Source organism: Nyctibius grandis, chromosome 27 (genome assembly GCF_013368605.1).
Source record: "Nyctibius grandis isolate bNycGra1 chromosome 27, bNycGra1.pri, whole genome shotgun sequence".
Lineage (NCBI taxonomy): Eukaryota > Metazoa > Chordata > Aves > Nyctibiiformes > Nyctibiidae > Nyctibius > Nyctibius grandis.
In genome coordinates, this window is record NC_090684.1 from 605,646 (window position 1) to 742,222 (window position 136,577).

Below are 136,577 nucleotides of genomic sequence, written 5' to 3' on the forward strand. Positions count from 1 at the left end.
GTTCAGGCCATGTGCCACCGGCCCCGTGCCACTGGCCCTGCCAGTGCAGCAGCCCCGGGGTCCCCAGCCCCGCTGACAGAAGCAGCACGGGGGTCCCGTCCTCTCCCCCTCGAGCTGCCACACCAGGGGAAACGGTGCGTCCTGGAGAAGGGCACGAGCTCAGGGCCAGCAGAGCGTACATTTCTCTTTATTTTTAATTAATGCAATGAAGCCAGGTGTCTGGCTGGGCATCCACACGGCGCCAGGCTCGCCAGACCCGAGGGCTTCCCTGCATGTAATTCTGCGATGTGATTGCGAACACAAGCAGCACCGTGGAGCCCGGGACTCGCGCGGGAGAGAGCAGATATTAAACTCGCAGCCTGATTAATGCAATTACCAAGGAAGGAGAAACCAGCAGCATGCTCCACGGAGACACCTCACCACCCGCGGGGGCTGGCGGGTGTCAGACAGCCCCAGGGACCGGCGCAGCCCCCAGCCCCCAGGTGACACGGTCAGGAGCCGTGAGCCAAACGGGAGAGGGTTCCACAAACCATCGACTTCCCGACTCCTGACAGCGACCCTGATGCAACATCTTGGGGGACAGGGGAAGGCGACTCACAGCAGCGATTTCAGCTATGTCAGAATAAAGCCCATGTTGGGGGACCGCTGTCCGTCTGTCTCTGCATTGTCAACAGCTCTCACGTTACCGGAGTATCTTATTTAAGAGGATGGGAAAATGAGCCCATTTCTCAGTCAGTGAGCACGTCCACGGGGTAGGAGGGGACCGTGGAGCGACAGGAGCCTTGCAGCTGTGCTGGGGTCCTGTACTTGCAGCCTGTGGGGAAGCCGGGGCTCGGCGGATGCTCAGATCCAGTACCTGGCACAGTCCCAGCTGCGGGCACAGGCCGGCAGCCCCGCGGCGTCCTGGCAGCCCCGCAGCATCCCGGCTCTGTTGGCAGCACCCGGCCGGACCCCGTCCTGCAGCTCCCGGCTCCGCGCGGCCCCGGGGACGCGGGCCGAGCTGCACGGAGGCTATCGTGTGACCTGCGGGCAGAGGAGAAGGGTGGGCAGGCGCCTGCTCATGGAAACGGTCCGTCTGTTTGCAGCGGGTGCGTTACCCAACACGCCCAGCTGATTCCTCCGTCAGGGAACAGCCTCGGGAGATGCCAATGGGATTTGCTCTTCGCGTTCATCTAATGGGGTGGTCGTTCCAAATTTGAGCTCACGGGTTGTTTGTGAACCCCGTGCTCTGGCCACAGCTTCTGCTGGGGGTCTGTGGGCAGAGGGGACCAGGAGGGGCAAATCCAGCCCCCTCGGCACAGCTCCTAATGGGGCACCCAAAATCCTTTTGAAAACACAGATCTGCATCTCCAAACCGCAGCCTTCCTCGGGGAGGGCAAGGGGCCCAAAAGGGTGTGGGAGGGTGGCCACGGAGGTCAGGGCTGTTGGACGAGGAGGAGGGCAGAAGCCCTGGGGTCCCGCAGACGGGAACGGTCCACAGCGAGAGCCCAGCTCAGCAAAGGCAGAGCAGAGGCTTTGGGCTAAGTTAGCAGCTGGGGGAAAAAAACAATACTGAGATGGGAAAAAGACAGAGAGCTAAATGCAGTGCTGCAGCTACTGGTCAGCGATGGATGCCTGGGAACCTTCTTGGCCATCCGTAAAAACACTTGAGCACGAAAGTGCTTTCTGAGCACAGAAATAACAGCAATAATGAAAAAACCCCAACACCACTTAATACGATAATTTTATGGCAGGGGATGTGGGGTGAGAACAACTAAAGCGTAAGGAATAATGACACTCAACAGTAAGAACAATGATTACAAAATTATGCAACTGATTAACCATGGCATATACGTAATTACTAATGAGTTTGATAAAATTTTAATTATACCTTGTTCTTTGGGGCATTCAGCAAGCCATGAAAACAATAATGATGCAGCGCTGTGTCACAGACGATTGCCTCAAACGGGGGAGTGGGGACGGATTCGGGGCCGTGCCACGGGGCTGGCACAAGGATCCTGCTGCCCCGGAGATGCTGGGGAGCAGCCAGGACAGCAGAGCAGCCCTGGGCTGGCACGGGACCGTCCCCAGCACGTCTGCTCGTGGGCAGAGCAGAGCTGTGGGACCCACTCGGGCTCCGTGCTACTCCCCAGCCCCACCAGCACGGTGACAGCAGCACAGCACAGCCCCGCCGCCCTGCCTCGGTGCACCCTGACAAACGGCCCATGGCCCGGAGCAGCCGCTCTCCCCTGCCCCTGGGAACCCTCCAGGGACGCTGCCCGGGGCTGTGCTCGCCCCAGAGCGCAGCCTGGCTCCCCCCCAGCACCCTGCCAGGGACGTACCTTGGTCGTCTTCACTTTGTTGCCGCTACTGCAGCTCCAGCCCGAGAGGTCGGGCAGCACCTTGCACTCCTCCCCGTCGAGGCACGGCTCCATCTGGCACCACCACTTCTGCAGCACGATGGAGGCTGGGGGAGAGGGGCCATCAGCGGCCGGGCTGTGGCACGGGGCAGCGGCGCGGCGATGGCCAGCGGGGGCTGCTCCGGGCTGGGGGGGACGGGGTGCCGGCCCTGCGTGCCCTCGGGAAGCCGCAGTCGGGGGGTTCCCGGTACCCGGCCGCGGGGCACTCACCATCCACGCAGGAGGGGGCCGCCCGCGTCGTCCCCGCCACCTGCCCCGGGAAGCAGGAGCACTTCACCGTCTGCGAGCGCTCCTCGATCCTGTTCTTGTTGCAGCACCTGTGAGCCGCGATGACCTCGCACGTGCCGGGCTCCACGTGCACTGCGGGAGGACAAACGGCCGCCGTCACACAGGGCTGCGCCCTGGAGACCCCGGGCCACCTCCCAACCACCACCCCGGTCCGTGCCGCCGGTGAGTGCCGTGACCGAGGCACCGGGCCAGCCCGGCACGGACAGCCCTGCCCCTGCGACACACACGCCTCTCCCCAGCACACCCGTAAGGAGCAGCACTGGTCCCCTCCAGCCCCCTGCCTCCCACAGCCCTCACACCCGTCCTGCCCAGAACTATCAGCCTCTCGCCACGGCCGAGCCCAGAGCTTCACTGAAATGAATGAGCACATTAGTTAATTGCAGCTGGTAACGAGATGCGCACTTTGCTACAAGGGGACGGCGCATTGTGCTGCCTCTGGCTTCCCACAGAGCATCACCGAGCTAACAGCAACGCTCCTGCCTCGCCACCGCGCACCGGCCTCTGGCTGGAGGAGGGAGGACCAGGATGGCATCGCCCTGCAGTGACGCAGAAATGTCACGGCCTCCATCAGAAACCCGGGCTGCTCCGCTGCTCCCCCTCCCAGGGCCATTAAAATATTAAGGAAGAAAGAAAACTAATGTGCTGGCTTATCACCTCTGGGATGTGGGCTGAGAAGCTCGTTAGCATTGCAAATCAATGACTCGCTGGGTAATGGCACACACACGCACAATACAAATTAGCCAAGTGGGGCTGGATGACTCCACACCCGTGACCTGAGCGCGGCCTGTGCCCGCCGGGCTCGTGCCAGAGCCCCACACCCCTGCGCCCTGCACCCCCTGGCACATGCAAGCATCACGGCTTTAATTTGGCTTTATTTATTGTTATTTCATGGTCATTTTCTTCTAATGAACCATCACTTTCATTTCTGCCCGTAATAATTACACAATTACCTATCCTGGAAGTATTTTGTAACAGCATCTCTGGCCATAAATTTTATCCTCCCTTTTAAATGCCATCATAATTCAGCTTTAATTATAATTTCCATTCTTTTTGTATGCAGAAATGGCAGACTTTGGTGAAAGTGAGAATGAAAGCAACTCATTACAGAGCAAATGCGACTGTTTTGCCCTGCTTTTATGGTTAACGGGATTTTTCAAATAATCTGAGGAATAAGCAGCGGGCCTTGGCTTTGGCTGGCCACGAACGCACACTCCCACCACGCTCCAGTCCAGGACCACGAGGAGCCACTCACCCACCCCGTGCACCCCGACACAGACCCCCCTCCCCGCAACAGGGGATTTTACACCCTCCTCCAGTGGGTGCTCACGTGTATTTGTGGCTTTGACTCCCTTTAACAAAAGCCTCCCCGCGACGCTCCATCAGCGGAGCTCTTCCCGGGAGGAAGGGCCAGGCGACCCCTCTGCTCCCTCTCACTTCTGCTCTCCGGCTTCTCATTTTCAGCTCATTTAAAAAGGTTCAGCCGAGGCAGAGCCAGACAGAACTGAGAAATCGCTCATTACAGCCGTGCAACAAGGGTTCGCCGACACGCCAAAGCCCTTTTAATTTGCGCAAAAAGGTGCAGCACGGAGATAAAGCAACACCCGCCTCCCCCCCGCCTCCCTGCAGCACACGGCGCTGGGCCCACGGCTCCGGAGGGCATCGCCGTGTCCCCGCGGGTCACACCGGGAACCCCGGCAGGCTGCGGGCGTGCGGACACACGGAAGGCGCTCCCACCAGGACAGACGGACACGGTCCATCCCCAGCTCACCCCTCGCCCCCAGCCCTCTGGGCAGGCCGCGCAGGGATGGCAAAACCCACGGCACACGAGAGATGCTCCGGGGTTCAAACCGTGAGCACCTCAAAGACAAACGGTCGCAGCACGGAGGCCAGGCACCCCCCAGGGCACGAACAGCATGGGCTGGGGGAGCAGCACACACCCCTGGGACCGGGCCCCCTCTTGGGCCAGGAAACACTTTCATCTGCCTAAAGGTCTTGTGAGCATCTGACATCCTGCCCTGGGAAAACAAATCCCCCAGCATCAGACACGGTGATTCCCGGGATGTCAGCAAGAGACTTTGCTGTTTCCTCGTTGCAGAAGAGATGAGCAGCCCCGAGCCGAGGGGTGCTGGGAGGAGAGCGGTGCCCAAGGGCTCCCTGCCACGCCACGTGTCACACGCCTGGGAAGAGCCAGGACGGAGCTGGAGCCCGAGCGCAGGGAGAGCGATGGGCTCCTCGGGAGCTCCCTGTGGGCGCTTTAGCTTTTGCTGAGCTGCAGGAAACTTCACAGCAGATAGGACTGAAAATGCAAATGGGATGGCTGGTGCGTTTAACACAGAGAGCAGGAAAGCCCCAGAGAGCCTGGGATAAGTTCCAGAGCTTCTGGCACGCTTCTCCCTCCCATTTAACTGGTATTTCCCCACTGGAACCCTTTCTAAAAAAAAAATCTTATCTCATGGCACCATAAAAGCATTGTAAGAGCACAAGGCTTTTGAATTCTGCATCCAAAAATAAAATAAAAATGCTGTCGTGCTCTGGCTGACCTTTAAGTGAGTGGCAGAACATGGTTTTTTATGGCATAACCTGAAATGACACATTTTGTGTGTCTCGGGCAGGCGTGGGCACCGCTCCACACGGTCAGTGTGAGATATCGCTCTGCTGGCTGGTGAGAGCCGTAAAACGAGGAGGAGTTGGATGTGTGGAACTGCCAGGCAATGCCCAAACCCCCTGTGCCCAAACCCCCTCCTCCTGGGCGCTGAAGGGCTGTTACCTGGGCGGCAGTGACCCGGGGAGGGCTGAGCAGCGCAGCAGAGACCCGGCAGCACCCGGGAGGGGGGCAGAGGGTCCCAGCCCCGGCGGGGAGCGGAGCAGGGGGCCCGGGGGGCTCTGCCCAGGGGGCAGCACGGCCCGGGACACTGGGGAACGAGCAGCTCAGGGCCAGCCCCGGGCGTGAGCGACCCACAATCCCTACAACTGCTCTGCTACTAATATCCACTAAATAATTAAAGTCTTAAAATCACTACTGCCTTAGCTGCATGTATTATTTAAGGGGGTTTGGAAAGAAGCAGGCTTGTTTTTATTGCTCATTATCACTGCGTGCCAGCTGGGATTTCTTACTGCCTTGTCACCTCAAGACTCTGCATCACGCTCCGTGCCCCTTCGTTGCATGTGCAAGTGTGTGCACATCCGTGAACTGCTTGTGCAAACCCCACCGCTTCACACCGGCAAGCACAAAAACAAATGCCTGGACTGCGTCAAGAGAGCTGACAGTGTCCTGCCGTCGTCTGACAGACGAACCCGTACGGGCACCCGCGGCTGGAGCCTGCCCCTCCCGACACACCACCATTGCCCTGACACCACCATGTCAACTAGACCATGGCACTAAGTGCCACATCCAGCCTTTTCTTAAAAGCCCCCAAGGGATGGCGACTCCACCACCTCCCTGGGCAGCCCATTCCAATGCCCAATAACCCTTTCTGTGAAGAAATTTTTCCTGATGTCTAACCTGAACCTCCCCTGGCGCACCTTGAGGCCCTGCGCCTTCAGCACGCTCATCCTCACCGCCCAGACCCCAGCGATGGGGACGGACACCGAGGTCCCCTGGGCTATCGGCCCCTGCACCCAGTGCACACCATGACCCGAGGTCTCCTGTGCTCGCCCTCCCACCCAGGAACGAGGGACCCTCGCCACACACCTCGGCCCCACGTAACCCCCACCCCGGGCACCCCATGGAGACCCCAAGGTACCGCCAGTGTTACAGGGGCCCAGGGCGATGGTACAGCAGCGTGATGAGCGTAGCGAGGACGTCGCTTCCCCTACCTGAATGGCTCCTGTGGTGGGTGGAGGCCAGCGTCAGTCTTCCCCACAGCGTGGTAAGGCAGAGAGTGAGCACCAAAACCCATTTGCTCAGGCTTTGTACGTCCCTCTCACTCATTCTACCGAAAACAAGAAGAGACGCGCGGAGGAAGAGGGGCTGAGGAGGGCTGGGAGGTGCAGCCCCCCCGCACTGATGCTGCTGCGCGCAGCGACGCAGCCCCCGAAAACACGAGGCCCGGGGTGGGACTGGGACCCCTCCAGCAGCACGGGCCATCGCAGCGGGACAGAGAGAAATCACACCGGCAGCAGCACGGAGCAGCGATAGTTACCTCTTACCGGGGCTTCACACCAGCACCTGCGCCTCTGCCGAGCTCGGGGAGGCCGGGGCCGCGCGAGGGGCAGACATCAGCGCATCTGGAAGGAGAGAGAGGAGCACGGGCAGCGATCCCAGCGATCGCCGAGGCCCCCGGGAGCAGCTGGGGACCCCATGGCGCGGCTGGGGACCCCGCGGCTGGGGACCCCACGTCAGCACACGCTCCGGGGCACAGGAGCGCACGCCTGCCCCTCGCACACACCAAAGCCTCTCTGGGAGCCCAGCCTGTCACCCTGCTCAGCCCCATCCAACAGCAGCAGGACTCCAGCGCTTCAGAGGAGTTGCTCCTGAGTTTTATTGCTGAGAGCACAGAATCAAACCTGGGCTGCTGCGAGAAGAAACCTCTAATTTTCAACCATCTTCTAGATTTCTATCTGCTCTGGACCAGGCTGAGACAGTGAAACACACTCCTATAACGAAGTGCCGGAACGGAAAACACTGACATTTTTAATCAAATCAAAGTGATTTGAGGTGGTAAAAGGGCATTTCTTGTTTTGAAGCATTTCAAAATGAATTGTTCCGTTTTAAAATGACATTTCAAAAAAGAAAAATGTTTCATTCCAAAATGCTGATTTAAAATGATATTTTCCATTTCGATTCTCCCAGCTGGAAAAAAAAAAAAAATCAGAAAATGTCACCAAAAATGTTGACATTTGCCCAGAAAAAAGGAAAGATGTCTTCACAAAAACACATATTTTATGCTAGCAAAGAATTGAGAGGTAAGAAAACACTCGTAATTAGTGCAGGGGGATAGTAGCTTGGCCGGGAGCAGCCTGAAGCGTGGTCGGGGCGGGCACGGCCACGCAGGCGTCCTGCCCTCCGTCCTGGCTCCATCCCCACCCGCCGGTGACAAGGGACCGATCCTGCCCCAGCACAGCCCTCGCCCCAGGTGCGAGCGCGGAGCCCCACAGCACGCTCCAGAGCCCCTCCAGCGGGGCCAGGCACGCCCGGCCCCAGCTCCTGCCCTGGGACCCTACGGGCCTCGTGAGGTCCCAGGAGACAGGGCCACCGTGTCCCACGCAGGACAGGGACGCGCTCCCGCTACGAGCCGTGTTCAGCTGGGAGAGGCTGCGCTGTTTGCTGTAGCCGAGGAAGCATAAATAAATCACAGCGTCATCAATAATGCAGCCGCGCTGCCCACGCCGCCCTTGGAGGGGAAGGCACCGCGCCGGCGGCCGGGAGGAGCCCGTGGGGCTCAGAGGAGCACGAGGCTGGAGGCCCCGTCCCCGGCAGCCGCGCAGGCGCCCGGGGCTCCCGCTCACACAAACTCCCGTTACAAAACAGCTGCGCAGAAATCGCTGTTTTGACAGTTTTCAACCTCCATCATCGTGAGACTCCAGCTACAAATGTTTGGTCTGACTTAAAATTTTTCAGCCTGGAATGTCATTTTGGAATGAAGAGTGGTGCTCTGGCACGTCAAAGCACTTAATTTTGATTGAGAATACCAGGATTCGCTCTTCTGTTATGTTCTGTTTGGAATTTTGTGGAGTTTTTCATTAGCATTTCTTGTTAGCTGCTTCCCACCTTCTGGGTCTGAGCTGGGACCTGAAGTCACTGCAAAGTGCCCAGATCTCTTTGAAGATAAAGCTCAGTCGGAGCCAGTGTGGCAAGAGATGGCTGCTCCTCTGCACGTGTCCCTCCCCATGGACACGGGCCATCGCCGCACCGGAGCCTCACCGAGCTCCCCCAGCACACGGGCACACCGGGAGCAGCTCCACGCTGCCCTCCCAGACCCCGGCCACGCTGCCCGGCACAGGATCCACAGGCTTTTTCCTCCTTCTTCACCAAAGCCACACGTAGAGCTGCCACCCTCCAGGCAGGACTGCGCCGTGGCAGTCCGTGACCATCCTGCGCATCCCTGCTGTGCCGCACGGTACCCGGCAAACCTTGTGACAGCAGTGGCCGAGCCAATGCCCCCTCACACGAGAGGGAGGGCTGGACCCCCAGAGCGCCCTGCCCGCTCCGTGCCCGCAGGGAAGGTGTCCTTCCCTCGCCCCGAAGCACAGCGCCGTGGGCTGCACAGCAGGCGATGGCAGCAGCACGGAGAGGCTGCGGAGTCTCCCGAGCAGCTGACGCCTCCTTGAAAGATGCTGACGAGCAAGGAGCCACCTCCACAGTCCCCCAGGAAGGCACGGCACAGGCTCTGGTACGGCTCTGCCTCCAGCAGCCAAAGAGAGGGCAAGAGCAGCAGGGCAGGCCTGGCAGAAGGCATCTCCCTTCTCCCCCGAGGCTGGAAATCAGCTGAGCGCTGGATCCTTCACCGCGGGCAGGCAAGGAAATGCTCAGACCTGCACAGGCTGCGAGGCTCGGGCCCGGGACCCCCGAGACACTCTGCTGCTGCCCATCCTGGGAACAAGCTGCTAGTGCTAAATGCAGCTTGGGGTCCCTGGAGAGGCTGCTCAGCAAGATCCTCTGAGCACAGACCAACAGCAGCAACCTCCATACCCACAGCTTCGGGTTCACCAGTGCCAGCCAGCAGACTGGCTAAATGCTTGCTCCCTTCGCAGCACTGAGGATGCTCAGCTACAGGCAAAGCTGGGAAGCCCGAGCTACCGCGGCCGCAGAGCTGGGGCAGCGCCCGGAGGCTGGCATGGCCACGGAGCTGCGCTGACGGGAGCTTCACGCAGTAACTCCCGCACCCTCCCGTGCTCCACGCTGCCCTGAACGCTGCCCTGCTCCTCCCCAAGGGGAAACCCCACCGCAGAGGAGCCTGACCTGAGCCCCAGGGCTCCAGGCTGAGCCCAGTCCTTCTGCACACTTCATTTTAGCTCTTATTCGGTGTGCACTTACAGTGGTCCAGCCCCACAGATGGGCTGTGAGGGCAGAGCGAGGCACGTGCCCTCCAACCTGGCAAAGAGGTGGCAGGGGGGCACACAGGAACGCAGCGGACTCCTTCCCCCAAGCGTGCGCTCTCATCCGCTCCTCTACACTGATTTATTTCCAGCTCCTTGCACATTCCTCCAGCATCTGCAGCATTTCCTTCCCAGCCAAGGTGAGCGGGAGAGTTTTTAACTCTAATTCCACCCAAGCAATGGCCCGTTCCTGCTCCCTCTCTCCGTGAATCCCACCGCCCCGCTGCCGCTGGCAGCCTGGCATCGACCAGAAGCGGGTCCACCCGGGGCAAAGGAGTTACAGCAGAGAGGAACAAAGCAGGGGAAGATCGAAGCCCACGTCCCATCCCGTCCTGCCTGAAGCTTCGGCTGCAGGGGAGGGCTTGCACCAAAGGCAGCACCCGCTCTCGATCCCCCCGCCAGGGTGATGAAGCGTTTTTGGCTGCTCTAACCCCGGCGCCCTCCCGCAGCGCTTTGCCTCCCAAAACCGCACGCGGCTTCGCAGGGCCGGCAGAACCGTTTCCCCGGGGTAACCCGCACCCCTGGCCAGAGTCACCCCCGCAGCAGGACCCTGCCAGACCCGGTGGCCAGAGGCAGGCCCCGGTGGGGCGGGCACTGCCCCCCGCCGCAGGCAGGCAGCGGCCGGAGGTGCCCGCGCCTCGCGGAGTCCCCTGTAACAGAGCGGGGACCGGCACGGAGCCCCGCCCGAGCCCCCCACCCCAAACCCGCACCCCGCCGCGGAGCCCCCGGTGCCGCCGAGCCCGGTGGCTCCCCCGCCCCGGCCGGTACCGGCCCTGCCTCGGCCAGGCTCAGCCCGCAGCGGGACGGGCGCGGCGTCCCCCGCACCGCCCCGGGGACCGCGACCGGGCAGGGGCGCGGGGCCCCGACGGCGCTGCCGCTGCGCCGCGCTCGGCACCGGGGCCGGCCCGGGGGGTCCCGTCCCGCCCCGCCCGCCCCAAACTTTCCGTCCGGGCCGCACGTACCTGCCGGTGCCGTCCGTGCGGACCGGGGCCGCCGCTGCCCATGGCCGCCGTCCTCCCGCCCGCTCCGCCGGGTCAGCGCCGCGTCCGCGGGCCGCTGCGGCCGGGGGCCGCTGGCATCGCCGGGCGGCGGCGGCGGCGCTGGGCTCGGTGCGGGGCTGGGCGGGGGCGGCGGGCGCGGGGCCGCCCCGGTGCCGGTGCCGGTGCCCGCGCCAATGCGCGCAGCGCCCCCTGCCGCCCGGCACCGGCAACGGCACCGGCGATCTCGGGCTCGCGCCCGGCTCCGCACCGACCCACCGCACCGGCGGTCCCTCCTGCGAGGCCACTGCTCCGCCCCAATTAGCCCTGGCGCTTATTAAGGCAGCCAGGACAAACGGACGGGCCCTGCTCCTGCGGCACCGCACATCAGCTGCTCCCGTTTTTTTCCCTAGGAAAGGATGCGGGGCAGAGACAGGCCCCCACCAGGGAAGGTTTCTCTCCCCTTTGTGCACCCGCAGCAGACTTGTCCCTCTTTAATCTTGGTTTGGTTTATAACGTCTCTAGCTCAGAGCCGTAAAGCCAATTAGTGGTGGTGAAAGCAGAGAGCGGGGCACGGCCAGCATCGGCCAGGAGGCAGAGGCAGCGCCCAGCCCCTGGCACAGCACCCCGTGCCCAGGCTGGAAGGCAGATGCCCCGCGGTGACCCACCAGTTCCCGGGGGATCCGAGGCCTTGGCCCCTTCCTGGGGGGAGAGTCCCCCCAAAACGTACATAGGGAGCCAGGGGAAAGTACCCCGGCTTTAAGAGGCTCAGGGTAAGAAAAGGTTTCTTTGCTATTGTATCTAAGGGAACAGGGTTCTTTTTCCCCCCTTTATAGAGTCAAAATTGCCATATGTTAAATTCCATTTAATTAGACTTGGTTGCTCAAAAGAGAAGGGAAAAGCTCTACAAGATTAACCCAAACCCCAGTAATAAGATATTAAGGGAATACAAGCATCTCATTCTTCAGATCAGAGGGTTTTAATAATAATGGCAAAAATCAATATGAAACTAAATTAAATCTGCTGTTTATAGTCATCAGGTAATTCGATAGAGAGCCTGCCAATCCAGGTCTCTATTGCTATAAGTAAACACAAACATATTACTTTTCAGATCACAAAGTTTTAATGGAAATGATCAAGAGCAAATGCAATCAAAACTACCTTTCACACCAGCCAAATTTCAATTAAATTAGGCCAGATTACTCAATAAGGAAGCCTACAAAAATCAAGCTCTTTATTGATGTAATGGTACAGAAATACAAACTTGCTGCTTTCCACATCACAGCACTTCAATGCAGGGGAAGAATTAAGACTTCAGTAAAACTGATTTCATTTAAATTACACTGGAAGTGCACACTAATTCCTCCTCCCCTCCGGCTTCTCATTCAGTTGTCCAGCAGCAGCCTTCAGCACTGCTCTGCCCTGACTGTGACTCTTCAAGGAGCCCGTTATTTTACTGTGTGGGGGGAGAGAAAGATCTTAGTATCCACAACAAGACAAGTTTGGCCAGGAAAGGAACTGTACTAGAAAATCTTAGTGATGAATACTCTCGCTGCCATGTAAGAAGTCCTGTCCCCCCAGACTGGATGGCTGCCAACACACCTGGGACCCTTCTGTGCTCTCTAGATGATGAAGCAGCTTCTTCTCAGGAGGAAAACTCAGGGTTTACGACAAGTGCCTGGGTTAGATGTTGTGCCAGGGCGGATGGGCACACCAGAAGACTTTAAATCCCCAGTGCAATCAACTTACCTGCAGCTGCTAATAGGCAGAGGCATACAAATTATTTTATTAAAGCTGGAAAAAGCAGAACTCCTCACACTTTATGCTTGGGGAAGATTTGTCACACCCGATTTTCAGCGGGTCACTGAATTAAGATTCAAGGTTATCCCCTTCCTCGATAAGCCCTCGGTGCCTCCAGGCTGTCTCAGCACCGAACACCCAGCTCTGAGGATTTTGCTCCCTTTTCAGAAGGCTTTGCTGACAACAGGGAATTTCAGCGTGGATTCCCAGCCTGCCAATGCAGCAGCGCAGGAGGGAGGGTGTCCGGGGAGCCAGAGCCTGGGCTCCCACCGCACAGGCAGGGACGAGTCCTGCTCTGGGTCCCTGCATCCTCTGGGATGTGGGTCTGAGCTTCCAAACTGAAAAATAAAATCCCCAAAGGCTCCATGAATTCCAGTTAGCCTTGTTACCACACATTTACTGTTGTCCTTCTGTATTCCTACTGTCAGGTGATGTCACATGAGGAGACTCAGGAAGCCTCTGAGAGCAGAATTCAGCATGAGGAGCCCTCAGGCGATGGGAAAGGGGTAAAGTCGGTTCGGGAGCAGCAGAGCAGGGAAGAGCCACGCGACCCAAGGAGGTTGATCTGCTGACCCCCCTCGGCAGCAGGGAGAGGTGAGGGTACCAGCCTGCAGGAAATCTGCACCAACACCACGTCATCTGGTGACTACACCCACCTGCAGAGAGGGCACACACACCCCCCGAGCTCCAACGCTCCACAGGCTTTTCTGCACTCAAGCAGGAGCAGATACAGAATAAAGACGTGTGTGTGGCTGCAATCAAATTATCCCTTAAAAGAAGTAACAATAAATTCTGAACTTCCCAATTACAGGGGACAGGCAAACCTTGGAAACCATTAAGAGCTGCTTCTTCTGTTGATGAATTATCCAGAGTGCACAGAGCTATTTGCTGAGCTTCACTGTACTACACTAATTATAAATTAATATATTGCTCATTACACAGTAAAGCTGTGCAGTCAACTAATGCACTGCTGCAAAGAGCCTATTTTAAAACATCCTCTGGTACTTTTATGATCTCTATGTTTAATTTACTTCTGTTCTGACTTAAATGCTACCAACATGTCGTTCTTTCACAAAGAAATACCCCTGGCTTCATCCTACCTCCTTTGGGGCTCAGCAGCATAGCTGAATGATGAGACTTAGAAAGGCTTTTTTAATGCTAAGCAGTTGCACAAGAAATTAAGCAAAACAGCATAATTTAAGCCTAATTCCTGTGTTACTAATTTTTAAAATCTGTGTTTATCACGGCAGCAGGCTGGCAGGGGATTATTAGTCCTGGTGCCTGTGCTCTCCAGGCACAGCCGCTTCCTCCTCAGTCACACATGGCTGCTGCCCTGCAGTTTCATTTTGCTATGAAGAGCTCAGAGCAGCCTGGGGGTGGAGGAGTGTCTCCAGAGCTGAGTTTGGAAGCAGAAAGCTGGTGGCTTTGGTAGGAATCACACAGGACAGCATATCTGCCAAATAAAGCATTGAAGGCTCACCTGAAGCCGTTCCCACGGATAGCAAGTGCCTGGCCCCATGCTCAGGCAGGGAGGGATGGGAGGGCAGGGAAAGCACAGGCATCCCAGGCAGGAAGGGCAAAGGACAGAGCTGCTGGCATCCAAAGTGGCTGTTTACTGGCATTTGCCTCCCCAAGCCCATAGTCTGACTCAGCCTGTAACTGCATCCCCAGGCACACGCACAGGTCGTGCACCAGGCAGCCCTGTGAAGGGGAACAGCGGAGTCACAGACAAGGAGGAAACCTTGCATTGAACTGGCGGGTGGGATGAATAGGAGGAAATGCATCCGTCTTTCTTGGAAAAGTGTTAGCAGCATTGCATTGTTTCAGGGGGCATTCTCGCAGCATGCTTTTATGTCAGACCATTCTTTCTGTGCAGTGCTTAGCGTAACGGAAACACCAAACACAAACCAGGATCAGCCTTACGCAGAAGTTCTTTTGGAAACTGCCGTTTCCTTCTTTCCAAGGAAAGCATCCTGGTGACTCAGCAGCACGGGGCAGATTGGCAGCCCTACGGAGGAGAGAAACATTCCCCGGAGAATCCAGTGATTTTCAACCTTAGTAACACAAAGGATATTGCACTCAATGTTTGAGACCCCCTTGTGTGACCAGCAGCAGGACAGAGATACCATAAGGGGGAAGGCTGCTGGAGCAGAGAGAGGACCCAGGGCTGCTGGAGAGGGACCAGAGGGGTGGTGGCCTCTGGGCTGGCACAGCTGCTCCCAGTTGGCCCCAGCCTGCTGCTCCCCTGCCCACCACAGCTCCCGGCCGTGCTCCCCGGGGCTCCCAGGGCACGCACACAGCCAGAAGGCACCAGAGGACCATGAGCCAACTCCAGAAATACGTGAAGCAGCCAGGGCTGCAAACCGCTCCCTGCCCAGCCAAAGCACGGGGCTCCCTGGCCCCCCGCCTCTGAAAGACCCCAGAGCAGCTTATGGGGAGCCGCACTGAGCTGGAAGAGCCCGGGCACTCTGAAACACGTTGTACCTGGCTGTTTCCGAGGCCGCCGGGCTCCCACCCGGGAGCGGGTTAGAGGCGTGGTGATGGGCTGCGCGCCCGGTGCCGCCGCAGCCCGCTCCCCACCGCCTGCCCCCCCGGCGGGGCCGGGCCGTGGCGCAGCCTGTGTCGCCATCCAGCGCCCGCTCGGCTGCCTGCAGCCCCCGGCCGGCCCCGGGCAGACCCCGCCCCGGCGGGACCGAGCGGGGCTCGAGGGCAGCGAGGGGCTGGGGGCGGCTGCGGCCCCCCCCGAGGCACAAGAACACACGGGTCCCGCTGGGAAGGGGGCACAGGCCCTGCGGGGAGGCAGGGGAACAAAAGCTCTGAGCAGGGGGATGGTGTCAGCGGGGCAGCTCGGTGCTGGCAGCAGAGCAGCTTGTCCAGGAGCTCAGAGATCGCTACAATCAGTGATGGGAAGCTGTAGTACAGTGACCCACTAACAGGAGATGCAGGGAAGAAACATGTGTGTATCTGCTAATAAACCTGCCTGCATCTCATATAGGCCTCTAATGCAAAAAGCTGCAGGTCAGAGCTTCTCTTAGGCTCTTTCCTTCAGTCTTATAACACCCATAACGGGAGAGCAGGGACATATTTCTAAGGGACCACTTTAATTGGAGCCAAGCAACAGCCGGGACACGCAGGTGAGCAGAGGGTGCAAAGCAAGGCAGGAGAGGAGGCAGCAGCTTCAGATGGGGTGTGTGAGCAGGCAGGAGAAGGGGAAAGGGGAGGTGAGGACCTTAAAAAAGCAGGCTATCGAATAGCTTAAAGCTAGGGGTTAGAAAATGGGAATGTACAGAGTACTGAATAACTTCTACAGGGTGATTTTAATAGTCTGGTACAGTTAGGAGAGCTCTGGCTGAAGAAGGCAGCAGCTAAAGCATAGAGGGATTTGTACAGCTGGTAGTGGGAGCCCTGCTTCTGCTCTGCCCTTGCAGTGCAACCAGCCCTGTGTGGAAAGGAATAAATGGGGACTTGAAAAGACTAGGGCACACATGTTTTAGGAAATAGCCTCAATTTTACTTTATAGTAGGCAAACATTGCGTTTTTTCAGCACGTTTCTTGTTGTCATAGGAACTCAGAGGCAGGGAGGTGCTGAGGCTGGGCTGTGTGATTCTGTTTAATCTGCCAGATCTTCCCCTCCCAGCCCGTGGGAATGTGTTGATCTGGGTCAGGTAAATCTGCGTCCTGATCAGTGCCGGAGTACAGCAGCCCGGGTGGGAGGGAGCGGTTCAGCCCCGAGTCCTCTCGCGTTAGCTCTCCGCAGGCCGGCTGTTTATTAATAGCGCGGCATGGCCGCCACGGGCCGGGTTCGCTGGGCGCACGCCGTGACACGGCACCTGTCACGGGAAGGGGACAGAGCACCGGAGCAGGCGGCTCTGCTGGAGCCCCGGGCAGGTCCCGCCGGGGCACCCACCTGCCGGGGGCAGCCACGCGTGGGCAGGGCGAGCCCGGGGCTCCTGCAGCCCCATCGCCCTGCTCCCTCCCGCAGCCGGTAAAAGGCTCTCCCGCAGCCGCTGCTCGCCGCGCCCCGCAGCTCGGCCACGCTGGCGGTTCCCCCCCGGAGCTCCCGGCTGCGGTGCGGGGGGCTCCGCTGGCGGCTCGCCCTCCGCCGGCGGCTCGCCCTCCGCCGGCACCGGGAGCCGTCCCGCCCCGCGCACCGGGTGATGCGGGGCAATGCGCGAACGCGCTGCGGCGCTGGGCTGCCCGCCCCCCCCGTGCCCTCCCCGGCGGGGCGGGCGGTGCGGGAGCGGGGCGGGGCGGCGGGCAGGGCCGGTCCCGGTCGGGCCGGGCATGCTGCCGCGGGTGCGCGCCGCCGTGGCGCAGCTGGTGGCGGGGGCTGAGCGCGGGGCCGGGCGGGCAGCCCCCCGCGGAGCCCCGGGGCGGGGGCGCGGGCCCCTCCTGCCCCCGGCCGGCCTTCCTGCAGCTGACGGCCGAGGAGCTCCGCCGCGCCGGGGACCGGGCGGGCCGCGCCGTGCAGAGCCCCCGCGACGGCCGCCGCCGCCTGCCCTGGAGCACGGGCTACGCCGAGTGAGCGGGGCCGGGAGCGGGGCCGGGGCGGCGGCGGGGGCTCGGCAGCCCGGGGAGGGTGGGACCGGCCGCGCTCGGCACCGGAGCAGCGTCCCGGGGAGCGGAGCGGGGTCGCAGCCGGCCGGAGCCGCCTCGGTTCGCTCACACGCAGCGGGCAGAGGCTCGCTCGGTGGATGCTGCGGGTGGCAGAGCCGTCTGCGGGGTTTGTCCACGCACCCACCCCCGGGGCTGTCGAGCTCTGCTGTCTTTCCTGTTTTCTGCGCTTACGTGCACAGCACCCGGTGTCACTGCTGGAGAACTGACACCGGGGGGTGAAGGAACTGCTGCGGTTCTCACGGGACTTGGGGGGAGAAGGGAACTGAAGCTGTCTTGGGAGAGGGACCTGATTTAAACTTCCCCTTCAAGGGCCTGATTCTCTTCTCCTTTTACTTGCGTGGCGTGAAAGAAAGAGCCTCTACATCTTGTTTCCTCACGGCAGGGTGATAAATGCAGGGAAGAGCCAGCACAACGAGGACCAGGCATGCTGCGAGGTGGTGTTTGTGGAGAGGAGACCCAGCCCGAGGGGCCGGCCGCCGTCCAGGGAAGGCGTTGGGGAGCTGGACGCGGTGAGAGCCGGGGTGGCGTGCACAGGCGGGGACGGGACGGGGGGATGTCCAGCGGCAGGACACGAGATGGGGCACGTGGCGATGTGTGGGCACTGCCGCCTCCCCAGGGATTCCCTGGGGTCCCAGACAGGCTGCCCGTGCTCCTTCCCAGCTCCTGCCATCCTCCTCACTGGACTGTGCCAGAGCTGGCTGGCCCGGGGAGGCCACTGGCCCACGTGCCCCAGCGGGCTGCGGAGGTGGCTGCCACGCTGGCCCCCTCGTGCCTCCCCTTTAGAGGAGCTGGCTGCTGGAGACGTGCTGCTGGCGGCACGAGGTGTCTGACACAGGGCTGGGCTCGAGCCAGGGACTGACCGTGTCCAGACACCCTTGATCAGCTGCCCCCATCGCTCCTGCCTGCGCTGGGCTGGGACCTGCGAGCTGGAGGCAAAGCTGTCCAGCTGGTGACCCCAGCTGCTCCGAACTCCCTGCCCCATCTGCGTCCTCACAGGCTCGCTAAACCTGCCTGTCTCTCCCCGCAGGGCAGGAGGGGTTTTTATTTCCACTACTGGGCCTTGTTTGATGGCCACGCGGGCGGCGGTGCTGCTGTCATGGCATCCAAGAGGCTCCACCTGCACATCTGCGAGCAGCTCCGGGACCTCGTGGACGTCCTGCAGGACCCCTCCCCACCTCCCATCTGCCTCCCGCACGGTGCGAGGGCCGGCCCCGCGGAGCCGAGCCGGGTCCCCCTTGCAGAGGACGACGGGGAGGTCCCCAACGATGCCATGCCACGGTTTCACGTGGAGAAAACGGTCTCTCACGAGAGCCTGGTGATCGGAGCCATCGAGAACGCCTTCAAGCACATGGTGAGCGAGCCCCCGCCCGCGGGGAGCGTCTCTTGCTGCATCAGTGCTGTCTTGTCCCCCCTGGCAGAAGACGGCCCTGCAGCGAGGAGGGGGCTGCAGGAGGGCTCCTGGCAGGAGGCCTCGGAGAGGGTACTGTGATGCTCTGCCATATTTCGGGGGTTCAGGACACAGAGGCTTTGGGTCCTGGACCTGTGTGGGTGCAGAGCGCTTCATTGCAGCAGTCCCAGCTGCTCCCCTCCTGTCCTGCCCTTTCCTGCCCACTCCACTGCCCCAGTGAAGCCACATCCCCGGCTGCCCCACAGGACCCCTGTCCCCCAGCCCTGCAGCCGCCCCTGGGCTGCTGTTTTGGGCTGCCTGCAGCTTTGCTTGCTGCCATGGGGCTGCCCCGCCTGGAGCTGCTCTCTGTCTCCCCAGGACGACGAGATCGAGCGGGAACGGGCGGCCCAGCGCCTGGCCGGGGGCTGCTGTGCCCTGGCTGCCGTCTACCTCATGGGCAAGTTCTACGTGGCCAACGCCGGTGACAGCAGGTACAGCCTTGCCTTTGGCCCCGCAGTCGGGGAGCACCCTGTAGAGTGGGGCGGTGCTGGAGGCACGGCCGGTGAGGAGCTGGGCTATCTCGGGGAGGGCAGAGGCAGCAGGACCAGGCACAGCCACCCTCTCCCTGCCTGCGTGCCCTGGGGACACCGTGCCCTGCCGTGATGTCCACGTTTGTCCACGTGTTTCATTGCAGGGCCATTATCATCCGTAACGGGGAAATCATTCCAATGTCCAGGGAGTTTACTCCAGAGACAGAGAGGCAGAGGCTGCAGTTGTTAGTAAGAAAGATCTTTCTTCTACCCTCATTCCTGCTGAACCACCCCCAGCCCCTTCCCAGCCCCCCGCACTGCTGCCAGGGGCCGAGGGCAGCCCCGGGGCTGGGACCTGCTGGCGGCACTGGTCCATCCCAGCTCGCTGGGCTGGGGAGAGGCGCAGGGACACGGGGAGCTGCCCTGGCTCCCTGGCATGGGGGCATCTCGTGGCTGGTGGAGCCCCGGTTTGCTGTGGGGTCAGCGTGAGGGGCCGTGCCTGGCCAGGGCAGGGGGATCCTGGGCTCTCAGCACAGGGCCGGTTCGGTCCATCTCGTCCCGCTCCTGCCCCGGGGCACAGGGAGCATCGCCCGCCCGGGGTGGGCACGTGCCCGCTGCTGTGGGAGCACCGGGCTGGCTGGTGCCGTGAGCGGGAGGACCCCGGCTCTGCTCCCCGACCCGTCCTGCTCCCTCGGCCCAAGGAGCCGCAGCGCTCGCGCCGAGTCCTAGTTTCTTCCCCGGCTGCTCCCCGGGGAGGCAGGAGCTGACGTGTGCCAGCGGGTTTCTAACGTTCTTCCTGAAAGCTGCCTGGCCTGGCCAAACCCCCCGTGCCACACAGGGAGACTTTTTACGGTTATAAAGAGCTCTCTGACGGCAGCCCAGAGGAGGAGGCGGTGGTGTTGGAGGAGGTCTGGCTGGATGCAGTGTCCTGGCTTGCAGCGTACTTGGAAAAACACTGAGGCGTGTTTTCTTGAGTCTATTTTTGAATGACCGAGAGGAGGAAACTGCTGTGAGCGGGATCCTGTCCAGCTGGCTGCGATGGGCAGGGCGCAGGGAGGGGGCCAGGGACGCGCAGGCCACGGTCAGGGCCCCCCCGGCACGGGACGATGCTCCACGCCTCTGCACCAAACCCTCCTGTATTCCCCAGAACCCTTCTCCTTTCTTTCAGCTCTTTCTTCCTCCGTCTGCATTTTCTGCCGCTGTCCCTGTCCCCGGTCCCCTGCATGCTGCGCTCCGGGAGGCCCCGGGGCTGCTGGTGCTGCTGCTTGTCCCTTGTCACGGCCACAGCCGGGACACGTTTTCTGGAAAGACCCATTGTCTCTTTTCCTCAGGCATGGGCCGTGCCCTGCGCTGAGCCTGGGGCCCCAGGGGGTTTGTGGCTCTGACTCCCCCTGGGCAGATTCCAGCTTCTCCGGGAATTTGCTGGGGTTTGATCCCTTTTGGGCTCCTTATTTCCCCAAAACTCTCCATGCAAAAGCTTCACCTTCTCGCTGGGTGTCAGCATGGCTGTCCCAGCTCTTGTCTCCCTGCAACACGCCGCAGTCGAGGTCCCAGCGGGCTGGCGGGTCCCGTGCCGTGGTGGTGGTGGTGCCCGGCGAGGTGCTGCGGGTGGTGGTGCCCGGTGGGGCAGGAGCTGCTGCGCGGATCCTGCTCCCCAGCCCTGCGCCTGAGCCGCTGCTCCGTCCCGCAGGCGTTCCTGAGGCCCGAGCTGCTGGGGAAGGAGTTCACGCACCTCGAGTTCCCCCGCAGGATCCAGCCCAAGGAGCTGGGGAAGAAGATGCTGTACAGAGACCAAAACATGAACGGCTGGTAATGCCCCGACCCACGGCCGAGGGGCAGCGCGGGGGTCCCGCTGCGTGCGGGCTCCAGCGTCCCTTCCCGCGGGGCGGGGGCTGCGGCACGCTGGGTGCCTGGGGAGGGGGCCTTGTCCCGGGGGATGCCGTGTCCCGAGCGGGCAGGGGAGGTGCTGGAAGCCTTCACCTGCTGACACGTTGTCTCTGGCTTACATTAACCAGGGCTTACAAGAAGATAGAGGAAGATGACCTGAAGTTTCCACTTATCTACGGGGAAGGCAAAAAGGTGAAGAGCTGTGGCAGGAGCTGTGCAGGGGTCGCTTCCCACCCGCCCTCGCTCAGTCAGGGGTTTCCAGCTAGTGCTGTCGCTGCTCCAAGGCCACCGATTCCCAGCTGGGGATGGAGGTGGAGATGAAGCGGCTTAAAGTTTTCTTCTGGTTTTGCCGTTCTCCAGGCGCGGGTGATGGCCACGATCGGGGTCACGCGGGGCCTGGGAGACCATGACCTCAAGGTGTTCAGCTCCAACATCCACATCAAGCCTTTCCTGTCCTGCTTCCCCGAGGTGAGCCTGGCTACCGGCTGCCCTGTGCCCAGGGGTTCCCGTGACGGCCGGAGGTGGTCGGGGTGACCAGATCCCTGGTGCGCCCAGCACAGTGCCCGTGCTTGCCTGGGCTCTCCGGGAGCCTCCTCTGCCTCTCTGCCCCTCACCCTTGCATCCTGCCCCATTGCTTGCCAGGTCAGGGTTTACGACCTCACGCAGTATGAGCACTGCCCCGACGATGTTCTGGTCTTGGGCACTGATGGGCTCTGGGATGTCACCAACGACAAGGAGGTGGCCAGCGTGGTGATGGAGGTGCTGACGAGCTACGAGCCCAACGACCTGTGCAGGTGAGCTGTGAGTGGGCAGAGGGACGAGCGTGTCCTGCACGCTGACACCTCCCCTTGGCCTTGCTCCTTGGAGCAGTGTCGTGGTCGTGCATCCCGCTGGCCTTGGGGCTGGTGCTGTTGCTCTGCAGCATGCAGCGCTCCCCTGGATGTGTGTATCTGAGCTCAGATCTCTCCTCTCCAAGGGATCCTTTCCTGCACCTCTGTCTCCTCCAGCTTCTTGCTTGCCAGGGACCGCAGCGTGCTGCATCAGGGAGTCTGGGGTTGCTGCTGAGCTGCGCCGTGCTGTGCTGTGCCCCCAGGTACACCATGGTGGCCCAGGAGCTGGTGGTGCGGTCCAGGGGGGTGCTGAAGGAGCGGGGCTGGCGGCTGGCCAACGACAAGCTGGGCTCCGGTGATGACATCTCTGTCTTTGTGATCCCTCTGGGCGGCCCGGGCAACTACACGTGATGCCCGATGACCCCGGGGCAGCGGGGCTCGCCTTGGCTGGACGGAGACCAGCGGGACACTGGCGCTGCCTCGAGGCCACCTCTCCCCCAAGCACTTGTTTCCTGAGCTGACCACAAAAAGAGTGAGAAACCTGGAGCCTGTGTCTGTGCCCAGAGCACCCCCCTCCGCCTGCTGCATCCCAGCCCCGGGTGGAGGTGTAAGGGCCTTGGACAGAGAGCGGGGACGGGGGCTGAGGGATGCTCTTCGTGCTGCCACTTTCTTGATTGCTGTGAAAAGCCTCAAGGCTCCCTGGCCCCTTGGTGCGTCCTTGGCTCCTCGCCCTGGGCCGGGGCTGGTTCCAGCAGCGTGCAGCGGCTGTGGGGTGGTGGGGCACTCTGGAGGAGCGTGTGCCTGCTGCTGCAAACACCTCCTGTCCCCCTGCGCCGTGACACTTCCACCAGTGATACCGAAGCTGCTGCTGGGGCTGGGATGGGCTGTGGCCTGGGTGAAGCCCTGCCCGCAGCCCGGCAGCGCTCAGCCCGGCAGCGGTCCGGTTGTGGGGGGCTGTGGTGGTGGGTGAGCCCCGTGACTGCCATCCTAGCCGTGTGCCTGCCCTCTCCCGCCCCTCACGCCTTCGTCCCAGGCACGTACCTTGTCTTAGTCTCTGGTTCAGGAGGATGGGGCAGTGCTCGGTCGCTGCGGCACCCCGAGAGCCCCCGGGAGCGAAGGAGCTGTCTCGCACCACTGTGCCGCAGGTTCTGCCCCCAGCCCTCTTCACGCCTTGGATCACTGCTGTGTTTCTGGAGCCAATTATTTATTATTAACTGGAGAGCTGAGCTGGAAAATGTCTAAATCCTTTCTTGGTGGGGGGTGAGTATATGTCTATATTTTTGAGCAGTTCTAAGCCGGCCGCCGCTGAGCAGCAGTTGCACACAGAGCAGCCCCGTTCAGCCCAGCTTAATGGCTTGAAGGTGCTGCGTGGGTCTGCTTAGCTGGGGCTGGAAACCCGCAATAAAAGCAGCTTGGTTGTGGCTGGAGGGGGAAGACAACTCCCTCCTTTTTCTTAATAATCTCAAAGCTGGTGCTGAGCGGAGCTCTGGCAGCAGTTGGTCTCTGCACAGGATCTTACTTTGCATTGCACTTTCCTCTGACCTGGAGGATGTGTTTATGGACCTGTACAGAGCGTTGCGTCCTCCAAAATGCAAGGGATGGTCCCGTCCTGGCAGTGTGGCGATGGGGAGAGCTGGGCCATGGTCCCTGGGTTGGGAAAAGCTCTGTGGCACCAGCAGTTTGTGTCCTGCTGTTGCTGGGTGCAGCCAGCACTTGTCGAGTGTCGCCTCTGGTGAATGTTGTTTGTCTCTTGTAATCAGAGAGATGTAAATAAACTGGGGGCACTTAACGGGAAGTGAAAGTTATCCAGCAAGATTTTAACCTATCGACATCTTCCGTGCTGAACAGATACTGGGGCTGGGAGCCTGTCCTTGCGCAGCACTGTGTGTTTAAATAAAGGTTTTGCCATTCGCAATCCCACTTCAAAGTCTTTCTTGCAGAGCTCCTGCAAAGAAGACTTACCTAAAAGCCAATTAGCCTTGCTTAATTTATGTAGGCAGGCTTGGTAGCAAATAGGCCGAGGCAGAGCCACGTGAGCTGCTGTCCCTCTGCCCTTGGCCCTGTCCAGACCACCCCAGCCGCAGCTACCCCCTGCCTTGGGCAGGGGCTGCATCCCTGCTGTCCCCCGTCCCCTGACTGCCACCCGGTACCCCCCGGGCTCCTGGTGCTCGCACACGTTTTCCCCACGCCCCCAGCTCCCCCACGTGTGTTTGCTCAGCCCCGTTCCCCTGGCACGATGCTCTCCGTGCTGGTGGCTGGGAACGGGCTCTGCTCTTCCAGGTCCCTGCAGGGAGCTGCGGGGCCAGGCAGGAGGCAGAGGCTGCGTTTGGAGCTTCCTCCGAGGCTCCGTGTTTTACTAAGGAAACATTTCCTCTGGAACCAGCTCCTGGCCTGGCCTTGATAAATTCAGAAAAATTGTCTCTGAGCCCTTAAAATAGCAGCGGTTTGTGAGCCTGGGTCTGGGCCAGGGCCCTGGGGCTGCCTCTCCCCGGCTGAGCCGGGACTGACAGGGGCTCAGCCCCGGAGCTGGGGCTGCGGGTGGGGGGGCAGCGGTGGGCAGGGGGGGCCGAAGCCCCGGGCTGCGGCACCGGGGTCACCCGGGTGCGGGGTCCCCGTGTCACAGCCCCCCTCTGCCAGTGCCCCTGCGGGGGGGATGCGCGGTCCCGGGGACGCGGTGGGGAGCTGGGCTGACCCGAGGGGCGAGCGGGGGTGCGGGGGGCTCGATCAGGGGGCGGCGGGGCTCGGCTGCTGCCCGCCGCCATCCCCTTCCCGGCCTGGCGGCACCCACCGGGCCGGGACAGACCCCGCGGGGGCCGGGCTGCAGCACCCCGCCGGGGACGGCGCCGCGGGGACACGGCGGCGGGTCCCGGGGCTGCGGAGGGGGCAGAGCGGGGAGGGGGCGCAGCCCCGGGACCGCCGCTGGGCTAGGCTCGGCTCGGCTCGGCTCGGCTCGGCTCGGCTCGGCTCCGCTCAGCAGGGCTCGGCTGGGCTGCCTGGGCTCGACTCAGCTGGTCTGGTCTGGTGCGGGATGGGCTCGGCTGGGCTCGGCTCGGCTGGGTTCGGCAGGGCTCGGCTCAGCTCGGCTGAGCTCGGCTGGGTTCGGCTGGGCTCGGCTCGGCTCAGCAGGACTCGGCTCAGGACTGAGCTCAGTTCGGCTGGGCTGCCTGGGCTCGACTCAGCTGGTCTGGTCTGGTGTGGGCTGGGCTCAGCTCGGCTCGGCTGGGCTCGTCTCGGCTGGGCTCGGCTGGGCTCAGCTCGGCTCGGCTCGCTCCCGCTCCGCCCTCCGCGGGCGGCCCCCGAACGGGGCGGTGCCGCCCGAGCCGCGCCGCGGAGCCGGGGCCGGAGCTGGGACCGGGACCGGGACAGCAGCGGAGAGAGGTGCGGGCTGGGCTGGGCTCGGGGTGCGGGGCTGCGGGTGCTGAGGGCGGGGGGCGCTGGGGTCTGGTGGGCTGTGGGGTCGGTGCTGGGTGGGCTCCGGGACGCGGCGGGGGCAGCCGGCCAGGGCGGGTGGGTGCCCCCGGCTGCCGGGCGGGACGGGACGGGACGGGTGTGCCCGGGATGGGGCGGGGGTCCCGGGGCGGGGGCAGCGGCAGCGATGGGGCAGCGGCGGTTCGGGCCCCGCGGGCGGCCCCGGAGGGCAGCCCTGGGCTGCGGGTCCCCACTCGCGGGTGCCGCCCGGCCGGGTGTTGACCTGGGCCAGGCTCGGGTGAGAGCGCGGGGGCTGCTGCCCCGTGCCGCCGTCCCTCCCCGCAGGGCCTCGCTCCCGGCGCGGCCGCTCTGTGTTTTCTTCAGAAAAAGGAAAAAAGTTCCTTTGCTCAGGGCTGAGCTCATTTTTAAACATTTGTATTGGGGGGGTTTGCGGGGGAGAGAAATAATTGTGTCACGTCCCAGGAGCAGGGGAGCATTCCACAGGCGTGACGGCGCGGCCCTCGCCAGCGCTCATGGTCTGGCAGCCGCGGTGGCCCAGCAGCCACCGAACCCCCAAATCCAGCCTCGACCCCTCGACGCCCCCGTGACAGCGGCAGCGGGAGCCCCGGGCCGGGAGCGGGGCCCGGCTGAGCCCCCCGGGCTGGGAGCGGGGGCCCATCTGAGCCCCCCGGCCGGGCAGTGGGGCCCGGCTGAGCCCCCTGGGCCAGGCAGCGGCGCTGGCACGTCCCCAGCCGAGGGTCGGGGCTGTCGGTGGCAGCGGCTTTGGCTGGTGGCTGCGTTTCGCTGGGACCAGCAGCGTTTTATTGTCATTTTGCCAAGTGCCTTCTGGTGTCCGGACAGTTTCGGTTTGTGTTCAGCTCCTTTCTCAGCTACGAGCAGTGTAGGTAGAGGCCGTGGGAGATTTTCCAGGCTTTAAGTTGACTCCGTGTTCCTGACAGCTACAGCTTCTCCAGGGAAATGTTTATTTAAGTGAAAAATAAGCCAAGTCACTGTCTTCCAACAGGTTATCGGGAGCGTGTGACCAGGCTCGCCCCCTCACTGGCTGTTTGCTGGAGAGGCGCAGTGACATGAAAAGTAAGGAATGTATCAGCAAATACTGATGGGCCCTGGGGCAGCGGCAGTCGGGCACTGCCCGAGCCCAGGCGGCTGCTGAGGTGGTGCCGGGTTGTTTGGAGCTTTCAGCAAGACCCTGGCACCGCCGTGAGCGCGGGAAGGGGACATAGGAGCACGGCGTGATGTCCTTTGGAGAAGGAGGTGAGGGCGGGCAGCGTTCCCCCACAAAGCTCAAGCACTTGTGGTTCAAGCTTTGTTTAGGACTTAAAATTCTTCTGTTCCAAGTCCCTTTTTCTGTTTTGCTCCTGGGTGTTTTTTTGGGATTTAGCAATGACAACAAGGCAGCCTGGCCGCGCCGCGCCAGGGCCAGGGCTGGGCAGTCGCTGTGAGCCCAGGCTGCCCGGCTGTGCCCGAGAACAGCTCCTGGGGAAACTGAACTGGGGAGGGCTGGAACCTCAGCACGGAGTTGGAGCTGCTTTTTTGATGATAGCTCATCCTTCGGCTGTGGCAGGGCTGGGGCTTGGTGAGGTTTCAGGCAGCTTTCCTGGGGGGCAAAGAGACACTTTCCTCAGTGCTGAGGGGCTGTGGCAGCGGTGGCAGGGGGCTGGGGGGCTGTGGCAGCGGTGGCAGGGGCCCGGGGGGCTGTGGCAGGGGGCCGGGGGGCTGTGGCAGCGGTGGCAGGGGGCCGGGGGGCTGTGGCAGCGGTGGCAGGGGGCCGGGGGGCTCTGGCAGGGGGCTGTGGGGCTGTGGCAGCGGTGGCAGGGGGCTGGGGGGCTCTAGCTGCAGCTGGTGTTGCTGGCAGGTGTGGGTCGGCTCCGGGTGTCAGTGGTGGTCGCTGGCGTGAGCGGGGGCTGCAGGCTGGTCCCCCTGCGCTGCACACAAGCGCACGGCTCGGCTTGCCCGGGGCTGCGTGACCGTGAGCTCGCAGGTGCTGCTGTGCCAAACCCAGCGCCGCTTTGATCCCCTCGAAGCTGCAGTCGTTGTGTTTCCCTTTGGCGTTGCTCTTCGCTTCAAGCCCTTTCTGGAACTTCCCTCTGCGTCCGTGTCAGAGTCCCCCTGGTACCCGAGCCGCTTGCCAGGACACTTGTGTGCTCCCATGGCCGCGATTTAGCTGTCTCAGCAAATTAAATCCCCCGCCATGGGCACACCTGTCAGATTTTAATTGGGAAGTTTGCTTCCTTTCCCGTTGCACGAGCTGTGCCAGCGAGCCCTGCTCCAGCCGCTGCTGTAGGGCAACGCCGCTGCGGGGCTTCGTGCTGGTCACGCACACGCCTGACCCGCACACCTCTGTCACTGTCCCCAGGCGCCTGCAGTCCCCTTCCAATTACTTTAACCTGGGGACAGCCGTGGCCTTGGCACACGCATTTTGGGGCTCCCTGCGAGTGCTGCTCGGGGGGGTGGTGGAGGGAGGCACCCGCCGTGGCCTGTGGCCACGCAGAGCGGCTCTTGTTTGCCTGGTGGCGCCTCTCCGGGGCCCTGTCCCGGCGTGCCCTCGCCTGGCGGCAGCAGCCCCGTGCACACACAGGCCATGTTTAGAAGTGCAGACAGCTTGTCCTTGGCTGCGCCACTTAGAAAACACCCTCTGTGCTCCCCGCTGGCGTTTGGTGCTGTCGGGATGCTGCGAGCTGCCGGGTCCGTGTCACAGATGGCGCAGCCTGAGCTGGGGGTGTGCGTGGGGGTTTGTGAAACCCAGTTACGTGCCCCGTGGCTGTCCCAGCCTCGAGCCCTGTCTGCGCTGCGTCAGCCCAGCTCCTTCCTAAATGAGTTCAATCAGAACAGTCCAACCGATGCTTTTGTTTATTAAACCCTTGAAAAGTTCAGCAGAGCTGAACACGCAGCAATGCCAGGGAGATCTCGGTCTGTTCTAGGAGGTGGTTTTCCTTCTGTGGTTGTGTCGTGGTGCCGGGGGGTCCGGGCGGGTGACGGGGCTGCGTGCGATGGACAGCCCGAGGGGAGCAGCCAGAGAGCTGCCGGGGCAGAGAAATGTTTTCTGGCCATGTGACAGGCAGCCTGTGAGGAGGTGCTTGGCGGCAGCTCTGCAAGGCTGGAGCACGAGCCCCAGGTCTGTTCTCCCATCTCTGGCCCAGAAGATCCCTGGGGCACCGCTGGTGGCTGCACGAGGCTGCTGGGAGGCTTGGCCCTCCCCCGTGCTCCGCTGTCCTCTGCTCCAGCAGGATGAGGTTTTGTTCGGAGTGGGATATCTGCTGGGCCAGGGGCTGTGGGAGCTGGCTGTGCCGTGCCGGTGCGAAGGGGGTGTCCCTGCGGACGGGGTGTCCCTATAAAAGGGCTGCTCCCAGCCTGGCTCTGTCCCGCCAGCCCAGCGCTGCCCAGGCTCCGGGCCGTGCCTCCAGGCAGGGCTGGGGCAGGGCTGGGATCCAGCTGGTTTTGCTGGTCGCTGGCCGGGGTGGGGCCATCAGCAGCGGCGCTGGGAATTCCTGCTCTGGAACAAACCCCTGTGCTGGCTCGGGGAGCTCGGGCCTCGCCAGGGAGGCTCGTTGGAAGGGCTCTGTCCCTCGCCGGGGTCCTTCAAAGCGCTCATGTCCTTCTCTGCCGTTTCCTGAGGTCCCGCAGCAGGCGCTGGGTGAGGGACATGTCCCGCTGCCGGAGGAACTCCCCTTTCCGTGCTCGGCAGGAACGTCACGTCTCTTTTATCCGCTCATGATCTGGGAACAGCGCGAGGCCCTTTGCATCGGGCAGCCCGGTCCCAGGGGCTGGTCTCGTCCTGCTGCGTGACAGAGCTTCCCTGGCAGAGGAGCTGATCTCTGCCCGTGCAGGGTGCCATGGGCGTCTGGGGTGGGCGCCGTGCCGGGGGCGAGGGCAGGGACGGGGACAGCCCGGCCGGCCGCTGAGCAGCACGGTGCTCACAGCCTGCCTGCCAGCTCCGGGTTAGTAACGGGCTATTTGTGGGCTGCTCTCGTGAGTAATGGAATGAACTGTGCTGACATTCTGGGTGGGGACGGGGCCTCTGCCCGCTGAGTCACGGCTCGGCACCGCGCCGGGCTCGGGAGCTGCGGGCGCCCAGAGCCGTCCCAGCCCGGGCTGGACACCGGGGGCCGTGGGAAGGAGCTCGGGGAGCAGCGGCTCTCCTTGGGTGGTTTGCAGCAGGGGTGATGTGTTTCTTGTGTCCCCAGGGACACGCTGTCCTTGAGAGCTTTCCCTCCTCAAGCGGGCAGGGGACAGCAGACTCCTCCAGCCCTTTTATCTGCTTCCATAACGAACGTCGTGTCTCCTTGGGATGAGCTCCTGGCCGGCTGCCCACGCTTGGGGCTGCGGGCGTCCCTGGCGTTCCGTGGCATCATCCCGGGCGATTCCCAGGCTCGGCTCTAATCTGCTTTTGAAACTCCGGGACGCGAAGGCACAGCTTTGCTGGCAGGACAGCATCCTTTTCACTCGGGGCGGAGAGCAGCCCGCTTCCCTGCAGGGTTTGGCTCTGTTCGCTGGGCGATGGCTGGCAGCTTCTCCCGCTGCTGGTGCCAGCGTCGGCTCTCAGCGGTTACGTGGCAAAAGCTTCTCTGTCGAATGGGCTGGGACCGGGCCAGCCTGGCACTGGGTGCCAGGCACATGGGTCGTGCTCGCCTGGACCACGAGAGCTCGGCTTGGCATGTTCCTGCCGCTGATGGGATTATTTGGGAGCTGGTGAGCGTGCCCGGGTGAAACCTGGAGTACAGTTTCTGCCTTCAAGAGTTTATAATCTGAGATAAAAGCAGTGGGTGTGTGCGTCTCCGAGGCTGTCAGAAAAGCCACTTGCCTGGGCTAGTGGCACAGCGAGGGAGCCTGGCGCAGGAGGGTTGGATGGCCGGGGTGGGAGCCCTGCTGCCGGCGGGGTGGGAAGGGCCAAGCGGGACCTTGTCTCGCGTGAGGTCCCGTGGCTGCGGCATCGGTGTGACGGTTCTCCTGGCCACGGCTGTGATGGTGGATGGAAGTGGCTCCGGTTGGGCTGGTTCTTGCAGTGCTGCGAGCTGGAGCTGTGCCCAGCGGGCAGCCGGGAGAGCCTCTGTCCTGGCCGCCACCGGCTGCTCGTGCCGGGGGGTGCCCAAGTGCCCGTGTCCGGTGCCCTCCCGGGCAGTCGTGTGAGAGGCTTCGGGGGGCCAGGAGGGGCCGGGAGCTGGGCTGCTCCGTCCCGCTCACCCGCTCGTGCCCCCGCAGCGATGGCGGCCATCAGGAAGAAGCTGGTGATCGTGGGGGACGGTGCCTGCGGAAAGACGTGTCTGCTGATCGTGTTCAGCAAGGACCAGTTCCCCGAGGTCTACGTCCCGACGGTGTTCGAGAACTACATCGCTGACATAGAGGTAGACGGGAAGCAGGTGAGGACCGTCGGGGTGCCGGAGCTGTTCCATCCCCTCCGTGGTCCCACGCTGCCGCCCGGGCTGGTCCCCGCGGCTCGGACACAGCCGCTGCGCTGGGGGAGCCCCACGGCTCCTGCGCTTCTGGGTCCCCCCGAACCTGCCCCAGCTCGAGGAAGACCATAGCTATAGCTGAGATAACCGTGCTCGCTCGTGGCCTGCCGAGCCGCTTGCCAGCCGCTGAGCCTCGTCCCTCTCCCCTCTCAGGTGGAGCTGGCCCTGTGGGACACGGCGGGACAGGAGGACTACGACAGGCTGCGGCCCCTCTCGTACCCGGACACAGACGTTATCCTCATGTGCTTTTCTATCGACAGCCCGGACAGCCTCGGTAGGGAGCGAGGGGGGTCCTGGGGCTCCCCCAGGACCGGGTGCTGCTGCTAAACCCCCGGGGTCCGGGATGCCAGTCGCTCCCTCCATCTCCTGGCTTGTGCGTGCTCCAGGAAAACGCTGGGAGCTGAGGGCTTGGTGGAGGTGGTGGGAGAGGAGGATGCCGTGGGGCGAGCTCCCCCGTTCCGACGGGAAAAGCCTGGCGCTGGTTCCTGCGGCTGCGAGGAGGCCGGGGGGGGCAGCCCCTCGGCTCAGGGGGGTCCACGCGTGCTCGTTGCAGAGAACATCCCCGAGAAGTGGACGCCGGAGGTGAAGCACTTCTGCCCCAACGTGCCCATCATCCTGGTGGGGAACAAGAAGGACCTGCGGAACGACGAGCACACGCGGCGCGAGCTGGCGAAGATGAAGCAGGTGGGGGCAGCGCCGGGTCCCCTGTGCCCCGTGGGGTCCTGGGTGCCCCAAGGGCGGTCACTGTGCTTCTGCTGCTGTTCTCCGGCGATGTTTCCAACCCTCTTTTTAACGCTTTCTAGGAGCCGGTGAAGCCGGAGGAGGGGAGGGACATGGCCAACAGGATCAACGCCTTCGGCTACCTCGAGTGCTCGGCCAAGACGAAGGAGGGCGTGCGGGAGGTCTTCGAGATGGCCACGCGTGCGGGCCTGCAGGTCCGGAAGAACAAGCGGCGCAGAGGCTGCCCGCTGCTGTGAGCGGCCCGCGGCCGGGGGCGGCTGCCTGGGACCGCTGGCGGGCGGCGGCGTGGGACCTCGCGGTGCCGGTACCTGCCCCGAACCCTCTGCACGAGAGCTGCCGCCCGGGCCCAGGGCGTCCCTGCGAGACTCCGGGGCCACGAGGGGCCAGTGCCTTCAGCACCCGCCGCTCTCCGTGGGCCAGGCGTTTGCGTAGCTCCCCGTGTCGTGCCGCTCTCCCTGGTTTCCCCTCTCCCGTGGGGGTTGCCGCAGTGTCCGCTCTCCCTCCCCGGCTCCAGGCAGGAGCGGGAGGTGCTGCTGTTTGCTGCCCGCAGCTCCATGGGGTCTGCTGGGCCCTCGGGGCGCTCTGCCCGCTCCCACGCCAGCGGTTTATACGGACTTGCCCAGGGCAGCTCTCGGCCCCCTCTGTGTGCGGAGCCGGGCTCGGCCGCTGCCGGCAGCCCCCTGCTCCCGGGACCCAGCTCCGCCATAACGCCGCCTTCGAGCCTGCCTCGGTCACGGCCTCGGCACCGATAAACTGAACTGCGTAATTGGGAGAATAAATGCAAACTGGTATTTTGGTAATTGTAACTCTGCTCGTGTGGCATCCTTGTGCCTGTCCTTCGTGCCCCTGCGCGGGTCCGGGTCCGTGCGCTCGCTCAGCCCCAGCCCCTCTTGCTGCAGCCGCTGGGGCAGGATCAGGGCTCGTCACCGTGCGCTTGGGTAAGACCCAGGGAGCAGCTTACGTGGGCAGGGCCGGGCCCGAGTTCCCACACACACCCGGTGTGACGGGCGCTGCTGGAGCCAGCCCTCCCCTGTCACCCTGGGGCAGGTCGGGGCAGGGCTGCAGCAAGCCTGTCCCTGCTCTGGCAGCCCCAGCTGTGGGCAAGGGCCCAGGACTCGACATCCAAACACTGTTTTTCTCTACAAACATTTATTCCAGGGAAAGAAAGTGAAGCGCGCCTGCGCGGCCGTGCCCAGTCGCCCACCGCAGCGGCACTGAGCTCCCCTGCATGCCCAGGGATGCTCTTTGGAGGCTGGACTCCCCCTTAAGCCATTCGTTGAACGGTGAGAGCAGTCACGGAGAATTGGCTTTCCGTGGCCACGTGAAAAACTTTAAAAGGGCGAGTGGTACCAGTGCAGCGCTGGCGCGGTCCCGCTCTGCGAGGGGAGGCCTCTGTGTCAGGGCCCGGGGCTGGCAGGACCCCCTTGCCCAGGGGGCTCAGCCCCGTCTCCACAGGGACGCACCGAGCACCCCGGGACCGGGGCAGGGGAAAGCAGGCGGGTGCTGCAGGCCAGGGGCAGGTGAGGGGTGCTGGAGCTCCGCGCGGCTTCTCCTCCTTCCCCAGGCGGGTTTGCTGCGGAGAAACCCCATGGCAGAGCTGGCCCCGCCTCAGGCGGGGACAGGCAGCCCCTACGCGAGAGCCCGTCCCCAGCACTGTCACACTTGCTGCAGGAGAAGCCTCGCAGTGCCCCCGGGGTGCCGGCACAGGGGGTCCAGCCCACCCTGCTCCGGCCGGGGCCCCACCGGCAGCTCCCGGCTCCGCTCACCTGGTCGCTAGTTCCTGAGCTGCAGCGCACGGAGGTCGGCGGCGAGGCCGTCCTCGGCCGGGCTCCCGTCCTCGTAAGGGTACCCCGTGTAGCCGCCCTCATCCTGGCAGTACCTGAGGAACCTGCGGGCACAGGGCGAGGGGAGGGTGGGCAGGGGGTGGCACCAGCCCCGCACCCACGGGCGGCAGGGGAGGGCGGGCGGGTGCTCGGAGCACCGTGCACGGCGCGGGCCAGGCTCACCTCTGCCAGTGGTGGTCCTTGCTGAGCACGGCCGGGTTGCCCACCACGATCAGCAGAGCCTTGGCCCTGGTGATGGCCACGTTGAACCTCTGAAAAGGGAACCAGAGCGAGGGCTCGACCCTGCAGAGCCGCCCTCGGCCCCCTCCCCAGCCCCAGTGGGGTGCAGGCAGCTCCGGCGCAGTGCTGAGCGCCCGGGGCACCGGAGGGGAGCGGGGGGTGCCGAGGCAGAGGGGCCTGCTCGGGGCAGCACGGTACCTTGGGGTTCTCGAGGAAGCCCAGCTTGAAGGTCTGGTCGAGCTGGAGGTACTCGCCGCAGCTGCGCACGGCGGAGATGAGGATGACGCGCCGCTCCTGGCCCTGGAACTCCTCCACGGAGCCCACCTGGGGCGGGGACAGCAGGTGAGGGGCCGGGGAGCACCCCGGGCTGGGGCTGGCGGGGGTCCCTCCACCCGCGGCAGGGTGGGACCGTACCTTCAGCAGGCTGATGTCCGGCAGCGCCCGCAGGACAGGGTCCAGGGAGGTGATGGCTCTCCGGATCTTCTCCACCTGGGGGGAGGCACAGCGCAGGCCAGCTGCCATGGAGCCCTCCCCGTGTGCCAGCCCCAGGGCCGCCCATCCATCCCAGTGTCCCCAGTCCCCTGGGGAGGTCCCTGCCCGCAGAGCCGTGCCCCTCACCTGCTTCCTGTAGGGAGAGATGATGCCAACCTCCTTGGGCGACACGCTGGGGCAGCCCCCCTTGCCCCGGCTCTGCAGCAGCTTCTTCAGGTAGTGGAGCAGCACCTCGATCTCAGACGTGTTGAAGAACGAGGGGCTCTTGGCCTCTCTCCGTTCTTCCCCGCAAACCCCGTGGAAGATGATGGGGAAGCCCTGGGGATGGGGACCGTTGGGCTCTGCTCTGCCGGCGGCTCAGGGCTCCCCCCGGCCCCCTCCCTGCTGCCCCCCCCTCACTTTTTTGGGAAGCTCCTCCCAGGCACAATACAGACTCCGGACGTCGAGCTCGTCGCTCTCGCAGGCCTTCAGCTCGCTGTCGTAGAAGAGCTCGTTGGGGATCCTGAGGATGGCCTCGTGGGACCTGGCAGGGGCAGGACAGTGCCCAGGGCGGGTGCCACGCGGCCCCAGCACCCTCCCACCACCGGGCACCCAGGGCAGCGGGCGCGCTCCCACCTCCCGCACCAGCCGCGCGCAGCACAGCAGCCCCGTCCCCGCGCCCGTCCCCGCCCTCACCTGTAGTTCCAGAGCAGTTTGGTGACGAACTGGGGGTTGTATCCTGCGCTCGACTTCTCGTACAGGGGGTTGTGCAGCATAAGCCTCTCCAGCAGTGAGACGCCTGCGCCCAGGGAGACCCCGTGGCTCCCCGCAAGGCTGCTCGACCCCCGGGCACCGGCACCGCTCCCACCCCTCTCCCCGCTCACCCAAGCCGTGCTCGATGGCCAGCGGTGACCTCAGGATGGGGCCCAGCTGCTGGGGGTCCCCTGCCAGCACCAGCTGCCCCCCGTTGGGGTTGGTCTCCGGGTCCATGGCGCTCAGGAGCCCTGGGCAGAGGGAAGGCTCAGGGGGGACCCGGGCCACGCGGAGACACGGGTCCCTGAGACGGCAGCGGGCACCACTCACCCGCGATGGCGACCGCGCTCTCCGGCTCTACCGCCTGGCCGCCCTCGTCGATGAAGACGTGGGAGAAAAACCCTGGGGGGAAGTTGGCTGACACCAGCCTGGGGAGAGGAGGAGTGAGGCTGCCTCGGCCGCCCTGCCTCCCCTCGGCCTCCGCAGAGGAGGGGACCCCCGCCGCCCACCCTCCTCCGCACCCCCTCCCCTGCCTTCACAGCCCGCTTGCACAGCAGCCCCTGGGTCCACCCGCCGTGGGTGGCGGGGACAATCCCCGGTGCCCCGACCTTCCCGCTGTCACCAGCGTGGTGATGAGGATCCGGTAGCGCCCCAGCTGCTCCTTGCTCGGGTACACGTAGCAGCTCTGCCTCTCGTCCCAGTTGCAGCAGGGCTGAAACGCGGGCGCTCGGTGGGACCCTGCTCTCCTGGGGGCCACCAGCCCGGCCGTGCTGTGGGGTGCTGGGGGGCAGGGACCTACCCTGATGTCGGCAGGGACCTCCTGGTAGCTCCTGGAGCTGGCCATGAGCCTGTAGACGTAGCGGGGGGCGATGTCCTTGATGAGGCGCTGGCACAGCAGGTCTGCGGCGCTGTTGGAAGGGGCGCAGGCCAAGATCTGGGCGTCCTTGAAGCACGTCCACACCTAGGTAGGAGGAGGGGTGATGGCGCTGAGCCCCCGGGGCCGGGGTGGGCAGCGATGCCCGGGGCTGGACCTGGGCCCCCGCCGCTCACCTGCTTGATGGCCTCCACCAAGGTGACCGTCTTGCCAGTGCCGGGGGGGCCGAAGATGAGGTACGGGGCTGGCCTGGACATCCCCGTCACGATGTGCGTCACGGCCCTGCGCTGCTCCTCGTTCGCCTCCAGCTTGCGGTCGAACCACCTGCGGGAGCAGAGGCTGGGGGTGCCAGGTCCCCATCCTCGCCCGTCCCCTCCCCTCCCGCCCACGGGCACCGGGACTCACCGGGGCTGGAAGGTGCCGTCAAAGAGCGACTTGTGGCAGGAGGCGGAGGGGAAGAGGAGGCTGGCCAAGCCGCGCTGCATGGCCAGCGCTGCAGCCCGGTGCTGCACCTGCAGCGGCAGCCGGCTGAAGGTGAAGGTCACGTCGAACCTCAGGTTGGTCACAAACTTCTTCATCAGCCTGGGAAGGAGCAGTGTGAGCAGGGCACGGGGATGCTCCCCCCCGCCCTCCCCGGCCCTTCCCACCCCGCACTGCCGGGGCCCCCCAGGACACCACTCACTTGGAGGAGAAGCCCAGCCTGACCTTCTCCAGCTCCACGCCGTGCACGTAGCCCTTGTACTGGACGAGTGGGGAGAGGTCCCGCTCGCTGCTCAGGTGGGCGAAGAGGTGGTCCCCCCTCAGCACGGACGGGCGGTTCTCGGCCACGCCGGGCACCTGTGCGGAACGGCTGGTGATGCCGGGGGTCCCGGGGCGCCCTGGGGGCCCAGCACCCCTCCCGCCCCTCCCACGCACGTCGAGGACCAGCAGCGCCCTGTCCTGCACCATGGGCACGTCCTGCATGTCGTAGCGCCGGATGTCCACCTCCAGCTGGATCTCCTCCAGGTGCAGCAGCAGCTGCAGCTTCTCCTGGTAGTTCCCAGGCTGCAGAGGAGCCTCCAGCAGCGACCTGTGGGCAGCGGGGATGTCGCCGTGCCCCGGGGATGCCTCGGCCGAGGGGCAGGGGGTGAGAGGCGCGGGGCCAGGCAGCGTTGCCCCCCGCCTTGGCACTCACTGCATGGCAGCCCAGCTGGAGCTGGCGCTGGTGCTGGGTCCGAGCAGGATCGTGTCCTTGAGGCTCTTCGGGTACTGGTAGGTGTCCAGCGGGATTTCCCTCTCCAGTTCGTTTTTCAGGGAGCTGGGCAGAGGGGACAGCGGTGCCGCAGGGACTGCAGGGCTGGGCCCCCCCAGGCTGCAACCACCCGCGGCCCCGGCGAGCGGGGTGTCCCCAGCGCTGCCGTCACCAGCCATCGCACCGGGATGAAGCGTTGTCCCGGGGTCCCGAGGAGCTGAGCCTTGCCCCGGCCAGAGCACCGGCCAGGGCCCTCTGCGCGGGATGGCAGCAGGTGACCCGCCACGTACCTGTCGGGGGGGATGCCCTCCTCGGTGACGACGGTGACGGGGCGCCGGAGGCTGGCCTGGTAAGGCTGGAAAGGCGCCGAGGGCCCCAGGTCCTTGGCCAGCTGGCTCTCGGCCACAGCGGCGACGTAGCGCCCGATGCTGAAGGGCTCGTCTGGCTCCTTAGTGAACTCGAAGACTACCACGGCGTGGAAGTACCCATTGCAGGTGGTCAGGCACCGCACCTGGATGGGGTACGTGCCGCCTGCGAGGCAACGAGGCGAGAGCTGGGTCCTGCATCTGCTCTGGTGGACAGGGGATGGGGCAGGGGATGGGGCAGGGCACGAGGCAGGGCACGGGGCCCTACCTGGGTGCAGCAGCAGGGACTGGCCCTGCGTCACCCCTTGCTCGTCGGTGAACGAGAGCTCCCGCGCCGCGTGGCGCAGCTGGCACCGCCGCAGCGTCACGGCCTCCGCCCCGCGGTTCTGCACCCGGACGGTGACCGTGCGGGGCTGGCGGGGCACCACCGGGAAGCGGATGCGCCCGTTGCCCTTGTCGTGCTCCGAGACGATCTCCACGCCGTGCTTCCCGCGGATGAACTCGGCCCTGCGGGAAGGGAGGGTCAGGCTTCCCCAGGCAGGGCCGGGGTCCCCGGGGTGCGCCGGGGCAGGCGTGGGCAGGGTGCTGCTGGTCGTACCGCCTCTTGGCACGGCTCTGGGGCACTTGTGGACTGGAGTGGGGCTGCTGCCCTGAGGCAGATGCAGACGCCAACGCCTCTGCATTCGTTCTGGGTCTCCGATACTGGTCTGCCACCACCACGCGCCTCTTCTCCTGTGAGGAGCAGCCAGCATCAGCGTGGCCCTGGGGTCCTGCCAGGGGCCGGGGGCTCCCGTGGAGCCAGTCCCGCTGGGTGCAGGAGCTGCTGCGCGGCCCCAACCCGGGGCCTCTCTCACCTTCCTGAAGTGCACGGACTCCCCTTGCACCTGCGCCCGGTGGGTCACCCTCAGCGCGTACAAGATGCAGGAGAAGTTGGGCACTTTTGTGTCAGTCCTGCACAGAGAAGAGGAGGAGGTTTCTGCGTGGGATGGAGCACGGCTGGGCTGCCAGGAGCACAAGCAGCCGAGAGGAGGCGAGCGGGAAGGGCAGGTGAAGCAGGGCCCTGAGGCTGGGGTGAGGGGCACCCAGTGGCTCCCCTCTGTGCCAGGAGAGGCAGAAGGACTGTGGCTTTTCACCAGCCCTGCACAAATCTTACATCCTTGCAGGATTCTCCTGCAGCTCCAGGCTGTGGCACAGCTGTCTGGCCGTGCAGTCCCTGTCCCTGCCAGCGTGCAGGTGCCAGCGGGGCAGGGACGCATCCCTGTGCCCAGGTCCTCCAGGGGCTGAGCCGGCGCAGATGGGGGCTCCTCCAAGGCATGGCCACTGCACCCCCAACAGCGAGGCCTCCCCAGGCACCTCCTCCCGCACCCCGCGGCACGTCCCGCAGCCCGCCGGCGGGCTGAACCCCGGCTTTGCCAATGATTAACAGCAGTGACATTGCACAGGGGCCAGCGTGACCAGTGTCAGCGGGGTGAGGTGGGGAGCGTGGCGGGCAGTGGGTGCCTGAGGCCATGCCCAAGCTGCTGCCAAGGGGTCTCTGGAGCTGGGGAACATCCCAGCAGGGCCGTGGCGAGATGGAGGGACTCGGGTGCACGGGTGGCCGGTGGCTGGAGAGGCAGCTCTGCCCCTTGCTGCATCCGCAGCCCAGCGGGACACAGGCTGCCCCAGCAACGCTGCTCTGCTTTCTCCGCGGCTGGAGCGAGCGGAGCCCCTGCGTTTAACCGGTCCAGGGGGTCCTCGCTGCTCAGAAAGCTCACGCTCTCCGTGCCACCCCGGCGGGTGATGAAGGAGACCCCCCAAAGCTCCCACCCGCCCCCCAGTGCTACCCTCACGCCCCGCTCCTGGCTGGAGCTGGCCTGGCACGCCACGTGAAGCCCCACTGATGCTGGCCAGGGACTGGCGGTGCTGGCCAGGGGAGTGGGCGATGCTGGCCCGGGGGAGCGGGTGCAGCTGGCGGGGGGCACCGTCCCAGGCGATGCCGCCCGGGTCTGGCCGCGGGCTCTCACCTGCCCCGAAACTCCTGCGTGTAGATGCTGCGCAGCGCGTCCCGCCGGCTCTCCTGCTCCCGGCCCGTGTCCTGCAGGAACTGCACGAACTGGTCCCCCCACCGCCTGGCCTCCGCCACGCTGAACCGCGGCATGGCTGAGCCGAGCCGAGCTGTGCAGAGCCGTGCCGGGCCGGGCTGAAGCGTGCCGAGCTATGCCGTGCCGGGCCGGGCTGGGCTGGGCTGAGCCGGGGCTGGTCTCGCACGGAGAAACGAAAGCGAAACTGGCCGAGCCGAGCGCCAGGCGGGCCCGCCCGGGCCGGGGGGGGTCCGGGGGGCGGCTCCTGCCCGGCACCTCGAGCCCCGCAGCACCGCCCCGGGCCCGCTTAGGGGGGAGCCTGCCCGCGGTCCCGCACCCCACGGAGGGTCCCGGCTGCGGGATCCCCACGGTCGCGGGAATCGCCCCGGCGGCGTGCGGGGGGGGGACCCGGCACCCCGGGGGGTGCGCACCCCCCCGCAGGGCTGCCCAGAGGTGACAGACCCGTGCCCGATCCGGGCTGGGGTTGCAGGGCTGGGGGGTGATGGAGATCTGGGCCAGGGGCCCCCCCGCCTGCGACCCGGGCAGCAGTTGCCCCCGGGGGGCGAGCAGTGGCCGCCGGGCCAGCCCCGGGCTGCTGTCAGGGCAGGGGAGGTGCCCAGGTGCCCCGCATCGCTGATCAGGGAGGGGGGCAAGAGCTCCCGGAGCTCCCACAGCTCCATAAATAGGGCAGCAGCCGCAGGGAGAGCTGGTTTCTGGGGGTCTCTGCCTCTGGTTTCCTGTGCTCCCCCCTCCAGCCTGTCCCCTGAGGATGGTGGTCCCTGACCTGCCTCTGCAAAACGGCTCGGGACGCTGCGACTGCTCACGGGGCTGCTTTTGCCTTGTCTGTGGCGCGGGGACGTTGGGGTAAGTCTGCTGTTTCCCCCACTGTACCTCGAGTGGCTTCTCCTCTGAGCCAAGCTCTGCTCGTGACCCAGTGCTGTCTGGGGGTGGCTGGTAGCCTGTGGTGGTGTAGGGCCCCTCGCAGGCTGTGGGAGGGCTCTGAGGCTTGAAAAATGGGGGTGCTGCCTTTGGAGAACTTGCTTGTAAGTGTTGTGGTTGTGCACTGGAGCTTTAAGCTTTAATCTTGCAAACAGACAGGAAAGCTCTTTCCATGGGGGCAGCTGGGTAGCCCAGGTGCTGTCTGGGCTGGCAGGACCCATCCTGCTGCGCTGGGCTGGCTTTGCCTTCCCTGGCTCAGTCGAGCTGCGCTCACTGCCTGCTCACTGTGATTCATCTGGGGTCAGGCTTTGACTTCTGCACACTCTAACAGAGCCAGCCCAGGATAACACTGCCCTGGAGCTGGCCACAGTCTCTGCTGAGCCTCTGGTCTCCAGCAGGCAATAGCCCATGGCTGTAAGGATTAGATGCCCCTGGGCACGTGTCACTGCTGGGCTGGCACTTGCTGAGTGCCCCAGTGGTGGTCAGTCACACCAAGCGCTGCTTTTCCAAGGGGGAGAGAGGAGCTGGGAAGGGGCTGGAACAGCTGAGCCTGCTGTAAGGTGGGGGAGAAGGGCCAGGAGGCAGGCGGGGAGTGAGTCAGCCTAAAGGGTGATTAGCTAAAGATTTGGAGAAGGACAAAGAGAAACAGTCTTAAGGCTGGAACGAGTGGTGGTGAACTACTTGCAGTGTAACTAACCCAGAGCGAGAAAAGACTAGCCTTGAGGCAGATAAAAGCTCTGTTGTGTGCACAGCCTTATCTCGGCCCAGCTTCAGCTTCACATTCTTGGAATTGCTGCAGTGCTTGTCTGGATGGGACCATGGCCATGGACTGCAGCACCGTAGGTGCTTGTCCATGTAACCTTTCATCTCTAGGGCTGCGGGCAGGGAGGAAACCCTCCCCACAAGCACCGCTGGCAGCACTGTCCTTGAGCAGCCCTCCAGGAGACCGTCCTGCTGTCCGTGCACCCAGCAGTTAGTGTCTCACAGGAAGGGGTGAGGTGGGTGTTACAGCAAGACAGAGATGATTGGAATAACCTTGTTTGCTGTTTTCCCCGGGGTGAAGTGCTTCGTTAGAGCTGTGTGACTGTTTTAATTTGAAAGCTCTTAGCTTGCCAGTTCCCCGGGCTGTGTACCAGGGTGGGAGCATTGCCTGGGGGTTTGCAAGCAAAACCACCCCTGCTTTCAGGCTGTCACCTGTAGATCTGCCTTCACCAGGAGCTAACAGAAGTGAGACCATGAAAGAACAGACACAAATGGCTTTAAAACAAAGACCAGTGGTGTATTTCTACTAGACTATTTGATACAGGATGCCTGTAGGATGGCCAGTCTCAACAGCAAATACAAATGTATCTTATTTAGACAAAACTTCTCACAAAGGATAGACACATATTTTGTGGTATCACTGTGCAAAATGTAATGCACGGGCAGTCCCACCCCTATCTTCCCAACCCCCTTCTCTGTATTTAAAAATAGGAAGACACGAGCCAGTTTATAAACCACAACCTGCAGGAAGGCCCAGTGATAACCAGGCGCAAAGCAAAGCGAGCTCACCAAAGGGGCTTAGTTTTGCAGGGACTCCATGTTCTGAGCTCTGACTGAGAAAGGCACACACATGCCCCTCCAACCTCCCCTGGAGAGAAATGGGTGGGACTGCCTTTTGATTTTACAGAAAAACAAAGTAACATAGAGCAAGCACTGAGAGAGCAATGAAGAGATGAATTCCAAAAACCCCTTTAAGTATGACAAGAAACTGGCCACAACTGACACAAAATGGAAAGGTTTTTTTCTCTCACTTTGGTGCAAGTTTATTTATTTTGTACACTATCCATCCATACACCTGTGATACAAATTCTATGAACCTGCCACAAAGCATTAAAGCACAACATACCTATTATTATGTAGACATTTGCATTCTTAATCACCATCCAGCCTACATGGGTCAGCAGTGATTCAACACAGGAACCTGTAGTTCTGTAAAAATGCAGATGTCTGATAACCGTACGTACATGAGGGAGGGGAGAGTAAAAATGTTCACTTTTAGGGAACATGGCTCAAATCTTCAGATTAAAAAACAAAAAACCAAACAGACCTATTTCCCTGGAAGAGCTGGCTGTGCAGGGATTTCTGTAAAGGATCTTGTAAACTCATTTTATACAGTAAAATCTGAGCCTGCAGGCTTTTTGCTTTGTGGAGGTCAGTAATAAGGATACGTGGGACTTGCTTTCGCATTTATTGTATCTTGCAGCATAGCGCCTTGAGCTGTTGGCAGATCTGACAAACTGCTGGAGTACCTGGAGTGCTGTATACGGGTGAGGGAATGCTCTGCACCCCCAGCTGTATTTATAGTAGGGCTTTTCCAGCTAGGAAGTTTTCCAACCAGTACAGTGACTGAAAACAACTATACTTCTGAACCATGAACGTGGCTTAATTAAAATGGCCTATCAGTAAATGCAGTCACAACAGGAAGTTTATGCGGCAGGAAACACAAAACACAAAGACAACGCTATTTGTTCCACAGTTCTCTCTGAGGCTAGAAAACCTGTCAACTTTGAAAGCCCTAGAAAAACGCTGCACTGGTTTAGAAACCATCTACTTGGCATAGGACCACATTTGTTTTTTGCACACAAACATTTCATAACTCTCCTTATTTCTGCATTAAGCATTCTGCATTTCTTTGCCGATCTTGTAGCTGAGGATTTTGTTCCAGTCGATCTTGGTGCGGGTGACGGGCAGCTGCCGGCGTAAGGCTTTGAAAGTGGTGTCTGACATAGTCTGGTAGTTTTCACTGATTGCTGTCTGCAATGGCAAGGGGATTCAGTTAAGGCAGTAATAAGATACTCTGAAAAAGCATGACTCGGTGTTAAAGCCACAAAACCCTTTCTACAATGCGAAGGCACGCTATTAACTAAATTAATAATGCAGTCACCAGTGTGTGTGCAAGTGAAAGGGTTTCTATTAAACTCCCCTGTGAATGTAGCAGTGTCTCCTTAGATGGGCCACTGACTTTCTGTGTTGAGCCTCCTTACAACGTAAAAAGCTGTCACACACCTCTCCTCTTCAGTATTTTTAACTGTCACAGAGGAAAACATTTACACTCACCCGCTGCCCTTCCGTGCTTGTTCTGGGCACCATTTGTAACTCTAGGAAACTTGATTATTGATTATGTGTAGCTTTACAACTACATTCTTTAAAAAATACGACTGCCCTTTTCTAAGTAATTCTTACAGTCAACACCAGACTTGGCCAGAAACAGAATTAGAGGTGAATTGTCCATGTTTCCATTAACTGTAAATGGAGACTGATAAGATTCCATCGTATTTAACCACCACTGATCTTACCTGGTACTCATTTTCTGCATTTTCTATTATCTTAATGAATTCCTTAGCTGTCTGGACATCACTCTACAAAGGAGAAAAATAAATATTTTGTATGTTTAAGGGCAACTTACAAAAGCTATGCGATAGATTTCTTATCAAATGACAGGCCGAAGATAGATGATTGACAGATGAAGTGGGTAACATCAGCAGCTTTTGCCTCACATTTGTAGCTGGGTTCCTTTCCCTCACTAAGGATGTCTGGGTGAGGTTCAGGACAGGGGAATCTACTGGCTAGCGCTTGTGCTCCAAACAGAAACAGGACTGCACCCTAGTGAGCAAAAGGGAGGCAGACCTCCATGGAACAGATCAGGGATCCTGTGACTGTTGCTCCCTCTGCTGTACTACAGGACTTATCTTCCCTTAGCACACTGCTCTTACTGTTCCTTTCCCCTGCACGTGGACAGAAAAGCACACTCTGCCCCCTTTAACTGCAACTCGTAAGATAAGTTTTCCAAGAGAGACTGTACTTTCCAATACAGTCTAACTTTAAGCAATTGAGAATCCGAGTTTCCCATGTGACTCTGAACACTCCAATTACACTGATTAGTCACCCTAAAATTATATTACCTTAAAGTCAAGAGAATGTAGTCATAGAAGTGTATGCTTCATGAGATGTTTAAGGAATAAAATAGGTACTTTATTATAAAAAAAGATCTTTTAGCATACTTACTGAAACCTGTACAGAGTCCTGGATATCCTTATGACTAACCAGCTGAACGTTGCCATCTTCGTAATAGTGAACCTGAACAAAGACAAATTGCAGGTTATCATTAACACTCATTTTATAATCCCTAGAGCCCCCAAACGCTACCAGAATGGCACAAAGCATTGCTGTGCCAGTCTTCTCTGCTTACGTGGAGACTAAAAGCAGGATGGACTTTCTAAAAGGGTTCATTCTTTGTCAAGACTGTTCAAGATTATGTTAATGCAGTAAACGCCTAGAGTTGAAATAAGAGCAATTATAAAAGAATTCACGGTATAGGTTTTAGCCCTAAAAAGTGAAGCAGACTTGGAGGCATATAGGGTAATGTTATAGAATAAACCACAGGCCAGACTGTAGATGATGTCTGAAACACTAGTCTTAATTAATTTCTTGAATTGCATAGTTTAATAGCATCTTGACTTGAGAAGGACATTTTGGCTGTATTTCAGCATCTCATTCTGAGTTGAATGCACTACTGTAGGGAGAAGCTGCATTGTGCTTCTCTATTATTGCAAGAAAAAGTAACTCACCTGGATCTTGAGCACTGCAGCCACTTGAGCTGTTGGTGGTGTGATGGTAAACTTCCATTCTGATCTCCAACGACCGTTCCTAAAAACAATCACAGCATGAAAACTCTATTTCCAAAAAGCTCTAACAACAAAAAGAACCAAATGAACAAGAGGAAGTGGTTTCTGCTGTTGTGTTATGGCCCATATTACAGTGCCTTACATGGCATTGAAATAAATTTCTGAAGAACAGCTGAATACAATGCAGCTTCAGTACCGCCTAGCTCCAGTGTAGTGTGCTGAGGAACATGCAAGGGGGTATCTATGTAGCTCTGTTAATGCCCTCCTCTCTGCACAGGTCATTGAGCCACACTGACAGCTTTAGGGAAGTGCCAAGGGGGCTGCAAGGAAAAGAGACTACAGAATGAGAAGCAGAACTTCTCAGGAAGCCCAAGGCTACTTGCCCTTCAGACTGTGTCAGAAGACATAGAGGATGGGTCTGTTTGAGGATCAGTAAAGGAAGAAAATACACTATGTTGAAATAGTCTTACCAGAAGTTTTTGGGCTGGAACTGGTGGCTCTCAATACAGGCAATAATTGTCTGCTGCCCATCTATAGATTTACCATAAACCTGTATTTAGAAAAAGAGTTAAAAAGGCCCAGGAGCTGAGGAAAGCCATTCTTAATTTCTGTTCTTGGCAGCATTGTGGAGGCTTGCTATTGTGGTATCTCACTGGGAACATGTACCACTAATTACATTGTCCAACACCTCCACTTGCACGTGTATGCAAATAATGGCTCGTTTTTATTAACTGCAGGTGTTAAGGTGCTTGGCAGTCGTGACTATGAAAAATAAGGTCTAATACATCTTTACCACCGTGTGCATGCCAAGATATTTGTACCCTCTTTGGAACTCGCTATTCCAAAGTTAGCAAAAAGGCTAGTGAGGATGGGGAATTCAAACAGCACTGCCTGGCACAAAGTCCCCTCAAGGGACTGACTGACATGGAGCAATGAACTTTCAGTGAAACAAGTGGATACTCAACAGTACAGAAGCCATTGGGGTAATGGTCTTTCACATAAGCTCTCAATGCGCTGTCACAGGCATCTCTCCATTGTTTTAAAGCTGATTCCGTGTCCTCAGGCTGGGGGTCACTTGCTTCTTTCCTTAAATGATCAAACTTAAAAGAAAGTTTGTTTCTTGGGTCTAAAAATCTGCCATTGCCCAGATCACCATGTTCTGTGATTAAGACCTGTAAAAGAAGTTGAAATTAAGATATACTCATAACCAATACAATGTTTTTAGGGTAACTGGGAATGGATTAAAAATGCAGAAAATGAAAAAAAAATACTATTAAGAATCTACTACCAATTGTCAGTAGGAACTGTAAGCAGGTAGCAACATAAGTTGTAAGTGAGCTCTAAATAAACAGTAATCATTCATACTCTCAGTAGAATTTCAGTGACTTCAGCATGGAGCTTTACTTAAGGAACAATTAATTAGAGTTACTAGGTAGTATCAGACAATCCTTTAAGAGAACATTTCACCTATGCTCCTTCTGTAAGGACAAAAGTTTGGTAATATAATGGTGTGTGGGGGAAGGAGGAGAGGTGGTAACTTGCGAGTAGAACGAAACTAGTGAAGATCTTGATGAAACAACATATTTATTGTTTTTGCACAGTGTAGTAATGCAAACCTCAAGTGTAAAAAGTTTTCTCTTACCTGATCATCATACCCTTCTATCTTCACCGGAGTGAACTGATCCATGTTATACTGTGCAAATGCACTGTTAAGAATTAAAAGAACATGGACTTTAGCTGTACATGTACATTTATTTTGACTGAAGAATAAGTACATGGTGTGATTTATATTACAGAAAATTTCAATTTAATTTGGAAAATAACATACACAAGCACTCTTAAAGGATTTTTCAATACCTTTTATTGACAATAGCTATAAAAACCCAGGTCTAAAGCCAGGTTTATTCAGTGATGACTAGGAAAGTACAGAGTTCAAAAGTAGAACATCAGGCAGCCTGGGGGAATATGAGCAAGCCAGGGCAAACCAGGAACACCCCAGCTACAATTTAGACAGCAGCAAGGTACACAAATGAGTAGACTAATAGTGACAACAATTTTCTCATATAAGACCTGCTGACTGACATGTCACCTTGCTTGAAGTAAAATCTTAGCATCAAAAAGCTTGTATGCATAATCTTTAAGCACGTTCTGAGGAGCCTATGCAAGTAAATAAGATATACTGAAAGTTTTTTGAGGGCAGTTCTTCTAAATTTTGGCTAAGGATTACTCAGTATTTCAGGCTCTGCTTGCTTTATAACTCATGCTTCAACAAGATCAGATATTCCTGCTGCTGCAGAGTTAACCTTTTTGGCAGAGTGCCTTCCAGTCAGCTTTACAGGGCCTCTACAGCACAAATTCCAATTTAGGGCTTTTAAAAAGAATCATCCACACCTTTCATTGTGTGTTTTGTTGGGGGGGATAAGGAATTACCGACGATTGCTCTCAATACAACAAATGGCTGGCTTTGTCGCAGAATGATGGGTGTAAGAAAACATATGCATCTCTGATGGTAATTTGACTTGTGTGTGAAATATTAGTACTTACTGTGCTGCTCCTTCCCTGAGAAGATTGTCATTGTTAAGCAATAACCGGACATCTGGAGAAGAGAGAGTTCAGGGAGGTTATTGGATTTTTTGATCAAATGTTTCTCTTTATGCATTTCAATTTCAAGTATACAACTGCAAACATTAAATGATTAAATCATTCCGTTAAGCATATGTAGTCACAGAATGATAGCATGCTTTTCCCTCACCTCTTCTTAACCTTAAAAGCAGTATATTGTGGCACAGCCTTAGACTCTTATAAGAGATGAAATGTGAAGCAAACAGCACCGATCGTTCTTCTTTATTTACTTACCATTGAATACTTCATTAAATTCTCCAGGGGGTGCATGTGTGATGAATTTTGCAGCTATACGCACCTACAATGAAGCAGAAAAGTAATTAAACTGAAGACAAAAGACAACCAAGCAGAAGAATTCCAAGTGTACTCAGGAAGAAGTGCAAACTTCACATGGGCACCTGTAAAAATGTGAACTGTTCAACCTGTGTAGTACTAACCTAGTTAAAGAATATGAATCCTGGCTGGCCACTCTCCTGGTGACATTCCTAAACCACGCTTTTTCCTGATCCTTGCTAGTAATTGGAGACTTAAATGACAAGATATATAAAGAATAAGAAACCACTGCTCTGGAAGTGCCACTGTGACTAGATGGTAACCCACAGCACGATCACATAGCTAAGGAGTGTCTGACATATTGCAGGAAACTGGTTCCCTGTGATGCAACTTGTCTGTTGCTGACGACTGGCTGAAGGAGAAGCCACTGCTTCACAGCAAACAGCCTGTCAAAGAGGAGAGGTGGATCCCTCTAGAAATGAAGCAGTAAATCAATTACAACTGCCACAGGACTGCTTCCAGAGTCAATTATGCCTCAGGGACTTCGAAAAGCCACTGACGTGCTCAGAGTGCAGAAGGGGTATGGAGATAAAAAGTAAAAAAGCTGGGAACTGACAGGAATGGGGGAGGTGATGGAAGGGGCCAGAATGAACCTGGCAAGTCAGACAGAGCCTCCAAATGAAACCATCCACATTCAGCAGGTGATTTTTTTTTTCTTTCTTTTTCCCTTGATCCTTTAACACAGCCCTGGTGACTTCTAACCCCGAGCAGCAGACACACCACCTGTGCCATTCTGTGGCACGTTACTCCTCTCATCTTGAAGCAGTGTTTTATTGGGAACTGTACTGTAGTCCAGACATGAGGTGTCACAGCAGTGGAAGAGCTAAAGCGTGTGGAACTGTGAGTGATACAATAAATAACTGAAAAGGCCAACGGTAAGGAAAATACCCGAATGTCTGCGAACTTTGAAGCTGGAAAAGAAAAACCCATTCTCTTCTGAAAAGTAATAAAACTGCACTGTGTTCTGAAATCCAATATACATCTTGCATTGTTAGACTTTAGGTGGTCTAGATACTGATTCTGTTAAAACTAGTAAGTTTATGGTTTGCATAATCACATCTTTTACGGTTTTTAGAGGACCAAAGGGAATAGCATCATCTTGGAAGACCTGAAACAGGAAATGTCACAAAATTAAACCTCTCCCTTAGAATAATAAAAATGTCACATTTCTTCCAATAAGCCTTTCTTGCTTAACTAGACATTTATTGAAGATGACTGCAGAACAGTGCTCATTACAACTCTGATTACTTTTTCTACTTCTCATTTTGAGCAGTAAAACAAAGGACTCTGTATATATCCACCTACTTCAGCTGAATTATTGCCAGAGCTGGAAATAACTTGCTTTTCTCAACAGCCTTCCTTGTTTTAATTAGAAATTGTTATTTGTATTGTTTGTCACATAATGATTTAAAGCAAGCTGTGAAAGGAAATAAACACCCTTCCAAACAAAGGCTATACTGCCTTATTCCAACAGTATCAAGTGACAACTCTGCCTTAACTGGATTGAGCTACAGACAAAAATAGATCATCTTCCAAATTAGCATCTATTTAAACAAAATATGTACATTCTTTATGCCTTAAATAATTATGCAATATAAATGAAAAACTAAAAAGCCTGTAACTTGTGTAATTGATACAATACAGAATGTCTAACCATTTGCTCCTAATTGTCTACTTTTTAGATAAGGTTGGTACGTACACAACAATCCTAAAAACGTAGTTGTCTGAAAATTTTCACTGTTTAAAGAACTGTACTTAGGGCACATTGCTGCCATGATCTTGTTAGATTTCACTATCAGAAACCTGGATGGTGATGAAGATAATCTAGCAGTAACTAAGAGGGACACTGCTGCTTTACATCCTCTGTGGACTTTGCTGAGAGCCAGCCCTAAATGGCTGCAAGACTTCTGAAATGACACCACGTGCTGCTCTCAGAAAGAGCAAGTGTAAGCACCAGTGCAGGCGTATCGCTGTGCTGAAGCACTCACAGATATGTACCACTTCATGCCGTGATGCCTCTCAGTGGGAGGATTGCACTAGAAGACATCCTGCAAATTAACTCCCCAGATGAACAGATTCCCTTTTACAAGGTGCTTCAACATATGGAAAAATAAGGCCCCTAAAAAGCCATATAATTTACTATCTTACAAATTTATGCAACAATGTTGTGGCTGCAGAATTGTACTGTGTGTGGAACCCTCATAAAAGGGACCACTGTTTTAATAGCTTGACTTTTAGATCAACAGAGTCTCATAAACAGATCCTTGTGGAAAAAAACCATATATTACAGGAGAGATTTTTAAAGTCTTCCACAAATTCTTCCACTTGGAAGGATGAACATAATTAAATCAACACAGAAAGGACTCTGCATTTCAATCAAATGTTATCACAAAACCAGCCATAAACAAAGCAAATGCTGCAAGTGGGAAGTGTTCACTTTCCAAAGTATCCCTAGCCCCACCTCTCTTGTGGAGCAATAAAACACAAATCATTTAAGTCAAACTATTGAAATCAGGAGTGGTGTGCAGGAAACAGGCCGCAGAGCAGTTAATTCTAAACGCCAAGCGTTTGAATCGCTGCTGGTTTGTAGAGTTGTTCTGTTTCAAAGCGGTGTCTGTGCAGTGGCAGGATGTTCGTTTGCAGAAGCACAAAAATAAGACTTTCTGCGAACTGACCTACTTCCTGGCCACCACTGCCATTTCAGGTAGCTCTGCGAGTCGCCAGCAAAGGAACTTCCTGCTTCTGAAATGGGGAAAGTGTCTGCGAGGGAAGGAAGCTGCTCAGCCGCCAGTTTACACAGGCAAAATGGCAGCAGAATGAACGTAAGTAGACAAGAGGGTACATCATTGCAGTAGACCTTAAACTAAAACGAATCCCTTGGCTTACCTAAAATATGCCTGTAGTGAGTAAAGAAGTGAGGCTGGGGGGGTGGTGGAATGAATTAGTTTTGTTGCTTTATTGATATTTTTGTTTCTTTGCTTTATTTTTGAAGCACTGGCAAACGCAGAAAGGAAATACGTGAAGAAGCTCCAGACCTATCTGAATGGTTATAAAATGGATACTACAGTAAACTTCTGCTGCACGTTTCTTTTTCAGATCCTTGCTTAAGATTATCCTTTTCTACCCGTGCTAGGCATGGAGCTACTTTAAATTGAATCTAGGTTGCCTGAGCTGGGACATGAAGTAGAACGTAGGCTCCGATTTCAAGCAAAATCCCATCTGCTCCGCCAAATAAAGGACTTGGCACACATAGTTCTGAGGAGCCTCTTCTTAAAGGGTAAGTCTTCCCCACAAGTGCTTTGAAAGAACTGCAGATTTCAGGCAAATAAAGTGGGAGGAGGAAAAAAATGCCTAGTGACCCCAGGTTCTTGCAACACTAACTCTCATTCCCAGACCAAACAGCCAGCCTAGATGTAAGCCTACGAACAGGGACCCCAGTTCTACTTCCAGCTCGTTAAGGACTTGCTAGATTACCAAGGGCAATTTACTTCACCTCCTTCACTCTCAAACCTGTACCACTATAACCTCCAACATGATAAAGCTTCAGTTTTGTTTTAATTTTCACATCAAATGCAATGATGACCTCTATTTTAGCAGTTCAAGTGAAATTCAGACATTGAGTAAAATATTTTCTACACCACTGGATAGATTTCAGTAATGTGCTAAAGAATGTGAATTCTGTTCTGGAATACTTATTTCAAGCAATGCTCATGTCATCTAAAATACTGAAGGACAAATTGCACCTTTAAAGATCTGCTTGTTTCATGACGACTGTCACTGTAATGAAGCTGAAATTGGTAGTTTAAGGGAAAAATGAAAGCAGGCTCCAGATTCATAGGATCCCTGAAGATCTATGAGCCTTAATGCTCCACTCCAGAATGTTAAGAAACAAAGCAAAAAAGATAAGCATAATACTTTTATGATGTAAGGAAGGGTAACGGTGGATGTTTTTAACTACCATTTGTAGGTAACTAGTGTTACCTGCCAGAAAAGATGATCTCTTCATTTGTTAAATGAAACTCAGCGCTGCTTGTAAGGCTGTAATTTCCCCACATTCCTACGCAAGAGGAACAATCTGTTCATTTCTCCCTTTCCTAAAATAAATATTGCTGTTTGCTTCTGCTTGGTCCCTCCCACCCAGTGTAATTTGTAGGATCTACATCAAAGTTACTGTCAGCAGCTGGGGCAAGCACAAAAGGTGACGCCAGGCTCTGGAGGTGCCTTGGGACCGAGGAGGTTGCACAGCACCTTCTGAAGACGCCGCTAACTTTGCTGTCCTGGGAAGCGAAAGCGGAAGAGCAGAAAATATATTTTCATGCACAAAGACGCGCCGAGGCACCTCAGCTGCACGCAGGCACTAAGGAAATCGAAAGGCAAAGCGCTGCGCTGGTCAGCAAGCGCTGATCCGCGGCCGGCCTCCCACCCGGGCACCGCCGGCCCGGCCGGTCTCGGGGCCCGCCCTCCCCGAGGCAGCGGCAGGCCGGGCCGCCGGCACCGGGTGAGCCTCCCCGCCGCCCCGCGCCCGCTGGCCTCCCGCGGCGGCAGCGGTGCCGGCCGGCCGCGGAGGGGCGGCCCCGTCCCTACCTTCTCCTCATCCGACACCCGCTCCTCGAAGTCGGCCATGTTGGCAGCTCCGGGCCCGGCCCCGCGCAGAGCACGCCGGGAGCGGCGGGCGGGGCGCCGCCGCCGGGCTGGGCCGGAAGCGCCGCCAGCGCCATGTTGGCTGCGGGCAGAGGCCGCGCGGCGGCCATCGTAGGGTCGGGCGGGCCCGACCGGGACTGGGAGAGGAGGGCCGGGACGGTGGGGCTGCAGCGGCGGCCTTCGGGGCTCCTGGGCCGCGGTGTGGGGTGACGCTCGGGCCGCGCCCCGCTAGCGGGGGAGCGGTGACGGGCTGGGGGAGCGCGCTGCCCGCGCCGGCGGAGCCCACCGGGCCCCGCCCGCTGCCTGACCCGCCCCTCTCCCGGCGTCCCCCGGCGGCGGCCATGGCGGATGGCGGCGGGAGCGGCCGGGGGCCGCCGTGCCCCGGGGCGGCCGCGGCGCTGCGGCGCTGGGAGCAGCTGCGGCGGCGGGCGGCGGCGGCAGCGCCGTGGGCCCGCGGGCTCCTGGCCGTGGCCGCCGGGCTCGGCCTCTTCTACGTGGTGCTGCGGGTGCCGCTGCGGCTCCGGGACAGCCTGGGCGCCGGTGAGACGCGGCGGGCGCGCCGGGGGCTGAGGGCTCGCGGGGGGAACGCTCCTCCGCCCGTCCTGGGGCGGTCGGGCCGGGGTCCTGTGAAGGGCTGCAGGGCCGGGCCGGGCAGGGCCAGCCCAGCCGCCTGCGGGCCGGTCCTGCGTCCCGGGCCTCCCGCAGCGACACACCGAGCGCGTCAGACCTGGCGGTGGCGGCACGGCGGAGTCCCGCAGGCGGGGTGAGCCCGCCGGCACCCCCGGGCCGGGCCCGGCGCTCCAGCCGCGCTGCCCTTCGCCTCCCGGGTCCGGCCCGGGCTGCTGGCGGTGACAAAGCCACGGTCAGAGCAGCACTAGAAAACTGCCTTCCCTGCCTTGGGCTGTGAATGCCAGGACGGAGAGGGCTGTGGAAAATGTGTGTTCTAACACTGAACAGAAACTTGCATCAAAAGAGTATGTTTCCGTTTTAGATTAAAATGAAATAATACGTTAAATTGTCTTGTTGCGGTCCACCAGCCGTGACGGGGTTGAAACCATAGGCTGCTTTGCTAAGAACATACACTAAATTGTTTAGATTGGGTCTATAATCTAATTTGATGTCACAGACAGTTACAGAAATATAAGGAAAGGGTTCTCTAACACAGTAATGTTCTCTGGAGCGTTACTGAGGCTGTGTTGTGTTACATGTTTGCATAATATTTCATTCAGCACTGTTTAATAAAAAGCTGTTTGTGTTTTTCAGTTCTGCTTGTTAATCTTTGTTTTTGTTTCCCTTAACAGTGACCGTGTTCTTAAGCACTTTGACTCCAAAATTCTACTTTGCCCTTACAGTGACTTCGTCTTTTATATCTGGACTGATATTTGTAAGTAGTCCACTTTTATTTTTTTAAACAACTTGAGCACCTGTGGGATGCTTTCATTAGGAGTAGATGTAGTCGGCTTTTTTTTGATTAGACTCTAGAGGGTGCCTTTGTGCTAGGAAGGAATTGGTTATTTAGTAGCTTTTCTGGTGTATTATACGTACTCTTTTGTTACGTGTGTTGCATGTTGGGGTGAGTCTATGGAAAATAACTTGTATCTGTTTTAGAAACCCAGGCTTGACTAAAATTTTACTGGTTTTTTTTCCAGTCTCTTTCATGTTATGTGGGTGATCCTGCATGACAAGACAGACCAAAACAGATAATTAGTGTTAATTTGTATGTGGATAAGTTACATCTGTAGTCATTTGCAAGGGGATGTCCTGGCTGTGAACAGCTGGCTCTTCACCGCTGATGTTTGTGTTGGAAGGGTGTTGCCTAAGGAAATTTCTGGTGTTTTTTTCTCCTGTGACAGGTGTTTGAGTGGTGGCATTTCCGAAAATACGGCACGTCTTTCATTGAGCAGGTTTCTGTGAGTCATTTGAGGCCCCTCATCGGCGGTGTAGAAAACAGCCCTCCAGCACCAGCAGCGTTCTCGGCTGGGGAGAATGAGGCAAGCAGGCAGAACATGCCAGGTGATTGTTAATGTCTCCCGGCAGTTTTCCTTGAGCTTCGAGGCGGCTTGTTCACGTGAACTGGCTTTTGAATGGCTTTGGCTCTACATTAGTGCCTGTAGTAACTGGAGAGAGGCCTACAGCTTACAATGTGTTTTTTTAATAATGGTAAAAATAAATTAAGTAATAATATATCTTTGATCTGAAACATTCATTATTAGAAACATCTTTTAGAAAATATATTACATATTTAGCTAAAACTGTTTCAGTAACATTAGATATTTGCTATTTTAAATATGTGCAAGATGAACTTTCCATGATTATGAATGATAGTGTTTGATCTTTCCACCGTGTGCTTTTGTACCCCAGCAATGTTGGGGAGCAAAAATATTTAGGGGATAGCAGAAGATTAGGGAGAAGAAGATAGTCATATAATTGTGGGCAGGTTGTACAAAAATAACAGTAAAGCAGCTTTTGAAAGTAAAATTGCATTTGCATTACTGCAGTTTAAAGTCAAGGTAGTATTTCTTGTGCTTTTAATTCAAAAAGTACTTTTCTTTTTTTTTTCCAGAGTGCAAAGTGTGGAGAAATCCTCTCAATCTTTTCAGAGGGGCAGAGTATAGCAGGTATTAATTATCTTACTTTCCATTGCGTGTTTTTTATATTAGTCAGGAGCATACACATGACTTCTGCAGAGGGTTTGCTCTAGTAGTATGGGGAGACAGCTGAGACTTGCAAGATTGTAGGGGCGATTGATGCCAGTCCTGTGTTTAAAAGGCACTTACCCAAGCTGTTATTACTTCATGCAGAGGTTGAGACGGTGATTCTGAACCTAAATTCTCTTTTATTAAACTGATACGGCTGTGTTGTAAGTCTCCTTGTGTTATTTCGTAGGAAAAGCTGCTTCTTAGGAAGTGAGTTCCTAAGTTATTTAGAACTTTAGGATCAAAAAGACTTTTTTTCCCCTCAGCAGGAAGCCTTCTGGCAACCTGCACAGATTATGGAACAGTAGTACTTGAAAACTTCTGGTTAGTAGTTCCTGGCTCTTACTAATAAAAATTTTCTGCACTAGCTTCAGTTGTTAAGCCCATCAGGTATCCCCTTTGGTATCAGCATTACTGCTTACTAGGAATGACTCTTACTGAAGTTTCTCCCGTTAAAGATACATGTGGGTGACTGGGAAGGAGCCTCTTACATACTACGACATGAATTTGTCTGCTCAAGATCATCAGAACTTTTTCACGTGTGATACAGATGCCCTTCGGCCTTCGGATACAGGTACCGATGTCACATGCCTTCCTTTACTGCTTAGGTGGTTTAATAGATGTATTTAGTGAAAAGATGTTTTTTTCACCTTGTGCTTTCTCTACTGACTTCAAGGCCGTCAGGATCCTGACGTATCTTAAGATGTTTTCAAATAATAGCACGATATTGAAAACCTGGATTGTGTTCTCAACAGCCAAAGATGTGCTCTCATTTAAACCTTAGTAATGAATAGTGCAGTCTCCAGAATTTTTTCGTTGTGTTCCACCTGTTTAGTGCAGAAAATGTTCCCTCCCTGGTTATTGTCAGGCTGGGTGTGAACCATTGTCAGTGTGTCAGGTTCCGGAAGCGTTCCTTGTCAGCTGGCCCTGACATGCTTGATAGGAACGATGTGTTTTTGTTTCACAAATGGAGTGTATTGTCTCGCTTACTAAGCCAAGACTAATATTTTGTTTCCAAAAGAAAACTCCAACATTTTTCCACGTTATTCTTGCTGGACAGCAGCAGGTTTTGTTCCAAAAGAAACATGTATAGATTCTTCAGTTTTCTTATCGTGCTTGAGACAGGCCAGATATGTCACTGTGAGCGCGAGGGTTTGGAGTTCTTTCAGAACTGTTATTTAGTGTGAAGGCTCTTAGTTCTGCAGAGAAAATGGTAGCTCCAAGTATGTTGTTTTTCTTTGGCTAGAAGTTGGTTTTCAGTTTGGGATTTCCATTTTGCCCTAATGGAAGGATGGTGGGGAGGGGTTTAGAGTCATTGCATTGAACTTTTGTTGGCTCCTTATCTGACTGTAATTTTGAATTCAAGTTGGAATTCAGACGACCCTTTTGAAGAGAGAGATTTCACCGTTTTTAATTGTTCTCTAGAACACTTTCTAATAAAGTGATAAATTATTATAGTATATCTTGCATTGCCTTTGCCGTGTTATGCCACTCAAATGTACTTTGCAAATTTAAAAAGAGATTTTTTTAACCCTTCATGATCTAGTAGTTGTCTAAATACTTAAGTATGCAACTACACCTGTGCAAGACACAGCTTACTCTATCACTGTTTTCTTTGAAGTTCTGTTTGAAAGCTTGAATTAAAATTCTGTGCAGGTCTGTGCAAGAACCTGTGTTTAACAATTGCTCCTGCCAAGCTTTCAACAAGTCTTGGGAAACGTTTCCAAAAATCTGTAGCAATTTAGAAATTGCACATCTGCCTGGTTATGTAAGCTGTCTTTGCTTCTCAGTGGAGGAGTTCTTAAATGGTCAGTGAATAATCTGCCTGGTGGTGTTGCTTTCTTAAATTAAATTTGGGACGTGATGAGAAGTTGCAAGATTCTGCTGCTTGTGGTAGAAACTCACGCTGGAATTAAACCACTTGTTTACTCTTCCCTGTAACAATCATATAGCAAGCAGGAGTTTGCAAAGTGGCAGTGAACATTCATGTAGAGCTGAGGCATAAGCAGCCAGTGTTGCCCCGTTGGCGCCCGGGTGTTTCGCCGGTGTCTCGGTCTCTCACCAGCCTCTCGGTGTTTTTGCCCCAGTTATGCAGAAGGCGTGGCGAGAGAGAAACCCTCAAGCCCGGATTAAAGCAGCCTATCAAGCTTTGGAGTTGAACAATGAGTAAGTTTAGACCATAAGTTCAATCACTGTATTTCTGGCGTGATAGATTAAGTGGAGTGATACTGAGCACACTATTAGCTTCTTGTTCTAATAATTTACTTTTAGCAAAGTTCTAAATAGCTTAAGGGGGACTTCTGTGACTGTGAGTTGCACACGGGGCTGTCAGTTGCTGTCGGTAGCAATAACAAATGAGAAATCTTACTCAGACATGGAACAGTCCAAATTGAATATGAGATCATGTGTGTTTCAGAGATGGCATTGAGGTAATAACTATGTGGAGTTCAAGATGCCACTTCTCTAAGGGATTTAACAACACTCTTATAACACAAACCAAAGAATTTCATGCGCTTCTGTGATCAGTTTTGTTATGGAGTCTCATCGTTTTTGTGTAAAATGTCAACCTCCTGCTTTTAAAAAAGGAAAGCAAACCAAACACAAAAAATCCTCTCCAGATGATTACCAGAGCGTTTTTAATATTTCAAGGAAAATAATTTGACCTGCTATTATAGTTCTTTCTTTTGTTCTTTATCCAAATGTGTGTTTTGTCCTGTAAAATGGAAAAGGTTTCTGTTTTCCTGACACTCACCATTAGAACTCAAGTCAATATTTTGGTACTTTAATATTGTCAATGCTTCAATATTAAACATAAGTGAAAATTGCCCATTTCTAATGCTTTTAACACTTATTAAAAAATACTAAACTTTGTCCCTCGGAATAATTAGTGGGTTTTTTGCTTATTACAGTTGTGCCACAGCGTATGTCCTCCTGGCTGAGGAAGAAGCAACAACTATTGTGGATGCTGAGAGGTATTTCAAGCAGGCTCTGAAAGCAGGAGAAATGATTTACAGAAAGTCTCAGAACTGCCATTCCCAAAGTCCCCAGCATGAAGCACAGCTGAGTAAGCACTGTTGAATCACATAAACTCTTGGTTTTGTGTGAGCAGAAATGTAAAACTGAAGTTATAATTAGTGATTCTACTTTGATTCCCAGTTCAGTGAGGCAGTTCCTACTGTTTTAGCTGTGTTTATGCATGGCGTGCTGTGTGATCCTTTGCAGTACTCCAAGGAACATAACAAGTGGCAGTTACGCTGTGTATTCATCATGGGTTGTCTCGATGATGGTGTTTTGGAAGGTTGGATAGGTAGAGCAGGCTAATGAAGCAATTAGTGTGTGTCAGTAGCACCTTCTTTATTCCACCCAACATTTTGGAAGAAAGCTGAATTTTTTGTCATTTAACCTAGTTAAAAGTTGGTGGCATTGGTCTAGATGGGCCTTGGTTGGGACAGTAGTAGTAATTATTTTGTGCTTTTACATGTGGTTGGGAAAAAGGTGGTGGGGTTTTTTGGGGGAGAGGTGGTGAGAGAGGGAGGGTGAGGTAAGGGTTGAAACTGATTGGTTTTCTTTTTTGGTCTTTTTAATCAGGAAGAGACACCAATGTATTGGTATATGTGAAAAGAAGACTAGCTATGTGTGCAAGAAAACTTGGAAGAATACGAGAAGCAGTAAAAATGATGAGAGATGTAAGTAAAATAAAAAGTGAGCAACTCCTGTTGTCTTCAGTCACGTAATCCGAATTGATTGTTTAAAGTTCCTTTCTAGGCATCATAATGAATCTAATTTAATTATTTTCCAATGAGATTTGCACATCATGATTCATGATTTTCTTTTTGGGAACAGTTTTTTTAGTTCCTCCATCTAGGTTTTAAACTTTTATAATGTCATATGTTCACAGTTCTGTTGTCCACTTTGCTTCATGCTTGACTCAGCGACTGACTTGTCAAAATAGCCAGCTTTATGCTTCATCATATTTTTTCTTTCGCTTGCCCAAGGTGTATCATAAGTTACTTTTACATGGAAGATATTGCTGATCAAAAGAACTCATTGTGGGAGATGTGCAAATTTGGGCTGAGAGTGTGTTGTTCAGTAGGTGAATATAGGAAAAAAGCGATGCCTTAAAGGTAGAAATGATGCAATTCTTCTCATGCTGCTTACAGGCCAGCTTCTAACACTGTGAATGAACAGAACATTGAAAAAGCTTGCTTTATTGTACTGCTTTCTATTAAGTATTTCAGGGATTCATGTGCGATTCTGGATGTGCCTCATTTATTTCTCTTTACTGATTTGCAGTTGATGAAAGAGTTTCCACTTCTCAGCATGCTGAATATTCATGAAAACCTCCTGGAGGCACTGCTGGAGTTACAGGCTTATGCAGATGTCCAGGCAGTTTTAGCAAAGTATGATGGTAAGTGATGCCTACTGGGAAATACTGGTGGGTTTGTATAGGTGAGATGGGCAAGGTGTGCCGATCCAAAAGCAGACATCTGCTCATGATCTTGGCTCGTTGGCTAGATTCCCTTTATCAGCAACGAATAGGTGCTTCCAGAGTGCGAGTCAAGATCTTTTTATTTTGAATGATGAGGTCAAATTTAGGCAAGCTAAATTGCATACAAATTATTTTTTATTTGCAGTATTTTGTGGCAATCGTTCCCTGCCCTTGAGAAGTCGGTATGTTCTCTCTTGTACCTCTGTTCTTTATTACTTCAGGGAATTGAAAGTAGGATATTCTTGCCCAAATCCCGTGCCCCTTGTGCATGGCTGCCCTAGCAGCCTGCTCCTGTTACTTGACCGTCCACATTCTTCTGTGGATTCTTATTAATTTAACAAAACCACTTGCTCTTTTCCTGGTGCTTCTTTAACATCAGGAATTGCGACACTTTCTTAAGAAAGGGTTGCTGATTTTTTTTCTAAGCATCTGGAAAAATGAGTATGAGCTTCAAACTCTCTGGAGCGCCCCTGTGTTTTGCTTGACACGACAGCCAGACTTCTAGTAAGTGATGGACAAGCCCAGGATGGGATTTACAAAAAAAGCAAGAGCCATCTGACTATACACAACATGGTACTTGGGAATTAGACCCCAGACTTTGTCTGCTTTTAAAGTAAACTTGTACTGTGGAGTGCTAACCTTCTAATCTATAATTGTCAGCTCAAACTTGGCCTCAGATATTCTACAAAACCTACGACTAATAGAATTTTTCCCCATGGAACTGGAAAAGAATGGAAAGTGCATTTTCATTAAAATTTGTCTACCTGTCTGAAATGTAGTCAGTCTCTCTTTCCATATTGTGTAAAACTCTGTGTTAATGTACAGTTGCAAAATTGGGTAAAGATTAGAAGCTTATTTTAAACCTTTGTCGTTTAATACAGGAAAAGTATGCTGTTCTTCAGTGTGTATTTATACATGCATTTCTCTGAATTCAGTTTCAGTGTCTTGGTACGTTTAGAAGAAAAAATTACTCTTTACCACCTAAATACAACTCTGAGTTTTTAATCTGAGGCTGACTGGTGACCAGAAAGACAACTGAGCAAAGTAGTTCAGAGTTTCTAATCACAGCTGAAATGTTCCAGATGTTACGCTCATTGTCTGCCCAAGTAAAAATCTTTAAGCTCAAAGGATGTGGGTTTAAAATGTTTGTCTTGCCTTAGAATCTTACAGCTTAATTATTTTATTTTATTATAGATATCAGTCTCCCAAAATCGGCAGCAATATGTTACACAGCAGCCCTGTTAAAAGCCAGGGCTGTTTCAGAAAGGTAAGCAGGGACATTTGTGAAAACAGTGGTTTCTTGCTAATCTTGGGTTATGCTGTAAAATATGAATTAAAAAGGTCTAGATCCAATATGTAGCAGTTACTTTACTAGGAGCAAGTTATATATATATATATACACACATATATATATATATATATATGTGTGTGTGTAGTTAAACGTAATTTAAAGTTTCTTTTAACTACCCATAAAGTCAATATGGGTGTATTAAGTTAAAGTTAAAATGAAGATGTTTTTCAAGAGCCTGTGTACACGCATGTGCTTTTGTATAGATTTTGTTCTCAGTGTCTTGTGATGCTCAACAGTTCTTTGTTTTGTGGACGGGGTGCAGGATGTTTGTGGTAGTTCATGATGGCATTTCACTGTTGTTCTGGTCTGTATGCACAGCTGATTCTAGCTTTGCCTCGGAGTAGGTGGTGGTGTAACAATCTCACGAAGGGCTGGGCACTCAGTTACCTTGCATGGTTGACATGAAGTTTCAAAAAGTTAAACATAACTTTGTCATATGGGCACGGGTGACAGTCAAGATACCTAAATTAACATGAACATTTGTCTCGTAGAAGGGTCTGTTTATCTTTCTTGATAAATCAGTCAATTTTTAATGAACTCCAAGCTTACAATGTAAATAAACACCCGGTTAGCATTTATTACTTTTGTTCAGCGTGGGTTTTTCCCTTCAGGTTCTCCCCAGAAACTGCCTCCAAAAGAGGGCTCAGTACAGCAGAAATTAATGCTGTGGAAGCAATTCACAGAGCAGTGGAATTTAACCCTCACGTTCCAAAGGTAAGAGTATTTTATTTCCTATCGGACCACTTTTTATTGTCTTCTGAAAAAAGTCATGTTATGTTATCGTCTTGTTATTGGAGCCTTTCTAGCCCCATGTTTTCTTGACATTGGTTATAACTCCAGTCATTGAGTTTTTAAACACACTAGTATTTATATCATAAATGTTTGGTGGCCAGAATTAGTTGTTTGCAATGGGTGATGATCAAACAGGGTTTATGCAAAAAATTTAAACTCAAAATTTTCTAACTCATTGAAAAATCCAGTAGTGAATTAATGAAGGCCCTTTATTGGGTTAGGGTAAGCATTAATAAATATAAATTTATATATTTAAAATCCCTGAAGCCAAATTAAGTTCTCCAAACAATAACCAGTCATAGTATTTAAAAATACTTTTTTTTGCTGTGCTTCCAAGCATGGCTCCAGAACTCTGGTTATTGAAAGATCTACAGTCACTTATTTTCTTCATCCATGTGTAAACAGATTAAGAGTCGGTATTGGTGCAGTAATTTAATGTCTGGCATTACTTGAAGTGGTCAAGATATGGATTCCACTGAGCACTGGGTAAAAATCTTACTTTGCTTTTTACTGTACTATATTGGTGATGCATTCAGTTTGAAACCTGAATGCAGCAGGTTGGCTTAGTCCTGGGCCTAATCCTCTGCAAATGATCACGGAGCCCGAGTGGCTGTGGCTGTGGCGGCTCGAATTATCCCGCCGCTCTCTTCTGTCTGCCTGTCCAGTCTAATAGAATGTGCACTGAGAAAGCTAATTGCTCGGAGAAATTGCTGCTTCTTTGCATGACTGATCAAGAGCGGAGCAAGTTCATTTCAGACAGTCTCAGACAGATTTTTCTTTAGCCTCTGCCTTTAGGGGAGGAAGATTATAAAGCATTATCATTATCTAAAAGTTCTTTTATTTTGTATCTCATCAGTTGTTTCAGGAGCCTCGTGTACCTTTTTAAAGAAGTTTGATATAATTTCAAACAGGCTGTTTGCAAAATACGTTCTGTAGTTCTACGGACAATCACAGAAACTGATTCCAGGTTGCAGTAATTTGATCTTCTCTTCTATTTATATACCTATCCAGTCGTCTTTATGATTCTTTTTTATTACAATATTGCCTTGAAACATCAATGTGTTAAATGGCAGGGCAGGATTTTATCGGTGCTGGCTATGTAGAGCTCTGAAATGCTCATAGTCAAAGCAAACAAGTGAACAAGGGCTCAAACAAGTGAAGTAACTTGCCCAATGGGTTGCAGTGGAGAAGTGGGGAAGAAAATCTGGTTTTTGAATTTGCAGTCTGTTCTGTCCCATGGCCTAAAAATAAACGAGTATGTAAAGTAGAAATCCCTTTGTTCTTGCATCTGATGAAAGTGGTTGTCTTTGCACATAACATCATTTTGCATGAGGAAAATAAAATAATGTTTGTTTCTCTTTGTTCCGAGTTATGCTTTTACAAGGATGGGTTTTGTTTGGAAAGTTGTGAAGGCATTTTACAGTGCTAGAAAAATGGTGCTCCTCAGCCATTTCAAACTAGAGATCTGTAACTACATTTGGATAATGTCTGAAACAATCTTTTCCAGTCATCTTCTGCATAGGTTACAGATTTTTGTTGTGTATAAAGACCTTCTTAAATCTGCAAAACCCAAGATATTTTCGGTACTGATACCTTGCCTGTTCTATGGTTAAACATGGACATGAAAACCTGCCAAGACTGTGGAATTTTTCTGTTTATGTGGTAACATGGGCGCAGAGACAGCCGGAGCGTGGAGCTCAGCGCTGGCGTGTCGTGGCAATGCTTGCAGCGGGGCTCCATCGCCGCTCCTGCGCTCGTGTTCCCTGCCTCGCTGTGAGCTGGCACCATGGAAAAGTGGGCACTGCAGAGAGCGTGAGGAGGCAGGTCAGGGGTCAGATATTTGAGACTGTTTTCCCACAGCAGCCCTGTGTGAGTGATCCTTCGCTGTGTTAAAAAAAAAAAAAAAATAAAAAAAAAAAATTGAAGAGGATTAGAGGGGATTAGCAAGAATATTGCCCTCCGGAGTGTAGGCCCAAGGCACTAAGAGAAGAACCTAGCCAGGCAGTAAATGTGCTTTATTTGGCTGGGGCACAACCCCTCCTACATTCCTTCAAGAATCTGAATGGGAAAAGTTAAGTCCTCAAACTGGATTAGTAAATAATCTCATAGTTTGTGGCATCTGCTGAAACAAATAGGCGAGTTAACTGCATTCTTACACATTGGGAGACAGTCAAAGGAATTGCCAGCTAGATTGATCAAAGATGTGGGGTAACTTTGGGTGTTATTGCATGAGACACTATATGTTAGGAGAGAACAAGTCACAGGTAAATACTAGAGCTGAAACTGTCATTTCATCCTTGTAAAAATTACTCGTCTGTTTTTAGAAGCTCAGTTCGAGTGAATACCTGTCTGTTTGTAATGTACCATGAGAAAACAAAATTGCACGTCCTGTGTTTCAAGGGAAAAGGAAAATGATTAATCCTTGTGTTTCTTGACCCTTCTGTGCATCAGATGTTCTGCTGATGTAGGGAGAAGGCTGAAACTGAAAAAATCTGAAATCAGAGATTCTTTGTGGTAGTCCAGCAAAACCACATGAAACCAAGATTTTCCTGGGTTTGGTTTATTACTCTTCCTTTGGTTAGCACAGCGACACTTTCTGGTTTGCTGCTCATGCTTGAGAGCTAACAAGTACTTAGCCTCCTACATTGAGACTTCCAGTGATTAAATGATAAGCAAAAATACCACTGGCTGGTGGGTTTTTTTATTAGCCTGAACTTGTAGCTTGTTGGTATTGCACCTGCAGCATTATACTTTATATATTTTCCACAAGATCGTAGTTTTATTTTGCCTTACTGAAGATGCGGGTTTTTTTCCTGATAGTTTGTGTGTGAATACACCAGTGTAAGAGTCTCATACGCAGGTGTGTGTTTTACTGCTTTTCTCTTCCCACGCGAGTGCAGGCTCTGTGCCCTGTGTCAGGGCTGTCTGTTCGACAGGTGGAAGCTGGCCGCTGTGTGATACGCTCAGTTATGCCTCAATGATCATCTATGTTTCACAATTGAAGATTTGGGAATATTCTGTGTAACCCACGTGTGCTTTCCATTTTTACTTTCAGTATTTACTAGAAATGAAAAGCTTAGTGCTACCTCCAGAGCATATTCTGAAACGAGGGGACAGTGAGGCAGTAGCATACGCTTTTTTCCACCTCCAGCACTGGAAGAGGATAGAAGGGGCTCTAAATCTGCTACACTGTACGTGGGAAGGCAGTAAGTATCTCTCCTTGGTTTATTTTTTTTTTGTACAGTAGACTAATCTCTCTGCCTTTATCCATCTCAAACACGACTGGTTCTCTTTGTGAGAAGCTGGTCGCTTGGTTTAGATACAGATCTAATGTCACTCACTCTTCTTTCAGCATTTAGGATGATCCCATACCCGTTAGAGAAAGGTCATCTTTTCTATCCCTATCCGAGTTGCACAGAAACAGCAGACAGAGAACTGTTGCCAAGTAAGTGGTTTCTAAGCAGTAATGATAATAAAACATAAGCTAAGGACATGTTCGGTTTGTGGTATTCGGTATTTACCGTACTGTGATTTTTTTAGTTTGAGCTTCCTGTGAAGGGGATTCAGATGTTTGTTGATGTCCCTCCCAAACGATCCCGAAGCACTTGACGTGTGCATGTGGTAAATGTTGGCTTGACTCTGTAATAACCTGAGTCCTTCAGAGATGGAGTCTGTGTGTGGTACATTCAGACTAAGTTTGGCCAACTTTGAGAACAACAAAATGGACCAGTGCTTTAAATTACTTTGAAAAGAAGTCATGGACTTGACTGCTGTTGTAGAGGAGCCGCTTCCTTTTAGCAAGGAATAAATGCACGGCTCCAGTGGTATCTAGCAGAACCTGTCTGTGATCTTTCAGAGAATCCTTGGTTAATCTGTAGCTTCACAGAATATGTATTACTTTCTGTCGTTAATTCATCGGTACATACTTGTCTGCTGGACAGTATGCTTCCTGCAACTTTTTATCCATTTTTATGGATTTATACTAACACTTGACACTGAAGTCTTCTCCATCTTCCCATTACTTCAAGATTACTTTATGCAATTATGAGCCTACACATTTTTTCTTTAGGTAAAGGAAACAAACTAAATCACTAGGGCCCGTGCTCATCACATTTAGGAAAATAGCATTAATTTAGATTAAAATTGGACTGTTAATTGTACAAGTTAATAGAATTCCTTTGGGGGTGAACGTCTACATCATGAAGAAATGCAAGTCCCACGGGACTGGAGAGGGCTACTGCAAAAGCACCAGCGAACCCACTGAGACCACAGCTGTGGAAAGGAAAACTGCACATAACGTATTTCTATTTAAAAGCCTGAAGTTATATTTAAAATGTGTAATTTAAATTTGCCCCCAGACTGCTTTAAATTACTCATTTCTCACTTATGCAGGATATTGCACAAGGAATTCTTTGGTTAGCGACTAACCCTAAATTGTAGATTTCCCAGCATAATTAAACACCAACACATGCAGATATTTCAACACGATCACTCACGCATTCCTGTTATGTTTTAAATATAAAACTACCCATAAATAAAGTCATCTTAACACTTTTATTGCAGTACTTCCTTGAGAAATCTTGACAATTTTAAAAAAATTATCTATTTAAAATAATGTTCACCAAATCAGTGATTCAAAAATCCTGTCTTGATCTGACTAGTAACAATTCTCAAATGGCTGTGAACCTATAGAATTATCTTTACTTGTCCTTACCTATTTCAGACTTTATTTTAGTTGCCCAATGTAGGAAAAACTAGTGCAAAAAGAATCCTTCCTGGGTTTTTTTTCGTACTTTCCTAACTTATGTTGGGACCTTTCCTAAGTTATTATTGCTCCATGTATTAAAAATCAGGTGAGTTTCTACATAGTACGAGAGCACGACCATGTTCTGTAGTGGACAAGTGGTTTCTTTGGTTGCTCAGTGAAGAGGAGTGTGTTGCTATGGTACTGTGTCATGGCCTAGCAGGGCTCGTTACGTGTTAAGGAGGTGAACTGGTAATCTCTGGGATAACATTAAACATCTCTGATGGGTGTCAGACATGGAACTTCAAAAGTTCTACTGGGTTGTGCTCAAAAATCACATACTTAAAAGCAAAACAAACCCGAAGCACTTTGCCATTGGTGAGTTGCAGGAGCACAGCCCACGTTTGCTGGGTTTGCTCTTACAATGGTAGCTTTCATGTGCCAGCATTCAGAAACAGTAATAGTGTCTTTTTCCTCCTCAGTCTTCAGTTTAAAAATGAATACAATTGTATTTTCTTGTTTTATGAAAAGGCTTACTTAAATTTTTAGGCTTTTGTTAGATTTTAAAACCGGCTTGTCAAGAAGTGTGCAGCCCTTTCATAATTACTTACATCTATAGAAGCTGTTTTTTTCTTCATTTAAAACCCCTTTAAAATCACTGGGTAAAAGTCAGAGCTGCAGGCATTCAGAGCCAGTAATTGCAAATTCAGCAAACAGGTCCTCAGCTAGTAACCAGTAGTAGTGTCTTGAGTGCTGAAAGCTCCCTCTGCCAGCCCTTAGCCTGTCTAATCACCTTCTTTTGATTTTGTTGCCATAGATTGGAAATTGCAAGGAGCTGCTATGTACAGAATTTATAACCTAGTCCTGGTACTGTTTTCTTTGAGGTCTACTCTGTCAGCTGCTCTGAAAAAATTTACTGTAGCCTACCAACCAGAAATCTCTGAAAAGTATTAAGGAGCTGTGTGTGTATATATATATGTAAGTGTGTGTATATATGTATATATATTGCATGTATATATAACATGATGGTTGATTTTTACTTGCTGAGCTTCTTACAGGATGGGGAGATGTGCTGTTCTCTTCAGGTAACAGGATTAATGCTTCAGAGGGTTGAAAACACCTGAATTGTTTAAATTGGTCTAGGTAATTTTGACAGCTTGTGAATTTTACAGTTCTTCCCTCTGTCCTGTTAAAAAAGTAGGTACCAAAAGCTAAGCCTGATGAAATGTTTCAAAAATAAAGCCCATGCAAGTGAGAAAGAAGACTGGGAAGAGAAAGATATAATGATTATTAATAATGAAGACAAGTATTTAATGTAGGGGAAAAATTTTTGAGAAGTTTAAGTACTGGAACCTAATGTGTGCTGCACAATAGTCGAGTCCACGCTTGCTCCTTCTGAAAGTCTAGAACTGAGTTACAAGACTGTGTAAATAATTCAGAAAACTGTCCTCGATTATCAAATATCAATATTCTTCATTTTTTCCTTTCAGCATTTCACGAAGTCTCCGTTTACCCACAGAAGGAGCTTCCCTTTTTCATCCATTTCACAGCAGGCCTGTGTTCCTTCTCGGCAATGCTTGCCCTCCTTACGCACCAGTTCCCCGAGCTGATGGTCATTTTTGCTAAAGCTGTGAGTATTGTCTTTATCCTGGGCCTTGCTTAGGTAACCTGGGGGATCTTTGGGAGTTTTGAGGTCCACGGTGAAGTAGGCTCTAGTCACTCATGCTTGTGGGGCGTGAATTATTTTATCTCCTTTTATAAGAATCTGGTTAGTGACAAACATTTGTTGACATTTGGGCAAAATTAGCTAGAGGTGTTTCTAATCTGTGCTGCTTTAAATGTATCTATGTCTGCTGTTGAGCCATTTGTTCCTATGGGTGCCTTTGTGCCCTTCTCCTTTCTGCCTCTCTCTGCCCTTTTTAGGGTTTCTTTTCCTTGCTTATCTGTTAACATTGCTTCTGGCTGTCACCTTGTCGTCTTTCCCTGGACTCTGAAAGTTCTACTCTCTTACTTCACTGCATAGGCAGCTTCCCCTCCCCACTTCTCAAACTAAGCCGTGCAGTATGTTTGGCCTTGATTGAGCTGTGGGTCTCGTGCAGTGTAGCAGAGTGGCAAATGCAGAGCTCTGAACTCTCAATTAATCATTTATTCTAGCTTTACTAGTCAAAATAGAGGGTGAAAGGCGTTCTGCTTTCTTGCTGGTTTAATGCAGCAGGTAATGCAGACCCGGGAGGTAAGCAGCCTTTTTTCCTTGAGAACACTTTGTCCCTACAAGTGTTGGCTTTGCTAGCGATTCCAGTCCACAATATCCAAGCCATGCAGGTCTCGGAGTGGGGCCTCATTTCCACACAGTTCTGTTGATCTTTATGTTGGAAAATGTAGTTGGACATGCCAGTGACAAATTTCAGTGCTGCTCATAATTGGCTGCGTTCGTAGTAACTAGGGTCTAACTATCTGCTTGATTAATTCTGTAAGGACTGCATTAGCAAAGTTGTATGATTTCCAAAGAGATACAAGGTCAAATGTTATGCTAACAAAGAATTGCTTGGTGAAGTTCTCTCTGCTGGTGAAGTTTCTTGAACCAAAAAAAGACTCTGTGTGAGTTAGTTGGCTTTGTGCAATGGCATTTTGAATGTCAAGTGACATGGCCAAATGTGGGGAAAAAAATCCTGGGGTTTGGTCATTTGGCAGCGTGTTTATTTCCCTTATTTTCTGTAGGAAAGGATAGAGAGTGTCTGTTCAGCTGAAAAGGTGATCAAGCAGCAGGCGTATCGCGGCGTCATTCCACCAACCGAGTCACAGTGGTGGCAGGCACAGGCAAAGGCGTTCTGGCCACTTGCTGTGCTAGTTTAATGCTGGCAAAAGTGGGAACTGTGTATTGAGATAAACGGACAAGGAGGGAATTCTGTGTTAATCTCTTGAGACTGACAGCTGAGAAGGAAATACCATCTTCCAGTATTCTGCTGGTTTGGGTAGAACTAATGTTAACTTCCAATCATACCCTAATGACTAATATTCTTCCTTATTTTAATTATTAGATTATTGTACTCTTGATCCCATTCCTGATGTTTTCAGAAGCATTGAGAAAACTTGTAAGAAACAATGATATTCAATATCAAACTATCACTTCCGATTTTATTCATAGATTGCTTCAGTATTTTAACTATAGATAATGCTGTGATTGCTGCTAACACTTTATAAAGCATTATCTCTTTGTGTTCTGGAGGTATGTGGCAGTAGCATCTAGCTGAATTTTCATACTGAAAATGGAAGTTTGCCTTCTCTTTAAGGACACCTGCCTCTCCGCCCAAGAACACTGTAATAAAACAATTATTACTTGCTGTATCTAGTGTTATATCTGGAGGTAATTCCAGTGCTTCAGGCTTTCTAAATAATTTTTTTTCCCTGTGTATTTCATTATTTCAAGTATTTTATACTGTGTTTTAACTTATTAAATATAGAAATTTGAGATAATAAAATTCTGGATGGTAGATACCTGGAGTGCTTTGGCCTTAGTGAAAAAGCGATACAAAATGAATTTCCAACAAATTGTTGAATTGTTGAATTTCCAACAAATCTAGAACACAGTTTTAGGAATGACAAAGTATTGTGTATATGGAATTTTTCACTAGAAATCTCTAAGTGACTTAAATATGACTACTTAGATTACATCTCAGTTGTTTCTTAATCAAACTGTTGTTTGCAGCAGATGAATCTACAGCGAGCTGCGTGCCTCTGAAGGGTTTTAAGAGGTTGAATACCTTTCTACGGACTTGAAAAGTCTGAGTTTACATATTTTCATTTGTTAGTGCTTGAGTTTGTTTCCTCCATAATAAATCACAGGGTAAACCTTGGCAAATTGCTAAAAATAGTCCGAGTGGCCAAAAATCACAATGAAGCATTTACTAGTTCCAATGTATACAGCATAACCCACCCTCAGCAGAGCCCCGAGCGCTGGCACCGCTGCGGGTCGGCTCCCTCGGGGCGGGGGCAGTCCTGCCCGCGCGCTCCCGGCCCTGGGACCAGGCGCCAGAGGGATTTTCCTTGTGTCTTGCACAGGTGAAGGGCTTGCAGGCACTAGGGGCTGGTGCTGGCAGAAGTGCTCAGTTCCTGCTGTAGTATCTTACAAAGACACCGAGAAGTCTGCCTTCAAGAGAACTGGAGAGGCAGAGTGACAGCAGGCATTGTAAAGAGTCGTCTTAGAAGTTCCTCAAAACAACTCACGTGCTTACCTGCCAAGCAAATCTGTCCCATTTTTTAACTCTTGTGCCACTGGAATAGACCAGTATTAATTAATATTAAAGTATTGAAAAAATATTCCTGCTGAATCCTACTGAAAACAACTTCCTTGTTCAGGGAATTGGACAAAATCCTAAGACAGTCCGTGTTCCAGAGTGTTTTGATATGCATCGCTTGGTATTTTCACAACAAAGAAAGAAGTCATGGGACTTAAATCAAAAATTGGCTAATTTTTATGACTGGAAGATGAGGAGAAAACATTTCTCTTTCTGGTTGTTCCTTAGCTCCCCGTTAGAGGATTCCTTGCCATTTTGCTGATAGCAGCCATGTAGAGACAGAAAATAGGACTAAACAGAGCCCTGTCTGGCAAGTCCTGCTTTCTGTGACACTCTGCTTTACTTTCTGAACAAATCCCCCTACCACTTTCCCCAAAGCTCATTAAGTGAGACTGGAGAATTAACTTTTTAGCCAGCTGCTGAACTTTTCATATTTATAAACACTTGAGTCTTTTGCTTATCTAAGAGAAAATGTGTATAGTTTGGAGATGTGCACTTCCCTGCCAATGGGTAATGAGTGGTTCTACACTTCACAGAAAAAAAGCCTGAAGTTTCCTGTCACAGCTGAGTGTCGATGCCAAGGGCAAAGGTTTCTTGCCTTGCTAATCTACATCTTAACTCATGCACTTAATGTGAAGGTGCCACACGCAAACAGGCAGGGAAGAAGCTAGCTGCAATGAAAAGCTCCTGCACTGCTGTGAATGTTATGTTTTAAAAGCCTTTTTAATGTAATATTTGAGGTTATGATAGAAGCCAGGAGGGCCAAAGTAAAACCCTCAAAGTAAATGAGTCCTGTCATTGCTGCCTTGTGAAAAGAGGGTTTGTACGAGGATAACAGGAGTCCCAGCGGAATACTTGGGGGAAGGGTTGAGAAGGTGCAGGGGAGTTTGCACCATTTGTTTTAGCCTCATCTTTATTTCTGGAACTGTTTAGATGGCATCTAGAATATGGGTCCTGTCTGGAAGCACAGCCTGGTCTTGCTGGATGGTCTGTTCAGTTTTCACACGTTTGAGTCGAACTATAAATAATCCATGCCTGAATACCCAAGAAAATACTCTCCCCTCCTGCCCAGTCTGTTCAACACTGAAGGCGCAGTGCTCAGAGCAGCTGGAAGGGTTGTGTCTCAGAGAAACGCCGTCCTAACCCCTCCTGCTTCTGCCTAGGTGCTGCGGGTGCTGTGGCCGGTGAGTGCTCCCAGCGTTCTGGCCTCCAGCTGAGCGGACTGTGCCAGGGGTGAGTGGACAAGGCTGGAGCCATGGCTTCCCACAGGGTTTTTAATTCTTTTGTGTGTCTTGGCTAATATTTAATGATTACTGCAAGCCTATTTCCTGGCATCAGTGTTGAGGGCATCATAGCTCTGTTGCCTCGAGGGAAAGATACAGGGTGGTTTTTTGTTCATACCTTGAGCCTGTAAAAGGACGTTGGGTTTGAAACTGAGCTAATTTTCAGTTATTGTTGTATTCTGCTTCTTCCAGTGCTTTGGGACTCTTCACCCTTTGGCTTCATTATGGAAAACATCAAGGTCCTCCTGCTGTCCAGGCCCTGGCATCAGCCAACTCCAGTGTGGCTGGAGTGTGCTTTCACGATGGTTCGGTTTCGTTGCTGTCACGAGCCTCACCCGTGGTGGTTAGCTGACCCCTAGGCCTGGGGGGCAAGGAAGAAAGCTCTGCTATTCAAAGTGGTGTCTTTGACAGGCTTCCATGTTGGTAATGGTGCTTAACGTACGAATTTCTTCTTTGGCCTTAGTCTGTAATCATCTAAGAAAATAGTTTTTGTTGAGCAATGCCTTATTGCTCTCTTAATCACTTGTACAACTGGAGGCTAATACTTCCTCTGTGAGAAAGGAGAGGACACAAACCGAGCAGATGTTTGGAGTATTGACACTTCCTTCTCAGCTGCAGATGCACCATTGGCTTAGATTTAATTTTATAAGCCTTTTTCAAAATATTTGTTAACAGCAAAGTATGGTTCTGCTTTCTTTATTAAAAGGTTACTTCTTAACACATTGAATTTGTTGACTTCTTAAGCGTCTGTTTAATATAGATTACAGTGTGCAAACAAAGATTTGTTTCTTCTGTATCCCATGAGCTTGCATTATGCAAGGAAATGGTATTATAAGCTCCTCTGTGTCATATTGTTACTTCTTTAGATTTAATTGTGCATCTTTTGTCTTTCAAACCACTTTACCTTGAAGAACAAGATGGTTTCTGAAACTGCCAAAAGCGATGGCGCTATCTGCGTGGGAGTCTTGTTGGGAGACCTGAGCTTTCAAGTGTTATTCCAAAGTACTGTCGTTGTTGATATCAAGACTTGACGAGAACTGAGATGTGGAGCACTCTTCAAAGGAATTGCTTCCTACACGGACCAGCCACAGGGGTTTGTTTACTGCAGAGGTGAAAAGATGGCTGTGGCAGCCAAGTGGTTTGAGGTAATTGGTGTGACCTCCATTTCCACACTCCCCCATTAGAGACAATGTCTGCTTTTTCACGTTTGGGTCTGCAGCTCGGTATTGGGAAGCAGGGTCATGTTAGCCAAGGCTTCTTAAAAGTGGAAATGATAAAAATAGCACGGGCTTGCGGACAAATGCTAATCCTGGGCACATGAAAAGGTGTCCATCATCTTACATTTTACAGATAAACACATATACTTACCCCTAATAACTGGGGAGATTTTACATGTTTAATCTTCACTAATCTTTGTGAAGGATTGCTGTAAGCCATGATGTTGATGGCTTCTTTCAAAGATGGTGTAAATTACTCTGCTTTCTAAATCCTGGATGGAAGAAGCTTGCTGTAGCTTATTCTCTGAGATAATACCTAAATCAATCAATTACAGGTCAATTTGAATTGACCTGTAATCTATCTTGATACAGAAGACTAAGAATGATTTTTTTCTTTTCCCCAAATCCTTCTTTACCTCATAAACAAAGCACTATGAAGCAGACAGTCACCTATGCATCTCAAGTGAGTGTAGCTTATTTGTAACTGGCTGAGAGGAAACACAGGTGTTCAGGTAGAAATGCCATTGTTACTGTCCACTGTGTATTTCGATTGACTGGGCTTTAATCCAAGTTAAATACTTGAATTCATTGAGGAGTCAAGAGGGGAGCCCTACAGAAAGGTACTACCAAATTTTTTTGAGTTGCCTAACTACTAGTAGGTAATTTTCTCAACTTTCTTTCCAGCTGAATGTGTGCCATCGGGGCTGTTTCTCACTGTGGAATCATCGTGGTGATTAATAGATATGTTGTGTTCATGTAATTTCACTTCTGGGTCCGCAGGGGCCCATAAGGTAACCAACCTAATGCTTTTGAAAGTTGAACATTTTCCAGCGTTTGTGTGGGGTTATAAATGAAGCTCTGCCTCCCATGTATCATCGCAAGAGCTGCTTTCTCTCACTGTCCTCCCCTGACATAACAGTAACAGAAAGGGGATGGGCTGATGCTGAAAGTATAGCTGGCAGCAGGCTCTGTAATGAAAACCTTCCTGTCTCTCTAGAAGTGCTGGTAATTCTTGAGGAAGGAGGAGCTCTGTGTGATCTCCTAGCAGGATTGTTCATGCTTTATAGGAACATTCATTTGCCATTTAGGAGCAGGGGCTTACCACCTGATCCATACCAGAGCAATACCGTATCAGTCCACATGGGATTAAGTTGCATGTGTGCGTGTGTATATATATATATATATGTATAAAAATGGCAGTTACGACTCAGGACAGATAAGCATTGATTGTTGCCATTTCCCTGAAACATGCCCTAGGGTGACCTTAGAGCCATTGGGATGGCAAATGCCTTTCCACGAGGCTGGATGTGATGTTGGTAGACTTCTCAAATTTTCATTTCATTCAGAGTAGCCAGTGAAAGTCAAGGAAGTTGAAAATCAGCATTTATTTATATACCTGGTGCTAAAATGTGCATTTGTAAAACAGGCAATTCTAGTATCTTTGATTCATTCAGACAGGATCTGAGTGTGGGGTGGGTTTGGTCTGTTGGGTTGGTTTTGTTGCTCACAGTGTCTCACCATGTCACGACAGATCAGGTTTTGATCAGAATGCCCAGGAAGAGGAATGCTGTGTTTGTTCCTGCCAACCTCTGACTTTTCCAGAAATAATCTCCAGAAAGGACAGGAAGGGAAGGGAAGAGGGAAGTGTTATCACAGATAGTAAAGCTATTGTTTGTGAGGCAATTAGGCAACTAAATTCTTGTGTGAATTTGCCCTATCTTACCACTGATTGTAATGAAAAGTGTCTAGAGATCTTTGTGGATCAGGACTTCTGTTGCATGTGCATCTGGAGAGATGACACAAGCATGGCTGGTTATCGTGTTACTGAAACAACTTTCTAATGTTGTCTGACTTTACATGAAGTATTTGGAAGTTAATACCTAAGTGTTCTTGGCTACTTGATGCCATTTAGCCACACTAATCCTTTGAGCCTGACAAATGTCCATCAGGGGTTCTACTCCTATATACACGCTTTATCCGAGGAATTAATAAGTCTGGAAGAGTGACTGCCCTCGCTCTTTGAAACTGGGGATGGATGCACGTGTTACTGGCTTTTATGCTGACAAATTCATAGTGGGGATGGTCACCTCTTAGCCCTGGCTGCTGCACTGGGTGGCTCTCGGTCTGGGTTTGTCACAGGCCGGCTCCCTTCCCGCATCTCCCCCGGCGCTGGCCGGGCTTGTTTATTCCCTGCTCCTCGTCCTGGGATTGTTGTGAGGGTGCCAAGGCTCGTAGATCCATGACTCTGAGCACGGCAGGGTTTAAAGGTCATAGTCAAGACCATTAATAACAAGGTGCAAACGGCTGGTTTATATGTAATGTGAAGCTTTTTACTTATTTCATTTTTGCACTTTGGGGGCTCTGTTTGCTTATGGAGCACTTGGTGTCTGGTACCTATTTAGGCTGAGAGCAGGCAATTGGGTGCCTTCAGAGGAATGCAGAAAATTGTTCTCTGGTGTTGTAATTCTGCTAGGATAACTGGAGCTTATTTGTCTCACTGCTTATTAAATGCATACTTGTCTTGAGGTCCTCTTCTTTTTTTTTTCTGAGAAACATTGGGTGAATCCCAAGGACCACAAGTGAGAGGAAGATTCCAGGGGGAGGGGGTGAGTGAAGCGCCTGCACCTCTCTGCAAACTGCATCATCCTCCTCCAGCGCCAGCTGAAGGGGTTAAATATGAGAGCAAACTCCCATAGAGAAAAGGACACAGGTACGGGGCTCGGGGCTCGTACAGACTTATGTTAATGTTGCCCTCCCCCCTGCCCAGAGCTGACACAGGGCGGGGAGATGCACTGAGGTGTTGGGAGCCACGGGAGGCTGTGCTGAGCACGGGCCCAGCTGTGCAGGGAGGGAGCAGATGTGCGCTGGTGCTGTATTCCTCGCAGAGGACAGTATCGGTAGCAAGGGCAGAGCGAGCAGGCGGGGTTCAGGCTCTACCAGCCTCTGAGGAGCACCCAGCTGGCCCCGTTCTGCTGTTTAAAAGGACAGACTCTCCTCCCTTCTCTCTGCTGCAGTTGAGGCTGTATGGCTGCGGAGGTGACATGAGAGCTATTCTGATCTGCTTGTGGGTCAAAAAATCTCTAAACATCAGGTCACGTTGACAGTAGCAATCAGAGTGGGCTTCTGTGTACAGGCTTCTGTGGTCTGAATTCACCCAGCCTTTGATGAAGGTGGATAGAGAGGAAAGGCAGCTTCAGTTTGCAGCTCTGGCTCTGGTCTCCTGGCTCCCTCCTCCCTTTCCTGAGCCTCCGAAGCGGGGTGTGCTCTGTGTGCCCCAGCCCTTAGCACTGTGGGAAGAAGACGGTGATCAGGGATGCTGCTCATGTGCTTGGAATTTTCCTCATTTCCAGCTTCGATCGTTGTATTGTGCTTTTTGGTAGCCCCTTCGGTGAGCCTGGCCATTGGGGAGAGCTCGCTAACACACCCACGCTTACTGCATCGGAGAGGCTGCATCCACCAAGATGAGTGTGTTTCTCCGCTGGAGATCTTCTTGCTTTGGTTATTTCTGGCCAGTGACATTTTCCTTTTTACTCTGGATGCATTTGTGCAGTCAGACTGTGGCCTCATCGGCTGGGACCCTTCTCTTACCCTCCTGATTTCTTCTCCGATTTGGCTGTAGGCTGCCATCAGTACAAAGCAGTGTGACCGTGTGTGACTGTTGCATTCTCCTGCATTGACTCATCAGCTGAGAGTCCAGCGCAGCAGCCCCCCTGCTGCGGGCTGGAGCAGCCCTCTGTGGCTTTGCTAATGAGGGATGTGAAAGCTCCTCCGCAGATCCTGACAGGTTATGCAAATGTTAGTCAGAATGCCTCCGTAAATCTGTCCCCGAGAGCTGGGCCTGCTACAGCAGATGACCCCCGCGTGCTGCTGGCACACGTGTGAGCGCGACGGTGAACAGAAAGGGCCCACGGCAGCCGAGGGGGTTAGGACAGGGGTGCAGCTGAGCCGTGCACACACTCTGCATTGAGGGGCTCAAAAACTTCATCGATCTTATCACTGCATCCACCCAGAAAAACGGCGGTGTCACCTGGGCTCAGGGCCGCTCTCACTCACGAGGTTTAGAAGAGAAAACACCCTGAATTTGTGTGGATCCCGTCTTTCCAATGTCTCTACCTCCTACTCTGTGTCCTGTCCAGCTTCTTCAGGGAAGGTATTTATTCAGAAGCTCATTAAGCAATTAATCCTGCTTCTTGTCCTTGAGTTCAGACATGCTTTTGACTGGAGGATAATTAGAAGATGATCTTGCATAAAAGGCTCCCTGTGCATTTTAGGCAGATTACTTACTTAAGAGGGGCTTGTGAGAGGGACTGAGTGTTCCCTGACGAGGCTGCAGCCTTCAGAAACATTTACAGACGGGAAACATCTGCGTGCCGAGGGGGAGCTTTGGTAGGGCTCATCCTCGGGAGGACAGACCAGTCTGAACTTCCTTCAGCCCGCAATGGGACGTCTTCTTGCAGAAGCACTGGGAGCTGGCTCTGGCTGACCAGCGTCTTTCTGATTCCCAGGCATTGTGCTTCTGCCAGTTGCTTGTTGATAAACAAGCAGCGAGGGTAGCCTTGCACAGCCCTTTGCAGCAGAAACGCCCACTCTTCTGTCGGATAGAGTCGAGCTCCTCGGGCCATCTCCGTGCCGGCTCCTCCAGGTGCTTCTGTAATACTGGTACCTGCATCGAGGTATTTTTACTCCTCTGCTTTACTGCTGTGCTGTGATGGGGAAGGCGGCTGGGCAGGGAGTCCTATCGTGCCAGTGGACCTGCAGGGCTGTGGACGCTGCCTTCTCAGCTGTGGTGATCCTACAGAGTGCTGAAGGCATCCAGTTCAGCATCTCGGTGATGATACGGGAAGGGGGGAAGCCAGTAAACCCAAGCCAACCTGTTCTTGGGAGTTTTCTTCTTTGTTTTAACATGTTGAACATCTGCATTCAAAGGGAAGACATATTTTGGCAGCAGCCATTGATTAAGGTGTCATTCATGAGGTGGTCCTATAGATCTGCTACGGAGCGGTGTTTCTGCTGGAGGACACCTCCCAGGGGTGCTCTGGAGAGGAAGAAATGTTTATTGACGGCTGACCCCGGGTGGCCGGGCACTGGGTCTCTCCCGGCCCACGGAGCGTGTCCTGCTCTGGGAGGGAGGCTTGGATTGATTGCCGCGGGGGCAGCGTTTTTGTGAAGTCTGTCGTAAATTGGTGGTAGGTGGAGCAGTAATGAAGATAAATGAGGGAGCTCTTCCCGGCAGATTAGCCTGCGTGCTGACGGGCGCTGCGCTGCGGCGGGCTTGGAATGCCTTTGGCCTGGCTCAGACCTCCCGCTCACCTGCCAGCATTCCTCGGCACAGCTGAGACGGAGCAAATCTTCCGGGAAATGCCTCTCCTTGAAATTCAGAGGGCTTCCAAGGGGCTGGGGTGAGACCCGGGAGCCTCCCGGGTAAACACCAGCTTGAGTGCAAGTTCTGCAAGGGCAGAGAGGGCGAAAGGTGCTGCTCAGCCCTCTCGTGCTCAGTCGCTCCGAGATTCAAAAGGGAGATGGTTTAATTCTGTGAGAAACGGGTTAGGCAGCAGGGAGTGAGATTCCTGTAACTGTTTTAAGAGCTCTGTTAAAACATCACCCTTTTGCTTGTCCGTGGCTCTGCAGCAGCTCTGCTGAAGGTCCTTTTTCTGCGTGAGAATCGCAGTGGTCTGGCACGGAGCAAGGTGCTCTAACCAGGCCCACGGCAGAGTCTGTAAACTCTTTGAGCAGTTCCCATCAAAGCAATTTTCAAAGTGGTTTCCTCTCACCACTTAAACTGGTATTTCTTAGGGCCATTGGGTAAAATCCCTGCTCAGAGATGCTCTTCCTGCAGTGGGCGATGGGTGGCTTAGGGCCGGAATAATCTTCTTTACCTTAATCCCACCCTGCTGCTTTGCCCTTCCTTCAGACGTCGCCGTCGCAGCCTGCCCGGCCCCGCTGCCCGCAGCTCTGCTCCCGGGAGAGCACCCTGACTGCCCGGAGCTTCGGCAGCCCCTCCAGCAGCAGCGGCAGCGTGACAGCAGACCCCAGGTACAAGTGTTTACAGGTGACTGCTGCCGCCGCCTTGTCCTCTCCTGTTCTTGTAAGCTTATACCTTTCATGAACACTTGCTCTGAGGGTGTGGAACGTCCTCACCTGCCCACCAGCACCATGATGGTGGCATTAGGAAAAGGAGCATTTTTCCTGGGTCAGGAGAAAGCATCCCCTGCCCTGGGTGGTGGGCAGCCGAGCTCTGGGGGGAGTGGAGAAGCACCCTGTTGGCCTCAGCACGTGCTCAGGAATTGCAATGATTAAGGTACATTTTTTTTTTACCTGGGTCAATTTATTTCGCAGGCTCAGCTGTCTTGTGCATTAGGTCTGTGTGGATTGGTACCTTTTGACCAGGCTCTACAGAATATCTGTACACTCAGTAAAGCATCTTTGCAATCACTGCTTGCCCAAGTCGGGGGGAAAAAGAATTGAGGAAATTTCTAGAGATGAGAGGGGTTGATCTCTGTAGCGTATCTACTGCCTGCCCCTCCTCTCATCAGCTTCAATTTTAGGTGATAGTTTTAATTTTTGGTTGTGTGGTTTGTTTTTTTTACAGAAAAGGTTTGGAAGCTGATCTAGCATCTCCTGCTGACCCAGTGCTATGTCATTACATGTCCCGGAGCGTGGTACTGCTGGTGACGGGCTCCCCCGGGGCTCTGCGGGCCGGGCGCCGTGGCTGTGCCCGGGGGAGCAGACCGCTCCCGGGGCCGGAGGTCTGGGCTTTAGGGCTGTGGGAGCTGCGGGCAGGAGAGATGCTGCGGGCTGATTCCCACTCTGGGGAAGTGCCCGAGTGGGTGTGTAGGAATTCAAAAAGCAAAGAACATAATTTTCTGATACAGGTTTATAATGAATTTTGACTTAAAATAATAAGCAGTATACACAACATACAAGTGAGTTTTACAGAGACGACGTATCTGTTGACTTCAGAACCTACCAGTAAGTTCACAGATTGTGTTTGCTTTCTCTAGCCCTCTGTGTCTGCCAGCATCTGGGGTGGCCCTTGTCTCTGTGCACTCACTCGGGTTTCAGTTCTGATTTACAGCTCCGCGTGTCACCTTCGCTGGGGAGACGGGAGGAGGCTCGTGCAGAGGTTGCTCTTGCTCGGCGGGGTCAGCGGCGCGGCCGGGGGCGGTGTGCCGGCTCTGCTCGGGGGCGAGCAGGGACCACGGGACTGTCCGACGGATTTGCAACACCCTTCCTCTGGCCTTGCAAACAGGTACAAGCAAGGATGCTTTCTGCAAGGGGGGATTATTCTGAACTAGTGTTTTTTTCTGGTGGAACTTCACTGCAATGTGAATTCCTTGGGGAGGTGCAGGTTCCCTCAGCCATCGCATCCCGAGGTCGCTCCTCCCGGTCCGTACCGGTTGCACCGTCCCTTTGCAAAGAGCACAACGGGCAACGGCAGTTTCACAGTTTAAGCGAGGATTGCAGCCCCCTCCTAGGTAGGGCGTTAGTTTTGCTGAGCAAGTCGAAGGGCCCACGGTACCTCCTGGGAAATGTAGTCCTTTCTTTAGTGCTTTGCAGAATTAATTAAATAAAAGCCATGCAGTTGAGCTACAGCTCCCAGAACGTCACGGCCCTCAGGGCACAGGGTTTGATAAACATGGCGAGGGGGGTGGCAGGGGGTTCGTCCCCCTGCGCTCCCGGCTCCTCAGGTCTGGTCCAGCCACTCGGCCCGTTTGGGCGCTTTACACGTGTGCACGTCCACAGTGTCCTCGCACTCCTTGCAGCGCACAGCGCAGCACCAGTGGAACTTGCACTCGCACTTGGTGACGCGCGTGACGCGCGTGGTGTCGTACCCCCGCCCGCAGCACATCACCTCGCAGCCGTCCGTCCCGCGGGACACCTTGTTGCACACGCGGCCGGCCGTGCCCAGGGAGCCTGCGGGAGGAAGCGAGAGCGGGTCAGGGGGTTCCTCCTCCAAGGGCTTCCTCAGCCCCTGCCCGCGGCCGTTAGCGGGGGGCAAGGCTGGGTGTCTGCCACCTGCAACCGGGACCTCGGCTGCGGCTGCCTCAGCAACCACCAAATCTCACCGTTGCTGTCATGGCACGTGCCATGGCGCGGCCTCCACGGGCCTTGGCACGGGCACGAGCATGGGTTTGGTATTGCCCACGTAAGGGGGCTTTGCTCCCCGCGGGCTGGGGCTCGGTGTGGGAGCCGACGGCCCCCAGCAGCCGTGCCAGGCTGGGCTAGGGGGGGAGCTGCTGGCCCGTCCGGAGGGGAGGAAGAGCTGCTCTTGGGCAGCGACTGGAGCTGTGGTTTTTACCTGCTGACTTGTCCATCACGCAGTAATCGGGTGAGTTCTCAAAGTACACCAGATCTGTTTTCGTGGGCTTCCTGAAGTTCTTGTTGGCCACTGTGAAGCCGGTGCCGTCCTGGTTCATCGTCACCTGGATGGCCCCGTTGTATTTCTTCCTTAGGTGATCCCCCGTTTTCCGAAAATCTGACATTGCCAGCCAACAAGTCCTTAGTGTGCAGGAGCCGCTGACCCCGTGGCATTTGCACTCCAGCTTCAGGAAACGTTTCACAGCCTGTGGGAAGAGGGATGCCGTAAGGACGGACAGTCACCCTGGGCATCAGGCATCGTGCCTGTGTCTGCTCATCCCTGGTGCAGCTCCTCAGCCCTCGCCGGTGTGGGATGGGGCTCCGGAGAGGGGTGCTGTGTACGGGGAACGCGTTCCCACGGTTGCTGACACCAGCACCCGCGAGGACACATGCTGGGGCAAAGGCAGGCAGGGTCCTGCCATCCCCACGGGGCCGGTCCCTGGGCACAGCGGCCCAGGAAGGCAGGGCCGTGTCCTGCCCCCGTCTTCAGCAGGACCTGCCCTCCGCGGACACCCGGGGTCCCGCTCCCCTGCCCGCTCCCAGCCGGGAGGTCCCGGTGGGGCGGCTGGCCAGGCGCAGGGCTCGGCCGCGGGGCTGCACTCACCATCCTCCCGCAGCGGTTGTTGTGCAGGTTCATCAGCGCCCGGGCGTCCTTCACTTTCTTCTCCTTGGCGTCCACGAAGGCTTTGGCAAAGCGGATCCCGTAGTTGATGTTGTCGCTGCAGCCGCCCCAGTCGAACTCCCCGCGCTCGTCCTTGGAGCGGCCCCTCTTGAGCGGGTCGCAGCTGCAGGCCTTCAGGTCCCCCTGGCTGCACGCCCGCGTGATGGCGTAGACCACGCCGGCCGAGGAGATGGCGTAGACGAAGGCGGCCTCCCTGCTGCCTGCCGCGGGGAGAGAAACGGGGACCGGGAGTGAGCGTGTAGGCTGCGCCGGGCGCCCGCAGCCCCCCCAGGAGCAGGGCACCGCACGGCAGCACCGCGGCTGGGGACAAGGCCGTCCCGCACACGGGTAAGCCAGGTCCGGCCATCTCTGCTGCCCACCAAGTCCAGCCTCTGCTTCCCCGGCACCTTCCAGACTAAAGGGGATTTCGGGTAGAGCCGCAGGGCTCGGCAGCCCGGGGTCCTGGGCTGCCCCACGGGTCCCCTGCGCTGACCCGAGGCTCGGGGGCCGTGTGGGTGCCCGTCGGTGCCGAGCTGCAGGACCAGGCAGCTCCCTTCGGCTGGGGCTGGACAATGCCGAGCACGGGAGCTGGCGGCAGCTCCGGCCAGGCTCGGCTTTCCCGCACGGCACAGCGTGCCGCCTGCTATTTTATGTCTCTGGTTCGAGTTCGCAGCTGTTTTTATAATGCTGTAAAAGAAGCTGCAAATCAAAACCATGCTCGTCTTCGTTCTGAGAGCCTTTGAAAGCAACTTCAAAGGCAGCAGAGCTCTCTTTGGGCCTCGCAGGATGGGGCTGTGGCGAGGAGCTTTCATCATTCCCCATCCTTTGCCAGGAGAGGATGCGGGTGGGAGTAAAGGTGCCGTCACGGGGATGCAGAGGCTGAGACCGGGCGGGATGCAGCGCAGCGGGGTGAGTGCTGCGTGCCGGTGCTTACAGCCCCCTCCCCTCCCGCCGGCTCCTCTCCGGGGGTCTGGCTCGCAGGCTCTGCCGCTCTGCGCCCGGGCGGGCAGCCCCCCATCCCCCTGCTCCACGGCCCCCTCCGCAGCGCCCACGTGTCCTCCATATGAGCCGCTCCTGGCTCTGCCCAGCCGCCTTTGATGTGGAGGCTGCGTGGCTGGATGCGCCCCAGCATGTCACACCACGGGGCACAGCAGCATCCACCCCACTGCCCGCGCCGGGGCTCGCGGGGCCGCTCGCTGCCGGAGCCCTCCGGGGGTGGTTGGACCCCATGATGCTGCTCCTGCCCTGGAACTGCCCCTGTCCCCATCGCACCTTTCCTCTTCGCTCCTTGGGCACATCCCTGCTTCTGCTGTATCCGTCCCTCTCCTGGAGCGGGAAGGTCCCTCCCGGGCAGGGCTGGCGTCTGCCCCGTGGCCGTGGTCTCCCCGGAGCCCGGGGCAGGGCTAAGCCGCGCGCTGCCGTGCCTCCCCTGCCATGCGAGGGAACAGCCCGTTCCCACGTGAGCCGCTGAGCCCCGGCCAGCCCTGCTCTCCAAATATTTATGTATCCCATTACTGTTTACATACGAGCCTGTTCTCTGGAGGTGTCTCCTCCTTCCCCCTTCTCCCCAGTGCTCCCCCTGCTCCATCTCATCTGGTGCAGCTATTTCAAACGCGGCGCTCTGCTCCCATTACTGCTTGATTAATTTACAGGGGAAGGCAAAGCTCTCCCAAGGGAGTAACCCAAGCCACCGGGCATGGCAGCCCAGCGCGAGGAGAGGCTCTCCCAGGGAGACAAGGCACGCGGCGGTGGGAAGGGGACAGGCAGGACCTACTTCGCAGCATGACCCGGCCAAAGACGGTGTGGTCCCGGTCCAGGGTGCTGCAGTTCCAGCGGTGGTGGCGGAACTGGTGCTGGCACTCCCGGATCCACTCCTTGGCTCCCTCCCCGACCGACTGCATGATGTCGGGGTACCGCTGGCACAGCTGCCGCTGCTTGTTCACCAGCCCGGGGATGTTGTCGCAGATCACCCTCGCGCCCAGCGCCCCGATGTACCTGCCAGAGAGAACGGTGCCAGTTACTGCGCTGCCCACGGAGGGGGAAGGTGGGGAACTCTGGCCCCGCAGGTCCTCACCCGGCCGGGGGGGGTCTTACAGTGAAGCCCACCTTTCCCTATTTCCTTCCCCGCTCTGTCACAGCTGCTCTGGGCTCTGCCATGGGTGTCCCCTGCCGTGGTGGGCCCTCCCCGCAGCATCCCCTCGGCATGGGCGACCCACGGAGCCACGAGTGTGCGGCTGCTGTGGGTCGGGCGGGCAGGACGCAGGGACAGCGCCCTGCTGAGCCACCACAGCTGCTGGGCTTTGGTCTTTGTGTTCAACAAACTCATCCTGAGCAGCACCAGCCCCGGGCAGGGGAAGCTCTGCTCCCTGTGCCCATCGCTGCAGCACGGAGGGGGGGACCCCACAGAGCCCACCTCCCACGGCTATAGGTGCTGCAAGTCGTGGCCCTGCACCCGCAGAGCCTGGGCTCCCTGTGAGCTCCCGGGGTGGCAGCGGAGGAACTTGCTGATGTGCAAAACCTCCCTCCCACCCTCTTCCCTCCATCCCAGCCCCGCTCTGCTGAGCGCAGCAGGATGGAGCCCAGCTGGGACCAGCCCGGGCTCTGCAGTGCCTCCTGCCCGCGCCCGGGCTGGGCACGCTGCGGGGACAGCAGCCCGTGGCACAGGCACTGCGTGGTGCTCAGGTCGGGGAGAAAGAGGAGCAGCTTTGCCTCTTGCTGCTGCAGCCCTTGGTCACACCATTACCCCTGGCTCTCCGGTCCTCTCTGTGCATCTCTCGCACTGGTAACTTTTATGATCATGCCCTGAAGCTGGACAACGGGGAGAACTACCCTGTGTCTGTCCTGCCTGCACCCTGCCCGTATCCTGCCTGCATCCCGGTCCCCTCCCTGCGGCGGCGGGGAGAGGGCAGGAGCTCGGAGCAGAAAGACAATGTGCAAACAACAGCCTGGTGGAGCCTGGCTGAGCCCCGCGGGCAGCCTTCCACGGCACGGGGAGGGACCCGGGCTCTGCCCCACGGCCTCGCACCAGCCCGGACACTGGCGGCACCGTGGAATTTTCCGCCCGCTCGCCCCAGCCAGGCAGCGGCTGCTGGTGCCAGAGGATGATGCTTGCCACAGAGCACGGCGCTGGGATTCTGGCTGGAAGGGATGAGGTTTGGGTGGGATTCAAATTTTTCAACCCCCCCAGACTGGAAGTAAGAACCTCCCTGCAATAACAACAAAAAGCTTGGGCAATGTTTCATTGTCTCTCTCTGGCCACGTTCTATCGCTCCCATCAGCCCCAGAGAGCTCGCGGGCTCAGGAAAGCCCTGCGCGCATCGAAAGCCATGGGAGCTGTTCCCTCTTTTAAAATATTTTGTTTAAATGCTGGCAGATGCACAAGGTCATCTCAGGCTGGAGCTGAGGATAACAAACCCGGCTCCCCACGGCTTCGCGAGCCCCGACTCCGAGGCCAGCGAGCGTTAGCTCCACAGGCCCGTCAGCCTGCATCCCGCAGCGGCGGGACGAGGGAGATGGTAAAGCTGTTGAGGAGAGAAAAGCCAACGGGAGCTCATCAATGCCGACTGCGGGCGTTTAATTGCCTCGCTCGCGCTGGGCTGAGAGCGGCCGGGTCCCTCCCGCGGGGCGCGGGGCCGGGGAGCATCCCCCGGGCTGGGCGACGGCACGGGCCAGCGGCCCCGAGTGGGGCTGCAGCGATGCCGGGGGGAGCGTGGCCAGGTGCCTGGCCCAGAATCCCTCCTGCCCAGTCCCAGCGAGGACGGGGATGGCTGATGTGTCCCTGCCTGCGCTGCCCAGTCCCCAGCAGTGCTGGGTGGTGGGCTGTGAGCGGGGCTGGCTTCGGGCAGAGGAGCTGCCTCCACGGCCGAACGCTGGCAGATAAAGCACCGACCGACACCAGCCCCTGGGAGAGAGATCAAGGAAAACCCTCCAGACAAGATAAACACCAGACACTCCCTTCCTCACACTCCGAGCTAATTACTTCTCGTTAGTTCTCCTGCCAAATACCCAGATCAGAGCACATGTTATCAGCAGGAGAAAGTGGAAGGAGAGCAGGGCGAGGGGCACCGACCCAGCACCTTGCTGGGTATGGTCCCGGACCCCCGCCGGGCTCAATGGCTGCATCTCCCTCTGCTTGGGGCTGCTCTCCATCGGAGATCACGGACCGAAACCCGGCGTGGAACGAGGGGGAGACTGCCTCACGTGTCCTGGAAAGGCTGCAGTTACCTCGGCGGGACCCAGACCTGCCTTTGGTGAGCAATGCTCCAGTTGGGGTCAGTTACGCTGAAATGGAGCGAGACGAGGAACATCAGAAAATTCTGCCAAGCAGAATTTTGGGAGGGAATAAACCCAAACATTTGTTTTGGATTGATTAAAGCATCCCTTCCGATTTCATTTCTAAAAACCTGTGACATTTTAAAAACACTGCAAGAGGAAAGACAATGGCTGTTCTGAGAAGCCCCCGGCTGCCTTATCAGAACTTTGTTTTTAAAAAATGAAGTTGTGCTGGAAGTGGCAGATTTCCGTGAAATGCTGCACTCTTGGGGAACGTGCATTTTTACAGCAGGAAAAAACCCCAAGCCCTGAGTTCAGGGAAGTCTGTGAGAGGGACGTGCTTCTGCTGCTGGAGGCTGCTGGGCCATGGGCAGGAGAGGGGCAGGAGCCGCAGTGAGAGCTGGGCATCCCACAGCGAGGAGGAGCTGGGAGGGAGTTCATGATTAAGTGCATGTGGGGATAATGATCCCCCGCCCTGTCAAATGGGTGCCCACGGGATGCTGCCTCCCGGGAGGTCTCACACAGCGCCCGTAAAGCCCCTGCATCCCCCTGCTAAGGGCAGAGCTCTGCTCAGAGACACTGATCCCTCCGACGCCTTCGGCTGCGTGACGCTGCGTCAGTCCCTCCTCGCAGAGCAGCGTGTGATCCCGCGCTGGCTGCGTGTCCCGTCTGCTCCGAGCCCAGCTGCCAGGAGGTGATCGGGGAACGCTGTGCCCTCCTGCCAGCCCTGCCCTGCCCCGAGCCGCTGGCACAGCAGCAGCAGGGACCGGAGACCTCATCTTACACAGCCGAGTGCTCTCGGAGCTCCCTCGCTCCCTGCTCGCCCTTCTCCTCCCTGAGCTCTTTCTCAACCGGCTGCTCCGATGCACGGGGGCAACAGGAGACAACTGTCACATCTTGGCTCCCAGTTGTTGCTCTTGTCCTAAGAGTCTGCTGACTTCGGCTCTTGTAAACAAGGAGAAACCTAAATTGCTTCTAAGATAAACATGCAAATCGGAGGCAGACGCATCTATTTACTTGGCAGCGGGCGCTTGCGCTAACCCCCTCCCGCGGCTCGCCGCCGTGCTCCGTGTCTCGCTCCTGCGCTTCCCACGAGAGCCTGCCCGGCTTCCCGAAGGCCTTGCGGGCTCCTCAGGGGGCTCCTGCAGACCCCTGTGGCCCTTGTCATGTCCCTGCCCTCAGCTCAGGCTGCTCTGGTGAAAGCCAAGAGCTCGGAGCTTTCCTGCCCACAGCAGCTTGGCTCCCTGCAGGGATCCCCGCAGCTGCACGTGGGCTGCGAGCTCCTGGGATCTGCTGCATCTTGTCCCAGGGATCAGATCCCAGCACACCTCACTCCTTCTCCACCTCCACCGGGCTGGAATCTCTTTCTGGATCAATAAACTGCGCTTTTGGCCCCGACACAGGAGCTCCAGGCAGAGGGGCTTGGGGGCTGCCCTGCCAAACCAGGGGTCAGAGGGAACCATGACTCTGGAGATCAAGGCAGGAGGATGCTGCAAAGGGGAATTCAGTTTCCCTTTCGTTACCAATAACCAGCCCCCTGCGATACACACCTGGGGCACCTCCTGAGGGGTTTTTTTTTTGTAGCTCAGCTGTTGGCAGTTTTGTTCCATTGCTAAAACCCCCCTGGCTGACCCAGTGGCATGTGGGGCAAGCTCTCCAGCCCCAAAGAGGCGATGGCAGCGAAGCCCCTCTCTGCACCCAGCGCTGCCACCTGTGATGTGGCGTTTCTCCGGGGTAAGTCAGCGTGGCAGCGGCGAAGTCCTGCTCCTCGTGTGGCTGCGGTGTGCCTGGTGTGCGCAGGGCTGGGGCGAGCGGTGGCCAGGGGAGCTCCGTGCGTCCTCCCGGTGCCAGCCCAGGGCTCGCCTCGGTGCGCGGTACTGGCCTCAGCCCCGGTGTGCCGGTGCGGGTGCTCTGGTGGGGAGATCCGAGGCCACGGGAGGCTTAGCTGGGGTCGTGCCCATGATCTGGGCTCACCAGGAGATGTCGGGTGGAAAAAGTCTCTTGGAAAAGGAGGGTTGGAAGAAAGGGAAGCATTTCATGGGAATGAGTAACATCAAGTGGAGTCGGAACTTGCTCTTGTTTGTTGCTTCTCCGTGATGCCAAGGTGTTGTTGAGAAACATGTTAGTGCTCTGAATCTGTTTCTAATGAAAATTATATTAGATGTACTGCTGTTCCAGTATTTCACTTTACACCATTTTTTATGGCATTGAAAAACCCGTTTGAGCATTGCCTCACTTCAAAAGGGAAATTTCTGGAATTGCCATTCTCAGGCAAATCTCAAAATTTTAATTTTTTGTTTTTGCTCTGCTTTAGTATTAAAACAGCTGCTGAAATGTTGGGAGTTCCCACTGCGGGGAAATCAGGGTTGCACCAATACCGTTAAAGGCACAACTGTAAGTTAGATTAATACAAAATGAGCTTAACTAAGATCACCCGCACAGGTCAGCTTTGCACTGAGAGGAGGGTGTCTGCGCAAGCAGCTGTGGTGATGCCGTGAGCCAGGCTCCAGGCCCGTCCCCTCGGGTGGGAGATGCTGGTTTTGTGCAGAACCTCATCACTGCTGGCCTCCTCTCTGCGGCCGAGCTGGGGATGAGAGCGTGGTCTGGCTCCTTGGTGGTACCAGCGGCTGCTGGAGCCCTTCCCCTGGCAAAGCTGCTTCACCTCCCCATTGCTCTTGTGACCCCTTTGCTAGCCCTGAAGGACCAGCTTGGGAGCCAGACCAGCTTGGCTTCTGGTCTCTTCCCATCCCATTGCATCGCCATGAGATCTGTGTTCTGGTGGGAGGCTGAAGGCCCCAGGCAGCTGTTGGAGACTCCTCGTGCAGACAGGATCAAACCCAGCGTCCCACCTCGCTGCAGTGCCAGCGCCTGGCAGCACTTCACCTCCTCGGGTTCCTTGCGTACTTCCCGGGGATGCTGCGCTCTCCTGCCCCTGCTCTCCCTGCCTGCGGGCAGACAATTTATAGCCAACTGCAAAGCGCTTTGGGCTGCAAGGTGCTACAGACGTTTGAGATATTATTTTATTATTATAAACCCTGAGTATTTTATTAAGCCCCGCTGGGAACGGAGCCATCCTGGCCTGCTGGAATTGTTAACGCCTCGGAATGATTAATAGTCCTAATTTCCTCACTTAGAGCCACTACTCTGTGTGTTGAGAGTGTTAGTCTCACTTGAATAATTAATATCATAATGCTGAGCCACTACCAGTGCCATTCCAAGGTACATGTTTTTCATTTGCTGCACTATGATTGTTTTATTTTCCTCGGGTGTCACCCCTTCTCCAGCTGTGTGCCTTCGGTTCCCCGCCGGAGCCCCCTCCCGCGGGTTCCCTGCTCCCGTGTGCAGGCAGCAGGAGGCGGTTTCTGTGGGAAGGACTGAGGTGTCCGGGAGGTGCTGGCAGTCGGGGTCTGCTCCGCTCGCTGCGGTGCGAAGGCGGGATGCGGCGTGCGCAGGATCCATCTCGGTGGGCAGCGAAGCCCCTGAGAGCTCGGGGTGCTGCAGAGCCAGAGGAGGGCGGAGGGGGGGAGTTTAGAAAAGCACGGGGAGAAAAGGACTCCGGTGCCTTCTGAAACAGGGGACAAACTCAGTGAGAGGTGGAAGCTATTCCTTGGAGGCGTTGTTGGCGATGGGTGAACACAATACAAATTGCTCATCAAAAATATGCTTTATCCTTAAGTATCAGTTTTTTTCCTCCCCAAATCTCAAAGCACTTTGCTAAGGAGTCTGAGTAAGACAGTCTCTGGGGGTAAAGTAGGACGGATGATTGTTCTCTTGTCCGTGGCATATCTTGTGTGTCGGGTGCGAGCTGCTCTGAGCAGAGGCTGGTGTTCGCACAGGACCCAGCCCAGCGCGGATCTCCTCACGGTGGGCTGCAGGAGCTGCTGGAATTGCTATTGGTAATAGCAAAGCTAATGAGTTTGGAGGAGCAGAAGGGTTTTTTTCTTCTGCATTTCTTTGTAAGAAAGATTTCCTATAGGTGAAAGTGACCCTAATGAAAAATGAACTAAGAAACACAATTAGGATTATTATAACGGCGCAGAGTGACTGAGAGAACCCATCTGTTCAATACGCCCCAACCCAGCGCACCAGGGCTGCTGCGAAGGCCCCAGGGTTCATTCACCATCAGTCTGACGTTACTTTAAAACTTATTTTTCAAAGCGTGGCTGCCCGGACAGCCGGAGCTGCGCAGCGCCGCTGGATAAAGACTTCCTGGTCGCTGACCTCCTGCTTTCATGGCCATGCAAAGCGCTCTGCAACAGCAAACGTACAGGCGGTGCGAGCCCCCGGAGACCCCCTGGGCGCTGCTGCGGGGCTGTCCCCTGCGGCCGGCATGGCGGGGCGGCAGCCAGACCCCCGCGCGCCCCGAAGGGTTACGCCGGCTGCCGGGGAGCTCCTCCATGCAGCTGTCTTTCCCTTGGCTTCATGTCAAACATTCCTGTTGAGGCTATTTCCCCTCCCACACACCTCAGCGTGATGGCTCTTCACATGAGCCCCTCTCCCCTATATCCACGTGTGTGTGGCTCAGTTTTGCCATCGCTCTGTGCCCATCCGCTGCCTCTGGACCAGCACCCAGCACTGGCGTCATGATGGGAATGCACTGGGACGCCCGGCTGCGGGAGCGCTGCTCCTGCCCACCCGTCATGGGGGGATGTCCCCTTCCCCACCTCCTCGCCAAGCCCCCGGGAAGGGCTGACCCCAGCTCCCGGGGCTGCTCTAGCGGGGAGGGTGCGATGGGCGCTCTTGCCTCACGACCTGCCCTCGGTGCGCTGTCCCTGCCCGTGAACACAGCCCTCCTTCCCCGGCCCAAGAAGGGGGCTGCAGCACGGCGGGCAGAGCATCCCCGGGAGTGCCCGGGCAGCCACCGTGCCCCGGGGTGCAGCGGCTCCCCAGGAGCCCCCAGACCCGCTGATGCCTTGAGGAGCCCACGTGGCCGCCAGCCTCCCGCACGCTCCCCGACCCGCGCCCAAGCCCGCCTTAGGCTTCCTTCCACAGATTTGTTTTATCTCTTTGGGAGCCTGATGCCTCCCATCTGTTCCAATGCCAGATGAAATTAAATATTTGTAGTTTCCAAGGGCTGTGGTTAGCAATAAACAAGTTAGCTAACGAGGATTTGGTGCGCCGGGGGCTTGAGGGGGGTTCATGTGGGCTCGCAGGCAAGTGGGTACGTGTGAGGGTGGGGTGCAGGGGTGTGTGCGTACGGCTTTGTGTACATTTTTCTTTAACCAAACCTTCAATTTAAAATGGCTTTCCACACCAGAGCAGCTAGCCGGGCTCTCAATAGCGAGTAAACTCTACTTAGTTATTTACACCAAGTTTGTTTATTGCACAGTTTGTGTTTATCAGCAACATGTCTAATCTTCCAAATCTCTCGGAAGGAATTTCGGAGGCCGCTTTTGGGGCCCGATGTCCTCTCGCAGCGCGCGGGGCACGGCCCTGCCCGGCCGGCGCCCGCCGGGGGAGAGCCGCCGTGCCCCGGCCGATGCTCCTCGCCCTGCCCAAGCGCACTCGAGTGTAAACGGGATTTAGGGATTTGCCCGTTGCATTCCTGCCTAATTTCTGTCTGTGTTTCGGCTGGTATTTGGTTGCTAAGTAACACGTTATAGTTTGGGAGCGTTTTCGCGTGGATGCTGCTCCCAGCACCAGCACCCGCCGCCCCGAGCCCATCTCTGTCCCCTCTGCCCGCCCAAACCCTGTTCTCGCCGCTCCGTGCTCCCAGCACATGCACACACACACGCATCCACGGACACTTTTTGAGCGCCAAAGTTCACCAATTCCTGGCGTTTTTGCGAGGCGGCGCAGGCCGTGCCTGACGTCACTGAAAATTAATAATTTGCAGTTGTTTAGAAGAAACATTTGGTTGATATTTCCTTTCCATGTACTGTGATCAGAACTGACCCAGTTTTTTCTATTAATCTACTTTAGAAGTTGACTCTGAAAATGAGAAGCATTTCCTCTAGTTCCACAAGTTTATTGTGTGTGAATCCCTAGAAGAATTTGGCAATAATAATAAAAATAAGGAACGATGATGCACCACCAAATGTATTTACTGTAATAATCAGTAGTGCTAAAGATGTGCTTGGAAACCTATGTAAATCACTGAATAACTTTTTCCCAAACCACAGCTGGTTGAAACCCTTTTCAGTAAAAAACAATTTCATCTAAACATGCTGTTTTATCAGAACTGACACGTCCAGCAGAACAGCGCTCGCTTCAATGGAGGCTTTTCTTAGGAATGTTCTGGTCTACAGAAGAGAAAGGACGATCAAAAATGTGAACTTTAGAGTTTAACGTGTTTGGTTTCTAATTTTTTTTTAAAGTCGTGTACTTAAGGTCCCTGGGACCAATTCTGCTTGCCGCAAACGTTCATAGGACTCATGCCTGGCTGCACCCCGGCTGAGGAGCCAGCCGGGCTGCGCAGGGCAGCTGCCCAGCCGCAGCCACCCCAGCCCGGGCTCTGCCCTGGCCACCCCGGGGCTGGCCCCGCTCCCCTTCCTCCCCAGAACAAGAAGCTGCCAGCCAGGGAGTCAGTCTGCAAGCTGGGAACACAAACTGCTGCGGGAGCTCTATCTAGCTTCCTCCAAACAAGCCCCAGCTACCGAGGCTTAAAACACGGCTGGTTTTCCTCCCGCTTGTTGGGAAGAGACGTGCACTTGGAACGAGGGCACACACTGTGGAGTCACCGCCCAGCTCTGGGCAGAGGATGCTGCGGCTGCTCCCTACCTTGTCTTTTTCCAGCACCTTTACCCCATGCACCCCCTCCTCAGCCCTAACGAGCCTCCCCTGCTCTTGCCTCCTCTATAATGAGGTGAAATAATCCAACTTCTCCGCTGCCCTAAGACTCTTCCTTCCTTCCTCCGCTTTTAGCGTATCAGCACCACCACCTTCGGCACAGATGCCGTCCTGTCTTCGCCTGCCCTGATGGGTGGGGGCAGATCTGGCGCCTGGAAGCCAGGCCAGCGCCTGGATCAGCCTCACGCTCGCCGGTGGTGACTCATTTTCTCACCCAGTGATTTCAGTTCCCCATGGGCTGATGAGGCTGCAGGAGATCTCTGGGCATGGCCAGGAATGGCACTGGTCTTGCTGGTTTGCATTACACGTGCCCCCCGAAGCCCGTGCTGCCCTCGGGAAGAAGCTGCTCCTTGCACGATCCACCTTTTGTGCCCGGGTGCAGCCCCGCTGCCCCAGCAGCTCGTCCCCCGGGCTCCCCGCTCCCTCCCAGCCCCGCAGCTTTCCCGTGCGCCTTCCTCACCCGGGAATCGCTCTCCCGGGGGTGCCAGCGTGGCCACGACCGCCACGTGCCCAGACGTGCTCTCAAACACTAGGAATACCTGCGTTATCGGCACGGCTAGTAAGTGCTCCTGGGCCCTTGCAACGTGCTCCAGGGTAGTTGAGGAATTCCAGAAATCACTGTTCTCTTGCGGTGGCAGAGGGGTTGAATTTGATTAAGTTCTGCTTCACCCACTGCGACGTGGTAGTGAGGAGACTGGTGTGGAAAACAGCGTTTTCCACCAGATTAGAGAGAACTTTTATAGGGTGGGGGGCACTGAGAACTTTTCTGGGGCAAAGGTTTCTTTTCTGCAGCTTTACTGAACTACTGAAGCAGCACGGGGTCGCTTGGAAAACTTCACAGTCCTTGTTTTCCTAATTACTCTCGTTCGGCATACATGAATTTTCATTGTTACAGGAACCGGGACAGGAGGAGATTAATTCTAGAAGGGTGGTATTTTCTGTGGCATCATTTCTAGCTGTTACAGAGCCTCGCCGTACCCAAAAGAGGGAGAACCGCAACTGGGAGCTTATAATAAGGTGTAACAGCAGCGCGCAGGGCGATGCCGCAGCCCGCAGGGAGCTGGGAGCTCCAGCGCGATCGCGGGTTTGCCGAGGGAGCCGCTCGCCGCTGCCGCTTCTCAGCTCCAAACCCTCCCGAGGGGCTGCTCCGGCTCCTCGCCGCTGCCCGGGGAGGGGCGGCTTTCAGGGGGGTCGCGGCGTGCGGGGCTCGGCACCCCCGCAGAGGCGGCGGGAGCCGGGGGGTCTCCCGGCCCCAGGGACAAGCGGGCGGCTGCGGCGCTTTCGGGGCGCGGGGAGCCCCGCGGTGGGAGCGCCCCGGGGAGCGCCGCGGTACCGGCCGCAGGAGCCGCGCAGGTGGAGCCGAGGGAGCCCCGAGCCGGGACCGGGACCCGCGACGCGCCCGGCGGGGCGGGAGGAGCTCGGGCAGCCCCGGCCGGTCCCCGCCGGCTCCCGCTGCCCCGCGCGGGGCTCCCGCGGCCGCACGTCGGGCTCCGGCTCCGGGACGGCGGGGCTCGCTGCGCTCCCGCTGCCCCGGCCCTGGGCCGGGCTCCCCCGTCCCTGTCCCCATCACGCGGCCGCGGCCGGCCGAGCCCCGCGCAGCTCCCGCCGGCGGCAGCCCGGGGACCGTCGGGGCGGCGGACGCGTCGCGGGGACTCACCACCACGAGGAGTCGGCGCGGGGCGTCAGGGCGAGCAGGAGGAGGACGAGGGGCAGGCAAAGCCGCGGGGCCGCGCCCGCCGTCCGAGGGAAGGCTCCGCACTCCGCACGCCCGGGGGCCACGGCAATCCCAGGAGACGCTTCCAGGCGGTTTGGGCTGAGCATATCTCTCCGGGGCGGCGTCCAGACGGAGAAATGACCGGGGAGGGGGGTCCTGCCCGCGCTCCCCTCGGGGGCACTGCCCGTCACGGCCCCGCGGCGCGGCTGCCGGCTCCGCGCTGCTGAGCGAGCCCCGGCTGGGCCCCCGCGCCCAGGCGCATGCTGCTGCGCGGGGGGCGGCGGGGCGCCCCGCGGGGTCCCGGGCGCTCAGCGGGGCCGGCGCCCTCTGAGCGGCGCGGGGCGGGCGGCGGGGCCGGGCCGGGCCATGGAGGTCCTTGCGCGGAGGGCGAGGACGCACTGGGGATGGGAGCGCGGGGGCCGCGGCCAAATATTGACAGCGCCCGGCGTGCTGCGGGCTCTCATTGGGCAGAGTCAGAGGCGCGGAGCCGCGGCTCCGGCCGCACCGACCCCCGCCTCCCCGAGGGCACGTCGGACAGCCCCCTCCGGGCTCCTGCCCACCGGGGCCGCGGGGCTGCCCCCGCCGCACACCGGCACTGCTCCCACCGCCGCGCCCGGACCCCGCGGAGCCGCCGGCCGCGGCCGCCCCGTCGGGCTCTGCCCGGGGAAGGGGCGCAGCGGGACGCCCGGGGCCGGGGCGGCTCCTCCCGCGCTCGCCCCCGCCAGGTGTCACTGCGGGGCGGGGAACGGGGGGGCGTGGGGCTGCGCGGGGTGCGAGGGGCTCCGCGCCCGCGGGGCGCCCGGCCGCGCTGTGACGCCCGCCCGCCCCGCGGCCCCCGGCGGGCCCTCCGGTGCGGCCCCGGCCCCGGTGCGGGCAGGAGCGGGCGGCGCTGGCCGGGCTGCGGGGAGCCGCCGCCTGCGGGGCCGGGCGGGTGTCGGGGGCGGCGCGGACCCTGCACGGGCACCGGCAGGCAGCGGCCGGGGGGCCGGGGCACATGGTCGCTGTTCTTAGGACACGCAGGCCCTGGGGCGGTGATGTCCCCGGCGGGAGCCATCGCCTTCTTCCCCTGGGGCAGCCGCTGGCCGAGCACCAGCCGCACCCCTTCGTGCACCCCTTGGCGAGAGGTCTCCCGCCTCTGCCGTGCCTCTGCCGTCTGTGGCTGTGGGACAGGGAGAGCTGGCGGACGAGCTGCTCTTGGCTCTAAGCTCTTCTTCCTTCATCGCCCTAAAACTGTTGACTTGCAGCTGGTGAAGGACCACCCTTACCTGGGAGCTCCCTCTTCCCTGCGTGGTCCCTGCCTGGCTGGGCCTTCCGCACCCTGGAGGTGAGCAGGCATTAATCTGCAATGGGTAACCTCTCCCTGCTGGCACTTCCCAATATGCCTAATTGCCTAATTATTTACTGGGATTGCAAACCTCATTACCCACCACAGTCCTTCTCGCATTGCTGGAGCCCTCAGCCGCCCCCTCCCCTCCGTCCAGCCCAGCTCAGCTCATTCTGCTCTTTGCTTCCCGTTCCTGTTGTTGCAGATCAGAGAGCGACTTCACCAGCCCGAGAGAAACTGGGACTTGAAACTTGCACTTGGTTATAAATCCAATTATATTCCTGAAAACTGCAGGTACAGAAAGCTGGTGCTGGCAGGGTGCTGTCCTTTTGTCTGAGCCCAGAAGGACCATTGCATTACGGCTCGTTCCTAGAGCGACTGCACTGAAAAGGCCGATATTTATAGACTGGGGTGGGAGGCTGTGCGGGTGTTTAGAAGACCCATCCCAGCAGTAGCGTGCTGGGGTCTCTGCTGCTGCCCTTTCATGGGCTTTTCTCTTTACTGGGTTGTTTTCATTCAAAGAGAAGAGACAGTTCTCTGTATCCTGCTCTGATGGGAAAGGGAGGGGAGGAGGTGACAAGCGCTGCGTTCCCCGGGGGTCACCTGGGTGTGCAGGTCTCGGACGTGACGTGGTGCTGGGCAGGAGGCCTCTGGGCTGGGCTGTAACTGGCTCCAGGGTGAGGGCAAGAGGCGGTCGGTGCAGACAGCGGTGCCAGCCCCAGGACGGGAGGGCGATGGGTGTGGGCAGGGGGGCTGCAGCTGAGTTTCGGTGTCGGGGTGGCACGCTGGGGCTGCGTTTCGCAGACCTTTGCACCCAGTGTGCTGAATTTCTTTGTCAACCTCCTTGCTTGACGCTCTCCTCAAGACCTGACGGGTTGTGTCAGGCTCTCCCTTGTCTCCTGCGTTCAGCAGCGAGGAGGCTGGGGCAGCCCTTGCTCCTCCGACGGCGGCTCAGCAGAGACTCGCATTTGATCTTTCATTCAAATTAGCCCAAATTAGCCGTGCGCTCAGGATGTCTGTGCGCTTCGTCCACATGAGCTGCAGTGAGTAAATAAACAAGGCTCTGCTTTCAAAGGCTTTCACGATTCATTAACTTCAAAGGAACGAGCTCTCTATTTTCTTAGCAGGTCGGTCACTCTGGAGACTCGCTCTGGCTGCTGAAGGTGACTGGGCAGCTGCTGCGGGGATGGTGTCACGCCTTGAGCAGCACGGAGCTGCGGCGAGGGGCAGAGGGACTGCCCATGGTTGGTGTTACCCCTGGGGAGGAAAGCAGAGTGAGGAAATGCGCAGGCGAGGACGGTCGGCGGCATTCCCTGCCCCGACCAGCTGCCCCAGAGGTGGCATCCAGGCAGGGACGCGTACCAGCTCCGTGCCTGCGCTGCAAAAATCTCCCCATCTCTTCACAGAGGCGAAGGCAGCGCGGTCTTGCCTGCCCGTGCCATCTTCCCGTGGGTGAGGGTGCTCTGCCCTGTGAGCGGGGCTGGCTCTGGCCGGAGCGGGGAGGCCGCTCTCCCTGCCCAGCTCTCCCCCCGCCGCAGGGCTGGATTCCTGCTTTGTGCAGGCACAGGTGCTGGGGCCGTGCCAGGAGCGCGCAGAGCCAGCGGGGATTGCAGAGGGATTGTGCACCTCCAAAATGCCCGTGGAGGGCACAGCTGGGAAGCTAACCTTTCATGTGGCAGCCCCAGGAATAACTCGGAGCCTTGCATAACCGCAGCCACCTGGGAGCCCAAGGGGAAAAAATCACTGTCCCGGGATAACCCTCAGTGCCAGGCCAGCTGACCTCATGGGAAACCTATTTTCTGAGGGAACAAAGCCCCATTATAAACATATTTATTGGGAACGTATTTCAGGATGGATAGCGCGGCCCAACCAAGCTCCTGAACTTGTGCCGAAGGGACCACCGAGGGGCCGCGTGCCGGCAGGGACAGCGTGCTGGGCACAGCCTCCGCCGTGCTCGTCTCCGGCCACAGCACAGCAGGGCCTGGGCGCCGCAGGGACACGGTGCTGGACACAGTCACTGCCCAACGCAGCGGCAACAGGGAGCCCCAGGTGAGAGCCGTGCTTGTGGCAGGGGGTCCTGCTCCGTGCCGGGGGCTCCTCTGCCGGCAGAGCTGGCCCCGGGCCCCCGCGTCCCCCGGTTGTGCCGAGGAGGATGCTCGAGGAGGAGTGGTGCTGGGCTGGCTGGAGGCAGGTAAGGGGTTCTGCTAGGAGAGCGTCGGCACATGCTTTGACAGTCTGTCCCCTGCTTCCCCTGTTAATTGTTTTGTTCCTTCTCAAATTGATGAATTGCTGTGTGGACATGCAGCACCCGGCTTTGCAGCCACGTGGTGTTGGTAACCCTTTGGCCTCCGTTGATACCTGGGCACACACGATGTGGCGACAGTCCCCTGTCCTGTGCGTGCCCACTGGTGCCCGGCCGGAGCGGGGTAACTCCTGCCTGATACATGTGGGAAGGCGTTCGGGCGGCGGGTCCAACTGCAAGCACAGGTGACGGCTGAATAGTGAAATCAAAGCCCTGCTTGGTGCCAGACCTGGATTTCCACCCGGGAGTTTTTGTGCCTTCCCGGAGGCATTTGCCAGCTGCGGTGCCCTGGGCAGAGCAGGTTCCCATGGCGGGACCCATCCTGCGCTGCAGCGTCAGCCTGATGCAGCTCCATCCTCCCTCCCCTGCCCGCCGGTGAGCGGCAGCTTGGGGCGCAGAGCGACCGGGTTCAGATCGATCGCCGCCAATCCAGCCGCGTTAGCCAGAAAAGCCACCGAAGGCCAGAAACGGCACAATAACACCTAAAAATACCCGCGCCGGGCCGAGCAGCCCCGGTTTCCGTCATCCTCCAGAGGCATCTGTGTATTGTGTGCGGCGGGGAGCGCGGGAGAGCGCGCCGGGGAGAAACCGGCCATAAATCCTGCATAAACCCTCCGCTCTCGGCTTCTCCCTCCCGCCGCCCGCGCCGGCCCGGTGCTGTCTGGCAGGCGCGAGCCCCGGCTGTCATCGGCAGATCAGACGGCGCTGAAACTCGACAGGCCTGTGGAAAAACACGGGGTGACATCCCGCAGAGACACCGGCGCGCTGATTAATCTCCGAGGTCAGCGGCTGCTTTATTTATAACCAGGCACGGGGTTGAGGTGGGTTTTTGCGGGCGCAGAGCGGTGTGGGGTGCCTGTCCCGGGTCCCCGGAGCAGCCGCCTTCCCGCGCCGGCGGGGACACCTCCGCCTCCTCCAGACGCTGCTGGAGCTGCTGAAACTGGGCTCAGGAGCACCAAAGCCAAGCCTAAGCTCAGAGCCGGAGCCTGGCTGAAGGGGCCGGTACTGCTGCTGGTTCTGGGTTTCCAGCTGTTTTCTTCGCTCCTGGAGTTTCCCCTTGCCCACCCCGGCAGGGACAGCTCTGCTCCCCACGACACACATCAAACTTGAAATGTTTTGTGAAACTCTGTCAAGCTTTGGGGGAAAGGGAAGGTGGTCCCCAGGGCACAAAAATGCTCCATTTCTTCTTTTTCAAAACAACCTTTTCCATTTCCAGTGACTTTTTGTTCTGTGGTCATTAACCTTTTCATTCTACTTTATAATGCAAAACAAAATTACAGTTAAAATAATATATTTAGAGTTTATCAGTTGAAGCATTTCAAGCCATCCATTTCTCTGGCTTTTCTTTCACAGATAACCTGGAAAGCTTTGGGGTGGGTCATTCTGAATTGGAACAGAAACAGGTTTTAAAATGTTTTGCAGAGCCAGAACTTCATCTCTGTTGCCAAGTGGTAAGTGGCCAAGGGGAAAAAAAAAACCAACCCCTATCAGGTATATCTCTAGCATTGTTTCTAAATGGAGAATTTTTCCTGTGATTAATAAAAATGGGGAAATAGGGCCAAATCCTGCACATACTTTGACCGCAAAGCTTGTACAAACACGCTGGCTGGGCTTTGGCTGGAAAGACCAGGCTTAATTAGCTCCCTCGTATCTAGGGATGTGGGTTGTCGCTGTCAGTGCAAGTACGGATTTATGTTTCCTTTTCCTCGGGAATATGATCGGTGTCTAAGCATTAAGGATAATCACTTCACTAATGTAAGGCAAATTTCTTATCCTGCGCAGCTGATAGCGAGGGGGACGCTGCCGAGCCGCGGGCGCAGCCCGGACGAGCGCCCGACACTGCTGGTGATTTACTGCTGCTGTCGTGAACCCACGCTCCGCGCTCAGACGGGGAGTTCACCTTCACCGCGTGGAGGTGAGAAACCCCCCGGCTCTGCTGACCCGGAGCTGTGCGCCGCTCACGCCGTGCGGGACCGCATCCCTGGTTCGCTCAGCGTGGCCAGTGCCGGCACAGTGGCCAGGAGTTGCCTTTTCTCTTATGTTGCGAGCCCGTTGTGCTGCCAGCACGCCGTGCAGCCCTGCGGGATCCAGCCCCCCCGTACCCGCCCCAGAGCCTTCGCCCAGGTCCCGGGGTGACTGGAGGAGCTGCTCGGGGGCTGGCGGCAGCATCGCTGCGGCTTTCATGGCTAAAGTTCCCATGTTTTTTGTTCTGCCCTTCGAAGCAGGTAACGCCTTGACCAGCACAGACGTGATTTTTCCTGGCTGTGTGCTCCCTGGTGCAGCCCCGGTGCCGTCACCGAGTCCAGACGAACCTTAGCTGCACTGCTCGCAGTTTTGCAGCTCGGCGTGGCGGGGGGTTTGGAAGGAGAAAGAGAAGGTGGAATAGGCGAGGAAGTGCAGAGAGCCCGTAACTCCAAACTAGGGCAGGACGTGCGCTGCACAGAGCCCTAACCTTATCATCGAGGATGGATTTTAAGTGCTTCTTCAGTGACTCATATTCCCTGAATGGGCTCGAAGGACCGTCCGCCTGCGATGAAAGGCCAGAGGACTCCAGATCAGATAACAGGTTCTTACAAAGCCTGCACGCTGCCTCGTGCGTCTGCCAGGGCGGTGATGGGGCTGCTCGGCCCTGTGGGAGGGGGGGGATGAAATAGGGTTTCTCAGGTGTGATTCCAGGTGGGCAGGGGGTGGTGGAGGCTCAGCCGGAGGAGGACAGGCAGCATCCCTGCCTGCTTCTGGCAGCATCCCTGCCTGCCCTGGCAGCCCACGCCGGGAGGTGCCGGGCCCTCCTGGGAGCTGTACAGGGCTCCTCTTGTTTATCCCAGTCCTCGCCAGTCTCCTTCTGCAGGTTTCACTGGGGACCACTCTCGTTGACGCGGCGTGACTGCCCTTACCCCGGGGCAGAGCTGGCAGTCGTGGTTCTCGCTCTGTCTGAAGCGTGTTGTGACGTTGGGTGTTGCCCTTGGACCCTGGCTCCTGCAGTCAGGAGAGGATGGGGGCGAACAGAGGCGGGCTGAAATGCACGTTACAGATCTGAACGCGCTGTGAAAAGCCCTCTCTGTATTGTGCCGCACATGAAAGGTGCTGGTATGGTTCAGAGGTTAACTTTTATCTTGAGCTCAGCTGGAAGCTGAAGAGTTTTAGCATTTTTTTTTTTAAAATATCAGAAAAGTATAAAAAAAGAGGACAAATTCTGATCTTTGGTATTAACAGAGAAATTTAATGGAAGTCTGCAGAAGCTTCTCATTTACTCTTGTGTGAGATGGGACAGAAATAGCCCAAAGAATCTCGTTGCTGCTGCCTGGATTCATCTGCACAGCAGAGAGCTATTAGTGCTCGGTTTTCTTGCCTCGGTCAAGACACCTTGCAGGGCAGGAGGAAGCTGGATTATGTCTGCAAGTGGCCCAATGTCATGCTATGTCGGATAATGAACTGTGGCTAAATTGGATCAGCTTTTCAGCTGCCAGCCTCTCTGAAATCCAACACGAGTCAGGGCAGCAAGCTCTGCCTTCAGCCCCGGCGTGCCAGGGCAGAGCGTTTGCTCTGATAACCGGCGTGCTGCCGGGGCAGGGAGCAGCGCTGGGCAGCGGGAGCTGTTGTGGGGATTGCAGGCTGGAGCAGGTGAAAACCACTGTTAACTGGGAATTGCACAGCTCTGGGTTGCGTGGTGCTTCCCTGTGCCTTAAAAACGTGTGGTCTGGCGCAAATCCGCTGTTCAAGGGAACAGAGGTGGAATGAGAGCAGCATCTCGCCGAGCTGCGGTCGGGATTTGCTTTTGACCTGATTGTTCTGTGAATCCTGGTGGGTGAGGAGTGTGGCCCGGGGAGCACCCAGGCTCTCTGGAGGAATGCGGAGACCCTTGTGTTGGACACCTGAAGGTTTGTGTTTCCATGGAAATTGAGGGTTTGATCCAGAGTTACTAGAGAGTATTGAACCCCCCCTTGACAGCAGGGGCATCCAGTCAAACCCGGGAGTGGCAGAGACTCTCCAGCTCCTCTCCAGCACGTCTGCTCTCTGGTTGTGGAGCCTGGTGTTACGAGATGCCCCTTCCCTGCCCAGCGCCCTGCAGCGTGTGTGCCCCGAGGAACAGCCCCTGAGCTCCCTGGGGGGCTCAGACCCGCTCCTGGAGGTGCTGGGACAGGGTCCCAGCTCCACAGGCACTGCCCAAGAGTCTCGGTGTTGTGGCTGAGGCGCAGGGTCGAGGATCAGCTCCAGACCCCCCGACAGCCAGAGTGCAGCCGCCTCCTGGTCCTGGGCGTTGAGATGCTCTGGGGGCGGCTGGAAAGCCGGGCTCAGCGCGGACCCCAGAGAGCCCAAATCCTCTGGGGCTGGTGGAAAGCTGAGCCTGTTCCCCGTGCATGCAAGAGGAGTTCAGCCCAGCATTTTATTATGACATTTCAAAAAAAAAAAGGAGAATATCTCCCCCCCCCCGGGACCCACGGGGCCCTCTGTGAGCGGGGGGCTGCAGGGGAGCGGGGGCAGGCGGGGTGTCTGTATTTTCACTGGCCTTCCCGAGAGCGTAATCCCGTTAAGGGCTGAGCGTCTGATTCAGCTGTCCTGCTACACGGCTAATCCTGCCAGCGGGAGCGTGCATTATCCCCTCGCCAGGGAGGTGCTCCGGCCCCTCCAGGCACTGGGGTCACTGCGGGGGTCTCTGGCCCCTTCACCCTCCCTGCGGGCAGCCCAGGAGCCCCCACAGCCCACCCTGCTCCCCTCACTTTGGGTAGCGAGCCCTGGAAAGCTGGGAGTTGTGTACAGCCCCGGGGGCCGTGCGAGGCTGGGTGGGCTCCCTTGGGCACGCAGCCCGGTGCCAGCACGAGAACATCCCGGCGTGGATCCCACTGTCCCCTTTTGGGCTGCAGCATTCAGGAGTTTCACAGCCAGGGAGTTAATTTTACTTGTTACCTGTACATTTGCCAGGCTTTAAATGCTGGTTTTGCTCACGTCCCCCCTTCACTTCTGTGATTTCCCCTTACCTCGGGGCGTTTCACCCCCTGCCATTGCCAGCTGCTCGCAGGCAGGACGCGGTCCCGTGGGGGTTGTTTCGCTGGTGGCTGCCTCGGCTTCTCAGAGGACTGTAAGTGCTGTTTAAAAATATGATTTCTACAAAATAAGCCATTTTATTTGCAAACCTCTTTGGACAAAATGTAGTTTTACCCATCTCTCCCCTGAAAAAAAGAAGAAAAAATCCGGTGCTGATGAATAAGGACTGTCTCGATAGAGCCAGTGACACAACGTGTGGGTGCCTGTGGCAGCTGTGAAGCCCCACGGTGCCGGGGCCACGGGAGATTTCGGTGCGCAGCAGCCCATGGTTTGGGTTCATTTTGGCCGTTTGATGATGTAGATTTTGGCCACAACCCGTCCCCTGAGCAGATGCCAGCGCTCAGCCCCAGGAATACCCATTTCATCACTGCTCTAACCTGAGACAGTGAATCTGGGGTTAAAAGCCTGAAGGAAAGCTGATAAATGTGTATAATATAAACTATTGAAGGGCAAAAAATTCTGAAAACACTGGAGAAAGTAAATACAATAAATTTGGGGTGACATTTCTCTCCCTAACTCAGGTTTTCCAGCAGCAGCTGCCCAGCCCTCTGACAGCTCAGGGCTCCGTATCACCTCCAAAACGTAACGAGAGAGACCGAGCACGAGTCACCGTGGCTGTTTTTCCACCCGGGGTCTCCCGTGGGGTCTGGCAGTGCTGCTGACAAGGGACAGATGCGCTGAGCTCTGCGGGTTCCTCCCCGTCATCGCCCAGCTCTGCCCCTCCGCCGTGGGCTGGGCGCGTGCCCCGGACCCCCGCGGCCGGCTCGCCGACGCGTGTTTACGTCGTCTTGTCTCTCTCTGGCTCTGCAGGAACCTCTCGCTCCACATCCCCATGCCTGGGTTGGATTTCCACGAGGAGAGGTGGGAATGGTGGGAGCCGTTTCCCGGCCAGGCTGCACACGGGAGCTGCCAGGGATGCTCGTGGGCTGTTTGTTCAGTTTAACTTTTTCTTTTCTCGCAGACACGACGCGAGGGCACGCGCAGCCTGCGTGCAGCTGGGCTTCAGCTCCGACTGGGAAAGTCAATGTAAGATGAGAGAGCAACATATGAGAGAAGGTGATAAAGCACATGTGTGGTGTTACTAATCCTGGGGCCCGTCCTGAGCTGACGTCCTTGGGAAGATGCTGGTGGGAACGTGGTATCCAGAGACACCCACGCAAAACCCTTCCTGATTTTGGGGCACAGCCCACAGCAGGGCAAAACATTTTTGCTTTAATTTATTATTAAACTGGGACAAGATCCGTTACTGGTCCGGAAAGTTCACTAACAGCTTTGCTGGAAATCACTTACTTAAACACCCGCTGTGGTTCTGCAGGCTGGCGGTGTAGGACGGGACCCCCGTCCCCACGGGCTCCCCCCTCCTGCCAGGGGCTCCTGCAGATGCTCCCACCCGGGGGTCATGCTCCTGTCTCCCGCAGGTTCCCCAGGGCTGGCTCTGGACCCCTTCCCCTTCACCCCAGCTCCTCTGCTCGCACGGCTGCTGGCCGGGGAGGCTGGAGATGTGCAGGGGTCGGGCGGGCTGGGCGGGAGGGTGATAGTCGGTGCCAGGGCACCAGGGCGAGAGTTGTGCCGTGTTCAGTGGCCGGCGGGTGACGCTGGGTGCTGGCAGCGCCCGGGCTGAGCCCCCCGGGGCCGCGGGGTGAGCGTGCGCCATCCAAGCGACTTGCAAGCGCGCGGCCCCTCGGGATCCAGCCCCTGGCTCCCCACCAACGCACCTCCTAATAATTTTGCCTAAATGCTCTGCAAATCAGCCAGCAACCAATTTATCCCTGAAGTATTTTGGAGACGTCACTCTGAGAATGTTCATGGCGCGTGATTCACGGGGTCCCGCGCTGGGAGCCGCGCGGGAGGGCTGCTGGGACAGCACACGGGGTCGGGGATCTGCTCACCATGGGTCATCTCAGCTTTTAGACTCTGCTTCCCTCTAGTGCAGCACGGCAAACTGGGGCAGGGGGGGAGATGGAGCCATTTAGCTGGCGAGGGTATCGTGCTTAAAATTGTTATTTTTGGATTGAGTTTCCGAGCCCCCTCTCCCCCCGCTGCATTAAACACGGTTGTTTATCGGAGCTGACAGTAGAAACACAAGCGGTTGTCGGTCGCTTCTGCAAGAGCAGTGTCTACCAGCAGTGGAATGAGCATGACTGAGCCCATGACTAACACAGCTCTGAATTTTATGTGCTTCCAGCTAACGGGTCCCATATGTTCCACTGCTGGAGCCCGAGGAGAGTGTGACCCCGGGAGCGGGCACTGAGGGGGCTGGATCAAAGAGTGCCCGGTGATCCGGATCCTAACCTGGATCTCTCGCTCTGCAAGAGACCGTCGTGATCACATCGATGCCCTTGGCTTGGAGCTCCCTCCCATCGCCCGCCGGGAGGGCTGAGCGCAGGGGAGGTGGGGGTTCCTCAGCGAGCTGCTGTGACACGAAAATAACCCGTCGGCCCCCACAAATCCTGCTTGGTAAAAACGTGTGCAGCTTTATAGCAAGGGATGTTTTGAGGACCCAGGGAGCAGTTAACACCCGACTGAAGCACGTGCAGCCACGTCCTCGTTATCCCCAGCCCCAGGTACGGGGGGTTATGGGGTGACCTGTGCTGTCAGCTGCACCAGGACTTTTCCTCCGGTTAACGTAAGAGCTGCCCAGAGTTAGTGCTGCTCGTAGATGTGCAGGGCTGTGTGTGAAGAAGGAGCTGCTTGTACCCACCAAACTATCTGCTAGTGCAAAGAACCAAAAGGGCCCCAGGGTCTTATTTCCACGTGCATCTCCTGACCCTTCAAGGGTGGGGACGAGGTATTGCAGTTTGTCCCGCCCCAGGCTCTGTGCTGAGCGTGCTGGCTTGTTCCCCGCTGGGATGAGGATGCTCTGGGGACAGAGCGAGTCTCTTATGCAAGGTATTTTTCAAAACAGGGCTTTTTTTTTGTGTTAGAGCAGCTGTGGGACATTTCAATGTATAAAATAATTTTTTTTCCAGCTATTTTGGCAAAGAGAAGTTTTTAATACAGATTCCCTTCAAAACTTTAAAGAGCTTTTATAATTTTTTCTTTCTGTGGAAGCCAAAGTCATTTCCCACTCTCGTGCTGGGCCCTCCGAGCGGTGCTCCAGCTGGGATGGCTCTCACACACCCAGCGCCATCCCGCTGTCAGTGCACTGTCCTCTGCTTGATCTTCTCGGAGCCTTTCAGAGCCATAATCTGTGTTTATTCAGTGCTGCACCGTGAACCGTTCCTCACTGGTAGTCTAATGTCTGTAAGAGATAAAACCCTGCCCGTGCACAGCGAGGGCACGTGTGGGTGCACATGCGTCCAGCCAGGTCTCTGTCCCCGTTTTCTCCAGGATTTAGTTTGGGGTCTTTGGGTCTGTCCCTCCGGGAGGACGGGATGGGGTCACAGGTGGGCACCCAGGGCCGGGTGCTGCGGCCAGGACACGCGCCCTCCTCCAGCCTCCCCCTGCTCCCCCCTCGCCTCCCGCCTGCCGTGGGACATGGTGCCCTCGGGAGATGGTGCCCAGCAAGGGGGGGTGGTCGCGGGGGTCCCGCTCGTGCACGGTGATGGGCGCAGGCGTGGGGACGGGGCAGGCGGCCGGCGGCAGCACAACAGTCCGCAGCCATCACTCGCGGGCGCGAGCTCCGTGTTTGTTTTTGTAATCCCCCTTTTTTTTTTAATTGTGATTTTAGCGGTGGTGAAAGGTGCTGGATTGACAAGCCGTGGAGACGGAAGGGCCTCTGGACTCCACTGGAGTTTACATTTACAAAGGACACAGAGAATAAATAGAAGACAGTGTTTAGAGTCCTCTGTAGACACTTCAGACTTGCTTATAATTCTGCAGCAATTCCATCACCTCTGGAGTGATTGATGCTCTCTATAAAGTCTTGCCTTAAAACATTTTCCTATGTGTCAGGGGCAGAAGTTTATTACACTACCGAAAGGGCAGGATTTGTGTTGTGCTGAAGGCTGAGTCCTTCCCGGCCCCATCCTCAGGAGAAAAAATAATCAGAGTGCTGGAAAAAAAAGAGCCTGACCCAAAGCTCGCGTGTGGCTTGTGGTGAGCCAGGGCTGGCGCTGGTGTTGAGAGCGAGTTCTCCCTGGGTGCTGCAAACAGGGCGGGTTTAACAGGTTTTCATCAGATTGTTTTTTCCTAAAAGCTTATATTTTCGTTCAGTGGAAACACAAAATGCATCTGCTTTCAACAAAGAGGAAATAATATTTTGCATTAAATCACCAAATATATTGAAAAGAGGTTGCTTTGGGCTGGAGCTGCTCATGTTCTGATCGAAATACACCAGACCACAGGCTTTCGGTCTACGTTTCTACTAAGAAGTTGTTTGATTTTCTTTTTTTAATATGATTTTCTTTTTTTTAATATGGAGAATTCAGGGCAAGGTTATGCTTTTTCTCCCTGGGGCAGGGCTGTGGCACCGCGGGGCTCTCCGGGAGCTCGGGTCCCTGGAAGCCCTGGTCTCCCCCGTCCCGCTCCTGTCCTGTAACATCACCAGGGATCGGGGCTGCAGCCACAGGCGCTGATTTATCGCCAGACCCACTGGCAAGGCATTACCTGTGCCTGCCTACATTTAATCTCCATTGTGATGTTTTAGGGAGAACCTGCTGTTAGTTCAGCTAATTGTCTACTAAAGACCCTGCTCCTTCCCTGCTTTCGTGCTAGATTCACCTTTTTTTTTCTTTTCTTTCCCCAATGCCCTCAGGTAAAAGACAAATTGCAACATATAAAAGATGACCCCAGCCACTTAATTTGAACCAGAGAAGATAATAAGAGCCTGGATACAGAGCCGGATTTATGCTCTTCCCTCCGAAGGAGCCCCCTCCTCCAGTGACGGCTGTCGAGCGGCGCGAGCAGCATCTGAAGCGAATTGAGGGTAACCTTTCGTACCGCACGGATCTCGCCGGTCCCAGGGACATCTGCAGGCCGCATGTTGGATCTTGGCAGCCGCCGAGCCCATTGTCAGCCAGTTCCCTTGCATTGGCTAGTAACGGATAGGAGACGGCTGCCAAGTCGGCTCGTGCACGAGGAGCTGCGTGTGGCTGGGAGCATCCCTGCCCATGGCGCTCGGGCAGCATCCCTGGTGCTGGTGGGTGCTCGGGCAGCATCCCGGGCAGTGCAAACTGCACTCGCACAAGGGCCTCTTCAGACGCATTTCACGGTCTGTTCGTCCATCCCAGGCTGCAGCACTTGGTCTTGTCTCACCTGCTGAGCTCCTGGGCTCAGTGTGTGTGTGTGCAGGTCTCTGGGCAGCCATCGGGACCTGGGAAAGCCGTTAGAGCCTCACCTCCCTGCTAATTCAAAGGGATTTTTTTTTTCTTTTTTTGATTGTGTCCGACAAGATGGAAAAATGTGAATGATGCAGATCAAAAAGAGGAACCAGGAAGCTTAACCTCTGGCTCGCGAGCTGTCGGACCAGCAGCTCAGGGATGAGAAGCCAAATGTCAGACACATGATGCCTATATTGCACTTTGGGGTTTAGATGTTTGTTAATTAGATTATTTTTCCAATTTTTGAGGTGTTTGACTGTGCACCAGCCATGGGTGGGTCGCCATGTCGGGAGGACACGGTTCAGACTGTCGCAGTTAGCGCTCGGCCAGCTCGGCAGTGGCTGCACCGGTCCCCGTGATGCCCTCGGGAGGCAGCGTGCTGCAGCCCCTCATCAGCCCATAAATCACCAGCCACGGGAGCACCGGCACATTGGGATAATGCCCTCGCACTTGGGACTCGCTGCCTCTGACATCTCCCAAAGCGTGGATGTCCTGACTGCAGAACCCTGGGCACGAGCAAGCGCTGAAGAGCCCCTGCTGATACCCACATCGCTCCGCTGCCCTCCTGGCCGCCCCTTTCCCTCCAGCTCATTTTCTGATTTATGATCAAAATCATACAGTGACGGAGGAGTGCAATCAGGACACTTTATAAAACATTTAATTGCATTTCATAACCTCTTTCCATAAACCATCTGCGGCGTGTTTATAAACTTCCCATCTCGTGTTTCCTGCCGCCCGCAGCGCCGCGGTACCTGGGGCAGCACCCACCGCAGCTGCGGCCGGGGGGGAAAAGGTAAGGTCACATCTGGCTGCTTTGCTGACATTGTCCTGTCACCTTCTCCTCAGGGATGAGGAGGTCGGGATACTGCCACCTCCAGCCTCGTTTCTTACACCAACAGATGAGCCAGCAAACAGCTGTGTCTGCCGACACCGACGGCACGGAGGGCTGCCCATCAGCCAGCTCCGCGGCCCCGCAGAAGCTGGGCCGGGTCCTGTACTGACGCCCTGATAAATCCCTGCTCCTTTTTTAGCTTGGAGGATTGCTGCAGCTCTGCTGCCTTTCAGGCTTGCTTGTTTGTTTGTTTTTAGCACAATATAAGCAAACTGGAGATTGCAGAGTCCTCAGCAAAGCGCCTGACTCGTACGGAGGAGTTTTTCCACAGAAAAAGTAATGGTTTCATCCCCCGGGATGTGAAATGTGCACAGATAAGTTTTATCCAGAAGGTCAAAAACTTTTAACTTTCAGCTGTTGCAATCCAAGCTGCTTTCCCAGGAAGTTCAGCCACGGGTGGCTCAGGAGGCTGCAGGCGAGAGGCTGCACCGTGCTCCGTGCCCCTGCCCCTGCTCCCTGGGGCTCGGGCTGCCGGTGCTGGGTGCTGGCAGGGGGACGGCTTGCCCGGTTCATCCTGAGCACAGCATGAGCTAACGGCACTGGAATAACGCTGTAACATTATCAGCAGCAAATGGCCCTCGGCGTGTCACTTATAGGAAGCAGAAAAACAAACAGACCCTGAATAAAAGCCAAAACATCTTCTTGTGGGGCTCACAGCTTTCTAACTTTATTTAAAAAAGAAGGAAAAAGAGTAAATTTTCCCTGTCAGACAATTGCTATCATCACGCAATGGCACTTAGGAATATTATAAACAACGGTGTCAGTTTATAGGGCTGAGGACCTTCCCTCTCCTCGGCCGGGCTGCGCATCGCCCGGGGCCTGGGAAATACGGGAGCAGTGGCGGGGTCTGTGCAGACATCAGGGCTCCCCAGCCGTGCCTCGATGCCTCCCAAACCTCTTCTTGCATTCGGGGGGGAGCTGAGTTGCTCCCTGCCCCCTCCTCGGCCGTGGGCATCACTTGCCCCGGCCGGTGCACGCAGTGGGGTGGGATGGTGCCTCGCTGGGACTGCGGTGCCCACGCACGGCTCTGAAAGCCCCCTCCTCTCCCCAGCCTGGTCCTCATTTTCTCCCAGCTCAGCCCTTTCTCTGCTTGTAGGTGGCCAGCTGGAAATCAGGGCGCAGCTGGGGGGCTGAGGAAGATGCAGTTTTGGAGGGGTGGGGGGAAATTATCTTGGTGGAGAGGGAAACCACCCTGGCACGTTGTTTTCGCCGCTGGCCCCTGCTGCACACGCAGTTACAGTTCCCTGCACAGGCACGGCCGGTGCATGAAGGATTTTTCCCTGCAGCTGAGCATCACCGCTCGGGGCCCTGCCGGCTCGGAGGAGGCTGATGTGCGTGTCCTGCTGGAGGTGCCTGCGAGGGCATCGCCCCTCTCTGCTCTTGTTGTGCTCAGGAAGGAACGGCTCCACTCCAGGCCTGCTGCACAAGGCAAAAAAAAATTATACCTCCTTTATTCTGCACGGCCAGGACTGGAAAACACGTGCTGGATTGCTGGTGCTTGCGTTCACCCCCGCGGTCTCTTACCTGGCAGATGGAGCGTGTAAGACACACCCTGTAACGCTCTCACGTCGAGCTGCGGGAGATTTATAAGATCAGTACGTGACTGACAGATAAGAGACTCCCACGGAGCGAAGACGAGAGCGGGGGAACCAGCAAGCTGTATGCTTGGCCTTGAGTCAAGGAATTTGCAGCCCCTCTTGTTCAGGCAGGTTCTAATAGAAAATTTGCCAAATCAGCCTAACACCATAAAACCGCTTCTTGAGGAAGGGCTGGGGCAGAGATGGGTTTATAAAAAACACCCACCAAAAGCCCCGTGTCCCACCCTGGTATTTATGAGATGCACACGGAGGGTGTTGATAGCAGAGACATTTTTTTGTAAGTCAATAAAACGGAAAAAAAGTGATTCCCCTTGGTGAGGAGGGGTGGTGGCTTTGAGCACATCGGGGGCAATGAAGGAGATCATTCCATTGTTTTAAGATTTCCATAACTCACTGTGCTTAAGCACATAAAAATGTAGACATTTTGGCAATAAAGTTTGGGTAATTTTTGAGTATGAATCAAAAATCTCTGCCTCGTGCTCCCCTCCCCATCCTGCCCTTTGTTGTTGCTGCAGGCAGCTGCCCCCCCCGCTCCACCCCATGGCCTCATGAACGGAAAAATGTCTTCAGCAGAAACCTCCCAGCTTTTCATTTTCTAATCTGCAGCATCTGTGCCCAGCCCAGCCGCTCCTGCGGGCTGCCGTGGCCCGGCCTGTCCCGGCGGCTCACGCACGCAGGCACGTGCGGGTCTGGCCTCGCTGGCCGGGCAGCGCGGATGGCAGAGCTGGCACCGGCACCGGCAGCGTCCCCGCAGTGCAGCCACGGGCACTCGCGGTGCCACCCATCACCTCCTCGCATGTGGCTCCCACCGCCAGGGCGAGGGCTTCGGCCAGTGGCCAGAGGCAAGGTGATGGTCGCTTGGGCTGAAAGTGGCACAGGGCTTCCCGTCCCCAGGGCTGCTCGCCGCAGCCCAGCCACCTGCCCGCGGGTTGCACCCCTTAAACCAGCCGGAGAGACCAGTTTGGGGGTATTTTTATTTTATTTTACTTTGCGGTACTGGACGCAGAGCCAGGACGAGCTACGTGAGCTGACGCGCCTGCCCGTGCGCTCCCCAGCACCCCCTTACCCGGCGGTGATGGGAAGGCCTGGCTCATCACCGGGAGTGGTGACCACAGTGGTGGCAGTGCCGGGGCCGGGTCCTTCACCTTCCCCACGTGCGGGTGGCTCCGAGCCCGAGGCAGGCGTTGGGTGCGGGTCCCTGCAGTGCCCAGGGTGCGGGCAGTGAGCGCTGTGCCAGTGCACGGGGGTCAGCAGCTCCTCAAGCCCCGCCAGCCCTGCTGACGGCCGCTGCACCACTGCTGACCTTTTGCTTTGCCAGACAGACACTTTTTCACCAAAAAAAAACCACATGGATGGGGCGGTTTTGGCACTGCCCCGTGGCAGGGGACGGGCAGGCTCCGGGGGGGGCTCGGTGCCCGCGTGCCTGGGGGTCCCTCGTGCCAGTGCTGGCAGCTCTGGTGCGGGGCTGCTCCTGCACCGGCTGTTTCCTTCCAGCTGTTTGCCTGAAGGGCTAAATAGTGAGGCCAAATATTTTCCACGAAGAGCAAACTTGTTTGGGTGAAAAAAATGTTGTTTTGTCAACATCTAATTTCCTCTGGGAAACCAGTTTCCTGAGCAGCGGGCGCGGGTGTCTGGCTGGTGCTCATCACCTTCGCTGCTCCTCCTGCCCCGCCACACACCTGCCCCGGCGCTGGATGGGCTCTGCCCCGTGCCAGTGCGGCGGTGGCTCTGCCGGCCCCGTGCCACGGCTGCTGGAGCGCGGCGGGACCGCTCGGTTTGCGTTATGCAAAACAGGGAGGTTTTAAAAACTCATCGTGATTGAGAACAAATGCCACCTCCACCCCACCTCGCTGCTCCGCGCCGGGGCGTGTGTGTCGGCGCTGCTCACGCCTGACGTTACGAGAACCAGATGATAGCGGAGCCAGGAATGCGCTCGCCCATTAGTCACTGCAGATAAATAGAGTCATCTGTCTCGGCACTATGAGGCCTTCCGAGGCGAGCCCGAGGGGCCGCACGCGCAGGGAGACCGCGGGAACAGGGCTGGGCGCGAGGCGCCAGAGCCAAGGGCCAGGGGTGACACGCGCTGTGCCGCTGTCACTTTGCCTTGCACTGTGCTTTTAGCCTGTGGCAGGGATGAAAAGCCACCAAGGGGTCAGCTGTGGGGCAGGGCAGGTGCTGGAGGCGGCAGAGCCATCCTGCCCGGCGCTGGGCGCAGTGACAGCACAGAGCCGGGGCTCTCGTGATGCTCCGTGTCCCAACCACCCCGCTCCTGCCCAGTGCCGGGGTCCCAGCAGCCCCTGGCCCCTCTTTTTTTCTTTCCCTTTTTCCTCTCTCCTTTTCTTTTTTTTTCAGCGAACAACTTTATTTCCCACTTTGACATTTTCCAGACCCACCTGGGAGCCTGCCTGCCAGAAGGAGAAATGGCACAAGAGGAAATACATCTTCACAGCCCGGAGAGAGGAGAGGGCTGGAATCCGAGCCCGTAAACAGCGTTGCTGCGCAGTGAGCAAAGGCAGAGCAGGTTGTGCTCTGGAGAGTGTAACCCCACCTCCACTGCTCCTCTTCCCAATTAAAAAAATACATAAGAGAAGCGAAGCTGTTTGTTTGTCCCTCTCGGATGGATGCTGAGGAGGAAGAGCATCACCCCAGAGAGCCGGGAGGAACCGCTGGGCTCCAAAAAACCCTTTCAGACTATTTGAGGAGCTTTTGTCTTGTGAACCCCCGGGGGCATGTGATGGCTCTGAGCTGGCCTGGCTGGGAGCCACTGGGCCAGTGGTGCCTCTCGGTGCGGATCACCATTGCCCCCCCCCAGAGCTGTCACCCACGGCTCCCAAAAGCCACCCTGGTGGGCACAGGGACATGAGCCGTGTTCCCCTCCGGGTTGGCACTGCCTGCCCGTGGGCAAGTTTGGCTTAACTGGAGCAGCGCTCAAATTAAACCTTTGATTTAACCAGGTTTTCTCCGGCTTTGAAGAGGGCTGGTCAGAGCGTGGGTCACCAGCGGGTGGCAGGGAGGTGTCACGAAGCTGCTCCCTCCAACGCAGCCTGTGCCGTCCTGCCCCGCCGCAACTTTTATCCCTTCACCTTTTTTTTCCGACTCACTGAGCATCAACTGTCATGTTTATACTCTTCCCCCCCAGTCCTGCTCTACCTCAAGGATTAAGCTTTCATCCTTCATTATGAGCTTCTCCCCCAGGCAACATTTTCCACGAAGAAAAAGGAATTTCTGGGATTTTGCTTTTAAGAGATTATGTTACTAAGCGTGTGTGTGTTTGTGCCACAGCAGGGAGCTTTCTGCACACACACGGGTGATTTGTCACACCCTGGGGCAACACGGCGAGTGGGGTGGCTCTGGCAGGGGGGTGGTTTGGGGTGACATCCCTGAGGGCATCCACGGCCCCACGCTGGGCGGGAGGGTCCGGCCCCGCAGCCCTGGGGACCGGGGGGGTCCCACTGCCGTGCTGGTGTGGGGTCACCCCACCCTGGGATGGGGCATAAGGGTGGGGACATGGGGAAGGAGGGGGCTCAGCCTTGCTCGCTGTTTTGGGGGGTTGCTGTCCTGAGCCATTCGAGCCAGAACCACCCAACACCTGTGCTCTGCCTGGGGCTGAGCCGCTGTGACCTCGTGGCTCTGCCCGTCCCCGGCGCCGTCGCGGTGCTCCTGGGCGGCTCGTGCCTCGGCAGAGCTGGAGCCGCCACCGGCCGCCTCCTGCCCCTGCGGGGCCAGCGCTGACCTCGCCGCGCTCTCGCCCGTACTTACACGAAACCTCAGCCACTTCCGAGGAGCTCACACCACGCCTGGAGGCTTGGCCTTAAAAATATTTGGCTGTACAGTAACTGTTGAACAAGGTTGTGCTTTTGTTGGCAACGGCTCGTGTTATTAAATCCTTTTTGGGAGCTCGTCTAAGCCCAACAAATTAACATAAGGGAAACACGATAGCTAATGTCAACCTACCAAAACAATCCAAATCTGCAGTTACAACAGGGAAGACATAAACACGGCCTAGGAAGGATAACTGCCACACATTTAGCTTCAGCATCTGGGCTGCTGCTGCTTAAACAGTCCCATTTCACCAGGAAAAATCGAGGGGAAGGTCAGGTGCAGCCTGTGAAAAGCACCAGCCCCTGCAAAGCCCTTGGGTGCATGGGGATGCGGGCACAGGGCCCCTCAGGGGACACCCCGGGACGCAGCCCAGGAGAGGCAGAGCCCCCCGGGAGCGTGACCCCGGGGAGGGGGCAGAGCCTGCTCCGGCCACCCGCACCCCCCACCCCGCGCCGGGACCGCCAAGCGATGAGCAACGGCTGCGCCCGGTGAGTCACGGCGCTGAGTCAGACCCTGCTCGTCCCCTGCGACTAAATACCGCTTATTCTCCGTGTTCTGGGGGACAGCACGAAGCTCTGTTCCTAGAGAGATACGAAGCTTTTCTGTTGCTTTGACTGTAGCCATTCCACGCAATAATTAAGCTGCGGTAATTGCCGATCGCTTACTGGGGATGCTCGAGCGTGGCCAGCACGCTGCCCTGCGGCCGGAGCAGCTGCCATGCCCCTGCTGTTGGGAAATTAAACAATTACCAGCTCTCCACTGCTTTTTGGTAAGTTGTTTTCAAATTTTCTTTAGAAGTCAATAAATAAAAATAGCAGACTCTGCTCCTGCTCAAAAGGTGCTGAGCTTGAAGGCATAAAAGTACCCTTTCTCCTGGTCTTTCTGAGGGCACGGTGCCCTGCAGAGCTCTAACACAAATGGGAAGGTGCATTGCCCAAAGGCCCCTGCCTGCACACGCAGCCTGCAGACCCCCCCCAACCAGGCGTAACAGTAGGGCTGTATCACACATGCAGACACACACTATTGTGGGTATTAAAGAGCCTAAATCTGATTAAAGCCTTTCCATCCCCACCAGTGGTCAATTCCAGAAACCAGCACACCCAGGAGGCCGAATTCATTTCATCCTCGAAGTCTAATTAAAGCCATTAGTGTATTCCTTGTCTTTCTGATAAGATCAAAGCATTCCAAGAGCCAGTCATTACCTTATTTTCAAGACAATTATACAACGTATAGCATCGATTTATTCTGCCTCCAGCTGTATGCATTTATCTCTGTCGATCACGGGGTAATCTGTACCGTCAGACACAGCCCGGCCAGGCTCGCCGCTGACGACCGCCCGTGCTCATCGTGATGGGTTTCTTTTCCACTCTCAGCTGCAAATCACCATCCGAGGCACCGCCGGGTGCCCAGACCCCAATGCCCACGGTGGGCACGGGCACGGCCAGGCCACCACGGCGGTGCTGAGGCAGCAGCGATGACCTGCTCCTACAGCGCACGCGGGGGCCGTGGCGAGGGTGGGATGCCCACCCTCCCCAAACGCTGCCCCTGCGTCCCCTCATCCCCGCTGTCCCCCCCCAGCCATGGCCTCGGGCAGGGGGACACAATCCTGCAGAGCAGGAGGGCTGTCCTTGCCATGGGACCCGTCACTGACCCAGGTGCTTTGCCCAGCCCCGCGCTGCCACGGCTCACCGGGCCCGCGGGCTCAGCGCGGCGGGGGCCGGGCAGCGCACGGGGGTGCTTCCCCCTCGCATAAACACATCTCCGGCAGCTCACGGCCCCTGCGAGAGCAGAGCTGTGAATTTTCATCTCTCAGCTAATCAACTCGCCGGCTAGTCCAAACTTGTCAGGAGCTTTATCCCTGCCCTGCCAGCCTCCTCCGGGCCCACGAGTGACAGAAGACGTTCCCATCCCTCCCCGAGACACATCCAGCTGCTACAAAAACAAACATCCTCCCGATGGCGATTCCTCCCCGTCAAACAGCCCTGACCCCGGTCCCCGCGGGCAGCCCCTACAATAACATCTGCGCTGCGCCCGTGCCCGTCCCAAGGCTCAGGCGGTAACAGGGCCGTGTTTATGGCGGGGACGGCAGAGCCGTGTTACTGCCTAAGCTGGGGGTTTATTAATTGCTGGTTCTCCCTATTTCTCCGTGACAAAAGATTAATCACCCGGCCGAGGCTGCGCTGCCCGCGAGGCTCCTGCAGACGAGAGGCAGCTGTGGCAGAGCCGGGCTCCTGCGCCGGCCGAGCCGCCGGCCCCTCGCTGCGCCGGGAGGATGGGGCTGCCCCGGGCCGTGCTGTCGGGGCGCTCGGCAGGGTCTGGGCAGGTCGCACACCAAGGGACTCCCAGGAACCCGCCTGGGAAGATGCTGCAGTCTGTAGGGGAGAGAGGGGTGCTGGTCCTGCCCCCGCTCACACATGGCCAGGCCATGGGTCTGTCTCGGTCTGTTTTGTCACCGTGCATTAAATACCCCGAGCCCCACGCTCCTGCTTGGCGCAAGACATGGCCGTGGGCAGCTGTGGGGGAATGCATTTTCAGCTGGACATCCACTGATTCCTACTTAGATGAAACAAATCTGGTTTGCATTGCAATTACACCTCCACAAACATCGCTGATTTTTACGAAGGCATTTTGCAACCCGGCAGCTACGGTTTGCAACAACTGAGCAGGCACAGACACTCAGGGCTGAGCAGAGGACCCAGCACAGGGCAGCGCCAGGAACCACACACCAGCTGGATGCACACCCTGAAAGTCGAGGACTGAAACCCAGGAACGTGGCATTTCTACCTCCTCATCTAGCCCTGTGTTTGCTACTTTCTCTGTCCTCGTCCCAAGAGATGATTGCCCCCAAACTGATTTCCCCAGACCCTTTAACCTGCTGCTCTGCCTGCCGCGGTGGGGTGTTGCCCAGGGCTGGCAGCTGATGGGTGACGAGGCCGTGGCGGTGACTGCGGCGCCTGGACGGCGCCCAGGGGTTATCAGCAGCAGTGGCCGAGGCTGAAATAGCAGGGCTGGAAAGTGGGGTAAGCAGACCTCAGCTCCTTGGCATGTTTGCTTGTGCTAAACCTGTAGCATGAAAACTTTTCACAACAACACTCAGCGCTTGAAGCCTTCCTTGGCTGCGTGCACCCCGGCGGAGGGCGAGAGCCAGGGCTGGCTCACGGGCTGGATTGTGCAAACAAACCGCGTCCGCAGGCGCTGTGGCCGCGACAGCCTGAAGCCGATGCTGCAGGGTGGATGCACACCAAAGCGAAGGCTTTCTCCCAGCAGAATCGCAGGTTAGAGCATCGGGGCGCAGCCATGCTGCCCAGGGACGCTCCCGGAGCTGCAGCTCGTGATGTTCTCGCCACCACCCAGAGCCTTGCCAGCAGCCCGCGTCCCCCGACACCCCACCGCAGCCCCCGGCAGCGCGGGTCCTTGCCCTGCCGTCGCTCCAGGGTTTCGCTCACCCCCGGGTGTTTCTCACCCACGAGGTGCTCTGGGGCAGCCCGTGCCCCGGGGCTCTGCCCGGCCCTGGAGCTCCCAGCCCCGGGAGAGGTGCGAGCACCTGCCCTGAGCGGGTGTGAGCTGGGCCCAAACGAACCCAGCCCTGGTTTGCCAACTCATTCAGCAAAGCGAAGCGCCTGGCGCTCGCTGGGAGGGCCGGGCCGGGCCGGAGCGGCCCACGCGGCCTGGCGCGGCGGTGCGGGGCGGAGGGCGCGGGCCCGGCCCCCCCCCGGGCCCCGCCCGGCCCGTTCCCGGGCGCAGGCCGCCCTCTAGCGGCCCGGTCCCGCCGCGCTCCGCCCGCCGCCGCCGCCGCAGGAGCCGGGGCGGAGGGTCCGGAGCTGCCCGCAGCGAGCCGCAGCGCTGGGACCAGCGGCCCGGCTCCCCCCGGCTCCCCGGGGCGTTCGGCTTCGTGCCGACAACACGCGGCGTGGCCGGGGCTGGAGCGGGGGGCAGGCGGGGAGCAGAGGGGACAGCGCAGCGCGGCTGCGGGGGGCTGCGGAGTAGAGCCCGTGAGCTGCAGGGAGGAGAGGGGTCCGACACCCACCCGGCCCCTCTTTGCCCCCCACGCACGCACCCAGCACCCAGCCCCGCACACCAGCCCCACGTCCCCTCCAGGCAGAGCTCGCCCGCACCGGTTTCGGGGGGTGAATGGGTGCCTTGTTTGTGGCCCTGACTCACCCTCTGAGTGAGGAGGGACCCGGGGCTGGTTCGGCTCGTCGTGCTATAAATGGGCTTGAACCTCACCCACAGCTGCAGCTCGGAGTAACGCACTTACTCACCGTACACTGCACGGCGTATCGGAGGGAAAGAGGAACCCACTACGGTGGTGTTTACACAGGGTTTGTAGGCATTCCAGACATGGGCATGGCCCTTCCACCTCTGCTGCTATAAAAAGCAACCAGGGCTGCGGCTGAGGCACACACCGGTTCCGATTCCTGCCTGGGCACGGCTCCTCGGCTTCGGGTCAGGGAGACGATGGTTTCGGGGAGGGAGCAGCGCTTGGTCGGTGGCTACTGCTTGCAGCTGCGCTGGGGCAGGTGCCATCACTCAGGTGGCACTCCTCCAAAGTGTCACTGGGCCTGAAGAGATGAACAAAGAGCTTCTTCCCAGGGTGTTGCAAAACCTGTTCAACTGAACTGACGTAGAGATAAGAAAATCAGGTCACTCTTGAGGTACATACTAGGGAACCAAACAACTCTTTCCTGCGGCTGGGCTGGGGACACCTGGAAGAGTCCCCAGCAAAGAAACATACTGGCTCCTCCCATGGACATGCTGCATCCTGGGCAAAAGGGACTTTTCCGTAGCCAGTGCCTCTTCTGGATTGGGATCCCCCCAGCTGTGCCCTGTGACATACCCGAGCCCTGCTCCCCCCAGGCAGAGCAGTGCTGACCCTGCTGAGGGAATTTCCGTGTGAAATTCTGTATCCTGCTTGAAAAAAAATCAGCAGGGCACCATACTCCTGCTTCCCAAAAAACCAAAGCGTTTATTAGTATGATACCCCCAAAGCATCATTAGTTTAATATCGTAATACTGGGGCAAAGAGGTACTCTAGGGAAATTGTTTTTACTTCAATGCCCAAAGCGCAGCTGCCCGGAGCGCGCCGTGCCACGAACCTCCCGCGCGACGGCCCCGCCAGCTCCACGGGCAACAGAGCCCGGCCTGCGGCCAGCCACAACTGCTCATTATCCACTGTGCTCCAAAGAAATTTGCTTTCTCCTGCCATTTCAGAGCGTACACAAAAGCTTCAGTTTCCACACAAATGCCCGGCCATCACCCCCTGGCCTGGTTCCTGCCAGGCAGCCTCAGTCCACACACAGTCCCAACTTCAAACATTTTCTTAAGCAGTTTGCACATCTTAAAAATAAAATCCTTTATTGATAATATGAATGTTTAACATGTTTAATGCCATCAGCTATAAAAATGATTAGAGACTTCAGCTTGGTACATTTGGCTTTACAAATTTACAAGTGTTAATGAATTAATACTAGTGTGTACATTTTGCACTTCATTATACTCCATTAGCCAGTGACAAACTCTGCAACAATGTCTGCTTATAACAGGTGTGAATTATAGAAGAAATATTTAGTTGCTTCCACACAGAATCTACATCAACAGTTAAATACTAACTCTAAATGTCTTACTGAATTAGTTGGATCCATTTTAGTATCTTGTGCTTAGTTTCTCTCAGAAGATAGGCTACTAGCAAAAATACATTCTTTTGCATACCCCTTCCCATATTATATTTTAGAAGAAACAGTACTCAGTGCATTTCCTAAGAGACTTCATCATAGCATCTCTCTCTCTCTCTCTCTAGAGCTATCGATAAAGAAAGGGGATAATACCATTTAGATTAATGTAAAAGCAAAGAAACACGTTAAAGCAGTGTCTACAAAAGCCCCACTTTCGAATTGGAAGTGACACACGGGCCAAAATCCATCTGCCCATCAGTTTTTAGAATTCCTCTCATCAAGAGGAAAAATCTGCTGTGGATACTTAAAAGATAAAAAAGTAATAAACGTGCTTCCACGAGAGTCACTGCCCATTATCTCTCAGCTGCCTCTGTCTCCCCGCTGTTATACACAGCCTGTTCCGCTGCATCAGGAACAATGGCGTGTAACACAATTGAAAAGGCTACTAAAAGGTCTGTAAAAACCTCTTGTTCTAGTCTAAACGCCTGCCGTGGCTGCGTGGAGAGAACAGCAGGGTCACCTCAGACAAGAGCCGCCTCAAAGCGGCACGAGAGCTCTGATGTCCTACAAAAGGAGACTCAAAGCTCGAAGGAACCTATCGGGTCACGTACAGCAGCGCATCCTCCTGCTGCCGCAGGCACCTTGCCTACAGTAAAGGCGGATGTGTTTTGTCTAATTAAATATTGAAAAATGACAAAGGAGAAGGCGTCTCTGGCAGTGGGAAGCTGTGCTCTGCGTAAATGTGACTCTGCTGCGGAGGGAAACGCTGAGCGGTGCCTGACACCGAGCAGCGAGTCCAGGTTCTAAATTTAGGATCGGTTCAGATACAACACCCGAGATAATTAACTCGGGGCTCTGCGCTCAGCCTCTGCCCCTCATCTGGGGTGTGTTTCGTTTTTCTCGCCGCAGTGACTCAGAAAACCACCCGCGCTGTGCCGGACGCCGGGCAGCACACGCAGCAGGGCTGCAGCCACGACTGGGAGTCTCTGCACAGCAATCACCTGCTTTTCCCCTCTTGGGCCCAAATACTTGTTCATGCACTTGATTTGCCTCAAACATAGGCAATTGCTAAGTGATTTTTTTTTTAATCTCAATGAATTCCCACATTTTCTTCATATTAAGCAGAACCTCAATAATAAAGATTCTCCTAATACATTGTGTATTTAGTATCTATGTGTGTGAAACTACTTACCCCCATACACACATATTCAATTACACAGGACAGTGATGATCTGGTTCCGTATTTGCAGCCAAGGAAAGCCAACGAGATCCCATCGCTAACTAGTGAGTAAAATCCAGGTCAGACACAACTGATACAGATGAGGAACAAAATTACTGCTTTTGTTTATAGCAGAAGATCCCATGTTACTGTTGCAAAAAAACCTGTATCATATGGACTAGTGATTTTTTTCAAGTAATAGCAAGATCTTTGTCAAGTAACAGCAAGATCCTTTTCTCAGAAGTTCTACACACAACAGTAGAATGCTTGAAAATGCAAGGTGACACACCAGAGTTCAGCCATCTAAAGCACACAGGCGTCTCTGCAGGATGTGCTACAGGAAAGCAAAAAGGACTACACGGACGGTGAACACCGAGAGAAAAGTAATCTGGATTGGATCATGGCTAAATTTTACCCCAAGAAACTTACGTGTGCTTCCTCCAATGGCTAGGACCTACGTCCTGAAGGACAAAGCGTGGCTGGCTGCATCAGTCTGGTGGTCACCTCACAGAATTTGTAGCACATTTGCTAACTTACTGTAGCAAATGGAAAGAATTAAAAAGAAAACCAGTGTTGGTTTCAACATCCATGCCTCACAGAGGGATTTGTTTCTGCAGCTCGATGGTCGCCCTCCTCACCTTTTTCAGAGAATCACATTCGTATTGCAGGCTTAGTTCAGGCACTTTTTATAAAATGTTCATCTGGAGTAAAAAGTCTGCAAAAGTTATTTCTGCATAATTTAAAAGTAGCATTTCAGTCCCATTAGAGTTTGATAGTTAGGTCCCACCACGTGATTATGGTTCTTGTTATCTCTAATGATTTGGCTGTTGCCAGGAGACAGTTTGAGGCTACTGTATAGCTGTAGTTAAGGTTTCTCCATAAACAAAAATATTTTCCTACCTATTAAAAAAGAAAAAAAAAATATACTAAATGCTTTATACAGACAGAATCTGCTACTATGGAAATAAATAACATGGAGCGGAAAAACAGTGTCTTAGCTGTAGGACGCTAAGCCATGGAATGTCACATTCACATTTTCTGGAGACTAGCTGCTGGTTGGCAGGAGTATCTCAATGTCTTTGCCATTTGACACTACGGCGTTGTTAGAGCAGCTACTGGCCACGTCCATGGGGGCACCCAGAGAGGACGCCTGGGAAGAGGCTTTGGTCAGCGGAGCAGGAGCAGCGGGTGACTGAGCGAGGCCGGGTTTCTTTGGAGGAATGGGTGGAGGGTTCCCTCTTTCTGCTCTAGGAATGGTTGGTGACTTAATTCCAGGAGACAAGGGGCTTAGCGGACTGGAAACCTTGCCAGGGCCTGGAGAGTGACCAGATTCGTTTTTGGGGCTCACGGGATTTGCCAGATTTCGATAGTCCGTGCCAAAGGGTGAGCTGTTAGGGGAGACAGGTTTAATAGGTCCCTGCTGGCTGGTAAATCTGGAAAGGACCTGAGTGACTGTATTGCGGGCCAGCTGCTTGGCAGCAGAGTTATCTGCTAGAGTAGGAGACAGATCCCGTGATGGTGGGCTCTGCAGACCACTTGACTGATGGTCCTGTTCAGCTTGAGACTGAAACTTGTGCCGAGCTGCATGGAAACGTTGATTGATCCCCACCTGGTAGGATGACTGGTAACCAGGGCTGCTGGCCGAAGCTCCCACTAAGCGTTTGCTCAGAACTGGTGAGGAGCAGGGAGAAGGTGTTAGAGAGGAGGCAGCTGTGCTGCTGGGAGACAGGGAGACCCCACCAGAAGGGAGCTGGGACATCAGATGCACTGGTGACTCTGTTCTTACAGGAGAACTTCCATTCTCAGCTGCGTTTTCTGGGGCTGCACCAGCAGGTTTCTCCTTTTGAACTTGGTTCTCTGCTGCATTTGTCTGCAGTAGCTCACTACCCGTCTGCACGTCCGTATCACAGTGACCATTGGATTTTGCATAGGAATGAGTAGGTGTAGTAGGGCTGGGAAACGTGGTATGTACAGCTTTGCTTGTGCTGGCAGGATTCGCTCGGTCTGCCTGCAGACACTCTGTCTGGCAAGACACAGACTTCACGGTGGGACTGTCAGTTGCAACACCTCTGGACACCACCGAGGGGCTTGGCTGCAGAGGCTCGGGAGGGCTGTGCTCCTGGCAAGACGCCTCCAGCTCTTTCAGGGCTTTCTTCAGACATTCCACCTCTTCTTTGAGTGCTTTTGTACGGTTTTCTTCTCTGTTCAGCTTGGCTTTCAGCTGTTCTCTTTCAATGTCAAACTCTGAGAGCTGCTTTTCTACTTGTGCTTCCATCTGTAAACCCCGCTTCCTCTTGGACGCCAGCTCCTCTTCCAGTTTACTCACCTTACTCTTCTCTTTCTCCAATTTCAAGCTCAATTCTGCTGTCTTCTGCCCCTCTTCAGCTGCTTTGGCAGTGGCTTTCTTGCACTCCACTACAAGCATGGAGGACAGCTGCTTGTGGCGTGCCCTCTCCTCCTCCAACTGGCTTGACAGCTTCTTCTGTTCTTTTTCAAACTTTTTCACTTGGGATTTTTCAAACTCCAACTGGAAGATAAGAACAAAAAATACTGTAAGGGAACCACAAAACCTCCTGAAAGTAAATGAAGTATAATGCCCCAAAAGGGAATGGGGTTACTAAGCATCTTGGAGAAATTCCCCGGTAAAAGATGGCAAATGGCTAAGAAAGAGGTTCTTGCCCCAGCTATCTGCAAGACGGTCTTGTGTGACTCAGGTGGCACGTATTAAGAATTATTACTTACTAGTAGTTACATCATGTATGAAATTCAATTGACCTTTAGTGAGATATACACCCCGTCTGCCATGCACTGATTGAACAGGCGCTCGGGAGCAAAGCTTCCTTCCACCTCATTTTCTACTTTGTCGGTTTGCCTTTTAAAGGCATTTAGACTTTAAAATGCTGATGTGTTATGTATGTTTAATGAAGTCTACAGCGCTCGAGTAACAGAAAACAGTAGCTTAAATATTTATTATCATCTCTGAATAAGCCCCCCAGGAGATCTTTCATGACTTACTCTGAATTTTGAGTACTAGAGAGCCCTATCAATCGTAAGTGCAGCCCTGTCCTTGAGAAAACTAAGATTTCAGGCTGAAGTGGGATTTTAAAGCATCTGATCGCCTATTAATAGCTTTTAGCACTGCTCAGCTACCAGAACAGCCCGAAAAATTAAGGTTGTTTTGCATATTGAAATGATAACAGCCAGGAGCACCTTACAGAGGAGGGAGGTCCCTACGACTCTTTCAACACGAAGGTGCAATCAGACATCACCGCGGCGTTCACCACCCAGGAGCCTGCGGTTCCTGTGGGCTGGGTCATTACCAGCTCCCCAGGCGTACCTGCTGGGTGAGCCGCTCCCGCTCCTTCTCCAGCATGTAGGTGACATCGTCCCCCTCTGCCGTGTCCTGGGCGTGCCGCTGCCGCTCCTCCTCCAGGTCCAGGATCACCTGCCAAACAACCATCGCTCACTTTGATGCCCAGGGACGCTTAACAAGCAGGGAGAGATCAGCGCCTTCACACGCAGTCCAAGGCCAAACGACAAAGGAGAGCAACCCCTGCAGCCCCAGGCATCCATATTCAACTCAAAAAAATCACATAAAAGCAGCTTTTGGACAAGTTACAATACTACGTTGTTATTTGGTATAGCTGAGTCAGTTTGTGAAAGAAGCCAGGAAAACATCACGCTGGATATCTCTTCATTTTATTATTAAATAGCTAAATTGCATGCTTTTCCTCCAGACTGCAGAACAGCCTAGAGAAGCTCACGTTATCCATCCCTGGTTGTACAGTGCCCTCACCAGTGTTTCCTGGCAGGACCATTAACGTAAGCCCCAGCAGGAGCAGAGGCAGCAGCACAGAGCCCCTGCATCCAGGAGACACGGGGCACTCACACTTATAAGACGATGCTCGCTTCCATTTCAGTGGTAATTTGCACACAGGCTTCTCCCCCAGTTTCTCACAGGAGATTTGAGGACTGCAGTGCAAAGTTTATTTTAAAGAACATTAATTTGTTCTTCCACTTAAGAACAAGATGAGCTCTTGAAATGAAACTGCTTGCCATAAGGACCCAGTTAAGGAGCTCCTTCAGCTTTAACGCTGAATTACATGAATAATTGAAATTCTATTAACTCAACCAAAAAGCCAGAATACAAACTTCCCAAGAGACTCTGCCGTATCTCACCATAAAACCTCTAGGCTCTCCCAACACATGCTCACCATGAATTTAGCAGCTCCTCGGTCTTCCTGAAATTTAACCTTCCAAACAACACTTAAATACCTTTAAGTACACAAGGAACCTTTTTACAGAAGGAGACAGGAAGGACAGAAGGAGAAGGGGAAAATATATCTGATTTTAATAGCCTGATTTAGCCAGATACTTGGCTGAAGATACCCCCAGCTGCCCACCCTACGCACAGTGTCTGCGATGCAAAAGTGAAGCTGGCTGGTTGCTTATGTCATAGTAAGGTTTCTGCAACAGAAATGCTTCAGATTAGTCACAGACTGAGAGGAACTTGCTCTGTCTTATCTCCATCAAAACAGATTATGGGAAAATAAACTTTAACCCACATGCTAACGAGCAATGAAACAGAGGTTTCAACTTCGAACCTTTTGATTAGAAGCAGAATGTGACTACTTGTATTTGAGAACTTTGTACGCGACTAGTAAGTTTCAATCACAGCGAGAGTGACGTACCTGAAAGAACAGAGGATGGTATTGGCCCAGGCCCAGGCACTAGCCAAAGTACACCTAGATCTGACACTGTAAAAGCTTGCTCCTGGACACCAGTGTAACGGCACCTCCTCACAGTCTGCCACTGACTCAAGTAAAAGCAAAAATCCCAGCTATTTTTTATGATGGAAAAGCAGTATGTGAAGAGGTTAAGATACAGTGCTGCAATGCAGGGGACTGCAGGGACGCTCCAGAGAGCTCCTCCCAGTCACACATTCCAGCGATGTACTCTCGGGCAATGATTCTGTGCCCTGACTACACAGCAGGGACAAACACTTTAATACTTTTGACTTGTTTAAATTTACTGTAGGACAAAACAAACAGGTAAACGTGGGTTTTTTTTTTCCAAAAGCTAACTAGTAACATAAAGAGAGCATGTTGTAGCAAGACTCCAAGAAGCCAAGTTCAGTGGACTCTTGCTTTCAGGCTCGTGTGCAGCTTTACGCTCCTCTAGAAAACCATGGTACGCCAGGGGAGCAAAGCTCCGTGGAGGTGCAGTTTGACACATGGACCAAGCACTTCACTGGTGTCAATATATGTTAAAGCCACATATGAAGAATAATAAGTGCTTTATTAAAGAGGCCAAATAGCATGAAAAATAGTTTTGGTCATGCCATACTTTCTTAGGGAAGCACAAGGACGTGCACTCCCCGAAGTACCTGGTACCAGCTCTTCAACAATCACTGAGTCTGCTGAGAATTCAATCTTCCAGAAATCCTTTCTTACACTTTGGTAAGCACTACACCTCCCACCTGCGAATAAGCTAGTTCCTTTTTTGTGTGTCCTAACAAAAACATCATGAATATATTTCAAATTTTGGAATTACAATTAATAAGCTTATCAGTTGCATTGTATTGAGTGAGAAGTTTAAATAAAGGTACAAAGCCCTTTCAGTTACCAAAACTCAAGGCATTTAAGCGTTTTTGCTGAAGTTAATAGTTGTGTTTTGATAACAAGTTAACTTCTGCATGGCTTATTTGAAGCAAAACTCACCTTTCTGTGCCTGCTTTCCGCAGCAGCTAGTTGGGATAACATTCTTTCCTGCATATTCTTGCAATGTTTCATCACCACTTTCAACACAGATAACGGATTGGAGCATACTGGTTGCTTTTCACCATGATTTCCCTCTTTCAGGGTCTCAAAATCTCTCTGCAAAGCCATTAATGGATCACTGATGTTGTACTTCCCATAGCGTTCTTCAATGAACGTGTCTCTATGCTGCGCCTGCAATACAAAAACAAATTTGCATTTCGATATACTTAAAATAGAAAACCAGCTAAAGAAGAATTTCTAGTTAATATTCCTCTTCCCAGTTTTCCACTCAGAGATAAAGAGATGTCAACACAGTCTGATTCATATCCTGTTATCTGCTATAAGAGCATCCAGACAGGAAAAAACACAAGCGTGTCCTGTTGAAGGTCCCTGGTTAACAGACAAGAAAGAGTCAGAAATTCATGAGACAAACCGGTGAGGTGACCTCCCTGCTGAAGAGCAGTGCAGCCCATGCCACCTGCGTGGCCTCCAAAGCCCGTCTGGACCTTGTCATTTCTGATCACACCAACAAGGGGACAAACATCACGTTTTTTCACATACTAGGGGCACATACTGCTCCTCTAATGGCAGACTCTGATCAAGTAAGTTAAGACTATGAAAAGTTAAATGTATGGTGAGGACAGGAATCCTTCTATCATCAGAAGGGATTTTTAAACTGTTAACATTTAAGGTTTCAGCTAATAAACCCCCTCATTAATACATTTAAAATGGCCAAAAATTGATGGTCACCCACTAAAAAAGACAATAAAATCTAGAAGGATCAAATATATGCAAGCGAGTCCAGCCCTCGCAGGCTGAATCAGCACCGCCCAGCTGGATGTCCCCCTGCTTCACAACTGCTCCCAGAAGACACCCGCTCCCCAGGTAAGATACTTGTGTCTTGAAAAAACTGGCAAAACCCACTTGCATTTCCACAGCTGGAACACAGAATCCCAGCATCAATGAGGTTGGAAGAGCCCTCTGGGATCATCGAGTCCAACCATTGCCCTGACACCACCCTGGCAACTAGACCAGGGCACTAAGTGCCATGTCCAGTCTTTTCTTAAACACAAGCAAATACTATTGACATGCAGTCTGAAAAGTGTGTGTTGGGGGGTTATATGAAGCATGTGCTCAATTAATTTCTCACTGTCCCTCCAGCTGAACAGTGTCTTTAGCCAAGTGGCCCCAAACAAACCAGAAGCAAAGGAAAGCCTTGCTTAAAAACACAGCATCTCCACAACGTCCGCGGCCTGCTAACACCCTCGTACCACAGCTACCTGCTGCCTGTGTCCACGACTCTCGTTCCACAACTGTGCCAAAGGAGCGGAGGTAAATCTCAATCCTTGCTCAACCAAAGATTTAATCATTTACTGTCCTTTCGGTGGAAGAGCACTTGTGTGGTTGTCTTGATTATGTCACCATCAAAGAATTTCATGTTGAGCAATTAAAGAGCTTTATTCTCACAATAGCCGATAAATCTGTAAATTGTTAATAAAATCCTTAATATTCTCATCCAGACTAAACAAAGTTTAGTTTCTCAAGAAGCAAGATAGGAAGGATTAGTTTTCTTTTGGTGACACATAAGAATTAAGGAAACTCACACGTACTAGGCTTTACATCTACAACATTTAGGCTCAGCCATTCCAGCTGGAAATCTGTTTGTTGAGATAGCAATAGCCTTATCCTACTGAATGACTGCTGTGGAGTTCTAAAAAGCAAAACAAAATTTCATAAACACACAGATATTACAATATTATCTACATGTTTACCACCATGATAAGAAACCATATGAAAACAGACATCCACACAACAAAAGACATGAGAGGGAACACAGACCTAGATTCTAAAGGGCCCTCAGAGCTGACCTATCTTGGCTCCAAGACCTTTCATCACCGATCCCAGCTGTAAAGGTCATGGCTAAAGGCTGTGCATTTGGGAAGAACCTGTGATGGAGTTTCTTTCCAGGGTGTATCACTGACAGCACAGTCCCGTGCACAGCGCAGCTGATGCACCCTGACAAGAAAGGATACCTTCCAAATCGGAGGTTTAAATTTGATTCTTCTAGATTCGTTACAGCCATGGTAACCCATCCTTACAAGATAATTCATACCTTAACTTCTCTAGACCATATAAATGATTATGTACTGTTCTACATAGGCACGTTCTTAGCGAGGCCATAGAGGGAGATGTGGGCTTTCCTCTGCACCAGGTACCTACTCTGAAATGCAAGAGCCCCAGGACCTTTCACCAAAGGGGGCATCACCTTTAAAGCAGCTTAATTTAAAGCATACTTCAGCGTGTTTAACTAGCAAAGCACCGTGTGACCTACAGAGGAAAGTTAGGATACCAGCTGCACTGGCTGTTACCCAGTCCTTATGGGACCGGTTAAGGACATCCTTTAGATAGGAAAGGCTGAGCTTGACTAAAACTTAGAAGCTGTATTTATTGGAATGGCCATTTTCTGACGTCCCAGTAAACTGTACCGAAAATGCAAATGCTTCCCTCGAGCACACCAGAGCAGTACTGGTGCTCCAGACACCACCCCACACCCCAGCTGGTACAGACACTCTTGAAATGGAAAAGCAAACTGCTGTAACTGAGCTTTATAGGTCAGAGGACTGAGAGATAAACAATAAAGCTTTGCTTTACTCAAACAGTGATATGATTTTCTGGTCCTGCCTATATTCTAAGATGTGACCATGTGATTAGCATAAAAAAATTTAATGAAAGTCAATCTCTGCTCTCAAAGGGAGAAGTGTATGCATTACCTTGACAAGAGGCATAAAAAAACCCAAAACAAAATACTTCTCTTTCCATGTCTTCTCAATGCCTAAACCCAGTTAGGGACACTTGTCCTAGGACACTGGTTTGGAGTTGTATTTTAACTCCTGCAGTAAACCAATACAGAGGAACAGCTCACCCTCACAAATACCCCTCCCTCTTTATTGGTAATATCCACCAGGAACAGTGGATACCTTTGATCAGAGCTTAAGATATTGTTCTAACTTTACATTAATAAAAAGAAGAGGAAGGAAAAGATCAGCCCTGGAAATGGGAGGGTGGCCCTGGATAATGAGCTGCCCCTGGTTTAATGAATCACAGGAAAAACTACAGGCTTTTTTTTTTGTTTTGAGGGGCAGGGAGTCTTCAGTTGTTCTGAAGGATTTATAAAAATGACTCAACCAAACCTCACTACAAGCGTGTAGGGAATTTCTAAGTGACTCAAGCATTAAATAGTCTGTAAATACAAATTGGGATGTTCATCCAGCTGGCCTGACTGCTTTGACAGACGGGCTGCTCTTCCCTTACACCCAACCCACCCCAGTCACCCAGCAGCACGGCAGAAACCCTTCGGAAGGGCACTGGTGCTTTAACAGCGTCAGCAAACGGGGGGCGTTTGAAAAGTTTACTTCTGGGCAACTTCTTTCTAATAAGAGCTTAAAGACCCAGGATGGAGGTCACACCCACTACCTATAACCTCTGATTTCTTGCCAGTACTGAAGGTCTAACAAAAGCCACGTTTTCCCTCTGCTCCTCGCAGCACCGGGCTCTGAACTCTCTCGGATTTAACGTGTGGTTTATTTCCTGTCTGGGACAGAACAAGCAGTTCTGTGCTACTCTGAGCAATTAAGTATTTTCCTGAACTAGCATGACAAACAGATGAGGCTATCATAACATTAACAGCTTTCTCAAGTCCAGCTATTCTTCTTTAGTAGCCAGCAGAGTATAAACGTTTAATTAAAGTTGTCTAGACTAGGAATAAAGTCTTAAACAGGTCATCCTATACCGACCACATCTAGTTTACAGAAACAAATCCAGTGCTTGGGCATTTGGGCCACCATGCACTTGGAAATGCAAATATGGGTTTTCAGGGTGCTGCCTGTGACCCCTCTGTGCTATGGGTCCCACTGAGCAGCCACCTCTGTCGGTAAATTTTGGAAGAGCTGTCCCGATTATTTAAGTCACAGCGCAAAAATCTACACAGGTTATTTTATACAAATATTGAACGGTCACACACATGAGTGACTTCTCCCATGGCTTATGCTCCTCACTGAGGCAACTCTTCAGCTCCACTTCTGCTGTCACTGGAGGTCGCAGATAAACATCTCCAATAGTTTTGATTTTGTCCTGTCTGAACTGGAATTCAGTCTTAAATAGTTTCTGTTCAACTTTCAAAAAAGAAGCAACTTGACGATGGAAGAGAAATATTCTATTAGTGGAAAAATCAACTTAGACCTCAGATCCCAGTACCAACCTATTAAAACACACAAATCCACAGGAAATCAAGCTTCAATAATAAGGAAATAAGGTTACAAAAAGCATTGTTAACTTAGGAACTGAAAATTTAATCTGGAAAACCAGAGATGACATACATATTCTAACAACATCAAATGTGCTTTGAAATAAGATGCAACCCTCTGCCCTTAGAAGATCTTCTGATTTAGTACCTCCACCTGTATCATCTCAAATACGCAGACTTATGAATTTCCTATCAAAACCTTCCAACTCCAGAAGCAACTAAACGGACTGTTCAGCTATTTTGAAGACTATTAAATTGCCCTCCCCAACAGGAAAAAAGATAACATTTAAGCTTGGGCTGCTCTTTAAAAAGGAAGCAGCTATGCACGTTAACTACTCTTAAAAATAAAACTCCTGACCATCAGAAGAACCAGGCCTATGCAGAGCGGGTACCACTTTAAACTGGCTGGCTTTTAGCTCAAGTGAGGGTAATTGACCACTGCAAGTCCGTTTGAAAAGAGGTAATTCTGATTTTATGGAGCAGAAGCAATGTCTGACACAACTGAAGAGATGTTTCCCGTGCAGGCAGGCAAAGCAAAGGCTTCACTTTGTCAGGGAAAAGCTACTGTTTCCTCTTGGGATTTCTAGACTGTTTTGGGATGAATGTTTCCCATAATCTACTTGTGTAATTTTTTTTTAATACAAGATTTCCTTTTACTGAAACCTTGTTTATGAGACAGCATTTTCTCTCTGTCTTCAACAATCTTTACAACTTGTTTTACTGGAACATCAAACGGGGAATTTCCAAGACTTGTTTCAAGTATTTTTTTAGACACAAAGTAGAATGTTACTCTTGCCTGTAATTTTAGAGTTTAGGTTTTAACCCTCAGCACAACACAAACACACTGTTAATTAACCATAGCTACTGTGTGCGCAGTTCTCCAGTAATAATTTGCACAGAAGTTCCCCCTTTATGTTGCAGGGAAGGGTATAATCTTTAAATAGCTTCTTACTGCCTTGAACTTCCTTATTAGCTTCTCTTCCCAGACACAGATTGAGAACAAAGACAAGCTGAAGTCACAGCAGCACTGACAGAGAAGGGAAACGGGGGTGGGGACCACTTGCTTTGCACAAAAATAAATGTCAAAATGCTGGAGTGGGATTCCGAGTCCGCCTTTGAGCTCCAGCTCCATCTTCCTTTGAGCTCCAGCTCTGAAGCAATGCCTAGCAGAGATCCACACAGCAGAAATTATATTGCTCAAATACAGTATCTGCCTTAATTGCCATCATTATATCAAGCGAACAAACCAGATAAACGAGAGTTACCCAGACTTGCCCATATAACAGCTGTTATCAGCTTCGAAAAATCTTAAGACATTTTCTTAGGAAACATCAAGCAGCACAAAACTGCAACTTCTGGTGCCTGGTGACACCCGGACGGCTGAAATTCCCAGCTGGAGTCATTCCCACACCTCTGCTCCTCGTTCAGCACCTACCTGGGTACTGAGAAGGTGCAGAGAATCAGGCTTGCAAAAGATACAGGCAAACTGTGCTGCTTCAAGGGAGAAATAAACAAAAAGTTCCCCAAACTTGCAAGAAAAGCTGTAAGAAAAGCCTGCATTCCAGCAGGACAGCGCCCGTGGGAACACTGCTAGATCCAGGCTGCTTTGTGAGTGATGCAAAAGCCCATTTTGCCCCATCTGTGAAAGATTTACTGGCATCTGCAGTAAGGTTTTATATTACTGAACTTTTTTTTTTATTTAAACAAGAGTAGACTTTTAGTTTTGAGACTGCACTGTACACTTAATTTCTAAATCCACTGACAAATGAACACTTAATTTTGCAATGCATTAATACTGCTTTACAGAGTGAATCACTGAATTCAGAAGCAAAGCAATGAACACCAGCTCCCAGTCATTGACACAAAATAGATAGTTTCTATTCCAGTGTAAATTGCCTAAGGCCTTATTAACATAAAAGAATAAGCCAGAAAGCTGTTTCCTAAAAGTAAACAGAACTTCATTTCTAATGTATGGAAAATTCTCACTTAAAGAACAGAGGGCAGGGAACAAAGTGCTCCAACATAGCGATGGAGACCCAGTTAAATATTGAATTGTTCCCAGTCACAGTGTGCTGTTTCAGACGGCCAACCTGTGGTTCACACATGCAATCCTTTCCACACGCCAAGCAGGACCGAGAATCCAGCCCTTAGTGTGATGCAACTCGCTGACAGCATCTGTTTTTCTGGCTGATTCCAATGTCATCACAACTACAGGAAAAGGAGCACAATAAGAAGTGAGACTTAAGGCCTGTTCTGAGGGGAACATCGAGATCTATGTAGCAGACAGGAACCTACTTTCAGGGAAAAACTATCACACCTCCAAAGAAGTCCAGCTGCAGAGGCAGCGTACACTGCTCGTAACGCCCAGGGAACCGGGGAGGGCTGCGAGCCCGGATGGCTCCTCTCTGCGCGCAACCACCAACGCTCCCACCAGCCCTGGGCGCTTCAACCCAGCTCAATTTGCCCAATACCTGCAAGTCAAACTAAATCCTCTCAAAGTTTCAATCTTCAATTCGGCCTTAGAAGGCTTTTTCCTCAGGGCAGCATTTTTACATGTATCAAAACGTGAGTAAACAGATTAGCAAGGTGGGTTTTCCTTTAATTACAGTCACACACAATAAAACCATTTCAGCTGGTGAAGCACTGCAAAGCTGTTACCACAGTTACTATCAGCAAACAAAAAGCACAGTACGGCCAGCATTTCTCTCACTGTATATTCCAAATAAACGGACAAAGCGAGGCCAGGAGTTTTCTGCTTCTGAAACGCTGTCCAGCCACCAGATTAAGTAGTTACGTGACTTTTTTTCCTTTCACACATCAGAAGGGCAACGTAGCCCTCTGCCAGCAGGAAGCCGGGCTGGAGCTGTGGCATAATTGAACACGTCTTTTGGACCCGAGTAATGCACAGCTGGAGACCTGCCCTTTGCCTGCTACCTTCAGCTTTCCTCGCATTCTCAGGATGAAACATTACAGAGTATCCCTTACAGAAGAGGGGGAAAAAAGCAGTGACCTTTGATTAGCTTGGTATTTTATACTACGTAATTATCAAGTATAGGTTACAACTTCATTTAATTTCTTCTCAGTCATGAGGACTTGACAAATTACATCAAAGGGTATTCTAACTATATTCATCTCCTCGTGCAAGAGGGAACTGCAGGTTAAATTTCAACAGAAAAGATAATTGCTTCATGCTATCGGAAGGTACATGATAAAAAGCCTTTGGAATGGAGCTGCAGCTTTCCTTCCCTTCGGTCCCTGTGCTCCATGACAGGCATTTCACACCACAATACTGAAGTGATGCTTGCTTCGGTCACACGTTCTGACCACACGGAATTAGAAGACTGATCCCAGGACAGAGGAGAAATTTGCAAGTCTGTTCCAAGACAGGAGCCAAGCCTTCCACCCCATCGATAGTGCTGAGAGGGTAACAATGTTCCTCCAAAAGAAAAAGATTGTCTAAATGCAAAACCAATTAACAGTAACCACATAAGCACCCCGGCTGTTTTGGAGGAGGATCTCTCTCCGTCTCCCCCAAAGGTGTTTGTATTTGGAACCAAGCTACAGAGGCTGTTGCTGGAAAACCAGCTCCCTGCAGTGCTCAGGCCTGCAAGCTGCCATTCCTCTTCTGCAATAGCTGAAAGTTTAAATGTTATGAGCAGTGACAGGTCAGCCTGAAAAAGCCTTCAATATTCAACCCTGTCACAACTCATTTCTTCAAAAATTGACCCTTTCCATCAATTATACTACTATTTTTTTCCACCTTACTGAGGCTAAGCGTCAACTAAGCATCCTTCAAAAAGCAGCAGCATTACACACGGAGTACACACTTAAAAAGCATTTTCTAGGCTCAACATTAACACTCCAAACTGTGCACAGAGCACCGCAGCCCACGCTGCCCTGGCAAGGGAGGCAGAGGCACAGAGCTACCACCACACACACTAACACCGCTGCAGCCACGGCCATCCTGCAGCGCGAGCTGTCCCTGCAAGAGGAGGTCCCGCCTGCCCCAGCACCACCCTGCCTTGTCCCATCACAAGCGCTCACACAACCACGACGTCAGCTGCTCTCACGGGTTGAAATCTTTTTGAGGGGTTAGTTTGAGCTGCTATCTGCTTCACTGGAAGGTCACATTAACGCTTGTGCTAGCAAAGGGAAAAATAAGTCGCTGAGCACACAGGTCTGCTGCTCTCGGCAGCGGTGCCAGCTTATACTGGCTTAGTGCAACACAAAGCCACGGACGCTTTTCTTAGTGTGACGTTACTGTGACAAAAAGGCTGATCTGTGATCCCTCCTGGCGAGGAGAGGTTCTGCTTTAAAAAGCCCTCCTTC

The 136,577-nt window shown here is 54.5% G+C and overlaps 8 protein-coding genes across 14 annotated transcripts in view; 3 read left to right on the forward strand and 5 right to left on the reverse strand.

Annotated features, from left to right (window-relative positions):
* Window positions 1–1,011: 1,011 nt before the first annotated feature.
* Window positions 1,012–6,618, reverse strand: TAFA3 (TAFA chemokine like family member 3). Its single transcript, XM_068419512.1, has 4 exons — window positions 6,504–6,618; window positions 2,610–2,759; window positions 2,322–2,446; window positions 1,012–1,023 (listed from the first exon to the last, which is right to left on the reverse strand). Exons 1-4 carry the CDS (start codon window positions 6,616–6,618, stop codon window positions 1,012–1,014), a joined length of 402 nt encoding a protein of 133 aa, XP_068275613.1.
* Window positions 6,619–16,786: 10,168 nt separating this feature from the next.
* PPM1J (protein phosphatase, Mg2+/Mn2+ dependent 1J) lies at window positions 16,787–23,668 on the forward strand. Its single transcript, XM_068419186.1, is given in 11 exon segments — window positions 16,787–16,828; window positions 16,830–17,023; window positions 17,502–17,628; window positions 18,147–18,470; window positions 18,885–18,997; window positions 19,201–19,285; window positions 20,727–20,845; window positions 21,052–21,115; window positions 21,284–21,391; window positions 21,566–21,717; window positions 22,017–23,668. Coding segments are annotated over 11 exon segments (1,476 nt in total). The 3' UTR covers window positions 22,165–23,668.
* Window positions 23,669–25,044: 1,376 nt separating this feature from the next.
* On the forward strand, window positions 25,045–32,179 carry RHOC (ras homolog family member C). 3 transcript variants are annotated; one of them, XM_068419058.1, is made up of 6 exons: window positions 25,047–25,131; window positions 26,186–26,436; window positions 30,382–30,539; window positions 30,786–30,906; window positions 31,186–31,316; window positions 31,436–32,179. In XM_068419058.1, the coding sequence occupies exons 2-6, from the start codon at window positions 26,418–26,420 to the stop codon at window positions 31,607–31,609; spliced, it is 603 nt and encodes a 200-aa protein (XP_068275159.1). In that variant the 5' UTR covers window positions 25,047–25,131; window positions 26,186–26,417; the 3' UTR covers window positions 31,610–32,179. The 3 variants fall into 3 exon arrangements, with proteins under 3 accessions (XP_068275161.1, XP_068275159.1, XP_068275160.1); XM_068419059.1 differs by having other exon boundaries at window positions 26,186–26,256; XM_068419060.1 differs by lacking the exon at window positions 26,186–26,436 and having other exon boundaries at window positions 25,045–25,131.
* A 355-nt stretch (window positions 32,180–32,534) lies between these two features.
* MOV10 (Mov10 RNA helicase) lies at window positions 32,535–39,358 on the reverse strand. The gene is made up of 22 exons (XM_068419322.1): window positions 39,134–39,358; window positions 37,985–38,081; window positions 37,729–37,862; window positions 37,399–37,637; window positions 37,056–37,296; window positions 36,709–36,831; window positions 36,450–36,603; window positions 36,217–36,371; window positions 35,940–36,116; window positions 35,711–35,858; window positions 35,460–35,621; window positions 35,269–35,372; window positions 34,991–35,088; window positions 34,792–34,911; window positions 34,604–34,706; window positions 34,328–34,451; window positions 34,055–34,246; window positions 33,851–33,925; window positions 33,635–33,760; window positions 33,380–33,468; window positions 33,140–33,261; window positions 32,535–32,946 (listed from the first exon to the last, which is right to left on the reverse strand). Exons 1-21 carry the CDS (start codon window positions 39,265–39,267, stop codon window positions 33,147–33,149), a joined length of 2,910 nt encoding a protein of 969 aa, XP_068275423.1. The 5' UTR covers window positions 39,268–39,358; the 3' UTR covers window positions 32,535–32,946; window positions 33,140–33,146.
* A 2,545-nt stretch (window positions 39,359–41,903) lies between these two features.
* On the reverse strand, window positions 41,904–52,406 carry CAPZA1 (capping actin protein of muscle Z-line subunit alpha 1). The gene is made up of 10 exons (XM_068419548.1): window positions 52,336–52,406; window positions 47,653–47,716; window positions 47,341–47,392; window positions 46,439–46,502; window positions 45,762–45,968; window positions 45,267–45,346; window positions 44,740–44,818; window positions 44,177–44,248; window positions 43,468–43,530; window positions 41,904–42,925 (listed from the first exon to the last, which is right to left on the reverse strand). Exons 1-10 carry the CDS (start codon window positions 52,372–52,374, stop codon window positions 42,785–42,787), a joined length of 861 nt encoding a protein of 286 aa, XP_068275649.1. The 5' UTR covers window positions 52,375–52,406; the 3' UTR covers window positions 41,904–42,784.
* A 312-nt stretch (window positions 52,407–52,718) lies between these two features.
* Window positions 52,719–72,747, forward strand: ST7L (suppression of tumorigenicity 7 like). Of its 2 annotated transcripts, none has more exons than XM_068419546.1 (16): window positions 52,719–52,932; window positions 53,694–53,776; window positions 54,246–54,405; window positions 54,956–55,010; window positions 55,547–55,662; window positions 57,176–57,254; window positions 57,998–58,152; window positions 58,677–58,774; window positions 59,382–59,496; window positions 60,772–60,844; window positions 61,540–61,642; window positions 64,776–64,926; window positions 65,073–65,165; window positions 67,955–68,094; window positions 71,923–71,992; window positions 72,235–72,747. In XM_068419546.1, exons 1-15 carry the CDS (start codon window positions 52,734–52,736, stop codon window positions 71,974–71,976), a joined length of 1,674 nt encoding a protein of 557 aa, XP_068275647.1. In that variant the 5' UTR covers window positions 52,719–52,733; the 3' UTR covers window positions 71,977–71,992; window positions 72,235–72,747. The 2 variants fall into 2 exon arrangements, with proteins under 2 accessions (XP_068275647.1, XP_068275648.1); XM_068419547.1 differs by lacking the exon at window positions 52,719–52,932 and adding an exon at window positions 53,282–53,366.
* Window positions 72,748–80,118: 7,371 nt separating this feature from the next.
* On the reverse strand, window positions 80,119–95,266 carry WNT2B (Wnt family member 2B). The gene is made up of 5 exons (XM_068419092.1): window positions 94,997–95,266; window positions 84,053–84,273; window positions 82,222–82,499; window positions 81,559–81,823; window positions 80,119–81,173 (listed from the first exon to the last, which is right to left on the reverse strand). Exons 1-5 carry the CDS (start codon window positions 95,158–95,160, stop codon window positions 80,944–80,946), a joined length of 1,158 nt encoding a protein of 385 aa, XP_068275193.1. The 5' UTR covers window positions 95,161–95,266; the 3' UTR covers window positions 80,119–80,943.
* A 25,367-nt stretch (window positions 95,267–120,633) lies between these two features.
* Window positions 120,634–136,577, reverse strand: part of CTTNBP2NL (CTTNBP2 N-terminal like) — a 20,957-nt gene continuing 5,013 nt past the window's right edge. For 3 of the 4 annotated variants that reach the window (XM_068419257.1, XM_068419259.1, XM_068419258.1), the window contains exons 3-5: window positions 127,907–128,137; window positions 125,524–125,631; window positions 120,634–124,713 (exon numbers count right to left, since the gene is read on the reverse strand). In XM_068419257.1, coding sequence (XP_068275358.1) covers window positions 123,232–124,713; window positions 125,524–125,631; window positions 127,907–128,137 — 1,821 coding nt within the window. In that variant the 3' untranslated portion in view covers window positions 120,634–123,231. Of the gene's footprint in view, window positions 124,714–125,523; window positions 125,632–127,906; window positions 128,138–129,555; window positions 129,628–136,577 lie in introns of those variants that run through there. The other variant, XM_068419261.1, reaches the window with a different exon arrangement.

Bases quoted from the DNA above. Each gene is read 5' to 3' on its own strand.
- ST7L (XM_068419546.1), top strand. From the start codon at position 52,734: ATGGCGGATGGCGGCGGGAGCGGCCGGGGGCCGCCGTGCCCCGGGGCG. The intron at 55,663-57,175 runs GTACCGATGTCA...TTTTTGCCCCAG, and splicing joins CCTTCGGCCTTCGGATACAG to TTATGCAGAAGGCGTGGCGA. The intron at 64,927-65,072 runs GTAAGTATCTCT...CTCTTCTTTCAG, and splicing joins ACACTGTACGTGGGAAGGCA to CATTTAGGATGATCCCATAC.
- CAPZA1 (XM_068419548.1), bottom strand. From the start codon at position 52,374: ATGGCCGACTTCGAGGAGCGGGTGTCGGATGAGGAGAAG. The intron at 44,819-45,266 runs GTAAGACTATTT...GATTGTTTTTAG, and splicing joins TTCCAGCCCAAAAACTTCTG to GAACGGTCGTTGGAGATCAG. The intron at 44,249-44,739 runs GTGAGTTACTTT...GTCTTTGTTCAG, and splicing joins CTGCAGTGCTCAAGATCCAG to GTTCACTATTACGAAGATGG.
- MOV10 (XM_068419322.1), bottom strand. From the start codon at position 39,267: ATGCCGCGGTTCAGCGTGGCGGAGGCCAGGCGGTGGGGGGACCAGTTC. The intron at 38,082-39,133 runs GTGAGAGCCCGC...TTCTCTGTGCAG, and splicing joins ACGCAGGAGTTTCGGGGCAG to GACTGACACAAAAGTGCCCA. The intron at 33,761-33,850 runs GTACGGTCCCAC...TCCCCGCCCCAG, and splicing joins CGGACATCAGCCTGCTGAAG to GTGGGCTCCGTGGAGGAGTT.
- TAFA3 (XM_068419512.1), bottom strand. From the start codon at position 6,618: ATGAGTGAGAGGGACGTACAAAGCCTGAGCAAATGGGTTTTGGTGCTC. The intron at 2,760-6,503 runs GTAGGGGAAGCG...GTCCTCCCGCAG, and splicing joins CCACCACAGGAGCCATTCAG to TGCACGTGGAGCCCGGCACG. The intron at 2,447-2,609 runs GTGAGTGCCCCG...CCTCTCCCCCAG, and splicing joins GGCCCCCTCCTGCGTGGATG to CCTCCATCGTGCTGCAGAAG.
- RHOC (XM_068419058.1), top strand. The intron at 30,540-30,785 runs GTGAGGACCGTC...CTCCCCTCTCAG, and splicing joins TAGAGGTAGACGGGAAGCAG to GTGGAGCTGGCCCTGTGGGA. The intron at 31,317-31,435 runs GTGGGGGCAGCG...AACGCTTTCTAG, and splicing joins AGCTGGCGAAGATGAAGCAG to GAGCCGGTGAAGCCGGAGGA.
- WNT2B (XM_068419092.1), bottom strand. From the start codon at position 95,160: ATGCTCAGCCCAAACCGCCTGGAAGCGTCTCCTGGGATTGCCGTGGCC. The intron at 84,274-94,996 runs GTGAGTCCCCGC...TCTCTCTGGCAG, and splicing joins CGCGCCGACTCCTCGTGGTG to GTACATCGGGGCGCTGGGCG. The intron at 81,174-81,558 runs GTAAAAACCACA...TTCCTCCCGCAG, and splicing joins CGTGATGGACAAGTCAGCAG to GCTCCCTGGGCACGGCCGGC.